The sequence below is a fragment of the Sarcophilus harrisii genome, chromosome 4, assembly GCF_902635505.1.
Source record: "Sarcophilus harrisii chromosome 4, mSarHar1.11, whole genome shotgun sequence".
Classification (NCBI taxonomy): Eukaryota; Metazoa; Chordata; class Mammalia; order Dasyuromorphia; family Dasyuridae; genus Sarcophilus; species Sarcophilus harrisii.
In genome coordinates this window covers 152,358,126-152,502,304 of record NC_045429.1, presented here as the reverse complement: position 1 = coordinate 152,502,304, position 144,179 = coordinate 152,358,126, and positions in this window count along the sequence as shown.

Sequence of the window (144,179 nt, the reverse complement as noted above, 5' to 3'; positions counted from 1 at the left end):
TTTGAAACATTATATATGTATGAAGAAAGACCATGATATATCCAGAGTTAAGAAAGAAATGGAAAATAAAGTCACAACTTGTCATTTTAAAGATGAATAGGTGGAATGAAAGGGGATTAAGTTACTTGTTCAAGGTAAACCACAGAAGTACAATAGTAGGGCCTGAAACTCAATTATCCCAGCTCACATGCCTAGCACTATGATTTCATAACTTGAGAATATTAGTATCAATACTGCCAAGTTAACCTCAATTCCTCCAGAAATCAAGAAGTAGAAAAAATTGATGTCTCACTATATCTTTCTCTTTAATACTGTCAATAACTATGCTTATGGCTGAAGATTTTATATGTATCACTATTAGCACTAAAAGTCCTTCCTTCTGCCCCCAACATTGTTTGACTGGGAAAAAAAAAACCACCACCATGCTCTTTGCATAAATATTGTGATGTTGCCGAAAAGGGGCCTTAGGATCACTTCCTTCTCTGGAAAAATGATAATCTTTGTTTCAAATTAAAGAAGTTCTAATTAGAGCTCTAGTTAGAAATCATTTACTTAGTACGACCCTTACCCAAAACATAAAATCCTTAACATCCAAACCTCTAATCAAAGATTACAAATAACAGGAAATTATTACTCCCTAGGCATTCCAGTAACTTTGTGGATTTTATTAAAAATTTATCCTCTGAAACCTAAATGCTTCTCTATCCCCTTCACCCAGTAGTTCCCATTATGTTCTTTGTGATAAAATAAAATAAATTTAATCTCTCCTTTTCATGGCAATATTACAAAAATCTATTCTTTATTCAACCTACATAATAATTTTCCTAAAATTCAAGTTTGACAATGTCACTCCTCTACCCAATAAATTCTAGTAGTTCTTATCACCTCCAGGATCAAATCTGAAATCTTCTGTTTGGCATTCAAATCCTTTCTTAGACTCGTCCCTTCCATCATTTCCAGTTTTTTACATCTTTTTTCTGTGTCATGTGCCTTTCAATCCAGTGATAACTAGACTCATGACTGTTCCATGAATGTGAAACTCTATCTCTTAGCTCTGATCATTTTTTTGTAATCTTTTTTTTTAAGTTCCCAACATTCACTTTATAAAATTATGAGTTTGAAATATTTCTTCTTCCTTATTTTCCACTCCCAAGACAGCCAGAAATCTGATATAGATTACACATTTATCTATTTCTACACCAGTAGAACATACTTCTACATTAGCTATGTTACAAAAGAAGACTCAGGAAAAAAGGGGGAAAACAAGAAAGAAAGAAAGAAAATGAAAAGGGGGAATAATATACTTTGATCTGCATTCAGACTCCATCAATTATTTCTCTGGATGTGGATGACATTTTCTATCATTAGTCTTTTGAAATCATCTTGGATCATTGTACTATCATAGTTGATCAAATACAATGCTTCTCCTAGTTCAGCTTACTTTATTCAGCATTAATTCATATAAATCTTCCAAGGTTTTTCTTAAATCTGTCTGCTCATCATTTTTTATAGTACAGTAATATTCCAATATATTCACATACCACAATTTGTTCAGCCATTCTCCAACTGATGGGCATCCCTTTATTTTCCAATTCTTTGCCACCAAAAATGAGTTGCTTTTTTGCTTTTTTTTTTTTAATCAGTGGGTGTTTTTACCTTTTTTGGAATACAGACCTGGTAATAATAGAATTCTGGCCTATTTTCTCTGACAGCTTCCCATGTCCAGAATTATCTACCATTTCATTTCTACCTCCTGGGTTCCCAGCTTCTCTTAAATTACAACTAAAATTGTATCTTCTAAATGAAATCTTTCCAAATCCTCTTAATTCTAATAGCTACCCCTATGAAAACTTTCCTTTTTTCATATATGTATGTATACACACATGTGTGTGTGTTGTATATGTTTATATTGAATAACTGAGAAAATAATAATGCTGCCCTTAAAGAAATTTCTTCTCAAGATGAAAGATGCTTATTTCTTTTGAGCTTATCATGTTATGCTATGACTTTTAGTCTCATTAGCATCCTGATTACGCTGGTATCATGCACTTTAACTTCTCAGATAACAGGGACTGTCTTTTGTCTTTTTTCTTATCACTAATACTTGGCACAATGCTTTTCAGAGAGAAACTGTAAGCAAACAAAAGAAAGAGGGAAGAGGGAAACAAAAGAGAAAACTCATAATTTGGGGTAAATAAGATGGCAGGAAACACAAAATTAGTTATTTTAACTGTGAATCTGAATGGGGTGAACTCTCCTGGAAAATGGAAATGGACAACAGACTGAATTAAAAGCCAGAATCCTACAATATGTTCTTTACAAGAAACACATTTATAGCAGAATGATACATACAGAGTAAAAGTAAAGGGATGAAGTAGAATTTATTATGTTTCAGCTGAAGTATAAAAAAAAAATGGGTAGGGATCCTGATTTTAGATAAAGTAAAGGCAAAGATAAATCTAATTAAAATAAATAAGAAACGAAACTATATCTTGCTAATGGGTACCATAGATAATGAAGCATTATCAATAAAACACATATATGTACCAATTGGTATAACATCCAAATTCTTAGAAGAGAAGTTAAGAGAGATACAAGAAAAGAGAGCAAAACTATACTAGTAATGGATCTCAACCTTGTTTATGTGCATTTATTTTGTGTCCTGCAACTTTGATAAAATTGTGAACTGTTTCTAACAGTATATTAGTTGATTTTCTAGGGTTCTCTAAGAATACCATCATGTAATCTGCAAAGAAGGATAATTTAGTTTCCTCGTTACCTTCTCTAATTCCTTTAATCTCTAATTCCTTTAATATAATCCTTTAATATTGGTTTTCTTATTGCTGAAGCTAATATTTCTAATACAATATTGAATAGTAATGATGATAGTGGGCAACCTTGTTCACTCCTGATCTTATTGGGAATGGTTGTTATTTGCACCCCTTATACATAGTGCTTACTGATGGTTTTAAGTGGCTGCTACTGATCATTTAAAGGTTAAGTCCATTTAATCCTGTAAGATTACAAAAATTACAATTACAAAAACACTCTGTAGTGTTTTTTTTTTTTTAATAGGAATGGATGTTGGGTTTTATCAAATGCTTTTTCTGCACCTAATGAGTTAATCATAAGATTTTTGTTAGTTTGGTTATCAATATTGTCAATTATGCTAATAATTTTCCTAATATTGAACCAGCCCTATATTCTTGGTATAAATCCTACTTGGTCATGGTGTATTATCCTGGGGATAATTTTCTGTAATCTCTTTGCTAATCTTTTATTTAAGATTTTTGCATCAATAGTCATTAGAGAAATTGGTCTATAATTTTCTTTCTTTGTTCTCATCCTCCCTGGTTTAGGTATTAATGCCACGTCTGTGTCATAAAAGGAGTCTGGTAGGAGTGCTTCTTTCCCTATTTTTTTTCAAATAAGGTTGCATACTATTGGAGCTAATTGTTCTTTAAGTATTTGGCAGGATTCACAAATAAATTCATCTGGCCCTGGAGAATTTAAATTAATATAATCAAAATTATCTATTTTGTGATCAATAATGATCTCTAGTTCTTCTTTTATCACAAATTCCTTCCTCCTCCACAGATCTGAAAGGTAAAATATTCTGTTTTTTCTAATTTGTTTATAATATCATCCTTTATAAACCCATTTCTACCTTATCTTAGTATACAGTGTTAAGTGGGGGTCAATGCCTATTTTCTGCCATACTAGTTTTCAATTTTCCCAGCAGTTTTTGTCAGATAGTGAATTTTTATCCCAAAAGCTGGGGATTTGGATTTCTCAAACACTAGATTGCAATAGTCGATTATTTATTTTCCTGTGAACCTAACAAACAAATAAACAAACAAACAAAAAAAAAAAACGTGATTATCTCAATAAATGCAGAAAAAGCATTTGATAAAACCCAACACCCATTCCTATTAAAGACACTAGAGAGTATAGGAATAAACTGACTTTTTCTTTAAATAATCAGTAGCATCTCTTTAAAACCATCAGCAAGCATCATGTGTGAGTAGGATAAACTAGAACCATTCCTAATAAGATCAAGGGTAAAACAAGGCTGCCAACTATCACCATTACTATTCAATATTGCATTAGAAATATTACTTTTGGCAATAAGAAAAGAAAAAGAGATTAAAGGAATTAGAGTAGGTAAAGAGGAAACCAAATTATACCTGCACTCTCTATGTATACTCAATACAGAAATATAATTCTCCAGAGTTCTTTTCTTTTTACCTTTTTATGCTTCTCCAGTTCTGTATTTGGAAGCCAAATTTTTTATTCAGCTCTGGTCTTCTCATAAGAAATGAATGAAATTCACCTGTTTCATTTAATGTCCATCTTCTTCCCTGAAAGAAAATGCTCTGTTTAGTGGAGTAGCTTATTCTTGGTTGTAATCCAAGTTCCTTTGCCTTTCTGCATATTAGATTCCAGGCCCTTCAGTCCTTTAAGGTGCAAGCTGCTAGGTCATGGGAAATCCTGATTGTGGCTCCTAGGTACTTGAAATTTTCCTTTCTGGCTGCTTGAAATAATTTTTCCTTGGTCTGACAATTCTGAAACTTAGCCATGATATTCCTTGCAGTTTTCCTTTTAGGATATCTTTCAGGAGGTGATCTGTGAATTCTTTCAATGGCTATTTTACCTTCTAATTCTAGAACATCAGGGCAATTTTCTTTGATGATTTCCTTTAAAGATAATATCTAGGCTCTTTTTTACATCATGGCTTTCAGGAAGTGCAATAATCCTTAGATTATCTCTCCTAGATCTAGTTTCCAAGTCAGTTCAAAATACCAAGTAGGTATTTTACATTTTCTTCTATTTTTTTATTTTTATTTTTTTGCTTTTGCTTAACTGATTCTCAATATTTCATTGATATCCATTTCCATTTGTTCAGTTCTTATTTTTGGTGAATTATTTTCTTCTTTTACTTCTTTTAATTCTTTTTGTATTTGGACAACTGAATTTTTAAGTAAGTCGTTTTGTTGTATGGGTTTTATTTTTCCATTTCACAAATTCTGTTTATCAGGGAGTTTTTTTTTCCATTTCTATTTTCCAATAACCAAATCTATTTTGTAAGGTGTTATATGTCTTTTTTTTTTTACATTTCACTAAATCTAATTTGAAAGGAGTTCTCTCCAGATAACTTCTGTGTTTCCTTTTCCAAATCCTCTTGTGAAGTTCTCATTTCTTTTTACCATTTTTCTTCTAGCTATCTTTTAAGATTCTTTTTAATTTCTTCCAAGAGAGCCATGTGAGATGAGGTCCAATGCATATTACCTTTTGGGCCTTCCTCTGGATATGATCTGCTTTTAGAGACCTCCTAGTTTGAAATCTTTTCTTCTCTTTCACCATAAAAATTATCTATGGTCAGAGTTCTTTTTGCTTTTGCTGTTTTACTAAACCAGGGCCAAGGTTCTCATATGCTTATGTGCCATCATTAAGACTCTCTTTCAGGTCAAGAATTTCAAGGGAATTAATGAAAAAAAAAATCAAATGAAAGTGGCCTAGCTGTACCAGATCTAAAATTATATTATAAAGTAGCAGTTACCAAAACCATCTGGTATTTGCTAAGAAATAGAGTAGTTGATCAATGGACAGCCAATAACTTTATTAATCTAGTGTTTGACAAACCCCAAAACACCAGTTTTTGGGATAAGAATGCATTATTTGACCAAAATTGCTGGAAAAATTGAAAATTAGTATGGCAGAAACTAAGCATTGACCCACACTTAACACCGTACACCAAGATAAGGTCAAAATGGGTTCATGACCTAGGCATAAAGAATGAGATTATAAATAAATAGAAAGAGCATAGGATAGTTTACCTCTCATACTTGTGGAAGACGAAGGAATTTATGACCAAAGAAGAACTAGAGATCACTATTGACTACAAAATAGAAAATTTTGATTATATCAAATTGAAAAGTTTTTGTTCAAATAAAACTAATGCAGACAAGATTAGAAGGGAAACAATAAACTGGGAAACATTTTTACAGTCAAAGGTTCTGATAAAGGCCTCATTTCCAAAATATATAGAGATCGGCTCTAATTTAGAAGAAATCAAGCCATTCTCAAATTGATAAATGGTTAAAGGATATGAACAGACAATTCTCAGATGAAGAAATTGAAACAATTCTAGCCATATGAAAATATGCTCCAAGCCATTATTAATCAGAGAAATGCAAATTAAGACAATTCTGAGATACCACTACACACCTGTCAGATTGGCTAGGATGACAAGGAAAAATAATATGGAATGTTGGAGAGGACATGGGAAAACAGGGACACTCATACATTGTTGGTGGAATTGTGAATACATCCAGCCATTCTGGAGAGCAATTTGGAACTATGTTCAAAAGTTATCAAACTGTGCATACCCTTTGATCCATCAATGTTTCTACTGGGCTTATACCCCAAAGAGACACTAAAGAAGGGAAAGGGACCTATACGTGCCAAAATGTTTGTGGCAGCCCTGTTTGTTGTGGCTAGAAGCTGGAAAATGAATGGATGCCCATCAATTGGAGAATGGTTGATTAAATTGTGGCATATGAATATTATGGAATATTATTGTTCTGTAAGAAATGACCAGCAGGATGAATACAGAGAGGATTGGCGAGACTTACATGAACTGATGCAAAGTGAAATGAGCAGAAACAGGAGATCATTATATACCTCAACAACGATACTGTATGAGGATATATTCTTATGGAAGTGAATTTCTTCGACAAAGAGATCTAACTCAGTTTCAATTGATCAAGGATGGATAGAAGCAGCTACACCCAAAGAAAGAAGATTGGAAAATGAATATAAACTACTTGCATTTTTGTCTTTCTTCCCAGGTTATTTTTACCTTCTGAATCCAATTCTTCCTGTGCAACAAGAGAACTGTTTGGTTCTGCCCACATATATTGTATCTAGGATACATACACTGTGACATATTTAACTTGTATAGGATTGCTTGCCATCTGGAAGAGGGGGTGAAGGGAAGGAGGGGAAAAGTCAGAACAGAAGTAAGTGCAAGGGATAATGTTGTAAAAAAATTACCCAGGCATGGGCTTTGTCAATAAAAAGTTATATATATATATATATATATATATATATATATATATATATATGACTCTCTTTCATTGGCTTTTACAGATTCTGTTTGAGCTGGACTATGAATGTGTTTTTCACCCCAGTAAGACTGCCCTTTATTCCCCAGACTCTCTTCAGAAGCTTGGTTTCATATGGTTTTTAAAGGAAACTGGGAGAGCTCAGGCAGCTTCCTGACCTTAATTTGCCATCTTAGCTCCATCTGAAATTATCTATTCCTGTTTTTGTGCTGCTAAACCATCTCAATACAGCCTGGATATATAACAAATATGTGATAAATATTTTAATCTATGTCCTCCCTATAGCAATCCAATAATTAACTGCCTTTGAAATGAACCAGAATGATTATTCCAAGCTTCTTTTATCACCTCAAGCCTCCCACAGTAGAGTACAAAGCATTATTTAATTTGAAGACCTAGCTAATAATGTACTGAGAAAATGAGGTTGTTGATAGCAATTTTAGTATTAATTTCTACCCCTCATAATAGGTTGACATTACTCCTAGATATTTCCTCCTTTATTAAGTGTCTGATGAATGAAAAGGTGGCCATTCTTTCCAGCAGTGCCAATACTTCTACATATAATTTTGATCCCATCCCTTCATATTGACTTAGATGTTGTATCCTTTGACAATATTAAGCATTTTACTAATGTCCTTTCTTTTATGAATTTTCAGTAGCTATGATTATTGTACCTGTAGAAGACATTTCCAGGATCCTTTTTGGTAAGAGTATTTTCTAGTATTTAGAAGCAGGACAGGAATTCTTGGGATTATTCATTGATTTGGATAGCAGTTATTTAGCATTAATTGGTCAAGAAATAGTAATTAATATTCCCTATATCCTTTTAGGTAGGGTTAAACATCCTACTTTGTCTTTACACAGATTTCAAGATATGACCTGGGGTCAGAGCTTTCAATCAAATGCCCAAACTATCAACAGACAATTCTTTTAGAAATAGTAATGCAAGATTTTTAAATGGACTAGATAGCCTCTTGATAGATATATAAATAGATGATAGATAAAGAAAGATAAAGATAGATACAGACACAAATAGAGATCTATTACTCTACATTGACATTCCTATCTCCAAAATAACTTTCATATGTCTCTACTCCTAGGCTATTTTGATATATTTCAATATATTGTCCCTCCTTTGAGACTCTTCACTCTCTGATCCATCTTCCATATAACTACAAAAGAGGTTTTTTTTTTCCTAAAGCATGTCTGTCTCTCTATCAGTCAGTGGTCTACATTCACTCCATACTGCATAGAGAATGAAGCATTAACTCATCTGTTTGATGTACAAATATATTCAAAATATTTCCTTTTCTTACATTTCTAGAATTCTTACACAGTACACCCCTTTATGTACTGGCAATATTAACCTCCTTGTTACTGCACACAAATGATGCTTCATCTTCCATAACTAACTTTAATGACTACCTTTAATCCTGAAATCCTTCTTTATTATCATTTCTTAGAATCTTCACTTTAGTTCAATATTCAGTTAAAATTTCAATTTTCCATGTAGGAAGATATTTGTTATACTTTCAGGTATCACTGAACTATTTTCCAGAGTGCCTTATATTAATTTTATCATATATTTGATATATGAGCAAACTGTGTCCACATATTAGAATGTAAGCTCACTAAGATTAATGACAACCTAATTTTATATTTTGTTCTATCCTTACTTATTAGTCTATTTCCTAGTACATAGCAAGTACTTAAAAATACTTATTGACTGATTCTTTTTTCAATTCTCTCTTCTTTATATATTCATTTAAATAGGTCAGGTTATGGGTTTACTTAATTTCATGTGCATACACACACACACACATATATATGTGTATATATATATATATATATATATATATTTATCATTTTTTCTCATTTGTATTCTCATATTTATTAAATTATCTTCTGATATATTATTGGTCTATGTAAACAAATATAAATATAAAATTGTTCACATTTTTGTAATTAATCATTTCAACTGTTAAAATATTAGTCAAGTGACTTTAGTTGTGTTAGCTAATTCTTACCATTTAAAGATTTCTTTTTCCTGAAAAAAGTAATCATGCCATAAAAGCATGATCATTTTGCATTGACTATAAGTTATTGATATATTTCAAATTTTTCTCTTTGAACATACTTATACAGGTGTATTTTGGGATTATTTTCCTCTGAAATAACTAGTATCATTGATTGTTGTATTGTTTAATTTGAAGAGCTATAATGACAACTTCATAAAATTTTTCTTCTGCATTCAGTATTAGTTACTATTTCTTAAGCTGCAATTATTTTTATACTATTGCTTTTGTATTGAATCACACTGTGAAATGACCAAATGTCCCATAAAAAAGTGGTCCTTATTGCCTGAGATACAATAAAACCAACTTTGTCAAGTCATTTACTTTCTTCCTTAAGAAAAATCTGTCAAGCATTTTTTTATTCTTCCATTTAGTAAAACTTTGTTTTGTCTTCTGAGTTAGTTGAAAACAAGAATCTCAAGATTGATATGATACAATTTTTTCAGTAATATATCCATTTATTTATTACTGGACAGGGGTCTCACTTTTAAGACATCAACAGCTAGGTTAATATTGATAGAATGTATAAAAAACTGTGTGTTTCTGCCACTCAGTAATCATCACTACGAACATTAGAAACTTTATAAAAATGAGCACCATTTGCATCGCTTTTTGTTTCTTGGGTTGATGTTACTAAAATATTCATCACCAAGAGGCAATTTTACTAGTAATTAACCTTTACATACTTAGTTAAACTGATCTTCTAAAATTAGCTATAGTTAATTATTAAAGTCATATTTGATTTGTTTCCCTAGAGTGATAGAAACTGCTCAAACATAGGTTCTACTATCATAACTTTGAGTGCCTAGAGTAAGGTATGATATCATAAATCTTATTCTCTCAATTGTAGACATATTTAAAGACACACACATTAAACTTTTTGGAGGACTTCCTTATAAGAAAAAAACAAAATGCCATGACAATGCCTTGGAATAAGCTGACATGGTAGTTTCAATAATGTGAAACTTTTGACTTTTTTGATAAATGTTTTTTTCTATTTTCCTAACCCTATCCAAAAAAGTTTCTTCTTATGGGTTGGGGATTTAGTGAAATAGAAGTTTACCCCATATTACTCTAAAAGTCATAGTAGAAGAGAAACTGCCTTTCAAAACAGTGTTGATCTCTGAGGTACCACTACACATTTCTCCAATTGGCTAAAATGACAGAAAAATATAATGAAAATACTGGAGGGTATCTGGGAAAACTGAGACACTAATACATTGTTGGTGGACTGATACAACCATTCTGGAGAGCAAATTGGAACTATAAAAGCTATCAAACTGTGCATACCTTTTGATCTAGTAGTGTCTCTATTGGGCTTGTATCACAAAGAAATCATAAAAAGGGTAAAAGGATCCATATGTGCAAAAATGCTTGCAGCAATCCTTGTTGTATTAGCAAGGAATTGGAAACTGAGTAGATATCTATCATTTGGGAGATGCCTGAATAAGTTATGATATATGAATATAATAGAATATTATTGTTCCTTAATAAATGATCAGCAGGATAATTTCAGAAAGATATGGAGAAATTTACACAAACTGATCATAAGTTAAGTAAGTAGAACCAACAGCATATTGAACACAGCAACAAGCTAAGTGACAATCCACTGTGATGGACTTGGTTCTTTTCAACAATGAGGTGATTCAGGGCAATTCCAATAGACATGTGATGAAGAGAGCCTTCTACATTCAGAAATATAAAGAGGGGAAAAAAACAGACCCCAAAGATTGAGGAAGGAGTAAACATAGCAAGGACATGCTTAGAACCTGGGCAAAACTTGTTGTGGCTTTCTGAATATAGTGAGCTCTGTAGGATACAAGCCCAACAAAATAGTCATAGTGGAGTTAATTCTCCAATCACCTATGACCAACTAACAGGTGTAGGTTCTTATGCAGAAATTTCAGTACAGATTAATTACCCCATAGCAGCATGTGAGCAAATTGCTGCTACTGTTTTCAAAGCATGGGCTTTTCTCCCAGATGAAAATGACAATGGAGAGGCCTTCACAAAAATAGCACAAGGTTTGTGCTTTTGCTGATTTTGTGGGACATTTGCAGATAGCTGTCATATGAACTAATGGTGAAAATCTAGTAACAGAAATTATGATAAAGCAACTTGCTAAAAAAAATGCTAATGAGGTTTGTAGAAGATTATACTAGGACTATGCAAGGATGCTCCTTTAGAGGAGATCATAAGATGCTGTGCCACAGTGGGCACAAATACCTATTATAGCCAGTCTATGATGCAGACTTCCCAAGATCCAAACATGGAAAGACAGAGTCCCTTTTGGCAAGGGACTTCCAGAGAGACTTGTCAATGCTTTCTGTTGGAATCTTTACAAAGTGTTAAGCCATTGGAGTTGATTTAATCTTAGAAAAAGTTACTTTCGGCCAGAACTTGAACTAGGTACTAAGTACAACTGACGGAAACAATGCTTGTGTTCACACCTTTAGAGAGCTCATAAGTATCTAAGAACTCAATGGAGTTCACATGTTTGGAGATTTCAGAGAGCATGCTGGGAGATATCCCACAATCCCACTCTCAGAGAAGTAACATAAATACAGTTCCAGTGAGTGACTCAAGAGAATTTCTCCGGAACATCAATGGGGGTCAGAGACAGGACACTCTGGAAGAAAGCCTACAAGCCCTATCTTCGAGGCAAGAGAGATTCATTGCATCTTCCAACTTGGTGCTGACTGGAGGCTGAAGAAAGCAGAGGCAGAAGCCAAGGACAAAGCTGCAACATCTCTTGGAGCCAAGCAGAGAGATAGGTCTCTGAACTAACCGGGCTATTTTGGAAGGAGAAATAAACGTTTACATTTTTACCAGCTGGCTGCAATTTTGGAGTAATTATTTATTTCAACTGAGACTAAGGCTGCCTCCAGGAAAACCTCCACAGCTTTCAATGTGGTAAAGTAGGGCATCTGAAAGTTCAATGTTGGCATAGAGACAGAGTGAGGAAACAGGGTGGGAGAACAAGACCCAAAATTCCATGTCCAAAATGCAACAGAGGCTTCCATTGAACATCAGAATGTAGACTAATTCAGGGAAACAGGATGAGGGGCCCAGCACTAGGGCCCAAGACAAAAATACTTGGGGCATGATGGCAGCCAATGCTACACACAGAGAGTGCCTAGAAGTTCAGTAACCACACATAACCAGTCAGCCAGGAAGACATCCAATGGGAGAAAGGGATTACACAATCAATGAGCCAGGAAGCAATCTGATGAGAGAAAGAGATTACAATTAGGGAGAATAGAGTTGTATAAAGCTGGAACAACTGAGATACCCCCTGGAGAGGTGAAATTTGTTCCTCTTCCAGCCTATGGATCCCTTGCCTCCAGATACATTAGGCTTGACCATTTTACCTCCTGAGAGTACTTACAAAACAGTGTCCATCCATACAATGATGAGGAAAACTGGTGAATGTGTAGATAATATCCCAGTCACTATTACAGGTAGACAATGTGTGACTTATCAACCAGGAGAAATAATAGCATCAGATTTACTGATACAGACTCCTAATAAACAATCTGATGATAGTTGCCCAGATTCTGACTCCAAGCAACAAAATTCAGGAATATTCTGGACAGCAGCTATAACAGCTGACCGACCTGTGCTCACAATCTATATAAATGGCATACCATTAGAAGGATTGGTAGATACTGGTGCAGATCATACAATCATTAGAGGTGCCAATTAGCCCAGTCACTGATCAAAGATTAAGGCAGACACCTACATGTCTGGTATAAATAGCTGCTGAAGTTAGTGCTACCCTTTTGAGATAGACTTTTGAAGGTGAAACAGGAGTTTTTAATCTTTAAGGAGTTTAAACTTTAAGGAGTTTTGTAGTTGAAAAATCCCCATCAATCTGTGGGGAAGAGACATTTTACAACAATTAGGATTACAAATGAGTACTTTTTTTTTTTGGCAGGGCTGCTGTTGAAGGCCTGCCATCACTTTCACTTGTTCCTATCCAATGGAAAATTGGTACACCAGTGTGGATAGAACAGTGGCCCTTAGGTAGCAATAAAAATCAGGCCTTAGTAGATATAATACAGGAGCAACTTGACCAAGGACACTTACAACCTTTTCTAAGTCCTTGGAACTCCTCAGTATTTGTTGTAAGAAAGAAATCTGGAAAATGGAGGATGTTGACTGTTTTAAGAAAGGTAAATGAACAGATGCAAATGACGGGAACTCTTCAGCCTGGACTTCCATCTCTCACTTAATTGCCTAGAAAATGGCCTCTTTGGATTATATGTATATCCCTCTAGATAAGGAGGATATGAAAAGATTTGCCTTTTCAGTGCCCAGTGTTAAATTAGCTGAGCCTTGTAAAAGATATGAATGGACAGTTTTGCCACAGGGAATGAAAAACAGCCCTAATATGTATCAAATGTATGTTGCTGCTGCTCCAGTAAGAAAAGCATGTCCAAAACCAATGTTATTACATTACATGGATGATATATTGAGATGTGCATCTGAGGAACAAATGTTAGAAGCATGACTTCAAAAGACCATAGAAACACTAAGAAACTACAAATTGCACATAACTCCAGAAAAAAATTCAAAGACATGCTCCTTTTCAATATTTTGGATATGAAGTATACTCTAAGCTGCTTACAATACAAAAACTGTCCTTAAGAACAGAAAAGTTAAACACCTGGCTTTATCCAATGTGATTGAAAGAGTCACTCAAAAACCCTTGGAAATATTAGTTTTTGCTAAACAAGAGACACCCACAGCAGTCTTTCATCAAGGAACCTCCCAGCACAACCAGAACAAAGTCTTACTCCTTACCCAATGCTTGTGGCTAGAATTTTATTAAAGGCCATTTAGCAAACAGTGCAATTATCTGGGACAAGACCTGACAAGATATACACCTTTTATACTAATACACAAATTAACGTGTGCTGTGAAACCATCCCAGAGTGGCAAATTTTATTAGCCATGGCTCCAAATTTTACACATGGATCTCTATTAAAAGTAACCAGACTGTTACATAATTGGCGATGGATTCTTGAAGAAAAGATTTCTAAAGTTTCTCTTAAAGGACCAACTATCTTTACAGATGCATCCAAACATAATATTTGTGCTGCATATCCTCATGACTTAACTATAAAGAAAGTAGTCAGAACTCCTTTTCAGTCCACTCAGCAGAATGAATTGTATGCAATCATTCTAGCTCTTACTTATTATCCAGGAGATATAAATATAATATCTGATTTGGCTTATTCAGTAAGTGTGGTACAAAGAACTGCCATAACCCAAATAAAATTTGTAGTCTCTAATATATATTAGCTCTTAAAGAAACTTCAAGAACAAGTGAGAATGCATCCAGGTAAGATTTATATTTTGCATATCCACTCTCATAGTGGACTTCCAGGTCCTATTTTTTATTGTAATTCAAAAGCAGACAGCCTTCTATGTTGGTCAATACTCTTTTATTTCAAGAAGCCCCCAGGAATCTCATTCTAAATACCATCAGGCTGCTCAAGCTTTATATTTTCAATTTGGAATAACAAGAGAGGAAGCTAGGAGCATAGTAAAAGCCTATACAACTTGCCTTCCTTTCCAAGTTCCTACATTGTCTCCAGGGAAGAACCCTCGTGGCTTGAGACCCAATGAAATTTGGCAATGGATGTATCCCATTATAAATCTTTTGGTCATGTTTCTGTTTTCCATGTTATGGTAGACACCTTTTCAGGATTCACTTTTGCAATACCAGCAGCAAAAGAGACAACCCAAGTGGTCACTGAATTTCTTACCCAAGCATTTGCAATTATGGGTGTGCCCCAAGAAATAAAAACAGATAATGGACCTGAACATACTCCTAAACATTTTACACACTTTTGTGCACAGTATAAGATTTCACACACCACTGGCATACCCTTTAATCCTCAAGAACAGGCAATAGTAGAGAGGAGAAACAGAAACATTAAGATGCTCCTCCAAAACAAAAGAAAGGGGGAGCCACAGGTAACCCTTGAGAACTTCTAAATCTAGCCCTTTATATTATTAACTTTTTGATTTTTGACAAACCTGCACTGGGTCTGGCAGACAGGTGTTATAACCCACTGGAAGGGCAGTGTCCTTTGCAAGCAGCTCCACTATCTTTAGATAATTGTCAGGTGATGTGGAGAGACCCAGAAAGTGGTGAATGGAAGGGGCCAGATAGGTTAACTGCTTGGGGGAAAGGGTTTGCTTGTATCTCCACTGATGGAGAAGGAATCTGATGTGTGCCAATGAGCCGTATTCACCTTGTCCACCAGAGAGAGATGGAGCAGACTCTTAAAACGAAGAAGATCCAAGAAACATTAGGTGGTTCCATTGCTGACTGTGCCCACCACTGAAAGAGCATGACAGTTATTACATGGACATCAAAAATTGTTGGACTTCAAAACCCTTAGGGATCATTGGAATCCCTGAGACATTAAAAGATTGTTGTAGGACTTCAAAACTCTCAGGAATCCTTGGATTCTCTGAGACATGATAAGACTGTTGTAGGGCTTGAAAACCCTCAGGAATCATTGGATTCTCTGAGATGTGATAAGACTGTTGTAGGATTTGAAACCCCTCAAGAATCACTGGATTTTCTGAGAAATGATAAGACTGTTGCAGGACTTCAAAATATGTAGGAATCATTGGATTCCCTGACACGTGAAGCAATGGACAATAGATTGGTTTTGGACTATCTCTTGGCTGTTGAAGAAAGTGTATGTGTGACTGTTATTTACATACCCTCCTTCTAGGACTTCTGGAATACCATGTTGATTTATATTGTTTGTTATATCCCTACTTGGATGTACAATTCATGTCTGTTGCACCACATTGAGCCTGCATTGGTTGTGGGGAGAGTCATCACTAATAGCTTGTGTGTTATTGCTATGTGATTATGTAATACCTCCCATGCTGATGGGTTTGTACATACCTGTTTCTAATGAGACTCTTCAGCCCAGAAACCTGCTAGCAACCCCCACTTCCCTTTGGATGCTTTTCATTTCCCTTCCTGTGATATCAGGAGGGCATGATCATCTCCTTTTTAGTGCTTTCACACACACACCCCCTCCTGAGAAGTCGGGTGGAGACACGATCACCTTCTTTCTGGTGTTTTCACCTCCTTTCCTGAGAAGGTAGGGAGGGCATGATCACCTCCTTTTTGGGATTCTCACCTCCCTGAGAAGTCAGGGATGGTGTGACCACCTGTGTTCTAAAACAAAAGAAAGCAGGAGATGTAAAGGGCTGAAACTCTGAGTTGACACACTGAGGTTGGACAACCGAGCACTTAAGGCTAATTACAGATTGGACAATACTCTATTAGCATATGCTTGGAAAATACCCTTTTCCACTATTCTGTGCTGGTTCAATCTTTTGGTGTATACAGAGAACTGAGGGAAGGATTAAGGGGTGGAGTAAGACAAGCCAGAGTCACTTTGGCAGTAGATGAGGAAAAAGGAGGTCATGGAGATCCTACATCCATGCAATTTACTTCTACCCCTAAAGACCAAAAATAAAGACCAAGGGCTTTTGCTTATCCCGAGTCCTGCTGATTCTAAGGTATCCAGGGCACTAACTCGGTCTTCACACTCTGACCAAAAGTGGTATTGAACTTATTCATTTTAGCTTCTTTTCACTTATATTACTAAGATCACAATTTGCATTTTTTCCTAATTGTGCAGATATCATTTTATCAATTCATGAACTGCCCATATTTATATGAATTGCTCATAATCAATTGTTCTTTGGATAAACTAGCATTCTAGTACATTCAAATGCCACAATTTTTTTTGAATTATGATGTAATCAAATGACACCTATCTTGTTTTAATCTTTTGGCCTCACAAAATAAAAAGCTCTCATGAATACTTTAGCCTACATTTGCATTTGCAGAATTAACTTTCTTAGGTTATGTGCCTAGGCTTGGGATCATCAGGTGAATAGGTATGAATAAATTAATGACTATTCTCTTTTTCTAAATTATTTGCCAGAATAGTTTGAACAATTTACAGATTCATAGAGTGAATTAGTTTGCTTGTTTCCCACAGCCACTCTGACATTGGTTATATTTATCTCATCAATTTGATGAGTCAGAAAATTCTAAAATTATTGTTTTAATTGAGAAAAGCATGAAAAGATATATTGAAAGATATTACTGCTATTTAACAACTACAATCAATGTTACACTGTATTAGATAATAGGCCTATCATTCAAATATATTAATATAGGTAAGACAAAAATTATTCATCAAATTAGATTTTTTTAAAGATAGGATTCATGCAAAAATATCTCAAGGGAGACATTGCAAATACTTACCACAAGGTGGCTCAATAAGTGAAGAAAATGAATTAGGTTTTAGACCTAATAACTACAAAATGAATGTTCCATAGATAATATGTATATATATATATTCTTTGTGTTAGTAAAATGAAGATTGGCAAGAGAAAATTAAAAAAATAGGATCACAAAAGATTTTCCAAGAGTACTTTTTTTTAAAAAGAATCTTAATTCTCTTATTAGTATGAAGAGGAAGGGTATGACTTCTTCAATTGAATTAACATTTAACAATTGAATGCAAAGCACTAATAACAAAATAATCTTATATTCTCAAATATAAATAGTCCTTCCTTATAGATTCTAATATTTTAAGATTAATAAATGTATTTCCACTGAAAAGATGTAATGCATGGTGAGCATTCATTTTAATAGTATTTGTATCCATAATTCTATGACTGCAATATAATTATTAAATAAGAAAAATTTTTTTCAAACTTGTTACTTTCCAAATATCCTATTTCTAAGAAAACTTCCCAACTGTTCAAAGAACTTAGAATTTTGATAACTAATGATAGTTTCATACCATACCAATGAAACAAAGATTCATATATTTAATTAGTACAACATCTTTGGTAGTTTTGTCTATGAGATTGAACTACAATATTTAATTCAGCATACTTATTAAACCACCTATACAAAGAGGACAGAGATGTTGACCTCAGGAAGCTTAATGATTAGTAGGAAAATTAAGACAGAGAAACAAAATAACTCGGGTGGCAAGTAACTATGATAACACTGGTATGAGAATACTTTCTCTGATACAGCCTCACATCCTGCTATATTTCAGGTAATAAGACATCTCTCTAAGCCTGAGAGATTAAAAAGGCTTTTATCTGATTACACAGCACGTAAAATATAATGAAAGAACTCTTAGCCAAGGGTCTTGCTGTTTCTGAGTTCAAAACACAACACATCATACTAGGATGCTTCTATTTTGGTGGTGGTGGTGGTAGTAGTCATCATCACCATTGTCATTTTCATATTAATAACAATAAACCATTCAGAAGGAAACTCATCATCCAACCCATGACAGAAGAGATTAGGAGGAAAGGAAAAAGAATGCCAGCCAAAGTGATGTAGAATGGAAACTTTGTATGCCCTGTGAGCACTGTGTTACCTATGAAGATCTGAAAGTTTTCTTAAATGGTAGTATCTGGTGATGCTTCTCACTGGGTTAGAACTTCAGTCAGTGTGATAGCAATATTCCTTATGAATATAAGAATTAGATGGATTGACATAGAGTTATAGATTGGCCTTAATCAGAACTAGTGTGATGATTATTTTGATAAAGATAATGGAAATAAAAGAGAATTCTTTGTGTTCTGGAAGTGTAAGAAAAGAAGATACATCAGAATGAATCGCAAATACTATCCAGTGGAAATGCTTCAATACAAATAGCAATGGCCCTTCTTTCCATAGCAGGTGAGTGTGCATGAAATAAAAAGAATATGTGAATTTTTCTTGTTTTATTCTGTACTCTATTATAACAATATTATATCTAGATTTTACCACTGAGAGGCAGGTATCTCATATTTATTTCTGTAAACAAGGTACCTGTTTCAAGTAATACATCACCATATTTCAGATAAATATGTAGAAATCATAAGAAACAATTTTATTGTTAAATTAAAGAAAATAATGAATAAAAATTATGGAATTACTTAAAACTTAAAAGAAGAAAGGTGAAGAAATAGACTATCTCTAAAATATATTCTTAAAATAATCTCCAGAGGTTTTATATAGCAGTGTACTGGAGAATAAAAATAAAATCCACATTATAAATGATTTTGAAAGACATTCTTAGGATGGAATTTTGCCGAGTCATGTTTTTTAGTTTGAAGTTATTAAATGAAGGCCAATTACACACAAAAAATAAGAGTTACTCAAAAAAAGTTAACATCTAATATTTATCACAAGAACCTAAAATAGGTTATAGTATGGCCATTGTCACAGAAAATATTATAACTGGAAAAGTGAAGCTATCTAACTCCTATGGACATTGAATATGACAGCTAGTGTGATGATTATTTTGATAAAGATAATGGAAATAAAAGAGAATTCTTTGTATAGGGGTATAAAGGGAAAAATGGAAAACTATTCTTATTTGGAAAATTTTTGGAAGGTCAAATCTTTAGCTTATTTGGACATAAAATGTAAATAATGCACTATTTAAAGCAACAAAACCCAAAACATATGCAATGCAAATTAGAAAGAAAAAGTACATTAAAAATTGAAACTCAATCAATAATTGAAAGTAAAAACCTAAATGTTAAAATGTGGCAAAGCAGTGCAAAGATAATAATGAATATAGGAATTATAATTCCTATATGTATGTATATATGTAATTATAATTCCTATATTCATACACACACACATATATATATATATATAATTATATATAAATACATAATGATTGTAACATCATTAAGGGAAAAAAATATATATATATATACTTACTATTGAGGCTTAAAAACAAAGAAAAATCCAGTAAGTAAAAATTGCTAGGCACCGACTATTGAATCAGGTATTATGCTAAGGGGTGATGATAAAAAGAAAGATAAAAGAGAGTCCTTGACCAGAAAGAGCTTCCTTATAATTGTGGAAAACAATAAACAAAGTGAAATTAAAAAAAAAATAAAGGAAAGTACCAAGGGATGGGGCATGTTGGAGAATTCCAAGAGAAGTGGATCTGAAATGAAATGAAAAGGGTGCCTTGGGTGTCCTTTTTAAGTAAAAATTAGGAAGGTATAAGGGAGAGGGAAAGGAAAGAAGAGGGGAAGAGAAGAGAGAAAGCCTAACGGCAGACGATATTAATGAGTTGTCAGTTTCAGAGCTGAACTGATCTTATAAGATGATAGACTGGGAAAAAATTTGTCAAAATGTCAAAGAAACACAGTGCATAAATTTCATTTCATATTTTGAAATGAGTCCAAATCAATGGGCAAATTGTATCAACTATAAAATAGAATATACATGTACCACAAACACAAAGTACAATAGAATCATTAAACAGAATGATCAGCTTCTCTGTAAAACTAGAAAGCCAGAGGTCCATTTAATATTCAAAATTTTAGTCTCAATAGTTTCATTTTAGTTAATGAATTGCTAACAAAGCATTTTCTCAATTTCTTCTCTGATGCATTTTTCTTTCTTTTTTCTATTGAAGCTTTTTAGTAACAAAGCATAAGCATGGGTAATTTTTCCAACATTGACCCTACATAACCTTTTGTTGCAACTTTTCCCCTCCTTCCCCCACTTCCTCTCCTACCTGGCAGGTAGTCCAATACATGTTAAATATGCTGAAATACATATTAGAGCCTATATATATATTTATACAATTATCTTGTTGTGCAAGAAAAATCAGATCAAGAAGGAAGAAAAAGAAAAAGAAATAAGAAAGAAAACATTGCAAGCAAATAACAACAGAGAAAGTGAGAATGTTATGTTGTGTTCCACACTCTCCTTCTCATAGTTTTCTGTCTAGATGTAGATGGTTCTCTTCATCACTGCCCAAGAGGAACTGGTTTGAATCATCTCAGTACTGAAGAGAGCCACTTCCATCAGAATTTATTGTTGTATAGTCTTGTTGTTTCCATGTATAATGATTTCCTGGTTCTACTCATTTCACTTTGCATCAGTTCATATATGTCTCTCCAAGCCTCTCAAAAATCATCCTGCTGGTCATTTCTTACAGAACAATAATATTCCATAGCATTAATATATCATAATTTATTCAGCCATTTTCCAACTGATGGGCATCTGAGGCTTTTTTTCTTTAAAAGAATGGAACTATAACTATAATAATCCAGTGTTTGACAAATTCAAGACTCCAGATTTTGGGATAAGAACTCAATATTTGACAAAAATTTCTGGAAAAACTGGAAGATAACATGGCAGAAACTAGGCAGTGATCAGCATTTAACAACCTACATATTAAAATAAAGTTGAACTGGTTTCATAATTTTGATTTATTCCTTGTTCTCTTAATTTACTTCTAAGTTAATACTATAAGCAAATTAGGAGAACAAGTGATAGTATACCTTTCAGATCTGTGAATAAAGGAAGAATTTATTTTAAAAGAACTAGAGAACTTTATGAAATGCAAAATGAATAACTGATTACATTAAATTAGAAAAGCTTTGCACAAACAAAATCAATGCAGCCAAGATTAGAAAGGAAGCAGAAAACTGGAGGGTGGGGGGAATTAACATCCAATGTTTCTGATAAAGGCCTCATTTCTAAAATACATAGAGTATTGATTCAATTTTATAAAAATGCAAGCCATTCATAAATTGATAAATGATTAAAGATCTGAAGAGACAATTTTCAGATGAAGAAAATAAATCCATTTCCAGTTATATGAAAAATATTCTAAATCATTATTGATTTGAGAAATACAAATTAATACTACTCTGAGTTACCAATTCATATCTATCATATTGATTAAGATGACAGGAAAAGATAATGATAACTATTGGAGGGAATGTGGGAAAACTGAGACATTAATGCATTGTTAGTGAAGCTATTAAATGGTCCAAACATTCTGGAAAGCAATTTAGAACTATACCAAAAGAATTATAAAACTGTGCTTACTCTTTGATCCCACAAGATCTCTATTGGGTCTATATCCCTACAAAATCATAAAAGAAATAAAAGGACCCACTTGTGAAAAAATGTTTGGAGCAGCCTTTTTGTAGTAGTTAGATTGTGGCATATGAATGGAATGGAATGGAATATTATTGTCCTATAAGAAATATTAAGCAGGCTGATTGTAGAAAGGCAAGAAAAGATTTTCATGAATTTATGTTAAGTGAGCAAAACCAAGAGAACATTGTACATAGTAACAACAACATTAGGTGATGATCAACTGTGATGGACTTGGCTCTTTTCAACAATGAGGTGATTCAAGAGAATTCCAATAAACTTGTGAAGGAAAGTTCCGTCTACATCCAGAAAGAGAACTATAGATAGTGACTGTGGATCAAAACATAGTATGTTCACCTATTTTGTTATTATTGTTCACTTACTTCTTTATTTTCATGCCTTTTTTTCCCTTTTGATTTGATTTTTCTCATACAGCATGGCGAATACAGAAATATGTTTTGGAGAAGTGCATGTGTTTAATCTATATTAGATTGCTTGCTGTCTTGGGGAAGAGAAAAACTGGAACAAAAAGTTTTGCTAAGGTGAATGTTGAAAACTATTTTTGCATTTGTTTGGGGTGAGGGGGAGAGAAAGAAATGTTGGCTATAGCAAGAAGAAGAAAAAGAAACTGAAAGAATTAGAATAGGCAACATGGAAACAAAACTATCATTATTTTCATATGACATGATGGTATACTTAGTGAACCCTAGATTATTAACTAAAATTGCTTCAAAAATTAACAATTTTAGCAAAATTGAATAATGTATGATAAATCCACATGAATCATCAGCATTGTATAATATGACCAACAAAGCCTAGCAGCAAGAAGTAGTCAGATAAATTCCATATAAAATAATTGTAAACAATATACAATACTTAGGAGTCAACCCACCAAGACAAATCTGGGAACTATATGAATATAATTAAAACATTTTTCACTCAAATAAAGAGGGGTCTAAATAAATAAAAAAACTGTCAGTTACAATGCATTATTAGTGAATTTATAGAGTCAATATCATAAACAAAACAAGTATGCATGAATTAATTTACTTATTCAACTCCATACCACTCAAACTACCAAAAACAACAACAACTGCTACTACCTGAAAGAGCTAGAAAAATAACAATAAAATCCATCTTGGAGAACAAAAGGTCAAGGATATCAATGACAATGAAAAACTACAAAAAAAAGGTTAACCTAGCAAAAACAGATTTTAAACTATATTGTAAAACAGTAATTGTTAAAATCATCTGGCACTGGTCAAGAAATAAAATAGCATGCCTATAATGGAAGTATTTTGTCTAACTTCTTATGTGCCTTCTCAGTGGGACAAAGTAGGGTCATGGAAAATGGAGGAAGGGAGAGAAAATGGAATTCAAAGTTTAAAAAAAATGTTTAAAAATTGTTTTGTATGCCACTTGGGAAATCAAAATAAATTAAATAAAGATTTAAAAAAGAAAGTGATAGAAAAAATATTTTTTAAAATGAAAAAAAGAATGGTGGATCAGTGGAATAGATTTGGGATATAAGACACAATAGTCAATGAGTATAACTTAATGTTTGATAAACCTAAAGACCCCAGCTTTGAGGACAAGAACTCACTATTTAACAAAAAACTAGTGAGAAAACTGGAAAACAATATGGTAGTTAGTGTAAGACCAACATCTCAAACTATCTACCAAGAAAAGGTCAAAATAGGTATACAATTTATACTTCAAGGATGACACCATAAGCAAACTGGAAAAGAAAGAAGTTGTTTCCCTGTGAATCTATGCTCAGAAGAATTCCTGACTAAACAAGAGAAGAGCATTATGAAGCAAAATAAATCATTTCTATTATATTAAGTCCAAAAGATTTTGTGCTGATAAAACCAATACAACAAAGATTAGAAGGAAAGCAAATAAGTGGGAAACAATATTTTAAAAAATAATAATTAATTTAGATTTACTTTCTAATACTTTCAATATTTTGAATATTTCAATATTCAATTTATTTTTCAATAAGATTTGAAGTACAATATTTTTCTCCTTCTCCCTCTCTTTTACCCTCCCCAAAACAAAGATCTGATGCACACATGCACATATATACACATACATACACAAACACCCATATATGTATATACATAATCATATTAAATATTTCCCTATATTTGTCATGTGGATAGAAGAATAAGAACAAAAGAACAAAGCTATGAGAAAAAAATAAGAAGAAATAATATGCTTCAATTTTCGTTAAGACTCCACAAGTCTTTCTCTGGATGTGGATAGCATTTACTATCCAAGACTCTTTTAGAATTGCTTTGGATCATTGTATTGCTTAGAAAAGTAAACTATGAATGTTTATCATCACATAATTTTGCTATTATTGTATACATGTTCTCACGGTTCAGTTCACTTTACTCATCATCTGTTCATATAAATCTTTCCAGATTTTTCTTTTTTTAATAATAACATTATTTTGGATGATAAGAAAGCATAGGGATACATAGAAAATTCCATTAAAAAACTTTACCTAATGATAACTTTGGTGACATTAATGTCATGTAGAGGAAGATACATATGGATAGAATGTTGTACCTGGAGAAAAGAAGATTTGAATTTAAATCCCACCTCATACATTAACTAGCTATATGAAGGTTTTTATTTTTTTTATTGTGGTAAGCTTATTTAATTCAAATTGTTTATGATCATGTTGGGACAGAAAAATCAGAATAAAAGGGAAAAACCATGGGAGAGATTTTTTTAAAAAGATTTAAAAAAAGTGAACATAGCAAGTGTTGATTTTCATTCAGTCTTCTTAATTCTTTGTCTTGATACAAAGGGCAATTTTTGTCCAAAGTCTATTGGTATTGCTTTGTATCACCAAACTACTAAGAAGAACCAAGCATTTCATAGTTGATCATCTCACATTCTTGCTGTTATTATGTACAATATATTCCTGGTTCTGCTTGTTTCACTCAGCATCAGTTCATATGAATCTTTCCACGCCTTTATATAATCAGCTAATTCATCATTTTAAATAGAATAATATTATTGTATTACCTTTATATACCACAACTTGTTCAGCCATTCTTCGATTGATGGACATCCATTCTTTTTCCAATTCTTTGCTACTACAAGAAGAGCTGCTATACACATTTTTATACATGTGGGTCTTTTTCACTCCTTTATGATTTCCTTGGGATAGAGACCCATTAATGGCACTGCTGGGTCAAAGGGTATGCAGAGGTTGATAACCCTTTAGACATAATACAGATTGCTCTACAGAATACTTGGATCATCTCTAATCTCTTGGGAATATATCAAATGCTCAAGGGTAGTCTAAACTAATATAATAAAAATGACAATATTACCTAAATAAATCTACTTATTAGTGCCATAGCAATCAAACTCCCAAGAAATTACTTCACAGAAGGGTAGTCTTAACTAATATAATAAAAATTACAATACTACCTAAATAAATCTACTTATTAGTGCCATAGCAATCAAACTCCCAAGAAATTACTTCACAGAAGGGTAGTCTAAACTAATATAATAAAAATGACAATACTACCTAAATAAATCTACTTATTCAGTGCCATAGCAATCAAACTCCCAAGAAATTACTTCACAGAAATAGAAAAATAATAACAAAATTCATATGAAATAACAAAAGGTCAAGAATTTCATGAGAATTAGTTAAAAATGCAAATGAATCTGGCCTAGCTATATCAGATCTTAAACTATAATATAATGCAACAGTCATCAAGACCATTTGGTTCTGGCTAAGAAACAGTAGTAGTCGATCAGTGGAATAGGTTAAGTTCATAAGACAAAATAGTAAATAACTATACTAATCTAGTGCTTAACAAAACCAAAGACCCCAGCTTTTGGATTGTTATTCACTATTTGACAAAAACTGCTGAGAAAATTGAAATTAATATGGCAGAAACTAGGCATTGATCCACACCTAACACCATAAACCAAGATAATATCTAAATAGCTTCATGATTTAGATATAAAGAGTCTAATTATAAGCAAATTAGAAGAAGAAAGGATGGGTTACCTCTCAGAGCTATGAAGAAGAAAGGATTTTTTGCCCAAAGAACTACAGTGCATTAATGAAAGCAAAATTGATAATTTTGTTTATGTGAAGTTAAAAAAGGTTTTGTACAAACAAAAGTAATGCAGAAAAGATTAGAAGGGAAACAACAAACTGGGAAAAAATTTTATATTCAAGGTCTTATTTTTATACATAGAATATTGAATCAAATTTGTAAGAATTCAAGCCATTCTCCAATTGATAAGTGGTCAAAGGGTATGAAACAGTCAATATTCATTGCGTATTGAAACCATTTCTAGCTATATGAAAAGGTGCTCTAAATAACTACTGTTCAAAGAAATTCAAATTAAGTTTACTCTGAGGTACCACTATATATCTCTCAGATTAGCTAAAATGACAGGAAAAGATGATGACAAATTTTGGAGGGGATATGGGAAAACTGTGACACTAATACATTGTTGGTGGAATTGTAAATGCATCCAACCATTCTGGAGAGTAATTTGGAACTATGCTCAAAGGACTATCAAACTGTGCATACCCTTTGATTCAGCAGTGTCTCTACTAGGCTTGTATCCTAAAGAGATCATAAAGGAGGGAAAGGGAACCACATGTGCAAAAATATTTTTGGTAGCCATTTTTGTGGTGGCAAGAAACTGAAAACTGAGTGAATGCTCATTAGTTGGAGAATGGATGAGTAATTTTGGTATATGAATGTTATGGAATATTATTGCTCTAGAAGAAATGATCAACAGGATGATCTCAGAGAGGCTTGAAATACATGAACTTATGATAAATGAAATGACAAACCAAGGAGATTATTATGCAAGACAATAGCAATATTATATGATGATCAATTATGATGGACATGACTCTCATCAACAATAAGATTATTTAGACCTATTCCAATGGTCTTCTGATGAAGAAAGCCATCTGCAGCTGGAAAGAGGACAGTGGCAACTGAATGTGAGACCCTAACATAATATTTTCTATCATTTTATTGTTGTTTGCTTGCATTTTTCTTTCTTTCTCATTTTTTTCCTTTTTGATATACTTTTTCATGTACAGCATAATTGTGGAGATACGTATAGAAGAATTGCACATGTTTAATATATATTGGATTATTTTCATTCTAAGGGATAAAGTGGAGGGAAGTAAGGGAAAATTTTCAAATACAAGATTTTGCAGTGGTAAATGTTGAAAGTTATCTATGCATATGTTGTCAAAATAAAAAGCTTTAATAATTAAAAAAAAAAAAAAAGAAAAGAAAAGAGCCAAGTCTACCAGAAATAATCATTGCATAATCTTATTCCATTGTACAATGTTCTCTTGGTTCTACTCACTTCACTTAGCATGAGTTCATGTAAATCTCATCAGGCTTTTTTGAAATCATCCTGCTGATAATTTCTTATGCAACAATAATATTTTCTAACACTTACATAACATCACTTATTCAGCCATTCTTCAACTGATGGGCATTCACTCAGGTTCCAGTTCCTTGCCATCACAAAAAGGGCTGCTACAAACATTTTTGAACATGTGAGTCCCTTTCCTCTTTTTGTGAACTCTTTGGGATAAAGGCCTAGTGGACACACACTGCTATATCAAGGGATATGCACAGCTAGATAGCCCTTTGTGCATAATTCCAACTTGCTCTGCAGAATGGTTGGATCAGTTTATAATGTCACCAACACTATATTTCTGTTCCACTTTTCCCACTTTCCCTCGAATACCTATTATTAACTTTTCCTATCATCTTAGCCAGTCTGAAAGATGTGTAGTTGTACTTCAGATTTAATTTAATATGCATTTCTCTAATGAACATTGATATAGAGCATTTTTCATGTGAATATAATCGATTGTAATTTCTTAATATGAACAGACAATTTTCATGTAAAGAAATTAAATTTGGCTCAAATCTCTATATATTTTAGAAATGATTTTTATCAGAACCTTGGATGTAAAGACATTTTCTCAATTTTTTCTTCCCCTTTAATCTTGTCTGCATTGCTTTTATTTGTACAAAAAATTAAAATTTGATATAAACATAATTATCTATTTTGCATTGCATACTGTACTTCAGTTCTTCTTTGGTCATAAATGTCTTCATTCTGAAAGGTATACTATTGTTTGTTCTGTTAATTTTCTTATTTAAAGATTTTTTTCTTTTTTTCTATTTTTATCTAAATCATAAACCCATTTCAACCTTATCTTGGTATAAAGTATTAGTTGTTATTCAATGCCTAGCTCTGACAAAAGTCTTCTCTAATTATCCCAGCAATATTTGTCATATACTGAGTTCATATCACAGAAGCTGCACTATTTTGGCTTACCAAACAGTAGATAACTATTGTCATAGACTATATCTATATGTAGATATAGTCTATATATACTATATACATATATATATTATAAATATATATACTATATCTTGTACACCCAACTTATACCACTGATCGACTACTCTAGTTCTTAGCCAGCACCAAATTGTTTTGATGATGGCTACTTAATAATATAGTTTTAGGTCTGGTACAGCAAGGTCACCTACATTTGCATTTTTTTTCACTAATTACCTTGAAATTCTTGACCCTTTGTTCTTCCAGATGAACTTTATTTTATTGTTTTCAAACTCTGTAAAGTAATTTCTTGACAGTTTAATTGGTATGACACTGAATAAGCCCATTAATTTAGATAGAATTATCAGTTTTATTATCTTAGCTCCCTGTACCCATAAGCACATGGTATTCTTCCAATTATTTAAATCTGATATTATTTGTGTGGTAAGTATTTTTTAACCATATAGTTCATATACTTCATATAGTTCATATAGTTACCGACTTTGTCTTGGCTTTTCTACTGAAATCAGGATTGGAGGTTTTCCACTAAAATCAGCTGAGGGTCCTATCAGCCCCACGTTGGGCGCCAGAATGTGGAGGTCTTCCTCAGAAGCAGCCTTAGTCTCAGTTACAATCAATAATTAATCCAAAATCATAGCCAGCTGCTAAAAATGCAAACGTTTATTTCTCCTTACAAATTAGCCCGGTTAGTTGATGCCTATCTCTCTGCCTGGCTCCAAGAGATCTTGCAGCTTTGTCCTTGGCTTCTGCCTCTGCTTTCTTCAGCCTCCAGCCAGCTCCGACTCGTGGCTTCTCAATCTCCAGTCTATTCCACCTGAAGAAGTAACCTCAAGCTTCAAAAGCTCCCTATATTCATGTGATCTCCCAAAGGTTAACTCCGCCTTCTGGAGGGAGAGGGATTCTGGGTTATCTCCCAGAGTGCTCTCTGGTCCTAAGGGAGGTGTGAATTCAGCTCTCATACTAGCCCTGAACTCTCCCAAAGGAGTGAACTCCATTGAGTACTTAGATACTTATGAGCTCTTTAAAGGTATGAACACAAGCATTGTTCAATCAGTTCCACTTAGTATCTTGTTTCAAGTTCTGGCCCAAAATAACTCTAAGATTAAATTAACTCCAATGTCTTTAACACTTTGTAAAGAAATGTCTTAACACTTTAGTAAAGATTCCAACAGGTAGACTCCCAAATATTTTATATTATTTACAGTTATTTTAACTGAATTTGTTCATTGTATATCTTGCAGCTGGACTTTGTAACATATAGAAATAATGATGTTTATGTGGATTTATTTTGTATCCAATTTTCCTAAAGTTGAAAATTATTTCCAGTAGTTTTATAGTTAGTTCTCTAGGATTCTCTAAGTGTCATCTATGTATATGTATATCATCTGTAAAGAGTGATAATTTAGTTTCCTCATTATCTATTCTAATTCCTTTAATTTATTTTTCTTCTGTTATTGTTAAACTAACATTTCTAATACAAAATGGGATAATAATAGTGATAGTGGGCAACCTAATATCACTCCTGATCTTACTGGGAAGGCTTCTATTTTATCCCAATAACATAAGATGCTTACTTGTGGTTTTAGATAGATGCTACTGCTCATTTTAAGGAAAACCACACATTATTCTGCTCTCTAAATTTTTTTTTTTAGTAGGAATGGGTGTTGGATTTTATCAGTCTTTTTCTGCACTTATTGAGATAATGATATGATTTCTGATATAGTCAATTATATTAATTGTTTTTCTAATATTGAACCAGCCCTGCAATCCCAGTATAAATCCTACTAGGTCATAATGTATTGTCTTGATCATAACTTGCTATTATCTCTTTGCTAATGTTTTATTTAGGATTTTTGCATCAATATTTACTAGGGAAATTGGTCTATAATTTATTTCTCTGTTTTGACCCCACCTAATTTACATATCAGCACCATGATTATGTTATAAAATGAACTTTATAGAATCCCTCTTTCCCTTTCTTTCCAAGTATTTTGCATCATATTGGACTTAATTGTTCTTTAAATGTTTGACAGAATTCGTAAGTAAATGCTTCTGGCCCTATAGATTTTTTTTTTCCCTTAGGGAGTATTAATAGCTAGTTCAATTTAATTTTTCTAAAATGGGGCTTTTTAAGTAATTTATTTCCTCTCAATCTAGAGAACCCATATTTTTGTAAGTATTTCTTCATTTTATTTATATTAATAGATTTATTGGCATACAGTTGGGCAAAATAGATCCTAATTTTTTGCTCCAATTTCATCTTCATTTGTGGAAAGTCCACCATTTTTAAGTTTTCATTCTAGTAATTTTTTCCTTTCCTTTTCTAATCCAATTAATTAAATCTTTATTTCTTTTTATTTTTTCACAAAATTAGCTCTTAGTTTTGTTTATTAGTTCAATAAACTAATTGATTGCATCATTGAACCATTAGTTCAATGGTTGTCTTACTTTGAATTTTATTAACCTTCCCTTTTATATTCACAATTTCATATTTGGCATTCAATTGGGAGGTTTTACTTTATTCTTTTTCTAGCTTTTCAATTTGCATGCCCAATTCATTTATCTTCTCCTTCTCTATTTTATTCAAGTAAACATATAACGATAAAAAATGTACCCATCATTTTTACAGATGCCTGAATTAGAGAAAAGTGGATAAGTGACTTGGCTGAGATTATTAAACTGGTAGGTATATGAGCTGAATTTGATCCTCAGTTTTTCTGCCTCTAATTCTGACATTCCATTCATTAACCCACTGCTATCTCTATTAGCTGTGGTCCATCTTATGCTGATAAATCTCTTTTTACACTGACTGCTTTTTGACAAGAAAAAAAGAGTATCCTCTGATCTATTGGCTGCTGACTTTCATTCTTTTTTTTTTTTTAAATTTTTATTTAATAGCCTTTTATTTACAGGATATATACATGGGTAACTTTACAGCATTAACAATTGCCAAACCTCTTGTTCCAATTTTTCACCTCTTACCCGCCCCCACCCCCTCCCCTAGATGGCAGGATGACCAGTAGATGTTAAATATATTAAAATATAACTTAGATACACAATAAGTATACATGACCAAAACATTATTTTGCTGTACAAAAAGAATCAGACTCTGAATTATTGTACAATTAGCTTGTGAAGGAAATCAAAAATGCAGGTGTGCATAAATATAGGGATTGGGAATTCAATGTAATGGTTTTTAGTCATCTCCCAGAGTTCTTTTTCTGGGCATAGCTAGTTCAGTTCATTACTGCTCCATTAGAAATGATTTGGTTGATCTCGTTGCTGAGGATGGCCTGATCCATCAGAACTGGTCATCATCTAGTATTGTTGTTGAAGTATATAATGATCTCCTGGTCCTGCTCATTTCACTCAGCATCAGTTCGTGTAAGTCTCTCCAGGCCTTTCTGAAATCATCCTGTTGGTCATTTCTTACAGAACAGTAATATTCCATAATTTTCATATACCACAATTTATTCAGCCATTCTCCAACTGATGGACATCCATTCAGTTTCCAGTTTCTAGCCACTACAAAAAGGGCTGCCACAAACATTCGTGCACATACAGGTCCCTTTCCCTTCTTTATAATCTCTTTGGGATATAATCCCAGTAGTAACACTGCTGGATCAAAGGGTATGCACAGTTTGATAACTTTTTGAGCATAGTTCCAAACTACTCTCCAAAATGGTTGGATTCGTTCACAACTCCACCAACAATGCATCAATGTCCCAGTTTTCCCGCATCCCCTCCAACAATCATCATTATTTTTTCCTGTCATCTTAGCCAATCTGACAGGTGTGTAGTGGTATCTTAGAGTTGTCTTAATTTGCATTTCTCTGATTAATAATGACTTGGAGCATCTTTTCATATGACTAGAAATAGTTTCAATTTCTTCATCTGAGAATTGTCTGTTCATATCCTTTGACCATTTTTCAATTGGAGAATGGCTTGATTTTTTATAAATTAGAGTTAATTCTCTATATATTTTGGAAATGAGGCCTTTATCAGAACCTTTGACTGTAAAAATATTTTCCCAGTTTATTGCTTCCCTTCTAATCTTGTCTGCATTAGTTTTGTTTGTACAAAAACTTTTCAGTTTGGTATAATCGAAATTTTCTATTTTGTGATCAGTAATGATCTCTAGTTCTGCTTTGGTCATAAAGACCTTCCCCTTCCACAGGTCTGAGAGGTAAACTATCCTATGTTCCTCTAATTTATTAATAATTTCATTCTTTATGCCTAGGTCATGAACCCATTTTGACCTTATCTTGGTGTACGGCGTTAAGTATGGATCAATGCCTAGTTTCTGCCATATTAGTTTCCAATTTTCCCAGCAATTTTTATCAAACAGTAAGTTCTTATCCCAAAAGCTGGGATCTTTGGGTTTGTCAAAGACTAGGTTGCTATATTTGTTGACTGTTTTATCCCTTGAACCTAATCTATTCCACTGATCAACTAATCTATTCCTTAGCCAATACCAAATAGTTTTGGTAACTGCTGCTCTATAATATAATTTTAGATCTGGTACAGCTAAGCCACCATCATTTGATTTTTTTTTCATTAATTCCCTTGAAATTCTTGACCTTTTGTTTTTCCATATGAACTTTGTTGTTATTTTTTCTAGGTCATTAAAATAGTTTTTTGGGAGTCTGATTGGTATAGCGCTAAATAAATAGATTAGTTTAGGTAATATTGTCATCTTTATTATATTTGCTCGCCCTATCCAAGAGCATTTAATATTTTTCCAATTGGTTAGATCAGACTTAATTTGTGTGAAAAGTGGTCTGTAATTTTGCTCATAAAGTTTCTGATTTTCCCTTGGCAGATAGATTCCTAAATATTTTATATTATCAGTAGTTACTTTAAATGGAATTTCTCTTTGTAACTCTGACTGTTGGATTTTGTTAGTGATATATAAGAATGCTGATGACTTATGTGGGTTTATTTTATAACCAGCAACTTTGCTAAAGTTGTGGATTATTTCTAATAACTTTTTAGCAGAATCTCTGGGGTTCTCTAAGTATACCATCATGTCATCGGCAAAGAGTGATAATTTGGCTTCCTCATTGCCTATTCTTATTCCTTTAATCTCTTTCTCAGCTCTTATTGCTATAGCTAGCGTTTCTAATACAATATTAAATAGTAACGGTGATAGTGGGCAACCTTGTTTCACTCCAGATCTTATTGGGAATGGTTGCAGTTTGTCTCCATTACATATGATGCTTACTGATGGTTTTAAATAGATGCTGCTGATTATTTTAAGGAAAAGTCCATTTATTCCTATACTCTCAAGTGTTTTTAATAGGAATGGATGTTGGATTTTATCAAATGCTTTTTCTGCATCTATTGAGATGATCATATGGTTTTTGTTAATTTGGTTATTAACATGGCCAATTATATTGATAGTTTTCCTAATATTGAACCAGCCCTGCATTCCTGGTATAAATCCTACTTGATCATAGTGTATTATCTTGGAGATGATTTTCTGTAGTCTTTTTGCTAATATCTTATTTAAGATTTTAGCATCAATATTCATTAGGGAGATTGGTCTATAATTTTCTTTCTCTGTTTTCAGCCTACCTGGTTTAGGTATCAGTACCATGTCTGTGTCATAGAAGGAATTTGGTAGGACTCCTTCATTCCCTATTTTATCAAATAATTTATATAGCATTGGGGCCAATTGTTCTTTAAATGTTTGGTAAAATTCACATGTAAATCCATCTGGTCCTGGGGATTTTTTCTTAGGGAGTTGTTTAATTGCCTGTTCTATTTCTTTTTCTGAAATGGGACTATTCAAGCAATTTACTTCCTCCTCTGTTAGTCTGGGAAGTCTATATTTTTGGAGGTAGTCATCCATTTCACTTAGGTTATCAAATTTATTGGCATAAAGTTGAGCAAAATAACTCCTTATTATTTCTCTAATTTCCTCTTCATTGGTGGAAAGTTCTCCCTTTTCATTTTTAAGACTACTAATTTCATTTTCCTCCCTCCTTTTTCTAATCAGATTTACCAAAGGCTTATCTATTTTATTGGCTTTTTCATAGAACCAACTCTTAGTTTTATTAATTAGTTCAATAGTTTTTTTACTTTCAATATTTTTAATTTCTCCTTTTAATTTTAGAATTTCCAATTTAGTATTTGATTGGGGGTTTTTAATTTGGTCTTTTTTTAGTTTTTTTAGTTGCAAGCCCAATTCATTAATCTTTTCTTTCTCTGTTTTATTCAAGTAAGCCTCTAAGGATATAAAATTCCCTCTTATTACCGCTTTGGCTGCATCCCACAAATTTTGGTATGATGTCTCATCATTGTCATTATCTTGAGTGAAATTATTAATTGTATCTATAATTTGCTGCTTCACCCAATCATTCTTTAAGATGAGATTGTTTAGTTTCCAATTACTTTTTGGTCTATTTCCCCCTAACTTTTTGTTGAATGTAGTTTTTATTGCATCATGATCTGAAAAGAAAGCATTTACTATTTCTGCTTTCTTGCATTTAATTTTGAGGTCTTTATGTCCTAATATATGGTCAATTTTTGAATAGGTTCCATGAACTGCTGAGAAGAAAGTATATTCCCTTCTATCTCCATTCAATTTTCTCCAAAGATCCAACATACCTAATTTTTCTAATATTCTATTTACTTCTTTAATTTCTTTCTTATTTGTTTTGTGGTTTGATTTGTCTAATTCTGAGAGTGCAAGGTTGAGATCTCCTACTATTACAGTTTTGTTGTCTATTTCTTCTTGCAACTCTCTTAACTTCTCCTTTAGGAAGTTGAGTGCCATACCACTTGGTGCATATATGTTTAATATTGATATTGCTTCGTTGTTTATGCTACCCTTTAGCAGGATGTAGTTTCCTTCCTTATCTCTTTTAATTAGATCAATTTTTACTTTTGCTTGATCTGAGATAAGGATGGCTACCCCTGCTTTTTTGACTTCACCTGAAGCATAATAGATTTTGCTCCAGCCTTTTACCTTTACTCTATATGTATCCCCCTGCTTTAAATGTGTTTCTTGTAAACAACATATTGTAGGGTTCTGACTTTTGATCCAGTCTGCTATCTGCCTCCTCTTTATGGGGGAGTTCATCCCATTCACATTTACGGTTAGAATTACTAAATCTGTATTTCCTGCCATCCTAATAACCCCAGATTGTGCTTTACTTATTCTTGCCTCCCCCAACCCTCTTTCCCCCTTTTAAACTTATGTACCCCTCTTGTATCACGATACTTATCCTCTTTATAATCCCTCCCTCCCCCCCTTTGAGTCTTTCCCCCTTCCTTCCCTTATTACTCTTTTTCTTTTCCCTTTTCCTCTCCCCCGTTTTTAATGAGGCGAGAGAGAATTTTCTCTAAAACAAATGTCAATTATTTTTTCTTTGAGCCAACTCTGATGAGAGTAAGATTCACACAATGTTCCTCCCCCTCTCTAAATTCCCTCAGATATGATAAGTTTCCTTAGCCTCTTTGTGGGATGTGGTTTCCCTCTTTTTATCCCTCCTTCCCACCTTATTCTGCCATCATCCCTTTTCCATATCTACTTCCCTTTTTTATGTTATATCAGTACAATCAAATTATACATGTATTCTTTTTGTATATCCACAACAGAAATACAATTCTCAAGAGTTATTTTTACCTTTTCTGCATCTCTTGAGTTCTATTCTTGGAGATCAAATTTTTTGTTTAGTTCTGGTTTTTTCTTCAGAAACAAATGGAATTCATTTGTTTCATTAAATGTCCATCTTCTTCCCTGGAAGAAAATGCTCAGCTTAGCTGGGTAGTTTATTCTTGGCTGCATCCCAAGTTCTTGTGCCTTTCGGAATATCATATTCCAGGCCCTTCTTTCCTTTAATGTAGAGGCAGCCAGATCTTGGGTGATCCTTATTGTGGCACCTCGGTATTTAAATGGTTTTTTTTTGGCTGCTTGTAAAATTTTTTCCTTAATCTGATAGTTCTGAAATTTTGCCACAATATTCCTTGGGGTTTTTATTTTAGGGTTTCTTTCAGAAGGTGTTCGATGAATTCTTTCAATGCCTATTTTACCTTCTGATTCTATTACATCTGGGCAGTTCTCTTTGATGATTTCTTGTAAAATAGTATCTAGGCTCTTTTTTTCATCATAGTTTTCAGAAAGTCCAATAATCCTCAGATTATCTCTCCTAGATCTATTTTCCAAGTCTGTCGTTTTTGCAAGTAGATAATTCATGGTTTTTTCCAGTTTGTCATTTTTTTGTTTTTGCTTGACTGATTCTTGCTGTCTCAATGAATCATTAGTTTCTATTTGTTCAGTTCTAATTTTTAAAGAATTATTTTCTTCATTAGCTTTTTTTACTTCTTTCTGTATATGTCCAATTGAGTTTTTGAATGTATTGTTTTGGTCTGTGGAATTTTTTTCCATTTCACTAATTTTTTTTTTTAGTGAATTATTTTCTTTTTCCAATTCACAGATCCTACTTTCTTGCGTGTTCTTTGTCTTTTCCAATTCACAAATCCTACTTTCTAGTGAATTCTTTATTTTTTCCAATTCACAATTCTTACTTTCCTGAGATTTTTTTACTTTTTCCAATTCATATTTCAGGAAGTTGTTGCTCTCTTGTAAGGCTTCTCTTTCCTTTCCCCATTTATTCTAACTCTCTTTTGAGACTTTTAATGGTCTCTTCTATGAGAGCATTATGTAAAGGAGGACAGTCTGATGCATTTTTGCTGTTTGAGGTCTCTTCAGGTTTGCTGACCTGCTCTTTTTCTGCATAGAAGCTGTCGATCGTTCTTTTCATCTTTTTATTCATGTTTTAAAGCCTTTAGGGTAGGTCTCCTAGGCAAGGGGGTTACCAGCTTCCTCTGCAGAGCAGGGAAAGATTTAAACCGTTTTCTGGCTCCGAGGTATGGGAGTGCTCTGAGTGAGAGTTTTCCCTTCCCCCAACAGGAAGTGGATTCAGCACTGGCTGAGCTATCAAACTGCTTAGTAGGGCTGAATGGATTAGCGATTGCCCTTGCTAGAGACTAAGGGGTGAAAGTGTCACTGCCCCAGGCCGGAGCCTCTTGTGGGACTGTGAGTATTAGCAGCTGACCGCAGACCACATACTGCAGACTGCAGACCTCCGCAAACTCTGCCCAACGTCTCTGCCTGATGCAAATCGGCCCTGGAAAAGCTCTATGGCCCCAAGCCGAGCTCCCCACTGCGCAGATTGGAGGCTAACCTGGGCTGCGTCTTCCTGCTGTGCAGGATCACAACTGCCCCAAGGAGAAGCCCCGTACTGCGGGTTGGGGCTGCGCGCTTGTGCTGAATCTGTGCCTTCACCCTCGGTTCGAGACTCTCCTCGGAACCTAATTTCTCTCCCTGTCTGCGCCGATCTCCCCCCTGGCCCCGGAACCAACCTTTTTTTTGGTGAGACTGCAGATTTTCTTCAGCCGGTGAGTTGTTCTACTTCTTATCTTTACGAATTGTAGCAGTCAAGACTATTTTTGAGGCTCGATATAATATTGATAAAGAGGGTAAGAGAAGAGCTTAGAAAGTCGCGTGTGTCTTCTCCGCCATCTTGGCTCCGCCCCCTGACTTTCATTCTTGAAGAAGATGAAAATGGCATCACTGTATTATAGTTGAGTTATAATGTATCTCGACGGCAACTGATCACACCAATGTTTCTGCCACAGTTTGGACAGTAATAGTCCATATGAACTTTGGGGGTGGATTCTCTAAATTGATGCATCAATTTGAAGTATCACCAACTTGATAACACTTGGCAAAGGTTCAGTTTCCTTGACTTTGCCTTTGTAAATACAAACTCTTTCACAACATAATGAAGTACCACAGAGGGATAGAAGAGGAGAACATACACATATGCCTAAAGTCAGTATGTGTATAGTAATCCTAAATAAGAGTCTACTGATCCTATTATTGTTGATAAGATATTGAAAAAATATTATGGCTAAGTAAATGAAACTTGCTCCTTTGGAGTCCCAGTATCATTATGGAGTACAATTTTGGGAGAATAGTGAGATTGGTGGATAAAGGAAGACTTTTATCTGGAAGCTTTGTATTTCTCAATGCCGTCATAGACATATACCTGAATACTACCCCAGATTAATATTATTAAATTGACCAAAAATAATTCCCTATAAATAATAATTTAAATGAATCTGAAATATCTAAAAAGTATTTTAGTTCCCAAATATATTCAACAAGATCCCTGCAACATAAATGTGACAAATTGGCCCTAACTCTTTTGTCCATTTCTCTCTGGGAGAGTGGAGAATGAGTGGTGGGCTACAGTCAACAGTAATTTTTATATTCTGTTAAATTATAGCATCCCAAAGCTCTGGGAAGCATTATCTCTATTCTCCCATAAGACAAGTGTTGATAACAATGCTGAACAAATGCTGTTGGCAGAAGTCCCTGGCGGGGAGCATTTGATTTATAGTGTGGCTCCCAGAAGGGGCTGCTAAAGAAGACACAGTTCAATAAATTAGAACCACCCACATGTCGGGTGAATGCCTGCCAGCCCTGTCGTGTTTACATGATTTACTTTGTCATAGCCAAACCCACAAGAAGGGATTATGGGGGGGAGGGGATAAAACTATTGGATAACAATACACAGTGCTATTTCCCCCACCTAGAAATGGATATAACATACTCGAACTATACAGAAATGCTCTTAAGAGTATTCCTTCACTAGAAAGGAGAGCAACTGCTTTGGACAAGATTTAGTGTGTCTTAGTATTGTGTTTATTACTCTGTGTGCTGTGGACCCATAGAATCATAGATTCAAAATTGGAAGAGGCCTTAAAAACATCTAGTCTAACCTTTTCATGTTACAGAGCAGAAAATGGAGGCTCAAAGAGTTGAAATGATTTTTCCAAAGATATACAAGTAGTAATTAGCAAAGCTAGGATTTGGATTTTAGAGGCTTTATTTCTAAATCAAGAACTCTTTCGACTTTATTCTTTTCAACTCTAACTGCCTCATCTTTTCCTTAGCTGAATACTTTGTGAGAGACATAATTCATTTTGGATCTCTATTCTATTAGAATGTGTTAATGAATTTGATAGAATCATATCATAGTTCTGTATATAAGGCCCCAGAGTTGTGAGCTACAGATTCCAAGTTCACTTGCTTAACTATTGGAAGTTAGTTAAAGGCCCTCTATTCTTGTTTTGCCTTGTGATGATGATTAAGCCCGGGTTGGCCAGGATGACAACTACATGGAAGGTTCCCCCAAATATCTTTTACCTCCTAAACAATCACTTGTCCAATAGGAGCAGATGACCATTTATGGTCACTTAGGTCACTCACTGTGATTTCATTCTGCCTAAATTAAAGAAAACCCTATCAATTTTATGTGGTGATATTCCTGGCTTCACCCAATTGTGACCCTGCTGACATATTATTTTGCTTATTTATTGGAATTAATTTGTATTTGATATAGGTGTTCCAGAATGACTGGATATCTAGCCCTATAAAAATAGAGCCCTTGAAGGAGGAGACATATCAGATCATAAGGAACATCTGGGGTTCACTTCATTAGAGAGGACCATGGACTTTTTAATGGGCTCACACCACTCCTTTAGTCTCCCTTGTTGTAGGTGGGATAGTTTTAATCTCCATATTTAATAATTATTTTTATTCATTCATTCTACAAATATGTATAGAAGTAATTTCCTAAGTGTTATAAGATTATATTTATATAGATAGATACATACACACACAAATATATATATATGTGTGTGTATATATATATATACATATATACATACACAAATATATGTATACATATACAATATGTACTATTTATGTATGTCTCTGTGTTTGTGTGTATGTATTTATATATGTGGATATATACATAAAATATGCACTATATATATATGTGTGTGTGTGTATATATATATATATATATATACACACATATATTTAGCTATGTATGAATGTATAGACAAAGCTTTCATCTAAGTTTTTGTTTGTTTGCTGAGGCAATTGTGGTTAAGTAACTTGCCCAGGGTCACACAGCTAGGAAATGTTGAGTATGTGATACCAGATTTGAACTCGGGTTTTCATGAATTAAGGGCTGGTGTTCTATCCACTGCACCACCTAGGTGCCCCTTTCATTTAAATTTTAAAAGCTTGAGGTTTCACTAAGAATTTTTAGAAACTATGCATAGAACATATCTAGCATTAACAACTCATACAGATTGAGGTTTGAATTGTGGTTTTCCCATTATTACCTTATGGGGTAGGCAGGGAATAATTATTATCTCCATCTTCAAGAAAGCTCTTGGACATCAGTGATTTGTTGACAACTAAATAAATAAGGCTGGATCATTACCTTTTGCATTGCATTGCCCTGGAAGTCTGAACTTGGAGCAGAGGGTAGAAGTTGCATGGGCAAAAATTTAGGCTTTTTCTAAGGAAAATCTCCAAAATTAGAGCTAGCCAAAAATGCAATAGGTTGCCTTAAGGTAGCAATTTCTATCTCATTGGAAATCTTTAAGAGCAGGCTTGATGAACAGTTGCAGGAAATAAAGAAAGATATTTTTTTAAAAAAACTGTTATGATTTGAAATAATCAGTTATTAATATATGTACCAACATAATAATTATGTGATTTTAATGGGGGCAAGGATTCCTTAGGGAGTTCTACATGAAAAGAAAGGCATGAAACCTAAGTCTGGAAGAGCTAGGAGGACTTTGATAAACAAAGATGAGAGAAAGCTTTTCTTGATTAAGAGGACATCATTAGCAAATCCTCATATGGAGAAATTCAGGGAACAGAGACAGAGAAATATAGAATAGCTTTTAAAATTTCGTATAAGCATTTTTAACCCAAGTTCAGCAGACTTGGTAACTATATTTAATAACTATATTTAATGCCATCTGCAAGGAGGATTCTGGAAAAATGGCAGTGAATTTAAAGTTCTCCAGATTTCCCCCACAAATAGAATAAATTTGAATCAGGTGAATATAGACCACTGAAAGATCAATAAAACTTAGGGCAGAGTAGAGTCCTCCTGGAACAACCCAAGAAGAATAAACCCAAGACCCCAAATCATGGATTAACCAGTGTGAAGTGTTAATGCACCAAAGCTTACTCCTCAGAAACACCAAATAGGCAGCCCTAGGGCTAGCTGGGTGAGCTGTGGCCATAAGCTTTCATCTCCCAGATAGAGTGGGGAGTCCAGGGTTTGAGTCCAGGAAGTTTGAGGAAACCTCTGCTGATCAGAGACATTAGCCCCAGCTGTGCTATAGAGAGTCTGCCCTGGGAGAAGGAACCAGGACCTTCTGAGTGCAGAGGCAGTGGAAAAGAGACACTACTTTTTGTGGGCACTTGCAGGACAGTGGAGTTCTTGGTTGGGAGTTACATCAAGGAGAGCTAAAATGAGGTTAGAAGCACTATGCCCCATCCCACAATTGGAGAACCTTTCACTAATATTTCTCATTAAAAAAAGATAGACTAGCAAAGAAGAAAGAAAAGAAGAAAGAAGCCAACCATAGAAATTTATCATGGAAGTAGGGAAGACGGGAGTTCATATTCAGAGGAAGACACTGAAGTTAAAAAAAAAAAAAAAAAAAAGAATATGTGAAATGGCTCCCTGCCCAGAGAGAATTTATAAAACTCAGAAAAGACATTAAATATCAAATAAGATTGATGAAAAACTAAAAAAGACAAAAGAAAAGAGAATCTAAGAAAAATAAGATTATAAAAATGCTAACCAACTAGAAAAAGAGATATGGAGTCTCAAGGGTGAAAATAACTCTTTGAAAATTAGAATTGGGCAAGAAGCCAATGAAGCTATGAAAAATCAAGAAATAACAAAACAGAATATTAAGAACAAAAAAAAAATAGAACAGAATGTGAAACATTTTATTAAAAATACCAGATCTGAAAAACAGATCAAAAGGAGAAAAAATAAGGATAACTGGACAACTTGAAAGCTATAACCAAAAAAAGAACCTTGACAAAATAATGCAATAAATAATCCAAAAAACTATGCCGAAAGGGGCTATAAAACTGTCCATACCCTTTGATCCAATAGTGTCTCTCCTGCATCTGTTTCCTAAAGAGATGATTAAAAAAGAAAAATAAAAGATTATTATTTTAAAAAAAATTAAAAGTAATCCAAGAAAATTGTTCTGGAGTGATAAACAAGAGGGGGAAGTAGATAGAAAAGTTTACTATAAGCACCTCAAAGAGATCCTTTCTGAAAAGCATAGAGGAATATTATTACCAAATTTTGAAAACCCTAGTTCAAAGAGATAATTTTACAAGAAAAAGAAAAAAAAAATAAAGCAATTCATATGTACCAGAGCTACAAGTAGAATTACATAAGACTTATTAGCAGACACAATAAAAATTTCAGGTTCTGGAATCATAAATATTGGCAATCAAAAGAACTAGGACTGTGACCAAAAATATCCACAATATCGAAAGAGAAAAAAAAAAATGAACATTCAACAAACTAGCAGATTTTCAAGTTTTTCCATCAAGTAAACCCAAATGAAAAAATAATTAACATATAAGAGACTACATCAAAGATTGATTTCAGGGAACTTCACATAAACTAATTGTTTATGTTTATTTGTTTTTTAACATGGAAATGTATACCATATATTTAAGATTGACATCAGTATTACAGTAGCTCAAAAGATAGACTGAGGCAGAGTTAATGCACAAATAATATTTATGTTATACAAATGAAGTGCATAGAAAGAATACACACAGTGACATTAGATGGGGAAGGATGGCTTGGAGTTCTGAAAACTACTTACATAGAGAATGGATTAAACAGACAACACTCCGTATATACCATGAAGGGTATAGAACCTCCAAAATCTATAAAGAAATAAAGGGGGAGGGATATTTGGAGGAAGAAGTGAAGGGTGGGGAAGAAGACAAGGGAGAGATCCATGGGAAGAGGGAAGTTAATAGCAAGGCAAGTTAAGGAGCAGAATTAAAGCAAAGTGTTATGTATACATTTCATATATATAAATATATCAGCAGACACAATAAAAACCTCAGGTTCTGGAATCTTTGCTTAACTATAGCTTGCTTGAGGGAGGTGGGGGAGAAGAAAAGAGGAAAAAAAAGAATAAAATTTTTAAAATGGCAGAGAACAAAAAGACAACCTACAACAAAGTAAAGGAAACATGAACACCTACGAATATAAATTCTTCTGCCATTATATATCCTTTTGTGAAATGGTTATTTATTATCATATATTTTGAGCCTCCCTATGTTCTTCTAGACACATGACACTGTTTTGCTTTGCTTTGTATTTCTTTTCTGTTTTTATTCTGTTTTTTTAAATAAAATAAATATATTTTAAAATCAAAGATAACTATAGCGCTTCACAATTATCAAAATTTTTAAAAATTGAATCTATTCAATGACTTATTACTTTGAGTCAAATAGTGAAAATGATATTTATTGTAAAAAGGCAGCAAAGCTGAGTGGAAATGATGCCAGATTTAAACTCAAGTAAATGATCCAAATTATCATGTGATACTAAAAAAGACATATTATTTCCAAAATAATAATTATATTTATTTGATTTTATGCACTTAAAACATTAGCTTGAGAAGAGATCTATAGGCTTTGCCAGATTCCCAAAGGGATCCATGATGCACTCAAACAAAGATTAAGTATTCTTGATATAGTTGTAAATATTAAAGCATTAGTGGAAGAATAATTTGTTAAATGAATGGATTTTTTTTTTTTTAGTGAGTAGCTTGGGGTCATTTACAAAACTAAAATATTTTCCAAACATGGCCTATTTTAATCTGTTCTCATTCTCCTATTAAATTCATTGTCCATTTGCAGTACCTTTCAAAGACAGATGTATAGAAGAACTAAGTTGAGGGGCTCCTCATCAATTTGTCAATAAAATTTATTAAATGCCTAATATATGCCAGATACCTATGCACTGGAAACACAACCTAACAGAAAACAAAAACATGCCTGTGCTAATATTAGACTTAACAAACTGGGTTTTTATCACTTACTTTAGAAAATATTTCTGTAATGGAAAATAGCATTATCCCCAACACAAATAAAAAGGCAGAAGTTACTATAAAGTACAACCACTTTCTCCCAGATTTCCTTAATACACATGATTATTAGTACCAGTGAAGGCATAGGTCTTTGCTCCAGATTATATCTATATATTGCTGCTCCAGATTATATCTATATGATTCACTATTTCTCTGTCTCTGACCTTTTTCTTGGTCATTTGGTCTACAATTACCTCCCACATCAATTCTCTTTTTTTTCTCTGTTCTGGTTCTCACTCTTTAGCTGATATTTCCAGATGAGCATGGCTTTGCGCTCTATTTGGACTGTGTGTGATTTAGCTTTGCTCAAATCCCTCACCCAGATTGAAACAGGAAATCTTCGCTTCTCTGTAGACATTGTTTATGATTCTGTCACTACTATTCTAACTTTTTTGTTTTTTCTCAGCAATATTTTATAGCTTTTATAGTAGCCAGGAAAACATCCAGCTGTTCTGTTCATTACCATTCTAGATAGTTTGTCTTAGTAAAAACTATAACCTCACTACTCCAATGCCAAAAAGACATATTACTTGTTTGGTTTCTATACTCACCCATCTCAATGGTTTCTAATCCCAATTCCTGATTTATTTAGGGTAACTTCCTTAATCTCTTGCAATTCTCAATATAAAATGTTAATTCCTCCCACATCCACTTACTAACATCAGATAAGACATGTGGACACTAGAGAAACTATTTTCATTTCTTTCTACCTATCTTTTCATCTCTTGTTATTCTTCTATACCTTCTTTTCTGTATAAACCTCTCCTATAAGGCAAGTGACGTGGTAAAAAAAAAAAAGGCATTATAAAATACTTCATCCAATCATAAATAGAAATATACACATTGTGTAACAAGAACCAGGGAAAACAGATGGACAGTCCAAGATGAAATAAATACATAACTTAGACATGGTATCAAAAAGTTACAGAATCATGTAAGTTAGTGATGTGTTTCTAAAGAGCAAATAAATATTAAAAGAAAATCATAATATGTGAATATAAATATAAGATAATTTTTTTGACAGGAAAATAAAATACTGTTATCTTCTAAAGTTAAGTGCATACAAATTTATTTGGGGGATATAGAAAATATAGAAGATATATATAAACAGGTGACAGATAAATAGATATATAGCAAAGTAGATAAAGACCTGGATTTTTTGCAGTGAAATTCTGGGTTTATTTCTCAGCTCTGCCACATGCTGATTATATGTCTCTGGGCAAATCAATAACCCAGGCAGCAAGTCACTAAAACAATTACCAGTCTACAAAGATGGAGGGAGTTTTCTCACATAGGAATGCTCTACACTAAACAAATCACAGAATTGTATCTTCTGGATCTCCTCTTCCTTTTCCAATAGAGTGGAGGTACGAGTAGTGGAGGAGGTGGTAATGGTGCTCATGCCTCTGTGAGTTTGTATACAAATCTCTTCATGTGTCTCCTAGAAGAGATAGAATGTAAAGAGTGAGTGACAGAAAAATAACTTGAGAAATAAGAGAAAGAAGGAAGTAAGACATTACATAGGAGACTGAAAAAAAGAGTGAAAATGGAAGTAAAAGAAGGAATAAAAGAAGTAAAGGAGAGAAGGATAGATAGATATACAGAGAAAGAGAGGGAGGAAGAAGGAGAGGGATAGGAAAAGGAAGAGAGAGAGATACAGAGAAGCAAAGAACAAAAAAAGATAAATACAGGGAGAAAGAAACTATTATATCAAATGCATTTTAATAACATGGAATGTATTGCTGATAACTGTATTGTGTGTGAAATCTGTCAGTAAAGATATTTGCATTACCCTTTATAAATGGTAACAGTTTAGCAGGCCAGATTGTTTTGGGAGATGTGGGGGAATATTCTATTAGCTATAGTGAGGGTGGGGGGAATGGCTGGGTGTGAAAGAAATTAGTTACAGGCAGACAGGGAACATCTGTGTTATGGTGGAACAAAATTTACATGCAGAGAACCTTGGGGTAATTTACACACTCTAATCCTCATTAGCTGTGTAAACTTGGAGAAGGTACTTCACCTCTCTGAACCTGAGTTTCATTATCTGTAACACTGAGGTCAAATTGAGATGATCTGTAAGGTTTCTTCTAATCCTTAATCTATTATCTTCCGCTAATAGATTTTGTCTGGGATTTCTGATAGAGTCAATACGCCTTGGTGAATAAAAACGATGTAACTGTACCCGAATTCTTTTAATGAATAAGAGTTAAAAGTTCTTTCAGAAAGAAAAGGAACAGCTCTAAAAATCAGGAAGAGATTATATCTTGGAAATAACAGAATTGAATAAATTCATATCTACTTTAATTGAAGTGTCTTGTGATTTGAGTTAATTTATTCTACTTTATCTTTCTACTTGATTCTTCTTGATCTTGGTACTTTGCCATTTCTAATCCTTTCTGGAAGTAAATATAAATCATTGATTTAGAAGTAGCATTACTTGTAATGATTATCATTTTTATTTATTTTTATTTTATTAATTAATTATTTTACTTAAACTTATATAAAATTAAGAATTAAAAGTTTTTAAGTCTGAATCTGAATAGTAAGATTTCCCTTACTTTAAGATATATGGTTAAGCTGCAGTGCAAATTTACTTTCTCCATTACGAGTCTAGTCAGTCTCTTATCTGTTCTAATCAGTTGCCATTTTCTATAATAATATTGTCAATTTGCACCAATATTAAAGATCTCTATTTTTCTAGGATCACATACACACACACACACACACACTCATACCCACACACAATCCCCTCCACACACACACACACGTCTATTTTTGGGGGTGGGGCCAGGCAATTGGAGTGAAGTGACTTGTTCAGGGTCACACAACTAGGAAATGTTAACTGTCTTAGACTAGATTTGAACTCAGGTGCTCCTAACTCCATGACCAGTTCCCTATGCTCCTACATATTTATTTTGTTATAGGTGCTCTAAGGTTGCAAATTTTTAATTTAATTTAATCAATTTATCAACTGATGATTATTAATTGATAATCAAATTATCAAGTAATTATCACTTAAATTTAATTTAATTTAATCAAAATTATCCATTCTTCATTTCATACTGTTAACTGTATCTTGTTTGGTCACAAATTGATCCCTTCTTCATAACTCTGACAGGTAAATTGCTCTTCTAATGTGCTTATGGTATCACCCTTTATGCCTAAATCATGTATCCAATTTGCCGTTATCATAGTATATATGTTGTAAAATGTTGGTCTATGCTTAGTTTCAATTGTTTCCAGTTTTCCTGGCAGTTTTTGTTAAATAGTGAACTGTAGTCTTTGGCTTTGTCAAACAGATTACTATAGTCATTGACTACTGTTTCTTGTGTAACTAACCTTCTATACTGTTACACTATTTTATTTTTATGCATTTCCAAATAGTAAAAACTCATCTTTCAATGGATATTGTTGCAGTCAAACTTTTGTTTGCAATCAAACACAGAATAACCTAAATATGAAATTTTAATATAAGGGATAATGAGAGATACAATTGGTGTTTGTATGACTTTTCCAAACTTTAATCACTTTTCTAATATGGATAACATGGCTAGTTCCTAAATTTTTCTTACTAGAAAGGTACCAGATAATGCTGTTTTTAATGATCATGTCCAAACCATTTACATTAACAAACTATTAAAAAGCAGAAAATTCATCCCAAGAAATAAATGATTGATGAGAAGACTATGAAAAACAACAACAAAATGTATGATGACAAAATGGAATCACTAACTACCAATTTTAATTAGGTCCAATAACTTTTAACTTAAAATCTTATCAATCTGTTTTGTAAAAATGTACCTTTGTGCCATTTTTATGGAAAGTCCTATATCTCCTCCTACTTGCTGCTTCTAGTGTTTTAAATAGTCTATTAATTAGTTTTATTAATTTAAAAAAATGGTTTCCTCAAGGCAGGAGCTATTCTAATTGAAACTGCCAGGACATAAGAAAGAAGCTATCTTCACAACAGCAAACTGAAACTTAATATTATTACATATGTATGTAGGTACATACACACACACACACACACACACACACACATAATATGAAGGGCTGTCTAGGTAGCTGATCAGCTTTTTAATCATAGTGTTTGACTTCTTATATCTGATTTGTTGTCCCTAATATGGCAGGAGGATGGACTTAGAGGCATTTTTATCTCTAATTTCTTGAGAAGCACTACTATCAACTTGACAGCCTGGACTGATTAAATATCACCATTCACATGCAGAGCATAACTACTGCCTTTAGGACTGTCTGAAGCTAAAATTAAATGTAAATTAACACAAACACACACCCTACTCAGCTTCTTCCCCATCTCGGCTATGCTTTGTGTTTTGTTTTTTGGTGAAGAGATGAATCAGTTACAAGCCACATTTTTCCACATTAATATGTGAATAGCAGCAAGAAGGGATACACCAAAGTATGTGAACCAAATTAAGAATTTGATTAATCAGAAGAGGACCTGGTAGTTGCAATAAGTCAAATGGACCAACAGCCAGATACCCGAAGTGAACAGGACTCAAATAAAGCATAGAAGCCCATATCAAAGTTTATAAATAAGAAAGGTTAGGATATAAGTAAGGGATATCAATAATACAAGTGACCCAACAGTAGTAGGAATGGAATTTGATATTAAATCAAAGGGAAAAACTGCTGCTAATTCTGTCACAGTTGTGTCATTATCATCTACCCCTATTAATTTTGAGAACTTATCCAATTTTATCCTCCCTATTTATTGACCCTTCTGATACTTTACATAATTCATTCTTTTATTAATGAACTTTGCTCTTTTTCTTGAGCTCATTCAATATTCTTGAACTAATGATAATCTGACTTCCCAACAATAATATTAATCACATATCTGGCTTCTCCACTATTTGATGCACCTTTTCTCATGCCCCTGGATATACAAAGGCCAGAAAGAGTTGGAATTTTTCTTGCTTGTCAGTTACACTGCCAGATCCTCTTACCATTATTCAGAAATTTTCGTGATTTCTCAAGGAGTTATTTTCCTTCCTTTCCTAAGAAGTTTAGTAACTGCTTAGCTATTTTTCTCTTCATGCTATATTCTTTTCTACTTAGAAACTTCTGAAAGAAAAATAAAGAAAAAAAAGAAGAAACCTTTAAATTTATCTCATTTTTTCTCAACTTTCTCATTTTATAGGCAGAGAAACTGAGGTTCAAACAAAGGAAATTACTTGCTCAATTTCACAGATAGCTGACAGAGCCATTTTTCAAACTCGGTTTCACTGCTACGAAATCTAAAATTCTTTCCACTTCTCTATGTGACATTCCCCAAAACTCCTCACATTCACAATTAATCAACCTTCTCAGCTCCTGAGAGCTATACTTTCATCTTCAAATGCTTATAGATATGCTTTTGATATTGACCTCTGTCAATCATGACTTCCATAATCGAGAACTCTGAATTGATTCTAATTAATCATAACACCTCTCCTTCTATCTTTAACTTTGCTTTATATCTCCAAAATGTATTCTTTTTTTCACTTACATATTCTAAACACTTCACCTTTATTTTCACTAAAAGGAATTCTTTGCTTCTCTTCCTAGCTCTAAACTCACCTGGCTTCCTGTTCAGTTCAACTTAACTTCATCATGAAATAAGACAAAATTAGGGAATACAGACAAAATAGGGAAGAAAAGGCAGGGGATTTCCTAGGTTCTCCCAAATTCCCCTCCAAACAACTTCAAAAATACTTTAAAATATACACCAAATGGGGGCAGAGCCAAGATGGCAAAGAGGACACACGCTTGATTCTGAGCTCCCTTCTACCCTCACTTACTAATTACCTAATTCTGCCTCAGAAAAGTGCTAGTAGAATCCATGAATATTTGGAGTATAACAAATTACCACCCAAAGATAACTTGGAAGGTCACCAGAAAAGGTCTCAGGAGGGAGGAGGCTAGTACAGGCAGAGAGGCAAAACATAGAGGCCAGCCCATGCTGAGGAGACCAGGGGCAGGGTGCAGTCTCCATGCATGGAGAATTTGCAGGGATGACTCTACCACAGATTATCTCCTCTGCTTTGGTTACAAAGCAGTAGATCAGCAGAGAAGTTACACAAACGCTAAAGCTAGAGGGTACCCCAAAATGCCAGAGTTTAACAGGACCTGGCTACACCCACCAAGCTCTGGGAGTGATTCAGCACATCCACAGTGCAGTTGCTTAGCTGCAGTCTACAACATGGGGCTCTGTCCAGGGCAGCGACACTTCTGCTGCTTGTCCCAGGGCAGCCACTGTTCTGCAGCTCAGCCACTTATTTCAGGGCAGCTGCTGTTGAGGGCCCTTCATGAGGCAGTTACACTTCCTGAACAGCAGGCTTCTGCCCAGGTTAGTCACACATCTGTCTAGGGCAGTGGGTTTCTGTCTAGGGCAGTTACACTTCTGCACAGCAGAAGCTCTTCCCAGGGGAGTAACACTTCCACAGCAGCACGGCTGCTCTTTGCAGCCTGTTTGCAGGACAACTGCCATCTATCTGTTCCTGTTCTATAGAGGAAGCTGAGAACTTCCTTACCCTGAAGGCCGACCTTAAGGGCTTAAAAATTAGTAAAAAGCCAAGCAAGTTCTAACTATAGATAGGTTCTATAAAGAAAGAGAGCAGATATCCAACCCTGAAGAGACTAATAGCAGACAATCCAAACAAAACCCCAAAGGGGAATATAATCTGGACCCCATCACACAAGGCTCTCCTAGAAGAAATTAGAAAAGATCTTAAAAGAAAGCTAGAAGAAAATTGGGGAAAGGAAAGAGAAGCTCTGCAAGAGAGTATGAAAAAGGCATATAACTCATTAAAAGAAAGATTTGAAAAAGAAAACAGCTACCTGAAATGTGAAATGGAAAAGGTGAAGAACTCCCAGGGAAACAGAATTTGTGAACTGGAAAAGATAAAGAACTCCTGGGAAAGAAAGATTTGTCAATTGGAAAAAGAAAATAATTCATTAAAAAAAATTAGTGAAATGGAAAAAGAAATTCCATAGAGCAAAACAACTCATTTAAAAACTCAGTTGAACATATACAAAAAGAAGTAAAACAAGTTCATGAAGAAAATAACTCATTAAAATTCAAAACTGAAGAAATAGAAATGAATGATTTGTGGAGACATCAAGAATCACTCAAGCAAAACCAAAAAAAGAAAAAAAAAAAAAAAAAAGAAAGAAAAGAAAAGAAAAATGGGAAAAAATGTTAAATATCTACTTGGAAAAAGAAAAGACCTGGAAAAGAGATCTAGGAGAGAGAATCTGAGGATTATTGGACTTCCTGAAAATTATGATGAAAAAAAGAGGCTAGACACCATTTTGTAGGAAATCATCAAAGAGAAATGTGCAGATGTAATAGAATCCAAAGGTAAAATAGACAATGAAAGAATTCATTGAACAGTTTCTGAAAGAGACCCTAAAATCACCCCAATCACGATGCAATAAAAACTTTATTCAACAAAAAGCTAGGGGTAAATAGACCAAAGTAATTGGACACTAAACAAACTCATGCTAAAGAATGAATGGGTGAAACAGCAAATCATAGACACAATTAATAATTTCACCCAAGAGAATGACAACAATGAGATAAAATACCAAAGGGGAAATTTTATATCTCTAGAGGCTTACTTGAATAAAATATATAGAGAGAAGATCAATGAATTGGGCTTTCAACTTAAAAAGCTAGAAAAAGAGCAAATTAAAAAAAAAAACCCAATCAAATACTAAACTTGAAATTCTAAAATTAAAAACAGAAATTGATAAAATTGAAAGTAAAAAAAAAAAACTATTGAATTAATGAATAAAACTAAGAGTTGGTTTTATGAAAAAAATAAACAGCAGAATAGATAAACCTTTGATAAATTTGATTAAAAAAAGGAAAGAGGAACATCAAATTGTTAGTCTTAAAAATGAAAAGGGAGAAGTTTCCACCAATGAAGAGCAAATTAAACCAATAATTAAGAGTCACTTTCCCCAACTTTATGTTAAAAAAATTTGATAATCTAAGTGAAATGGATTACTATTTTCATAAATATTATCTGCACAAATTAACAGAGGAGGAAGTAAATTGCTTAAATAGTTCCACTTCAGAAAAAGAAATAAAACAAGCTATTAATCAACTCCCTAAGAAAAAATCCCCAGCACCAGATGGATTTAAATGGCAATTCAACCAAACATTTAAATAACAGTTAATTCCAATGTTATATAAACTATTTGAAAAAATAGGGAAAATAGGGAATTTCCTATGAAATTCCTTTTATGATACAAACATGGTACTGACACCTAAACCAGGTAGGTTGTAAACAGAGAAAGAAAATTATAGACCAATGTCCCTAATGAATATTGATGCAAAACTCTTAAATAAAATATAAGCAAAAAAATACAGAAAATCAGGCACAGGATAATACACCAACATCAAGTAGGGTTTATACCAGGAATGCAGGGTTGGTTCAATATTAGGGAAAGTATTAGCATAATTGACTATATCAATAACTAAATTAACAAAAACCATATGATCATCTCAATAGATGCACAAAAAGCATTTGATAAAATCCAACATCCATTCCTATTAAAAACAATTGAGGGCATAGGAATAAATGGACTTTTCCTTAAAATAATCAGTAGCATCTATTTAAAACAGTCAGTAAGCATCATTTGCAATGGGGATAAACTGGAACCATTCCCAATAAGATCACAAGTGAAACAAAGTTGCCCACTAACACCAATACTATTCGATATTGTATTAGAAATGCTAGCTTTGGCAATAAGAGTTGAGAAAGGGATTTAAAAAATTAGAGTAGATAATGAGGAAACCAAATTATCACTCTTTGCAGATGATATAATGGTATACTTAGAAAACCCCAGAGATTCTACTAAATAGCTATTAGAAATAATCCACAACTTTAGCAAAGTTGCAGGATAAAAAATAAACCCACATACATCATCAGCATTGTTATATATCACTAACAAAATCCAATAGTTAGAGATACAAAGAGAAATTCTATTTACAGTAACTACCAAAAGTATAAATCTTTGAGAATCTATCTGCCAAGGGAAAGTCAGGAACTATATGAGCAAAACTACAAAACACTTTCTACACAAATAAAGTCAGATCTAACCAATTGGAAAAATATTAAGTGATCTTGGATAGGTCGAGCAAATATAATAAAGTTGACAACAGTACCTAAACTAATTTGTTTACTTAGTACTATATCAATCAGACTCCCCCCACCCCGAAAAAAAAAAACTATTTTAATGATCTAGAAAAAAATACCAACAAAATTCGTCTGGAAGAACAAAAGGTTAAGACTTTCAAGGGAATTAATGAAAAAAAAAAAAAACTAATGAAGATGGCTTAGCTGTACCAGATCTAAAACTATATTTAAAAAAGGCAGTCATCAAAATCATTTGGTATTGGCTAAGAGATAGACTAGTTGATCTGTGGAATAGGTTAGGTTCACAGGACAAAATAGTTAATAACTTTAATAATCTAGTGTTTGACAAACCCAAAGACCCCAGCTTTTGGGATAAGAATTCACTGTTTGACAAAAAAAAAAGTTATTAGAAACAATCCACACCTTTAGCAAAGTTGCAGGATGCAAAATAAACCCATATACATCATCGGTATTCTCATACATCACTAACTAAATCCAACAAGAAGAGATACAAAGGAAAATCTAATTAAAATAACTCAGTATGATAAATATTTAGGAATCTATCTGCCAAGGGAGGGTCAGGAAATATATGAGCAAAACTTCGACTTTCCACATACTTTCCACACATTTTCCACACAAATAAAATTAGATCTAAACAACTGGAAAAATATCAAGTACTCTTGGAAAAGTTGAGGAAATATAATAAAGATGACAATACTACCTAAACTAATCTATGTATTTTGTGCTATACTATTCAAACTCCCAAGAAACTATTTTACTGACCTAGAAAAAGTAACATTCATCTAGAAGAACAAAAGGTCAAGAATTTCAAGGAAATAATAAAAAAATGCAAATGAAAATGGCCTGGCTATACCAGATCTAAAACTATACTATAAAGTAGTGGTCTAAGAAACAGACTAGTTGATCAGTAGAATAGATTAAGTTCTTAGGACAAAATAGCCAATGACTACAGTAATCTAGAGTTTGACAAACCCAAAGACCTCAGCTTCTGGGATAAGAACTCACTATTTGACCAAAAGTGCTGGGAAAATTGAAAACTAGTATGACAGAAACTAGACATTGACCCACACCTAACTCTGTATACCAAGATAAGGTCGAAATGGGTTCATGATATAGACATAAAAATTGATATTATAGACAAATTAGATGAACATAAGGTAGTTTACCTCTCAGATCTGTGAAGGAGGAAGGAATCTGTGACCAAATAAGAACTAGAGATCATTATTGATCACAAAATAGATGATTTTCATTATATTAAGTTAAAAATTTTTTGTACAAACAAAACTAATGCAGACAAGATTAGAATTGAAGCAATATACTGGGTAAACTTTTTTACATCAGGTTTTGATAAAGGCTTCATTTCTAAAATATATAAAACATTGACTCAAATTAATAATAATTCAAGCCATTCTCCAATTGATAAATGGTCAAAGGATATGAATAGAAATTTTTCAGATGAAGAAATGGAAACTATTTATAGCCATATGAAAAAATGCTCCAAAAAATTATTGGTCAGAGAAATGCAAATTAAGACAACTCTGAGAGACCACCACACACCTCTCAGATTGGCTAGGATGACAGAAAAAGATAATGACCAATGTTGGAAGTGATGTAGGAAAACTGGGATACTGATACATTGTTGGTGGAACTGTGAACAGAGTCAACCATTCTGCAGAGTAATTTGGAATTATGCTCAAAAAGTTATCTTATTGTGCATACCCTTTAATCCAGCAGTGTTTCTACTGGAATTATATCCCAAAGAGATCTTAAAGGAAGGAAAGCAACTTACATGTGCAAAAATGTTTGTGGCAGCCCTCTTTGTAGTGGCAAGAAACTGGAGACTTAATGGATGCCCATCAATTGGAGAGTGGCTGAATAAATTATGATATGTGGATATTATAGAATATTATTGTCCTGAAAGAACTGAGCAGCAGGATTATTTCAGAGGGGCTTGGAGAGAATTACATGACTGATGCTAAGTGCAATGAGCAGAACCAGGAAATCATTATACACAGCAAGAACAAGAGTATATGATGATCAATTCTAATGGATGTGGCTCTCTTCAACATTGAGAGGATTTAAACCAGTTCTACTTGTTCAGTGATGAAGAGAGCCATCTATACCCAGAAAGAGAACTGTGGGAACTGAGTGTGGCAAACAATATAGCATTCTCACTCTCTCTGTTGTTATTTGCTTGCAATTTGTTTTCTTTTTCAATTTTTCTCTTTCTTTTTTCTTGATCTATTTTTCTTGTGCAGCAAGATAACTATAGAAATATGTATACATATATATTGTATTTAACATATATTTTCATATATTTAACATGTATTGGACTACCTGACAACTAGGGAGGGGCTGGGGGAAGGAGGGGAAAATTTGGAGCAAAAGGTTTATCAAGGATCAATGTTGAAAAAATTGCTCATGTATATGTTTTGTAAATAAGCTTTAATTAAAAAAAGAAAAAAATATGCTTTGATCTACATTCAGATTGCATCAATTCTTTCTCTGGAGAGAAAACATTTTTAATTATAAAACCTTTGTATTTAATCACTATATTATTGAGAATAGCCAAGTCATTCACAATTGATTATCATATAAAATACATTCTCATGATTGAAAGTGAGGGTTACAAATTATGATCTATTATCAGTAAATGCTTCATTTGCCTATATATTTTATATGCTAATATACCTGTATCACATAAAAATTTCTGATGAAAAGGAGTCAAGAGTTACAGATGTTTAAAAAGCCCTGTGCATTCAACATTTTCCTAGCTTTACTTATTTCACATTGCATCTATTCCCCAAAGTCTTTCAAGTTGTATGTTTGTTTTTTCACTAAGTACATCCTACTTAACATTTTGTATAGCAAATAATATTCCATCACAATTATATACCACAATTTGTTCAGCTATTGTCCAATTGATGGATATTCCCTCAAGTTTAAAATCTCTGACACTATAAAAAGAGTTATTACAAATATTTTCATACAGATAGGTTTTTTTCTCTCACTTTTTGGATACAGAGTTGTAAAGCTAATTTTAAAAATATATACAGCTTGATAGCTCCTTGGTCATTTTAGCTTGCTTCCCAGTTCACAACTCTATCAACAATGCTTTAGTGTCCCAATTTTCCCACAACTCCAACATTTATCTTTTTTTTTCTTTTTCTATCCTATTAACCAATCTGAAGAGTGTCAGATAGTAGCTCAGAGTTACTTAATTTGCATTTCTCTAATAAAGAGTAATTTAGAATATTTTTTCACATGACTACAGATAGTTTTGATTTTTTAAAATTCTGCCTATTCATATTCTTTGACTATTTCTCAAAAATTTGACTTGTAAAAGTTATAATTTTGACTTAGTTCTCTATATATTTGAAAAAACAAGCACGTTTTCTGATTTACTTATTGTAAAAAAAGTTTTTCCCCAGTTGTTCACTCTCCTAAATTGCTTGCAATAGTTTGTGTGTGTGTTCACAAAACTTTTCTTTTTTATAATCAAACATCCATTTTATATTATGTAATGCTCTGTATAGCTTGTTAGATTATAAATTTTTTCCTTGATCATAAATCTAATGGATAAACATTTCAATGCTCTTCTAATTTGCTTGTGATATCACCCTTTTATATTTAAAAAATTTATGCATTGTATGCATACCAAGATGAGGTATACAGTGTAAGATTTTGCTCCATACCTAGTTTCTGCCAAATTGATTTCCAGTTTTCCTAGCAACCCCCCTCCCCCATAGTGAATTTTTGTCCCCACAGCTTCAGATCTTGGATTGATAAGGTCATTTACTACTGTGCCATCAAGCATGACCATGACACTAGGGAGATGATACCATGAGAGACAAGTGAATTGGATTTGAGTGAGCAAGGATTGTGCAAGGTCACCAGCTTCACTTTCCTTTCAAAAACTATCTGGATCCAGTGATTCAGATATAGATCTGGATAACTGGAGGTGGCCTTGGATGCAATGGGAGGCCTTGATCTTTTTAAGCTAAGGTCTTTCCAGTTCTCAGTTTACCTGAGGCAACCTCCCATTTAGTGGTTAAAGCTAGGCAAGGAAAAATGAGTCAAAGAATGGTCTTTTATTTTTGTTTTTGTTTAACCTAGTCAAAATAAATAAAAGAATGGTTGTTGTTGTTGTTTACCTCTCCTTCTCAAAGAGGACCATAAAATGTGAATTGTGTACCTAATGTTTGTATGTCTGATTGCCAAACTGAAGATTTATTGAGCCATTGTGCTGACCTCATTGTTGTATACCTCCAAAACCTGGACAATATCCACCAGTGTTGTGCCAGGAAATGTACTTGCTTCCATTTGAATTGCCTTAAAAAAGATTCTGAAGATTATCTGACAGGATAAGATACCAGATATTAAGGTCCTTTCTTGAACGAAACTGCCAAGCATTCAAATTCTACTTCAGAGATCAGAATTCCATTGGGCTGGCCACATTATTTAAATGCCAACTGTACACTTTCCAGAAAGACTATTACATAGAGAACTCACACAGGCCAAGTGTTAAGATGGTTTTGAGAAAAAGTGATCCAAGGAAACTCTCTGTGAAGAACTTTATAATTGATTGCGTGACATAGGAGATCCTATCATAGAAGGCATGCCCTCATCAGAAAAGGTCCTGTTCTCTGTGAGTAAAACAGAAGAGAAGTAACTCAGAAGAAAGGTGATTTTGTGTAGCTGTTTTCAGAAATGGCTTCAAGTATTTGAGATCCTCAGCACTAGAATTCCTTGCCTCCTTGTCCTACCATTAACACCTTTCCAATGCTTATACTCTGGTCATCTATACCATCTGGCATATGTTTTCATTTCTATATGACTGCATTCCACTAGAACAAATCATATAATCAGTACAACAGATACATATTTGTCTAAACCCAACTGAGCCATCACTATGCTACATAATAATTTTTTCCTTTATTATTACACTGCTTGTCAGTGGACATTTTTGTGTTTTTCCTCTCCCCTAATGTCATCACAGCTTCATTAACATATCCTTCTAGTAATAATCTGTATTTGCTACTTTACTCAGAAAAATTGAGGCAGGAACTGTGAGCTCCTTCACTACCCCTATTTCAAATTTCAACATCCATGTCACCATTCACTATTCCTCTTATCCTTTGTTCTCATCTATGAAAAAAATGTTTCCCATATCCTTGCTACAGTTAACCTTTGATGCTTTACTCCATCTTCTTCCATATTCTCTGAAAGTTTAGTCAATAAATTCCTCCTCTCCCAATTTCAATAACTTTATTACTACTGTATCTTTCCCTAATGTTTTGAAACCTTTATAGGATTTCCCCTTCCTAAAATCAAAATATAGCAAACAGAAAAAAGATCACTCCCAATACTCTCATGCCATGCTGAATTATTTTGTTCATTCTGTTGTCAAGCTCCCAGAGTTTTCTACTCTTGCCTGCTCCTCTTCTTTTTTACCCATTTTTTCCTAACGCTCTCACATTAAGTTTTCTAAAGCCAAAACTGTATTTGACAACATACTATTAATTGTTTAATCTAACAGCCTTCTCTCTTTGAATCCTTATCTTTCTTGAAGTCACAGAAACTCTTAAAACTGTTGAATCCTGGGATTGAGACAAGATGGCAGACTAAAAGAGGCCAAGATGGGAGGATTTTGATTAAGCTATCCCTTGCTTCCCTCAGAATCAAAACCAGATGAAGACTTTGAATAGAATTTAAAGTGACAGAAGTCACATATATTTATAAGTAACAAATTTCCAGCAGAACTCCTCTCAAGAGGTCTTCAGAAATTGCTTGTCTCAATTAGATGGGAGGAACAATATGGTCCAGGTAGGTGCAGTGAAGACAGGCCTAGAGTAGAATCTAGTTGAAGGCTCTTAGCTAAAATTCAGTAGCACTGATGGGTTCAGAAGCCAGTGGATTAGAGCTCCAACTAGCTGTGAGATGTCCAACTTTCGTTAAGTTTATTAAGTAGCTATAGTAAAGCAGTGAGCTTTCAAGTTAATCAATACATAATTTTTTTTAATGTAATCTATATACAAGACAGCATGATAGATCATGAGAAAACAACTATAAACCTAAATTCTGACTTTAAGGCATTTACTGTTTACTGAAGGGATATGTATGTGCACAGATAAACAAAAATTAATTTGAACATGATGAGAGTAGTTTTGGAAGGGTTAATATTTAATGTAACATTAGGTGAAACTTGAAGATGACAAGTCTAACCAGTGGAGAAATGAAAAGTCTCAACTATGAAGATAAATAGAGCCCCTGAACTCCAGCATAACAAGCTGGACTTGGCCACATCCATTCAGCACATAAAAGAAGTTGGCAGCACAGGCACCATGGCAGCTAAACTCCTGTTGCCCTGTAGATAAAGCTTGGGGCTTTCTTCCCTTTGGCCTAGGAGCAGACTCCAACCTTCAAAATAAGCAAAAATGTAAAAAGAGCTCTGACCATAGAGAGCTATTGTGGAAGCAGGGAAGAATAGGCCTTAAACCCCTAAGGACACTAAAGACAAAAATGCCTCCAGATAAAACCTGAAAGGATGAGTTGAGTTGGTCTCTAACTCAAAAGGCTTTCTTGGAAGAATTAAAAAAGAATCTAAAAAAAGCAGAAGAAAAATGGGTAAAGTTAATGAGAGATTTGTGGAAAAGTTTTTAAAAAGGAAACACAAATTATTTAAAGAAAAACTACACTATAAAAATAGATTTGATGAAATAGAAAAAGAAAACACCTCCTTGAAAAACAGAATTGGTGAAATACAAAGAGAACAACTCCCTAAAAAATAGAATTGATGAAATGAAAAAAGATCCAATGTACAAAACTGATGGATCCTCTTTGTTTTATACATGTACAATTATTGTTGTACCAACCTCCCTGTAAAATACCTCTGTATTTTGAAATTGTTCTAGACTCTTCTGTCTCCCTCATGCTGCTCCATATCTCGCCACTTAGCAAGTCTTGAAATTTTATCACCACAACATCCCTTGTATTTATAGGTTTAGCCTCACTACCCACATAATCTCTCACCTATTTAAATCACTCAAACCTTTCCTTGATGGTTGCAATAGCTTTTTATTTGGCATAAAAATTTAGAGTTTCCTACCTAACTCATTCTTTAGACAGTTGCACAAATATGATTCTTAAGGCACAAATCTGATTTTGTCAGTTCCCTAACCAATACCATTTAGTGTTTCCCTATTGTGTTTAGGATAAAATACAAGCAAGTCCCCTGGTGTTTGATTTGGTCCATTATCTCCCTTTCATCTACTGTTCCAGCTTTATTGCCTTTTATATATTCTTCACTACAAATCAACTGACCTGCACTTATATGAAAATTGCCTGCCATTTCCTGCTTCTATAGATTGTTAAAAAAAAAAAAAAGGCTGCCATCATTTTCATAGTTGAGGCTTTTCATTTCTTCACAAGTTAGATTTATCATCTTCAAGTTTCATCTAATGTTACATTGAATATAAACTCTTCCCATAATTACTCCCATCATGTTGAAATTAATTTGTTTTTATTTATCTGTGCACATACATATCCCTTCAATAAACAGTAAACTCTTTGAAGTCAGAATTTAGATTTTTGGGACTTCCGGCCAAGATGGCGGCAAGGAGGCACACAGCTGTGTAAGCTCCGCATTTTCTCTCAGAATCCATCTCATTACAAGCCTCTGAATTAATGCCTGACTGAAAAAAAAAAAAAACCACAATCCGTTACCAAGAGAAGACATCCTTGAGATTCGCCAGGAAAGGTCTGTTTTCGCTTGAGGGTGGGACAGTTTTAGATCGGGCACAGTCTGAGGGCAGCAGCAGCAAGAACTCAGCGGGCAGCTCACAGCTGAGCAGACCGGAGGGGGTTGGGGTGTGATCTCAGCCGTCTCTGTGGGGAGAGCTTCACTAAAGGATTGGATACTTTGCCCTGGCAGCAAGTCCGTAGCCCAGCAGAGAAGCTAAAAACACCAGGGGTGAAGTATACAGCCCCAAACAGCTGGGGTTCCTTGAGACCGGCCACCCCTCCCCCACAGCGTCTCAGCACGCTCTCAGAGTCTCAGAGCGCAGGCGCAGCACAGTCCTGCTAGTGCCTCGCTGCTGCCCCCTCAGTCTGTAGAGGAAGCTCTGTAACGCCACCCAGCCCCTCCCCCAAAAAAGCAGATTCCATTTGGGTTTTTTTTCCTTTTTTTCTTTGCTAGTTTGTCTCTGATTCTTCTCTGACAAAATGAGCAAAAAGTTACAAAGGACTTTAACGATTGACAGCTTTTATACAGATAACAGACTCTAAACCCTGAGGAGACTAAAAACAGATTATCTTCAGGTGAATCCCCACAGGAGGAGATCATCTGTTCCTCAACACAGAAGAACAACATAGACAACAACATAGAAGAAATTAAAAAGGCTCTCACAAGAGAGCTAGAAGAAAACTGGGAAAAGGAGAGGGAGGCTTGGCAAGAGAGACTGGAAAAGTCATTTATTCCACTCATTTAAAGACAGAGTGGATAAAGAAAACAAATCCTTGAAAAATAGGATTAGTGAACTGGAAACAGAAAATAGCTCTCTAAAGAATAAAATTAAGGAAATGGAAAACATTCCATAGAACAAATTGGACAATTAGAAAAAGATATTAAAAAAGTGAGTGAAGAAAACACTTCATTGAAAATAAGAACAGAACAAATGGAATTGAATGACTTGAGGAGACAAGAAGAATCACTCAAGCAAGACCAAAAAAACCAAACAATGGAGAAAAATATGAAATACATTCTGGGGAAAACAACAGACCTAGAAAACAGGTCTAGGAGAGACAATGTGAGAATCATTGGACTCCCAGAAAAATACGATGAAAAAAGAGCCTAGACACTATTTTCCAGGAAATTATCAAAGAGAACTGCCCAGAAGTCATAGAAACAGAGGGTAAAATAGACATTGAAAGGATTCATCAATCACCCACTGAAAGGGATCCTAAAATAAAAACACCAAGAAATATAGTGGCCAAATGCCAGAATCCTCAAACAAAAGAAAAAATACTCCAAGCGGCTAGAAAAACCCAATTCAAATATAAAGGAGCCACAATAAGGATCACCCAAGATCTAGCAGCATCCACATTAAAAGATTGAAGGGCCTGGAATATGATATTCCGAAAGGCTAAGGAACTTGGTATGCAACCAAAAATAACTTACCCAGCCAGAATGAGCATCTTTTTCCATGGAAGAAGATGGTCATTCAACGAAATAAGTGAATTTCACCTATTTTGGTGAAAAAACCAGAACTTAACAAGAAGTTTGATCTGCAAATATAGAACTCAAGAAAACCTAAAAAGGTAAAAAGAAATCTTGGGAACTATATTTCTGCTGTAAAGATGTATAAAAAATACATGTATACCTTGTTCTAGAAATTAGAGGTGGAAAGGACATTGTATCAGAAAAAGGGAAAAGTGGGGGTACTATATCTCACAAAGAGGCAAAGGAAACCTATTATATCTGAGAGAAAGAATGGAGGGGGATGAATATAGTGGGTATTTTATTGCCATAAGAATTGACTTTAAGAGAAAAAATTTTACACATATTCAATATATGGTGAAACTTCTCCCATCTCATTGAAAAGTGAGAAGGGAAAAGTGAAAAGGGAAGGAATAAGCTAAGCAGAAGGGAATACAGAAACTGAGAGGGAAAGGAGTAAGATAGGGGAGGAACCTCAAGGTGGGGAGGAGGGATACTAAAAGGAGGGCTGTGAGAAGCAAGTGGTGCCACAAGTTTAATACTGGGAAGGGGGGAAGGGGGAAAGAAGGAGAAAAGCAAAATAGGGGTTACAAGATGGCAAGTAACAGAATTGGTAATTTTAACCATAAATGTGAACAGGGTTACTCCCCCATAAAGAGGAAGTGATTAGCAGAATGGATTAAAAGCCAGAATCCTACAATATGTTGTTTACAGGAAACACACCTGAAGCAGGGAGATACATGCAGAATAAAGGTAAAAGGATGGAGCAAAATCTACTATGCTTCAGGTAGAAGTCAAAAGCAGGGTAGCCATCCTGATCTCAGATCAACAAAACAAAAATTGATCTAATTAAAAGAGATAAGGAAGGTCACTATATCTTGCTAAAGGGTAGTATAAATAATGAAGCAATATCAATATTAAACATATATGCACCAAGTGGTGTAGCATCTAAATTCTTAAAAGAGAAATTAAGAGAGCTGCAAGAAGAAATAGATAGCAAAACTATATTAGTGGGAGATCTCAACCTTGCATTCTCAGAATTAGATAAATCAAATCACAGAATAAATAAGAAAGAAGTCAAAGAGATAAATAGAATACTAGAAAAGGTAGATATGATAGACCTCTGGAGAAAATGAAATGGAGACAGAAAGGAGTACACTTTCTTTCAGCAGTTCATGGAACCTATACAAAAATAGACCATATATTAGGACATAAAAACCTCAAACTCAAATGCAATAAGGCAGAAATAGTGAATGCATCCTTTTTAGACCACGATGCAATAAAAATTACACTCAACAAAAAGCTGGGGGAAAGTAGACCAAAAAATAATTGGAAACTAAATAATCTCATACTAAAAAATGATTGGGTGAAACAGCAAATCATAGACATAATTAATAACTTCACCCAAGAAACTGACAATAATGAGACATCATATCAAAATGTGTGGGATGCAGCCAAAGTGGTAATAAGGGGAAATTTCATATCTCTAGAGGCTTACTTGCATAAAGTAGAGAAAGAGAAGGTCAATTAATTGGGCTTGCAACTAAAAATGCTAGAAAAGGAACAAATGAAAAACCCCCAGTCAAACACTAAACTTGAAATTCTAAAAATAAAAGGAGAGATCAATAAAATTGAAAGTAAAAACAAACTATTGAATAAATTAATAAAACTAAGAGTTGGTTCTGTAAACAAACCAACAAAATAGACAAAGCCTTAGTAAATCTGATTAAAAAAAGGAAAGAGGAAAATCAAATTGTTAGTCTTAAAAATGAAAAGGGAGAACTCGCCACTAATGAAGAGGAATTAATTAGGAATTATTTTGCCAACTTTATGGCAATAAATTCGACAACTTAAATGAAATGGAAGAATACCTTCAAAAATATAGCTTGCCCAGATTAACAGAGGAAGAAGTAAATATCCTAAACAGTCCCATCTTAGAAAAAGAAATAGAACAAGCTTATTAACCAACTCCCTAAGAAAAATCTCCAGGACCAGATGGATTTACATGTGAATTTACCAAACATTTAAAGAACAATTAACCCTAATGCTATATAAACTATTTGAAAAAATAGGGACTGAAGGAGTCCTACCAAACCCTTTTACGACACAGACATGGAGTGATACTAAACCAGGTAGGCTGAAAACAGAGAAAGAAAATTATAGACCAATCTCTCTAATGAATATCGATACTAAAATCTTAAATAAATATTAGCAAAAAGATTACAGAAAATCATCCCCACGATAATACACTATGATCAAGTAGGATTTATACCAGGAATGCAGGGCTGGTTCAGTATTAGGAAAACTATTAACATAATTGACTATATCAATAACCAAACTAACAAAAACCATATGATCATCCTCAATAGATGCAGAAAAAACATTTGATAAAATCCAACATCCATTCCTAATAAAACACTTGAGAGTATAGGAATAAATGGACTTTTTCTTAAAATAGTCAGGAGCACATATTTAAAACCACCAGTAAGCAACATATGCAATGGGGAAAACTGAATCTTTCCAGTAAAATCTGAAGTGGAAGCAAGGTGCCCACTGTCACCATTATTATTCAATATTGTATTAGAAACACTAGCCTCGGCAATAAGAGTCGAGAAAGAGATTAAAGGAATCAGAATAGGCAGTGAGGAAACCAAACTATCACTCTTTGCAGATGATATGATAGTATACTTAGAGAACCCTAGAGATTCTCTGAAAAAGCTATTAGAAATAATCCATAACTTTAGCAAAGTTGCAGGTTATAAAATAAATCCCCATAAATCCTCAGCATTTTTATACATCACCAATGAAATCCAACAGCAAGCGATACAAAGAGAAATTCCATTCAGAATAACTGTCGAAGCATAAAATATTTGGGAATCTATCTACCAAAGGAAAGTCAGGAATTATATGAGCTAAATTACAAAAAACTTTCCACAAAATAAAGTCTGACTTAAACAATTGAAAATATCAAGTGCTCCTGGATAGGTCGAGGTTAATATAATAAAGATGACAATACTCCCTAAACTAATCTATTTATTTAGTGCTATACCAATCAGTCTTCCAAGAAAATATTTTAATGATCTAGAAAAATAAAAAAAATTCATATAGAATAATAAAAGGTCAAGAATCTCAAAAGAATTAATGAAAAAATCAAATGAAGGTGGCCAGCTGTACCTGATCTAAAACTATATTATAAAGCAGCAGTCGCCAAAACCATTTGGTATTGGGTAAAAGAAATAGATTAGTTGATCAGTGGAACAGGTTAGGTTCACAAGACAGAATAGTCAACTATAGCAATTTAGTCTTTGACAAACCCAAAGATCCTCACTTTTGGGATAAGAACTCATTATTTGACAAAAACTGTTGGGATAACAGGAAATTAGTATGGCAGAAATTGGGCATGGACCCACACTTAACACTGTATACCAAGATAAGATCAAAATGGGTCCATGATTTAGACATAAAGAACAAGATTATAAACAAATTGGAGGAACATAGGATAGTTTATCTCTCAGACTTGTGGAAGAGGAAGAAATTTGTGACTAAAGACGAACTAGAGACCATTATTGATCACAAAATAGAAAAATTTTGATTACATCAAATTAAAAAGCTTCTGTAAAAACAAAACTAGTGTAAAAAGATTAGAAGGGAAGAAACAAACTGGGAAAACATCTTCACAGTTAAAGGTTCTGATAAAGGCCTCATTTCCAAAATATATAGAGAGCTGACTCTAATTTATAAGAAACCAAGCCATTCTCCAACTGATAAATGGTCAAAGGATATGAACAGACAATTTTCAGATGATGAAATTGAAATCATTACCACTCATATGAAAGAGTGTTCCAAATCATTATTAATCAGAGAAATGCAAATTAAGACAATTTGAGAAATACTACACACCTGTCGATTGGCTAAGATGACAGGAAAAAATAATGATGAGTGTTGGAGGGGATGCGGGAAAACTGGGACACTGATACATTGTTGGTGGAGCTGTGAACAAATCCAGCCCTTCTGGAGAGCAATCTGGAATTATGCCCAAAAAGTTATCAAAGTGTGCATACCCTTTGATCTAGCAGTGTTTCTACTGGGCTTATACCCCAAAGAGATACTAAAGAAGGGAAAAGGACCAGTATGTCCCACAATGTTTATGGCAGCCCTGTTTGTAGTGGCTAGAAGCTGGAAATTGAGTGGATGCCCATCAATTGGAGAATGGTTGGGTAAATTATGGTATATAAATGTTATGGAATATTATTGTTCTGTAAGAAATGACCAGCAGGATGAATACAGAGAAGCTTGGAGAGAATTACATGAACTGATGCTAAGTGAAATGAGCAGAACCAAGAGATCATTATATACGTCAACAATGATACTGTATGAAGATGTAATCTGATGGGAGTGAATTTCTTTGACAAAGAGACCTAATTCAGTTTCAGTTGATCAATGATAGACAGAAGCAGCTACACCCAAAGGAAAAGCACTGGGAAATGAATGTAAACTGTTTGCATTTTTGTTTTTCTTCCCGGGTTATTTCTATCTTCTGAATCCAATTCTCCATGTGCAACAAGAAAACTGTTTGGATCTGCACACATACATTGTATCTAGGATATACTAGGACATATTCAACATATATAGGACTGCTTGCCATCTAGGGGAGGGGGTGGAGGATGGGAGGGAAAAATCGGAATAGAAGTGAGTGCAAGGGATAATGATGTAAAAAAATATTACCCTGGCATGGATTCTGTCAATAAAAAGTTACTATAATAAAATAAATATAAATAAATAAATAAATAAAAATACTAGTTTCTTCCATGTTCTGATTATATATATCCTGTACATTGCTTGGTTGTACATAAATGTTTATAGATTGTCTCTCATTAAATTGTGAGGTCCTCAACTGCAAAGACTGTCTTTTATCTTTCTCTTCTTCCCCAGTGTTTAACGTATTGTTAATGATATGTTAATATTATAATAAATGGTTATTGAATGTCTAACTGGACCTATGAAAGCCTTGCTGCTTTTAATCATATACTGGAAATTGCTTCTGTCTATATCCTGTGGTTAGGTTTTTATAGCAGAAACCATGTGGATAATTATGGTATATATCAAAATAATTTACTAAAGGAACCTGATATTATGAAGGGAAAGGGTCTGGGTCCAACGATGCCAGATGACCAATCTACACAGAATAAATTTGTATAGTTGCAAAAAAAAAAAAAAAAAGAATTTAGATTTTCGGTTATATTCCCATGATCTATCATGCTGTGTTGTATATAGACTACATTAAAAAAAATGTATTGATTGACTTAAAACCTCACTGCTTTACTATAGCTACTTAATAAATAATTTTGTGATAATGACCAACTTCTGGATTTCCAGCAATTAGCAATAGATCTTTCTATAAAGGTCTCTCAAGATGCTGTTTGAAATTCTCTCAGAGTCATCTGGCTCTGAAAATACAAAGTCACATATATCTAACTGGCTCTCAAAATTATTTATTGCTAGTAATGACGAATAACATTTAGATGTTCAATGTCTTTCTTAAAGAATATGCATTCAAATCATCTGCAGAATAATTGCAAGTGGCTATCTGGAGCACTGCAGCCTGTTTCTTTGACTTTAAATGATTTTCAGAAAATTCCCAATAGGTTTTTTTTTTAAGTGCTTTAAAAACAAATGTGTATTCTGAATTTGGGATATTGATTTGATTCTCAGCTCTTATTTTTCACAACACTGTTACAGTAAATTCAACTACTCTGCCAAATACCTTTAGGAATAATTTAATGAATTTGGCATTTTAATAACTATTGTAGTTACATCAATGAAGTTATTTAAGAAACTCTTCAAGGAAAACATCAAAGTCGGAATTTACACAATTGCCTCAGTATTTTCACCTGAAAATGTTTCCAAAAGGGAATAAAGTACAAATAATCTTATCATATTCAGCATCTTTTATTCAACAAAGTTGCCAATAAAACAATTATAAGGCTCAATTATAAGGCTATGTATATACTGGCATACTGCACACTTCTAATAAAACCATCATTACTATAAATACATTGATCATAATAATAATGGCTGGAATTTTAATAATGATTTATGATCTTTAAAGAGCTTCATCTAAATTATTTAATACCGCACATATAGGTTTAAAAGATACACATTAATTACATTACATTTCTATATTAAAAAGGGGGAAGGAAATTTAGTGACATTTGCATACAGAAAAATTAAAAGATGAAGAGAAAGCATGGAAAGGGATATTAAAATAAAAGCACAGATACAAAAAAATAGAAGAATAATTAAATTAATACATAATTTGAAAGGAAAAAAAGACAAAACATTTCTTGTTCTCAAAGAGCTTAAAAGACCAATAAATTTGGTAATACAAATTTCAATTAAAAAAGCATAGATGAGTTATAAAGAAGGATGCTCTCCCACCTTGAGAGATAGAACAGATGAAAATTGATAGAACTGAGGCATACATTGCCCCTCATTTTGTTTACTTGTGTGTGTGTGTGTGTGTGTGTATTTGTATGTTTCTTTTGTAACGTATATATCTAGTGAGGAAATGTTTTTCATGACTTCATATGCCAAGGAAGAGTAAAAGAGAAGTGTATGATTTGGAAGTCAATTTTTTTTTAAATTAATGATAAACATGCAATTGATAAGAATTCAATGAAATATTTTTTAATTTCTAAAAAGGAGAGATGAGAATTCAATAGCTTATGTCTGCTTTCCAGTTGATAACTGATAGAACATAAAATTGTGTTCTACTTTTATCTACTTCTCGCTACATTGCCCTTTGAATTTTATACTCTTCAGACTAGTATTCTGTAGTTTGCATCTATATAGTATCATAAAAATATTTAAAATAAACTTGGGATCATTAAATGTATAGTACATTTCCCATGTGTAATCTAGTCCTTCAAAATAGGAAACTGAATTCAGTGCTTAGCTATAACACTTGTCTAAAATTAAGATTAAGAAAAGAGGTTGAGATACCACGACACACCTGTCAGATTGGCTAGAATGACAGGGACAGATAACGTGGAATGTTGGAGGGGATGTGGGAAAACAGGGACACTGATACATTATTGGTGGAATTGTGAATACATCCAATCATTCTGGAGAGCAATTTGGAACTATGCTCAAAAAGTTATCAAACTGTGCATACCCTTTGATCCAGCAGTGTTTCTATTGGGCCTCTACCCCAAAGAGATACTAAAGAAAGGAAAGGAAGTTGTATGTGCCAATATGTTTGTGTCAGCCCTGTTTGTAGTGTCTAGAAGCTGGAAAATGAATGGATGCCCATCAATTGGAGAATGGTTGAGTAAATCGTGGTATATTAATGTTATGGAATATTATTGTTCTGCAAGAAATGACCAGCAGGATGAATACAGAGAAGATTGGCGAGACTTATATGAACTGATGCTGAGTGAAATGAGCAGAACCAGGAGATCATTATATACCCCAACAACAATACTGTATGAGGATGTATTCTGATGGAAGTGGATTGCTTTAACAAAGAGAAGATCTAACTCAGTTTCAATTGATCAAGGATGGACAGACGCAGCTACACCCAAAGAAAGAACACTGGGAAATGAATGTAAACTGCTTGCATTTTTGTTTTTCTTCCCGGGTTATTTATACCTTCTAAATCCAATTCTCCCAGAGCAACAAGAGAACTGTTCGGTTCTGCACACATATATTATATCTAAGATCTACTGTAACCTATTTTACAAATATAGGACTGCTTGCCATCTGGGGGAGGGGGTGGAGGGAGGGATGGGAAATATCAGAACAGAAGTGAGTGCAAGGGATAATGTTGTAAAAAATTACCCTGGCATGGGTTCTGTCAATAATAAGTTATTAAAAAAAAAGAAGAAAAGAGATTGAGCAAACACAATAAAGATGTAATGGCATGCAAAATATTTGGGAGAAAGTAAAATTAGTTTCACATACAATATTTCTTGCATTTTTTACAACTTAGACTTAAACTGTTGGAGTAATAGCACTTTTGCAAAATTTGAATGGCATAAAATCTAGCACTCAACGAAGCCAATTCAAACTGCATAAATGTCAGACTAGTGAGTTAAATTTGTGGTTCTACTAAGTCTAGACTATCTGTCTTCACAAAATGAAACCATAAAAATACCCTAAAAGATTTCATACAGCTATTAATATACTGATGGACCAGATCTAGGATCAACTTCCCATTTTTTGTTTTTATTTGTTTTTATTGTCTTTATTCATTTATTTTCCCCCTTTCTGAATAGTTAGATCAATCTGTTTATGTCAGGGGCAAATATATTTGATCAAAATATCTTAGCCAATTTCATCTCTAACACAATAATCAGATTTATCACAGCTATTTTTGTTGTTCCATGTTTATACAAATGTGTATAATTTTAGTAAATTAATGAGATTCATCTTATTAGAAGAAAGCCTTTTAAAATTTTTATTTATTTACATTTAAAATTGTTTTGACTTCAGAAATTTTTCCTTCTTATCCCTCCTTCACTCATTGAAAAGCTAAGCAAATTATCTATTTTATATGTCATATAAAATATTTTCATAATAGCCATATTGCCAAAAAATTAAAAGGTATGCTTTACTGTCACTCAAAGTACATATTTTTTTTCTTTGAAGGGGGAAAAATTTTTTCATCATAGGTTCTTTGAAACCATCTTGGATTATTATATTGATTAAAGTAAATGTTTTTCTTCATTGATCATCATCATATTACTGCTATATACAACATTCTCCTCCAATGTTGCTCACTGTACTTTGAATCAATTCATATGTTATAACATGTTCTTCTGAAACCATTTCCTTCATCATTTCTTATAGTATAATAGTATTCCATCATCATCATATGCCACAGTGTTCAGACATTCCCTAATAGATTAGCATTTATTATTGCCACCATAGAGCTGCAATAAATATTTTAAAGTATATATGTTCTTTCCCCTTTTTTAATCTTTTTGGGGTACATACCTAGTAGCAACATTGCTGGGTCAAAGAATATACACCAGTTTCTAACCCTTTGGATGTAGTTCCAAATTGTTCTTCAGAATGGCTGAACCAGTTCAGAACTCCACCATTAGTATACTTATTTTGCCTACATTCTTAGAAGTGAGCCTTTAAGGCAGAATTTTGTTTGATTGAATTAAATGGAATTAAAGTGGGAACTTTTGTTCTTCATGCCTTTTAGTGAAAGAACATGAAAGAAGTTTCTACTGCAGAATATATTTGAAAGTCTGAATTTCTCCCTTCTTATACATCTTCAAGTGCCTTTGATACATATATAGCAAGATTTAGGATTTAGAAGTTGAGTTGTCACCCATGTAGCCTATGTGATATCATCCCAACCACTAATTTATTTTCCATATTTATCTTGATACTAAGTTATTGGAATTACTTAATAAAATTGCAACATCTTTCATTTGCTGATCAATTAGCTCTGACTCCTCCCAACATTTAAAATATTTTTTATTTAAAAAACTGAAGAATCTTCTCATAAGCTTTTACTCTCTAATTTTCCAAGCAAATAAATGTCTAAAAATTCTGTCTATGAAATTGTTAAAAGTGCGACAAATAATATATATATATATTTTTTTAAATTATCACAAACATAATAGCTACATCTACCTTAATCATCATTATCATTGTTGAAGTCTAAATTCCAGAAGCAAGTCCACCCTTCAATTCTCACAGAATTTGAATTAAGATCTCTTCCTATGAATACTTTTCATATTTCTTTGCAAAATAAGATTTAAAACATTTAACTGGGGAAATAAAAATGTTTTCTTAATCCTCTTTGTCTCTCTCCCTCTAATCATTTTCTCTTAAGAAATTAGAGGTAATACTCCACAATAGCAATTTAACTGCCAGTTTCTAAAGATTCTTTTTCCTCTTAAATATACATTAAATGTATATATTGTCTCAGTGAGAGAGGATATTAAAGTGGAAGGTATAAATGAATAATAATATGAAACAATATCAATTGATAGTATGTATTTTCTGGATCATCTTTTGAGGAAGTAATAATTACTGCCTGACATTTATTGTGAGTATTTGGGGGCTTCAATTGTCTCAGATACCTTCAAAAATCAATTTTGCAAAAACCTTAAAATAGTATAACCTGCAAAAGAAATTTTGTCTAGTACACCTATTATCCTTTTTTTTTTTTTTTTGGTGCCATTTCTACTACTTGTTATGACATCCAGGAACTAACATTACCATTGATGGGGAAAATAACATTTATTTAATACCTACTATGTGCCAAGAATCATACTAAGAACAAACATCTCATTTGGCTCTCAAATTTATTTGCCCCACACAGCAGTGTGTTATTATTACCACCATTTTATAGATGAACTTAAGAGAAATATAAGTGACTTGCCCCAAAATCACACAGATAGTACATTATCTGAAGCCAATTTTGACAGGTGTTTTTGATTCTAGGCCTAGTTGTTTATTGACAGAGACATTGATTCATTAATATCAATTGACTATTTTTGTTCTTTTTCATTCATTTATTTCTTCCATGTTTCTTCAATAAATACTTTCACAACAATCTAAGTTATTTATGACTTCAATAGCATTTTCCCTTCCCTCAACTCTGGTGAGGGATGCTACTTAATATTCAACAATATTTGACTTTATGAAATCAGAAACAAATTTATATTATCAGGCAGTATTGGCTTGGACAATTGTATTTTTCTACTGGCAAACTTATCAAGTATTTACTGGATGTTTCTAAGGGTCTTTGGAGCTCTTGTCATTGATTTGAATTAAACTTGCTTAGGAAAGTAAAATAATAATCCATGTTAATGTCTTTATCCATTTCCTGATTCTTTGCATTAACCTCTTAAATATATAAAGTTTTAGTTGACTCAGTAGTATGCCATATTCTCATATTTTTCTCCTTAGCTGATATCATCACTTTATATAGACAAAAATAAGAAAGTGATGCATATACCCAAAATAGGAATGACTGAATCATGATATAACAATGAAACAATAATATTACACCATAGAAATGGCATATTTAAAGATATGCTGAATTATGAAACATATAAAGTCATACTTGGGAAAGAAAGCAGAATAAAAAATGTATATAAAATAAATCAAACTAAATAAAATAATAGTTAATAAATACATACATATATAGAGAGAAGGAGGTTCTCAGCAAATTAGCAGGAAATACTTAGTCAGTGTATCCAAGAAACAAAAGCAACTTTGAAGTCAGACAGGCCAGTGTTTGAATCCTACCCCTCAAACACAATGGAATGTGTGACTTTAGATGATTTACTTTTCTCACTGTATTGAGGCAAGTCCCTTAAGATCATTTGTGACAGAACATATGTTAATTTGAATTGACAGGAATTTCTTCAGTCATTCTTTATAAATAAAATCATAAGTCAGATTTTTGAAATGAGTAAAATGTGTTAATGCATACATATATGTATACGTATGCATAAACACACACAACATATGTATTTGTGCATTTACAGACACATAATGTATAAGCTAACTGAAGGATTTTTTTTCCTATTGTTTTTGATGATAGCTTTGTCAATCCATAATCAAAAAGAAAGGGAAAGTAAAATGTTTAATGAACATCTAAGACAAGTTTGTTTTTTTTTCCTTTTCAATTTCATATCCTTCTACTCATAGAAACAAGTACCTTTTCTTACAGGCCTCACATATCTATAATTTGATAACACAAATGCCAAAATGTAACAAATTTTAAAAATGCAAATTGCCCTTAGATGTATATTATCATGTAAAAAAAAACTATAAAAAAGTCAGAAAAAAAGACAGTTGACAATTTGTATGAAACCATGCTTTGATTTCCATTAAGACTAGGAAACCCAAACTTAATCACTGAATGAGGATTGCCTCATTCAAACTGTGACCTGTTAAAGACTTTAATTTAAAAAGACTAAGGTCTTCCACAGCATCCACAGTCATCTCCAGTCATTCTGATTTATATTTTGCCAGTGGATCCAAAAAAGTCCTTGAGGAGATGAGACTTTGCACAGCCCACCCTCACTCAAAACTAATTCACCTGCTTGTCATGGTATCACCATTCTGATGCCATGGTCCTCTTCCAGAATGAAAGACAAACAAGGAAAAGAATAATATTCCATCAAGATAAATTAAGGCTTCCAGAAAATGGTTTACAATGACAAATTTGCCTTTGTTGATGAATATTCCAATGTATTTTTCTCCTGAATTTTGTATTTTTTTTTATTTGCTTGTTTGATTCTTTGGTTTTGAAAATGAGTGATAAATGGGAGATTATATAATTGAGAATTGTGGTAGGAATGAAGTGCTATTTTGTTGTCCACAAAGGATATAAAAAAGAAAGAACAAGAAAAGAGTGGTCATCCTGCATGCAACAGTGTCTAAATGAATCTCACTGTGGCATATTCTCCTAAATCTTCATCTTGTATTAACTCAATAATAACATCCACAAAAGGCAAGAAATACTTGAATCTATGCAAACATATGACAAAAAAAGAACAAAAAAGGATAGACTAGATGAGACAATGCATAGAAGACTAGAAAGAGGCATTTTTATCCAAGTGAAAAGAAACTAGAAATCAATGTAGGAGCAAGGATGAAGGAGCTCTGTCTTCTGCTTACTGTTAGTTTACTCTAGGAAACAACTTAAGCAGGTTTCCATAATTCTTAATGTGATAGGGTTGTAATGCAGAAGTAGAGGGCAGAAATGAGAAAGGAAGCCACAGATAAGCTACTGGAAAAACATGAAAAACTTTGAAAGGAAAAAAATTCCACAGAAAAGGCCTAGTACACACCTAGCTCTTAAAAAGATTAAAAAATAAACTAATAAAGACAGAGGTAAATAGAAAGAAATTTCGAACAGAACTCTAAATACATTAAAGTAGTATCATCATACAAAGGGAAATTATATCTAGCTCCCTGATTAATGCATGATGAAGTAGTAGAATTATTTGAATTCACACTTGAATTTCCACAGGGAGAAAACTCAATTACTATATTTTGCAGAATTATAATTTCAAGTAGTATGGATTTGAATACATGCAAACATTTTGTGGTACACTAATTAGGATCTAGCTTTAACCTCATTTTTTAAGAAGAAAATTCTGCATATTCAGAAATATCACAAAAAATGGTTGAAAAGAAAAATAAAGTACATATAATAAGCTATTAAAATTAAATAGGTCATAAAATCAGAACTCAATGAATAATGAAAAGTTAATGTAGAAATTAGATATTAAAAAAAACCTTCTTTAAAGAAGTGATGAGATTGAAGAAAACATTACAGATTAGCACAACACAAAAGTGTCCTTTGAAAAATTGGCAGAAACATCAAAAGTCAATAAGATAAAAGGACATTTTAATTTCATAGGGAGTAAAATAATTGAGCATGAAGATAGGGTGCATAGAAATAAGTTGAAGGTAACAATTCTTTCAAAAGATGATATACACACACATGTGCACATGTGTGTGCATACACATACAAGATATCTTAATACCTTACCATGGGAAATTATGAGAAAATTGCTCAGAAAAATTGAATAGACAAAAATACTAATGTAATGAATTCCAGAGAAAAAGCTCTATAATTGACACTCCAAATTATACAATGATCAAATTTTACAATTTTAATTTCAAACAACAACTCCTTAACTAAAAACAATATTAATTCAAATAAGATAATTCAAAAAATTAAGGAATTAAACTATAACCCAAAATGGCATGTTTAAAAGTTGAACCAAACTTCTTTCATAAAAATGGGAAAAAATGAGCAACAGAATATGACTTTCTAAGATACCAAAGAAATATCGAAGCAAATAAGTAACCAGAAAATGATTAAATGAAAATATATTGTTTCAAAAAATTTTAATTGTGGTAAAACAAAGATCATAAAAGAAAAATATATGAAGTTAAAATTTGTAAAAAAAAAAATTACAAATAGAAATAAAGCACCAAAATGAAATAATAGAAAGTATCATTTAGAACTACCATAAAGTTCATACAATATCTAGAAGTCTGTCTTGAGTCACATTCAAATGCCATATAAGTGTAGTCTTGAGAGATTTTAAAAGTCAATTCTATTTACATTTTCACAAACGAACTGGATCCTAGGAGAAAGTATTTCTCTCTCTCTCTCTCAGACTTTTATTCTATTAATTCCATTCACAACTAAGATAATTTATGCTGTATTCTCTTCTATATTTATCACCATTTTCAATTAGTATCTCCAATACATCATCATTAGCACCCCAATATTATTTCAACAATTTATATCAATTTATTAAACTTTTATGTATGAGGCATTGTTAGACACTGGAGATAGGAATATGCCTCATTCTCAAAGTGCTTATATTCTAATTCAGGAAGACAACATAAATACAGAACCAGAAATGAAGGGGATAAATAGTTGCCCAAATGTATACAAGGCTCAAAACAAAGAGGTAAAGAAATTCAATGATTGAGAGGTGAACCCAAGCTTGGGTACTTCCCAAACTCTTGGTCCTGAGCAGATATCACCAAAAGAATAATTCTCAGGGTAGAGACATCTTCATTGTGATAAAGCTGTAGTCAAGGAGATAAAGTTTAAAGGAGGAGGAATATACTTTGGATTAAAGTGAGCAGTCTGAGACACTAATAAAAATTACTAAATAGAAGACAGTAGCTAAATAAGAATCACTTAATCATTGTTTGGTAAATTCAAGAATATAGACCACGTTGGGAAGTATTTGCTTTCAGAAAGAATTTCTAATACAACAGTAAAGGCATTTGGGTGAAAATACATTTAGACTCAGTTCCAATCGATCAATGATGGACAGAAGCAGCTACACCCAGAGAAAGAACACTGGGAAATGAGTGTAAACTGTTTGCATTTTTGTTTTTCTTCCCAGGTTATTTTTACCTTCTAAATCCAATTCTCCCTGTGCAACAAAAGAACTGTTCAGTTCTGCACAGTTCTAGGATATACTATAATATTTAACATGTATAAGACTGCTTACCATCTAGGAGAGGGTGGAGGGAGGAAAGGGAAAAGTCAGAACAGAAGTGAGTGCAAAGGATAATGTAAAAAATTACCCAGGCATATGTTCTGTCAATAAAAAGTTATAATTTTAAAAAAAGAGAGAAAATACATTTAGAAAGGAATCTAAATCTATTTTCCACAATACATTCCAATAGGATATTCATCATGTTTTCAATAGTTGAAAATGGATGGTAATATTTTTCATAATTGTTCCTAGGAGATATCAAGCAAAGAAGGGATAGATGATATCACAAAAAATGTTTATTATATGAAATTTTTAAATTTAATATGAATAAAATCATTGTAAATAGAACTACAAACTCTCTCTGGAAATGGACAGGAAAACCAAGAAAAATGGTATATTCATAAAATTATATAGGTAGTCAAAATATGAATAATTCTTAAAAGAACTGAAAACTATACATAACTATAGAACAGATTGTTCTTTATTACTATTTTTATTAAAGCTTTTCTTTATTTTCAAAACATATTCATAGACAATATTCATCCTTGTGAAACCTTGTGTTCCAAATATTTCCCTTCTTCCCTCACTCTCTCCTCTAAATGGCAAATAATCTATGTTGAATATGTGTAATTCTTCTATATATATATTTCCACAGTTATCATGTTGCACAAGAAAAAAATAAATCAAAACAAGAAAAAAATGAGAAAAAAAAACAAGCAAATAACAAAAAGAATAAAATTTCGGTTCCCATAGTCCTCTTCTGCATTCAGTCCTCTTCATCACAATACCATGGGAACTGGCCTGAATCATCTCATTGAAGAGACATGTCCATCAGAATTGATCATTGTATAATTTTGCTGTTGTTATGTACAATATTCTCTTTCTTCTATTCACTTCCCTCAGCATCAGTTCATGTAATGCTCTCCAGGTCTCTGTGAAATCCTCCTGCTGATTGTTTCTTTTAGAACAATAATATTCCTTAATATTCATATATCATAACTTATTCAGCCATTCTCCAACTGATGGGCTGAACATCTTTGCACATGTGGGTCCCTTTCTCTCCTTTATGATCTCTTTAGGACGCAAGCCCAGTAGCGTCACATGTACAGTTTGATAGCCCTTTGGGCATAATTCCAAATTGCTCTCAAGAATGGTTGAATCAATTCACAACCCCACCAACTGTGTATGTGTCCCAGTTTTCCCACATTCCCAAAATTACTTTCTATTTTTTCTTTTCTTTTTTTTTTTTTTTTTTTTTTTTTTTTTTTGAGGCAATTGAATGGATTAAGTTATTTGCTTAGGGTCACAGAGTTTAGTGTCTGAGGACACATTTGAACTCAAGTCTTCCTGATTCTAGTGCCAGTGCTCTACCAATTACATTATCTAGCTCCCCTGCACATATTGTTCCTAATCACAAATAATAAGAACTACAAATGAACATGGGTCTAATATTTTATAACATACTATATTAGTATGACAAAAGGTAAAACTAGGCATTGTTAGATAGGCTGAAAAAATATCCTTGATATATTTTTAGTAGATTTACAAATTGCAACATTTTAGAAAGCAGTTGAAGAAAGTGCATAAAATGTTCACTGCTATGAAAGGGGAAAAGAAATAAGCAATCATTTATAGTGTTTATTACATACAAAACACTGTGCTAAGTAGTGGGGATACAAATAAAGGAAAAAGACAGTCTCTGCCCTCATAGAACTTACAACGTAATAATGGAAGATAATGCACAAAGCTTAAAAAAAAAAAAGGGAAGGGAGAGGTGAAGTTGCTCAGAAGAGGAACATCATTTTGAAGTTGGGATAATCAATACCTAGATTGGAATAAAACTTAAACAACTTAGACTCTTCATAAAATGGAAAGCCATAGAGAAATTCATCAGTGGGAGAAGAGGTTAAGCTTAGTTGTATATTCTTAATATATTACAGCATGAAGAGGAGTAATTGGATGTCCCCCAAGTGCTGAGGTAAGTTCTAGAAAAAAATCAGTAGCAAAAGATTGGTATGGGCAATTAAAAATCAAAAACGGAGAGGGCAAGATTTCTTAGGCATATTCCTTCAAAGATGTCAAAGACAAAAATGGTCTTATTATTCTAGAGTATCCCATTCTAGTAGTCAATATTCAGGATAAAAAGGAAATGGGGCATTGGTGGTCTGCAATACAAAGGAAGAACAATTTTTATTTAGAATATAATAAAATAGAATATAATTTTAAATCTAAAAAATTGAAAATAAAAATGTGTCTTCCTCATCCTCCACATTCATCAGGGCAATCTACAAACTGAAGTCATAAAAGTATGGGGGATTCCACAACTCCCCATAGGCTGTGACTTGTATGACTCCATAGAAAAAAGACAAACAATTGGTGATCCCAAAAGAAATCTCCCCACTACATAAAAGAAAGTACATTTCAGATTATATAAAACAAGTCAAAAAGAATTTATCAAGTATTTACTATATGTCAGTCGCTGAGGTTAGTTCTGGGAATATAAAGAAAAGCCAAAACATTCTCTGCTCTCAAGAAGCACAAGAACCAATGATAATGAGAACTTACATTAACCTTAGGGGCTTGCCAAACATTTTACAAATATTATCTCATTTCATCTTCACAAAATCCCTGAGAAAAAATTATTATACACAGTTTATAAATGAGGAAACTGAGGCAGATTACGTTTGTTCAGGGTGACAGCAATGAGATATTAGAGACAATATTTGAACTCACCTCTTTCGGACTCCAGATCTACCATCTAAATAGTTCAGGATAGAAATTGGAGATAATCTCAGGTGTAAGGCATTACCATTAAAAGCAATCATGAAAGATTTCTTGTAGAAGCTGAGATTATTTAGAAGAAATCTGAAGAAAGCCTAAAGACAAAACTATCTTGGAACGGGGGAGAACCAAAGAAAATAAATAGGTCTGGATATTTTGTGCAAAGAACAGCTAGAGAACAATGTACTAGTTATCAGAATATTTGGAAAGGGAGAATGATTTAAAAGGAAGACTGGAAAGGTAGGATGATACCAAGTTATGAAAAGCTTCAGAAGTCAAACAATTATTTATAATTCATTCTAGAGATGAAAGGGAACCACTTGAAATTACTGAATAAATAGGGTCACATGTTCATGTTTGAGCTTAATAAAGATAATTTTAACAGCAGAGTGAATAATGGACTAGGCTCTGTTGGGAACCAACTATTGCAAAAATATAGCAATGAAGTGATGAGAGCCAGTATTTAGACAGTGATAGCATCAGAGGAAAGAAGGGGTTGTATATAAAAGAGTTTCCAAAGGCAAAAGGATAATACTTGGGAAATGGTTGGAAATAGAATATAAGTTGTTTAGGATGACTTCTAGATTGTGAGGCTGAGTAACTGGGAGGATAGTATTGCATTTGACTATAAGAGGGAAGTTAGGAAGAGGATGCCATTCCTCCTCCTCCTTCTCTCTTTTCCTCATCCTTCTCCTCCTCTTACTACACACACACACAAACATACATGTGTGTAATGGGCTGAGGTTTGAGTTGATGCACTGAGGTCCCAAGTACGTGAGGCTAAATAGTAATTGGGCTATACTCTATTAATATACATGATTGGATAAAAAATGGTCCCTGCCCACTCTCTGTGCAAGTCCTGATGTGTTGTATAGGAAATGACGATTTTGGTGGGTGGAGGCAGAGAGAGAGACAGGAAGAAAAGCTGGGAGAGATTGGGCCTGGGTTCGAGACTCCGAGCTGCTGGTTGTGTGGCTGCTGGTCGAGCTAGCTTCTTGACTCAGCTGCACACATTGCTATCGCCTATTCTCTTCCACCTCCTATCCTTCTTCACTGAGAATAAAGACTGACGATTTTCCCCTAACCTGAATTCCTGACTCCTGCTGATTTAAAAATACACGATCTTCACACACGTGTATATGTGTGTATAGGTATTTATATGTTGCATGCAAACACACAATTAGTACTACTGGAGTTATTAAAACCTTGTAAGAAATTAGATGCATAATTGGGAAAATGTTAAATAAATTATGCTATGTGATTTTAATATAATATTACTGTTCCATGAGAAATGACAAGGAAAATAATTAAAGTTATAGAAAAAAATATCCACATGAGTTAATGCAATGTAAAACAAGCATAACTACCAAAGCAACATATTCAGTGACTACACCTAAATAAAGAAAATAGTATAATTAAACTGAATGTTGTTTTATCATAATTTTCAATATTGATCCAATAGAAAATTTGAATAACTTTAATCCATTTTTTTCTATGCAAAGTTTGGCATACCATGGGTTTAAAATGTTGCATATATTATCAGACACAGTTGATAAATTGGCAGGCTTTGCTAAACTTCATATATATATATATATATATATATATATATATATATATACATACATACATATTTGTTGAAATAAAAAGCTTACTTGCAAAAGAAATTATTCTAGTGGAAAAACAAAATATGTCAATAAAATAAAACTCATTTTTAAAAATTTGAATCATCTCCCAGACCATGTGGGTGATGGCATATATACACAAACATTTATGTGTTTTTCTCTGTGCAAGTAGTTATATATTGGAAAGAGAGGCAGCATTGCATATTATATGCAGAACTGGCTCAAATCAAAGAAAAATTCAGTTGAAATCCCTGTTTATGCTGACTATATATCCTGTACAAATTACTTATATGTTCAGTGTTCCAGGAATCTCTCTAAGATTATGTTACCCTGATTATTCAATCTGGATGTGTTTTTATAAAGGGATATTTCCTATACGAGTGAAATTATGGCTCCAGTTCTTGTTTCATATCTATATATAGTTGACATTTAGTCATTCAATTTTCAGTAGTAATTTATTATAAATTATGTACAGAGCACTGTTCTAAGAAGTTGGGAAGATCACTATGTAAGGTGAGTTGATTTTAATAGTTCCTTATCAATTTGATGAGATTACAGGGTGTAAAGTGTTAAGCATATACCCAATGGAATATTGAAAGACATAAAAATCCTAAATGGTTCTCAGTAATTACAGCTGCTTCCCAAAGGACTGTCTAGAAGTCAAGATAAATGATAATAATAATAACAATCATATTCATTAAAATTTATATCTATAATACTTTAAATTTGTAAAATACTCTACTATTCTCCCATTTTACAGATGAGGAAACTGAGGTAGACAGTGGTTAAGTAACTTAGGAGTAAGTGTCTTAATACAAATTTCTATCAGGTCTTCCTGCCTTCATGTCCATGTTCTTATTTATCAAGTAGTTCAGTTACTTCTAGACAAAACCTGCCCATCTCCATAGTATATAAGTACAATCTAATAAGACAAAGCACTCTCTTTTTTTAAACATTCTTTTCAACCTTCCCTGATAAGAAGTCTGAAAACTTCATAGCAGGACAGCTTGAGTCGTGGAGGTGAGAGAAACCCTGTGTAGCTATAATAGCCTCTTCCCCTTAGGAACAGAAAATATTTGATTTAATATTGTGACACTTGGGACTTTCATGTACTTGAAAAAGTACATTTAGCCTAAGAAAAAAAGATCTTCAGAGGGCATGTTTTGATCTAAAGAGAAAATAAAAGCTAAGATGATAAGAGTTTTCCTACAGTAATCCATTTCAAATAGATATGTGTATCCCTATGAGATCTGAGGTGGGAGTCCCAGCTATGGCTGTTTCATTATAGAAAATGCTAAGAAATTCTCAAGTTCAATAATTTGGATCTGTAAGCAAGAGAAAGGTATATTTTAATGCAGTATTTTTCTTTCATTATGAAGATTCTCCATTATAATTCCTGAGCAATTTCCCCAGAAAACAGTCAGTTATTTGGACAATGTAGGCCTTATCAGAAGGGGATACAAGTGTTTAGCAGTCCCAAAGAAGGTTGCCTTTTGGAGAGAATGCAAATTGCTAGATGATTCTGTGAGTCTAAGAGAAACTGTGAAGTATGGGGGAAAAGTTAGTGATCTACCAGAGAAGCAAAAGTTTGCTCTTATGGTTATCACAAAGTTCAATTTACTTTCAATAAAAGCTGCTAAACTATTTGAAGGTGTTGTAAATTTTTCTATATTCATTTTCAGGTTCCTGAGAATTTTTTCAATTCTCTCTCTCTTTTGTGTAGTGAAATGTAGTTTCTTCTACTTTATTTGCATTGCCATCTTGAGTGCAGGAACTGGGATTTTACCAATATTTGAGGAGCCATAACACATGTAGCATTTATATATGATCTAAGGATCCTTATCCTAACTTCCACTGCCCCTGATGAATTGAATCTAGAAAGCGTGGCTACAATTCTGCTCAGTATGCTAAGGATAACTCTAAGAGGTTGGTATAATTTTCGGATGACATCAGCTAAAGGCTCCAAAGCTGTGCATTCCATCGCAGGATAATTAGTTGAAAATCATTTAGTCAACCATTCTTAAATAGTTTTTTTTTTTTTTTTTGAAAAGAGTATTCACTCTTAAGTATATAATAAAAACAATTGGTAAAAAAACAAGTCTGTGACAGAAGTCTGTGACATGTGACACTCTTCCTCAAGTATATGCAAAATCCAAAGGGAAAAAATTCAAGTTTAAAAAACATCTATAGTAGTAGCTTAACTAGTTTTTAGTTGTTGGATGTCATTGTCTCCCATCCCTAGGATATACAAGAAGTTCTCTTTGAGCATGGTAAATCTTTGTTCAGTTTGTCTTTAGTTCCTAAGGAAAACCCTATTGCCAGCTGATCCAATAATGCAATTTAGTTCCTCAAGGGAGATATGGAAAACCTAAGTTTCTCCAGAGCTTTCAGAACTAGAACATTCTCTAAAAGATGGAAACAGTGTTGATACCTTTATCTTATTAGTACCCTGATTGGACCATCTGACTGGAGGGCAGAGCCATCAACTTCAAAATCTCCATGTAAGAATAGTATCCAATATAGTCACAAGGGTTTATCTTTTTTATTCATTCATTCATTCATTCATTCATTTTGTTTTATTTATTTATTTTTAATTTTTTTAATTTTATTTTTATTATTTTATTTATATTGTTGACTATAATGCTTAGCATAAGTTCCTGACACATCCTAACTGCTTAATAAATATTTATTGACTATTGGTTAAAAGGAGAATGAAAGCCTGACTAACACTAAAGCAGAATCTTCTCCTCCCCTAAATTGACACATGGTTCCTATTTAGGAATGGGCTAAAAAGTAAACTTGACATTTTTTAGAAATCAATTTTTCCTAATTTGATGCTTTTATATAGGACCTAGATGGAGGAATAAGCCTCTTCCCCAGACCTCAACAGACCTTTTCCAGCAGCATTTCACTACAATAATAACCTTTAAAAGATTTTTCACATAGTCTTAGGACTTATAATTAACTCATTGATTAGAACTTATTCTCAAAGTTAAAGTATCAAGACTAAAGTAGTGTGGATAAGGTTCAAACACACACACACACACACGCATACACACACATACACACACACCTAACTCCCACCCAGAGTTACTCCAGATGGTAGGAATTGACTATGAGCTAAAGAGAGATGATCTTTTAATCATCCTCCAGGAATAAACCTTGTTTATCTAAATCCAGAACTCTGTGAGTGAGTTCTGATCCAAGGGTTATACAAATTTTCATGAAAGCAGTTTCTGCTCTCATAGTACTTATATTCCAGAATAAGGATAAAATATCAGCTCAAATAATAACATAAATGACACAGACATAAAATGTGCCATATTTGTAACTCAGTTGCTTTGGAGTTGATAAAATAAACAAACTTGACTCACAAATTCTGGATTCCATGATATTTACCTGTCAGGATTTTGACATTTCCACCCCCCCCCCTTTGGTAAGTAGTACACTAATGAATCCTCCTGGAGACATCTCAATAAATCACTCTATACTATATAATTCTTGATGTGGAAGAATAGGTAATTTCAGTTCTATTTCCAGTGACTGTTTGGAAGATGCTAACAATATTAAAACTAATATTACCTTTCATTTCACTGGGCAGGAACCATGTCTTTTCTATTGTCTGTTTGACACATAGTGATAAATACAGTTTCTCTTACAATATATAAGGATAGATGCTGTTCAGTTCAAATTCTCTGCTCATTAAGCAAGTCTCTCATGTATAGTGCTTTTCAATAAACATTGTACAAAAGATATCTGGATTTTATAAATTTGCTTATAAATATGATTAGGTGCTCTGAAACTGGAGAATCAAAACATTGTCTCAAATGCATTATTTACTGAAGGTGGTAGGTATTCAGTCAAAGCAACAAGAAGGTGGGGAAATCACTTTTTCTACCTGCTGAGGAATCAAAAGATAAATTTAGATGTGAACAACTGAAAATTGAAATCAAGACAGGTCACTGTCAACAGAATACAGCATCCTTCATCTGACCCGTGCCATTTGGGGAATGTACATCTTGAGTGCTTCATAGAAGCTGAAAATTGGAAGGAGATGTGATTTTTTTAATATAATTTTCAACTCCCTGCAGAGCATTTCACAGAGAGAATATTAAAATCCTTCCAATCATAGAGGAAGGAAACATTTCACTCTTTTCAAAAGGTATTATTTCAGGTCAGAGCAAGGGAAAACAACTGCACAATGTGATGAAACAGGTAAGTTGATTTTGACAGCTCAACAATGAGGGAATATTCTGAGATCAATTAATATAAGATTCTTTATAAGTGGCAAGAGGTGGCTGTCTTCTTTTTTTTTGCCTCCTAGGAAAAGTGGCCACATGGATTTAGAAAGAACTGCAAGGCAAGACAAAAATACAACTTTCTTTCATCCAGAATTTAATCCCATGGAATTTGTTTTTGAATTGTCTTATATAATATTTCTCTAACTATTTGAATAGAGAAAGCTAAAAAAACTATAAAATGTATGCTTCTGTATAGTACTTTATATATTTAAAAAGAAGTTTTTATTTTTTCAGTTTTTAAGAAAGTATGTGTTAACTATAATACAATGTACCACCACCTCCATTGTGGGAAGGAAATGTGACTGATAATATCATTCAATTCAAGTTCCTTCTATATGTCATATATTATAATAAGCCCAGGAGTTTTCAGACATTTTCAGTCATGTCTGACTTTATGACCCAATTTTGGGGTTTTCTTGGCAAAAACATTGAAGTGGCTTGTCATTTAAAATTTCTCTGGATCATTTTGAAGATGAGGAAACTGAGGCAAACAAAATAAGTGACTTTCACCAGATTACATAATAAATTTCTGGGGATAAATTTTAATCCAGACAAATTAATCTTCCTTACATCAAGCCTACTTCTATCTACTGTAACTGATTCAGGGAATACATAGACAAAAATGAAAAACTGATCCTGACTTCAAACAATTTGTATTCTCCCGAAGAGATACAATACATAAACATGAGCAAATAAAAGACAATTTGGGGAAGGAGAGAGAGCACTAAGAACTAAGGAATCAGGAAAAGCTTTGGGTAGAAAGCAGCACCCAAGTTGTGCACAGAAATTTAATATTCTAGGAGATGGAAGTGAGGAGACAAAGGACTCATGAAAGACAGATAGTACAAAGTCACAAAAATAAATAGAAAGTTGAATATGAAAAAAACATTATAAAAACAAAAAGCTGAATTTGGAGAAGTTCAAAAAGGCTATTTTGGCTAGAATGGCTTTTTCAAAAATCCAATGCAGTAAACTTTTTCAAACTTTACCACCATGCATCAGCTGTCATATTCCTCTATCTTTGAGTCTCACTTCTTCCTTTGATGAGCTCTTCCCAGACTCTCCATTTTGACAAAAAATTTTATATTTCCATTTCCTTAAGTCTATAAATAAGAGCAAAAATATCTTCTTGATCCTTAAATGAATTATTTTTTTTAAAAAATAAGCATTTACTTTGTGCCAAACACTGTGATCAGAAAGTAAAAGTAAAGATGGTTTCTGACTTCAAGGATCTTACATTCTAATATGGGGAAATATATATATATATATATATATATATATATATATATATATATATGAGGAAGTAATGATCAAGACAGTATTTTTGTCTCATAAGTATGACTATAGGAAAGTAAAAATAAAAATAACACCTTGATCCCAGGAACAATGTAAAGTTGGCTTAATCATACCTCTTGTACTAGAAATCTGTGATGGAAGAGGAGAGGATACATACTTGCATCCTTCTGCAATTCCATACTTTTTTTCCCCTTCACGGCTAAACTCCTTAAAATATTTTTCTATACTCAGCTCATCAATTAATAAACAAATACAAGTGTCTAATATGAGTCAGGTACTGTTAGAAGATACAAAGATGAAAGTGAAACAGTTGCTGCCCTTAATTATCTAACTGGTGAGATAATATACATATAAAAATAAATTTTATGTATACTTTGAGGCATCCTCATTCCAAGTTTCATTCTCACAAATGAGTCAAGTTCAGAGAGATAGGTGGTCTATATATTCCTGAAACAAATATAATCCAGTAGAGACATTGCTGGAGCAAAGGGAATGCACAATTTGATAGCTCTTTGGATAAAGCTCCAAAGTGCTCTCCAGAATGGTTGGATCAGTTTACAATTCCACCAACAATATATTAATGTTCCAGTTTTCCCACATCCCCTCCAACATTTATCATTATCTTTTCCTGTTATTTTATCAATCTGAGAGTTATGTAATAGTAACTTCAAACTTAATTTGCATTTCTTTGATCAATAGTGACTTAGAGCATTTTTTCATATGACTAGAGATAGTTTTATTTTCATTGTCTGAAATCTATTGTCATTGTCTATTCATATCATTTCATCATTATCACTTGGAAAAGTTTGTATTTTTATAAATTTGAGTCATTTCTTATATATCTTAGAAGTGAGGCCTTTATTAGAAGCCTTGAATGTAATCCCCCCCCCAGTTTTTTTTATTTTTTTTGCTTCCCTTCTAATATTGTCTGAAAAGGTTTTGTTTGTATAATAATTTTTTAATTTAATATGACCAAAATTATACATTTTGCATTGCATAATGTTGGTCACAAATTCCTTCCTTATCCACACACGTGAGAGCTTAACAATCCCTTGTTCTCCTGGTTTGCTTATAGTATTACTCTATATGTCTAAATCATGAACCCATTTTGACATTATCTTTGTATAGGGTATTAGGTGTAGTCAAGAATATTTTGAGGACACTACACACCTGTCAGATTGGCTAAGATGACAGGAAAAAATAATGATGATTGTTGGAGGGGATGCGGGAAAACTTGGACATTGATGCATTGTTGGTGGAGTTGTGAACGAATCCAACCATTCTGGAGAATAGTTTGGAACTATGCTCAAAAAGTTATCAAACTGTGCATACCCTTTGATCCAGCAGTGTTACTACTGGGATTATATCCCAAAGACATTATAAAGAAGGGAAAGGGACCTGTATGTGCACGAATGTTTGTGGCAGCCCTTTTTGTAGTGGCTAGAAACTGGAAACTGAATGGATGTCCATCAGTTGGAGAATAGCTGAATAAATTGTGGTATATGAATATTATGGAATATTACTGTTCTGTAAGAAATGACCAACAGGATGATTTCAGAAAGGCCTGGAGAGACTTACACGAACTGATGCTGAGCGAAATGAACAGGACCAGGAGATCATTATATACTTCAACAACAATACTATATGATGACCAGTTCTGATGGACCTGGCCATCCTCAGCAATGAGATCAACCAAATCATTTCCAGTGGAGCAGTAATGAACTGAACCAGCTATGCCCAGAGAAAGAACTCTGGGAGATGACTAAAAACCATTACATTGAATTCCCAATCCCTATATTTATTCCCATCTGCATTTTTTATTTCCTTCACAAGCTAATTGTACAATATTTCAGAGTCTGATTCCTTTTTGTACAGCAAAATAACGTTTTGGTCATGTATACTTATTGTGTATCTAATTTATATTTTAATGTACTTAACATCTACTGGTCATCCTGCCATCTGGGGGAGGGGGTGGGGGGAAGAGGTGAAAAATTGGAACAAGAGGTTTGGCAATTGTTAATGATGTAAAGTTACCCATGCATATATCCTGTAAATAAAAGGCTATTAAATTAAAAAAAAATATTTTGAGGAAAAACATTTATGCACTTAGTACATTACAAAAAAAGTTGCTAAAATAATATCTTCCATCATCTTCCCAAAGACTTAAATATTCTGATGCATGTGTCCTCAGAATCCAAGATCAAGAGCACAGATGGAATAGGTAGCTTGCAACTCCTGATAGTTGAAAGTTCTTCTATCCCATTTGTAGGATAACTTAGGAAGTTGTCTATAAGCATAGTATATTTGCCTCAATTTATTCTTTTTTTATTATAGCTTTTTATTTACAAGCTGTATGCATGGATAATTTTTCATCACTGACAATTGCAAAACCTTTTGTTCTAATTTTTTCCCTTCCTTCCCCCCACCCCTCCCCCAGATAGCAGGTAGACCAGAACATATTTAATATGTTAAGAATATATGTTAAATGCAATATATGTGTATATATAGTTATTCTGATGAATACAAAGAATCAATTTATTCTTAATTCCCACTGCAGATACTCATGTCACCTAATCCAGGGACAGTATTAAGACATCAACAGGAAGATAGTACTACTGTTATTCCAGACAAAATTTATGCTAGAACACTAATGGAAATATGAGAAGTATGATATTGTCCAGATACTTTGAAGCTGATATAATGCTCCTCTGGGCAAAACTATATGTAAGAGTAAGAAATGGGGCTATTTGGACAAAGTTGAATCCAGTGATTTTTCCTCAAGGATATGCTAAAGAGCAATAGATAATTCAAATTTCTGGAATTAAAGACCCTCATAATCTCTTTCTAATTCTGAGATATTATAAAACTTCTTAGAACTTGAATAAGTCTTTCACACATTTACTCTGATTGTTTCAAGGAATTATTAAGGCCCTGTTATCACATATTATTTGAATGATTGAATCATGCAGATCTTTTACCAAGAAAAAATGTGTGTTTGTGAATAGAATAATCAATGATCCCCAAACTTTATAAAAGTGTATATAGAGCATATCCAATGTGAATACAAGACAGTTAAGAGAGAAAACATACTAGTGTCAGGGTATTAAAATATTTCATAAAGAATCTGAACCTTTATGTAGTCAAATCAAATCAGAGATTTTAAGAGGTGGAAGTGAAAAGAGAGTGTTCAAGATGCCAAGTCAATCAGTGCAAATACAAAGAAGAAGGGAAGAAATATCAAGTATTCAGAACTGTAAGAAGGCAAGTATAACCATTACATGGAAGTGAAAAGCTCTGTAAAAAAGAATTTGATGGGTGGCATTTCTATGTTACCAATAAAGTCCAGTAACATCAGGTAGAGAAATTCTATTTGAAATAATTGTAGACAATATAAAATATTTGGCAGTGTATTTGCCAAGATAAACCCAAGAATTATATGATCACAGAGACAAAAGACATTTCACAGAAATAAAGTCAGCTCTAATTGAAAAATTAGATTGGAAAATATCAATTACTCATATTAGTCTACTTATTCTATGCCATACTAATTAAACAGCCCAAAAATTATTATTGAGCTAGAAAAAATAATTACAAAACTTCACTCGAAAAAAACAAAACACCCAGAATTTCAAGGGAATTAAAAAATGTAAAGGAAGGTAACCTATCCAGACCAAACCTTAAACTGTAATATGAAGTGGCAGTCATCGAAAACCATTTGGTACTGACAAAGATATATAGTAGTGGATCAGTGGATTAGGTTAGAAACACAACATACAATAATCAATGATTATGGCAATCTATTCTTTGATACACCCAAAATCTTCAGCTTTTGGAATAAAAATTCACTATTTGACAAAAATTGCTAGGAAAATTGGAAAATAGTATGTCAGAAACTAGGCACTGGCAAATATCTCAGACCCTATATGAAGGTAGTGTCAAAATGGGTTCATGATTTAGAGATAAAAAAGTTGATTCTATAAGCAAATCAGTAGAGAAAAAGAAAGACTAAACCTCAGATCTATGGATAACAGAGGAATTTATGGTCAAACAAGAACTACAGAACAATAGGAAATGCAAAATGGATACTTTTTTATTACATAAAATTAAAAAGCTTGTGCACAAACAAAACCAATGCAGCCAAAATTAACAGGAAAACAGAAAGCTGGCAGAAAAATTGCAGCCACTATCTCTGATAAAATCCTCATTTCTAAAATATATAGAGAATTGAGTCAAATTTATATTAATACAAAACATTCTCTAAATGATAAATGGCTAAAGGATATGAACAGACAATTTTCAGAAGAAGGAAAAAATTATCTAAATCACTAATGACTAGAGAAATGCAAATTAATACAACTCTGAGACACCACTTCACACATTTCATATTGGCTAAGATGGCAGGAAAAGATGATGCTAAATTTTGGAGGGGATGTGAGAAACTGAGATATTAATATACTGTTAGTGAAGTTATTGACTGATCCAATCATTCTAAAGAGCATTTTGAAACTGTCCCCATGGGGATATTGAACTATGCATACCTGTGAAGGTTTTCTGGAGGCAGCCTTAGTCTCAGTTGAAATAAATAATTACTCCAAAATCACAGCCAGCTGATAAAAGTTCAAACGTTTATTTCTCCTTCCAAATTAGCCCCATTAGTTGAGGCCTATCTCTCTGCCTGGCTCCAAGAGATCTTGCAGCTTTGTCCTTGGCTTCTGCCTCTGCTTTCTTCAGCCTCCAGTCAGCACCAAGTTGGAAGATGCAATGAATCTCTTGCCTCGAAGATAGGGCTTGTAGGCTTTCTTCCAGAGTGCTCTGTCTCCAACCCCCGTTGATGTTCTAGAGAAATTCTACCCTAGCTCTAAGAGCTTCCTCCATATATATCATCTACCAAAGGTTAACTCCTCCTTCTCGAGACAGGGATTATGGGTTATCTCCCAGAGTGCTCTCTGGTCCTAAGAACTTCAAGGGAGGTGTGAATTCAGAGTAAGCCAGCCCTGAATTTCTCCCAAATGTATGAACTTCTTTGAGTAATTAGATACTTATGAGCTCTCTAAAGGTGTGAACACAAGCATTGTTCTATAAGTTCCACTTAGGACCTTGTTTCAAGTTCTGGCCCAAAATATCTCTTTCTAAGATCAAATCGATCACATTGAACCATGCCAAACCAGATAACTATTGTCTCTATCAACTCCAATGTCTTAACACTTTGTAAAGATTCCAACACATACCCTTTGATCCAGCAGTGCCATTACTGAGTCTGTATTCCAAAGACATCGTAAGAGAGGGGAAAAGACCCATGTGGGCAAAATTTACTTGTGCAGTTCTTTTTGTTTTATAAGGAATAGAAAATTGAATAAATGCACATCAATTAGGAAGTGCCTAAATAAGTATATGAATGTAATGTAATATAATAGTGTTTTTCTATAAAAATGATTAACAGGCTGATTTCAGAAAAGCCTGGAAAACCTTACATAAACTTAAGCTGAGTAAAGAGCAGAACAAGGAAAACATTGTACATAGCAATAGCAAGATTGTGTGATGATCACCTATGATAGACTTAACCCTTCTCAGCAATTCAATGATCCAAGGAAATTTCACCAAACTTTGGATAGAAAATACCATTAGCATCCAGAAAGAGAACTGAAGGAGGATCAAAGTCTATTATTTTCATTTTTTTTTTATTTTTCCATTTCTTTGGTTTTTCTTTCTTTTTATTCTGATTTTTCTTTAGCAACATGATTTACATGAAAATGTATTTGAAGTGACAGTATGTCTACAACCTATATCAGATATCTTACTGTCTCAGAGACAGGGGAGGTAAGGAATAGAGGGAAGAAAAAAAATTGAACTGAAGATCTGAAAAAAATGAATGTTGAAAACTCTTTTAAAATTTTTTTAATACACATTACTTTGTGAATCATATTGGAGAGAAAAATCAGAGCAAAAGGGAAAAAAAACCATAAAACAGAACAAAGAAGTGAACATAGCATGTGTTGAATTACATTCTTTATGGATGTGGATGACATTTTCTGTCCAAACTCTATTGGGAATGCTTTGGATCATTGAACCACTGAGAAGAACCAAGTCTTTAATAGGTGACCATACCACATTGTTGGTGTTTGTATAAAATGTATTTCTGCTTCTCCTTGTTTAACTCAGCATTGGTTTATGTAAATCTTTCTAAGTCTTCCTATAATCAGTTTGTTCATCATTTTTATACAACGATAATATCCCATTAACTTCATATACCACAATATATTCAGATATTCCCTAATTGATGAGTATCAATTCATTTTCCAATTCTTTGCTATCACAAAAAGAGGTGCTACAAACATTTCTGCACGTGTGGATCCCTTTCCCTTCTTTATGATTTCCTTGGAACAGACCCAGTAGTAGTACTGCTTCATCAAAGGGTATGCATACCTTGATAGCCAGTTCAGCATAGATCCAGATTGCTTTCCAGAATGTATGAATCAGTTAATTACATCACTAACAATGCATTAGTGTGCCAGTTTTCCCACATCCCCTCCAACACTTATCATTATCTTTTCCTGTTATTTCAGCCAATCTGAGATGTGTGAGATGGTAACTCAGAGTTCTTTTAATTCACATTTCTCTACTCAACTGTGATTTAGAGCTTTTTTTCATATGATTGAAGATGGCTTAAATTTTGTCATCTCAATATTGTCTGTTCATATGCTTTGACCATTTATCAAGTGGGGAATGACTTCTATTCTTATAAATTTGACATACTTCTATATGTTTGTGTGTGTGTGTGTGTGTGTGTGTGTGTGTGTGTGTATTAGAAATGAGACCTTTATTAAAAATAGGGGGCAGAGCCAAGATGGAATGGAATTTACTCTGAGAAGGCATGCATGATTTTCTAAGCTCCTCTCATGCCCTCATGACCAACTATTAAATTCAGCCTTAAAAATAGCACTTGACTGGTAAAACCCATGAAGTTTAGAAGCACAACTTACCAGTCAAAGATAATCTGGAAGATCACCTGGAAAGGTTTGTCCTGAGGGGCCAGGAAAAGACCAGCTCAGGCAGGGAGAGACTAGCATCTGAAGCAGACCAGGGGCAGGGGTGACCTCTGCGGCTAGAGACGACTCTCCCATAGCGTAACTGTTCTGCCTTAATTATAAAGCATTAAACCAGAAGAGAAATTAAAGCCAAAGACAGAGGGTACTCTCTAAAAAAGCCAGAACCTAATAAGATCTGGATATAACCATCCAAAACAGGAAGTGATTCAGCTCAGACAGTAACACACACCCTGTAGCCACATCCTGCAGTACAGGGATTTTGCGGGGGGCAGTTACAAATCTGCATGGTAGGGGGGCACAGCCCAAGGCAGCCTCTAATCTGCACAGTGTGGGGTTTGGCCTGAGGCAACAGAATTTTTGTAGCCAACTGTGCTTCCCTGGGCAGGGACACTTCTGGTTCTTGTAGGACTATTCACTGGTCAACCACTAATACCCACACCCCCACTGGCTGACTTTGGCCTGGGGTAGTGAAACTTTCACTGCCCAGCTTCTAGCACCAGGGCAGTCCTTAACTCACACAGTAGGGTTCTTTGCAGGGCGCTTCTGCAACTCCTCAGTGCAGGCCTGGGTTACTACCAGGGGGAACCTTTTCCCAGAGCACATCCATACCTTACTGCTCTTTGTAGCCAGTTGGCTGGACAGATATATGTCCATTCACCTATCCTTACTCTACAGAGGAAGCTGGTAATCTCCAGGTCCTGAAGGCAGATCCTACAGGCTTTAACAAAATGAGTAAAAAAATCATAAGGACAATTGATAGGCTCTATACAGAAAGAGAGCAGGTTTCAACCCCAAGGAGACTAATAGCAGACAGTCTCCAGACAATTGTTAGTCCCCAACATAAAAGGTTCTCCTAGAAGAAACTATTAAAAACCTTAAAAGAGAACTAGAAGAAAAATAGGGAAAGGAAAGAGAAGCTATGCAAGAGAACAACAACTTCCTGAAATGTGAATTGGAAAAGGTAAAAAAATTCCCAAGATGTGCAGGGAAACAAAATTTATGAATTGGAAAAGGTAAAGAATTCCCAAGAAAGTAGGATTTGTGAATTGGAAAAAGAAAATAACTCACTAAAAAAAAATTAGTGACATGGAAAAAAATTCCATAAAGCAGAAGAACTTATTTAAAAACTCAATTGGACATAGAAAAAAAGAAGTAAGAAAAACTAATGAAGAAAATAACTTATTAAAAATCAGAATTGAACAAATAGAAATGACTGATTCATTGAGACATCAAGAATTAATCAAGCAAAACCAAAAAAAACAAAAATGAAAACTTAGAAAAAATGTCAAATATTTACTTGGAAAAACAACAGACCTGGAAAATAGATCTAGGAGAGATAACCTGAGGATCTTTGGACTACCTGAAAATTATGATGAAAAAAAAGCCTAGACACTATTTTACAGGAAATCATCAAAGAAATAATAGAACCAGAAGGTAAAATAGGCATTGAAAGAATTAATAAGACATCTTCTGAAAAAGGCCCTAAAATAAAAACTCCAAGGAATATTGTGGCCAAATTTCAGAACTATCAGACTAAAGAAAAAATATTACAAGCAGCCAGGAAAAAAAACAATTCAAATACCAAGGTGCCACCATAAGGGTCACTCAGAACTTGTAATGCAGACAAGAATAAACTACCAAGCTAAGCTGAGCATTTTTTTTCCCATGGAAGAAGATGGACATTTAATGAAACAGAAGAATTCCATTTGTTTCTAAGGAAAAAACCAAATCTAAACAAAAAATCTGATCTCCAACCATAGGACTCAAGAGAAGCAGAAAAATGTAAAAGGAACTCTTGAGAATGATATTTCTGTTGTGCATATACAAAAAGGCTCCATGTATAATTTGATTTTACTGATATAACATATAAAAAGGGAAATAGAAATGGACAGATGATAGTATCAGAAAAAGGGAAAAGGGGAGATAAAAAGAGGGAAACTACATCCCAGCATGAGGCAAAGGAAACCTATCATATCTGAGGGAACTTACAGAGGGGGAGGAATATTGTGTGAATCTTACTCTCATCAGAATTGGCTCAAAGAGAAAATACTTGATATATTTATTTTACAAAGAATCTTCTCTCACTTCATTAAAAATTGGGAGAGGATAAGGGAAAAGGAAAAAGAGTAATAAGGGAACCATACAAGAAAGGGGAAGGAATTCAAAGGGAGGAGGGAGGGAGCTCCGTGACACAAGTGGGGCCCATAAATTTAATACTAGGGAAGGGGGTGGGGAGAGAGGCAAGAAAAAGAAAAGCACAATCTAGGGATATTATGACGGCAGGAAATACAGAATTGAGAAATCAGCAGATCTAACTCAGTAGAAAAAGCCACTTGGCAGATGAGCAAACATAAGTGATAAAATCAAAATCATGGAGTTACAAATGTTTTTGAGTTGAAAGAAACCATAGGAATCTCTAATTCAAAAAAAAAAAAAAAAAAAAAAGAAGAAGATTTCTTTTCAACATATCTGCCAATTTAACCTCCACTTAAAGACCTCCAATCAAGGAAACCTTTCTACCTCTCAAGGAAGCTTTTTTGCTTCCTTGCTTGTTCTAATTGTTAAGAAATTTAAATATTTGATATTGTCTTATATTCTGCCCTATTGAAGAGAATAGAACAAATTAAATTCCTTTTTTACATGTCACTCTTTAATATATTTGAAGATTAGGTATCATCTCTTTCCTGAGACTAATCCAATCTATACAGAGATGGGTCCCGCAAAAGTTTTTCAAGTGGCATGCACTAAAGTCTTTCATTATTTTGATTGTATCCCTGGACTCCATGTTAATAATGTCTTTTCTAAAAGGTATTAGTCAGAATTGGGCACAATATTCCAGATGTGATATAAGTAGTTCAGATGAGCTCTTATTTGAGGTTTTTTGTCTTTGTTAATGCAATCCAAGTTTCCTAATATGGTCTTGCTAATTCTTAAGCTTCCTTGCTATTTGTATGGTTATATAACGCAGATCTATCCTTCTCACCTTCCTTTACATTCCTCTTTATTGATCTCATTAGTTCCCATGGGTTCAAATGTTATTTCGAAGCAGAAGATCCCTAGTTCTATATATCTAGTACTAGATCTCCCTCAGCTTACCTTCAAATTCTAGTCCTGTATCACCAGCTGTTGGGCATTTATTGTTGTTTCTTAAATAATTTTGTTCAATCCATAAAAATCCATGTTTTCTCCCTCCCATTCCACTCTTTCTTGAGAAAGGATAACAAATTTATTTTCAACCATAAATACTCTAGCGAAACAAATTCCTGAATTGGTTATATCAAAATAAAAAGAAAAGGAAAGGAAAAAAAACTGCAGTATACTTATTTTCCTGTATATTAAAGAAAGATTTCTCTCTACTAAGGGTCTGTCAAATAAGCAACATTCAGAATTACTGACTATTATAAAATCCAAATCTCTTGAAATTCATTATTATTGGGATAGGAAAGGATAAAAATGACAATTGTACATAACGATATTTTAAAATTTTTAAGTCCATTTATCAGCTAGATTAAAGTAAAAAAGATGAGGGGGAAATGAATGGGAATATGATTACTCCAGATATTCTTTTCCATTTAAGGGCTTACTTAGACTATCACTCTCCCACAGTTTGACTCCAATAAATTCCAGCATTTTGGGTCCCAGTTACACTAACCAGCATTCAATGCAGTTCCTTCTCCACCACCATGTAATACTCACAATATGTTTTCCATAATATCCATTTTCTACAGCAATAGCTTTTGGCAAATAGTTTATTACATGAAATTATTAACTACTTCAGCGGTGAGCTTGCCCATGTTTCCTACTGGTCCCATAATCTCAAATTCATTCATCACCTTCTTCTTGCTACATATTCAAGACTTGGCTCTTTGTTGCACTTGACTTTTTTACTGCTTAGATAAGCATTTCATGAGGTTGAGGGAGAGGAGAGTGCAGATTCGGACTTTCCTTTAAAACACTATTGTACTAGTACACAGCAAGTTCTGTTAATTTCATCATGCAAGTTAAATCCCTGTCACCTAATTGATGAGATGGAAGTTTAAATAAATGAATTCAAATGAATATGTAGCACACTAGTGATCTCTAAGACATATAAATGGACAGGCCCTACAAATTTGGCAAAGCCTTAAAATCCTTGATTTGTAGGATAGGAAATAACAGTATCATCATATAGAGAAAAATTTAATTAGAAGCAGACTCCTGATTTAAATAAAACAGCTTTAAAAGAACACAAACAAGAATGATCTGATTGCAATTATTTAGCTGATACATAGAATAAACTAGAAAGGAAAAATAAGGTAAAAAGATAAAGTTAATTAAATGGGAAGTAAGAGGGCTTGAAATACAATACATATATACATTTTTCATTATAAAATCTTTATATTGGATTTGACAAAAAAATGAAAAGATTATGGATTCATAGTCATTAAGATCATGCCTTGACAGGACATCTAATTCAAGACCATCATTTTACAGATGAGGAATTCAATCCTATACAGATTGTCACTTTTCCAAAGTTATACAGCAGAAGAGTCATGATTTAAACTTAAATCCTCTGACTCCCAATCTAATACACTTTCTGCTTTCTCCTTACAAGAGGGCCAGAACTCTGGAAAGTTATACTTGAATCAAGGACTGCAGAGTACTTATAATTAAGAATCACCTATCCTATGTGATTGATAAGATAATAGATCTCTAGTTAAATATATACTTAATGTGATGAAATAATGTAATCACTCTAGATGGTATATACTTAGTGTGATATGGTGATGTAATGGTTGCACACTCTCAGTTGCTGTAGTGATGTAATCATGCTGAGGTATTTAAGGACTGAGAGGATTGGGAACTAAGAATCTCAGTCACAGACACAGAGAAGACTCCAGACCCCATCTTGGACTAGTGTCATGGTGGCTCTCCTACCTTTATCACTTCTCCACCTAAAGACAAAGGCCTGTGCAGAGATTTTCCAGAAAGCTAGCCCAGACATTACATTATGGTGTCTTAAACATGGGGCACTGAAAGAAGCACACCACATTTTGAGGCGCTGTACATAAGGACTTAACACTCAGCAGTACAACTGATGTGATCATAAGCTCAACGGAGAAGTCCCTGTGACCCCAGAAATAGGATGAGTATAAAAACAGACAAACAGGAAAACTTTGGTAAGGGCTAAATTAGTCACTTTCATTTTTCAGTTGAAATGGGGCAAATATAAGAAAAGAGCCTCCCCCACAACAAAGAAGTATGTAGCATGCATAGTTAGGTTAATAGAAAAGCAAGGTTTATTTGTAACTCAGAGAAAGATCACTGGGCTCTAAAATATATTAGAGTACACGTCTCCTTGGCTCTTTAAGGAAGAAAAATTAGAGCCAGACAGCCAAATAAGGAAGTATGAGGAGAAAGAGCAGGAGAGGGATGGTACTGACAAAGCAGCTGAAATGCATGAAGAATTGGACAAGAAAGGAGTTAAATACAGTGCTGATGAACTTAAGGGATGTGGTGCTTCTCACTTTCACAGCTCTTTTACACCCAAGCAGGTGCCCTTAGGGCATTCCCCATCTCCTGATCATCCTCCCTCAATTTCACCTTGTTGAGTGGAAGGAGGAGAAGGAGTGGGAAGGATCACCATCAGCACCACATATGCAACAGATTTGTCCACCCTCTATGACATGATTACAAAAGAAACCAGTTAGAGCTAAAGGGGAAGGACAGGATACATCTGATTTGAGAATAGAAGCATACCTTGTAATTGAAGAGTTTGACTCTTCAGGTCTTTAATCTGGAAAATATCAGAGATCTGAAAAGCAATATTTATGGGTCTACATCATCTTATGTTAAGATGTTATTAGAGAATTTGGCTTTTGAAATTTTAACCCCTGAAAGAGGAAAATCAAAGTCTTAAAAATGAAAAGGGAGAACTCGCCACTAATGAAGAGGAAATTAGAGCAATAATTAGGAATTACTTTGTCCAACTTTATGCCAATACATTCGACAATTTAAATGAAATGGAAGAATACTTTCAAAAATATAGCTTGCCCAGATTAACAGAGGAAGAAGTAAATATCCTGAACAGTCCCATCTTAGAAAAAGAAATAGAACAAGGTATTAACCAACTCCCTAAGAAAAAATCCCCAGGACCAGATGGATTTACATGTGAATTCTACCAAACATTTAAAGAACAATTAACTCTAATGCTATATAAACTATTTGAAAAAATAGGGATTGAAGGAGTCCTACCAAACTCCTTTTACAACACAGACATGGTACTGATACCTAAACCAGGTAGGCTGAAAACAGAGAAAGAAAATTATAGACCAATCTCCCTAATGAATATTGATGCTAAAATCTTAAATAAAATATTAGCAAAAAGATTACAGAAAATCACCTTCAGGATAATACACTATGACCAACTAGGATTTATACCAGGAATGCAGGGCTGGTTCAATATTAGGAAAACTATTATCATAATTGACTATATCAATAACCAAACTAACAAAAACCATATGATCATCTCAATAGATGCATAAAAGGCATTTGATAAAATCCAACATCCATTCCTAATAAAAAACACTTGAGAGTATAGGAATAAATGGACTTTTCCTTAAAATAGTCAGGAGCATATATTTAAAACTGTCAGTAAGCATCATATGCAATGGGGAAAAATCGGAACCTTTCCCAGTAAGATCTGGAGTGAAGCAAGGTTGCCCACGATCACCATTATTATTCAATATTGTATTAGAAACACTAGCCTCAGCAATAAGAGTAGAAAAAGAGATTAAAAGAATTAGAGTAGGCAATGAGGAAACCAAACTATCACTCTATGCAGATGATATGATGGTATACTTAGAGAACCCCAGAGATTCTACTAAAAAGCTATTAGAAATTTTAACTCCTAATGATTGGAAATCTATAGCAAGGATATGTTTAGAACCTGGACAAAATTTATGACTTTCTGAGTATAATGATCTCTGTAGAATACAAGCCCCAAAATATAGGCAACCTGGAATTAATATAATAGTGACCTTTGAAATACCAGCATGTTTAGGTCCTTATGTAGACAGTTTAGCACAAATTACCCTATAGCAGCATATGAGAAAATTGCTGCTGCTGCTGCTACTGCTATCAAAGCATAGGGTACCTTCCCAGGAAGACAAGATAGAGGGGAAGTCTTCACAAAAATAGCACAAGATCCAAATGAATCCTTTGCTGATTTTGTGGGACGTCTGCAGACAACTCTCATACGAACTATTGGTGAAAATGAAGCAACAGGAATTATGATAAGAAAACTTGCTAAGGAAAATGGTAATGAGGTTTGTAGAAATTATATCAGGACTACACAAGGATGCTCCTTCAGAGGAGATCATAAGACGCTGTGCCACAGAGGGCACAAATACCTTTTATACCCAGGCTATGATGCAGACTTTTCACAATCTGAACATGGGAAGATAGGGTCCCTTTTGGCAAGGGACTTCCAGAGAGACTCATCAGTGCTTTCAGTGTGGTAAAGTAGTAAATGAGCTTTTCATTTAAAAGCTCAATGTTGACATAAAGATAGAGTAGAAAAAACTGTGGAAGAACAAGACCCAAAACCCCATGTACAAAATGCAACAAAGGCTTCCATTGGGTATCCAAATGTAGGTTGACTCAGGGAAACAGGAAGTGAGGCTCGACTCCAGGGCCCTAGGCAAAAAACACTTGGGACATGATGGCAGCCAATGTTACCCCCAGAAAGTCTTTAAAAGTTCAGTACTCTTACATGATCAGTCAGTGAAGAAGCACCCAGATGGGAGGAAATGATTACAATTTGTGAGAATAGAATTGTACGCAGCTGGGACTACTGAAATACCCCCTGGAGAGGTGAAATGTTTCCCTTTCCGGCCTATAGATCCTTTGCCTCCAGGAACAGTAGATTTGACCATTCCTCCTCCTCAGAGTGTTTACAAAACAGTGTTCATCCGTACACTGATTTGGGAAACTGGGGAATGTGTAGCTAATATCCCAGTCACAAATATAGGTAGACAATTTGTGATTTATCATCCAGAAGTAGTAGTATCAGGTTTACTGTACATATTCCTTTATTTTATTTTAATTTAATTTAATTTAATTTTTAAAATTTTTTTTGTAACTTTTTATTGACAGAAGATATGCCTGGGTAAGTTTTTACAACATTATCCCTTGCACTCACTTCTGTTCTGACTTTTCCTTTTCCTCCTTCCACCCCCACCCCTAGACGGCAAGCAGTCTTATACATGTTAAATATGTTACAGTATATCCTAGATACAATATATGTGTGCAGAACCGAACAGTTCTCCTGTTGCATAGGGAGAATTGGATTCAGAAGGTAAAAATTACCTGGAAGAAAAACAAAAATTGCAAACAGTTTACACTCATTCCCAGTGTTCCTTCTCTGGTCGTAGTTACTTCTGTCCATCTCGGATCAATTGGAACTGGGTTAGATCTTCTCTTTGTTGAAGATATCCACTTCCATCAGAATACAGATACACATTCCTAATAGGCAATTTGGTAATAATACCCAGATTTTGACTCCCAAAAACAGAATCCAGGAATATTCTGGAATGCAGCTGTTACAGCTGACCATCCTATGTTCACTATGTAAATGGCATACCATTGAAAGGTTTGGTAGACACAGGTACAGATCGTATTGTCATTAGAGGTGCCACTTGGCCCAGTCGTTGGCCAAAGATTAAGGCAGACACCTATATGTCTGCCATAGGAAGATCAATAGCAGCTAAAATTAGTTCTATCCCTTTGAGATGGATATTTGAATGTGAAACCGGAGTTTTTACTTCTTTTGTAGTTGAAAATATCCCCATCAATCTATGGGGAAGAGACATTTTAAAATAGTTAAGATATAATTGAGTACTTTGGCTTTTTAGTCAGGGCTGCTGGGGAAGGACTGCCAACACTCTCACCTGTACCCATTCAAAAGAAGCCTGATACATTGGTGTGGGTAGAACAGTGGCCCTTAGCAAGTGATACAATTTAGGCCTTATTAAATATGGTACAGAAGTAACTTGATCAAGGATACTTACAGCCTTCTTTCTCTAAGTCCTTGGAATTCCCCTGTATTTTCTGTAAAAAAAAAAAAAAAAAGAAATCTGGAAAATGGAGGATGTTGACTGATTTAAGAAAAGTAAATGAAAAGATGGAAACTATAGGAACTCTTCAACCTGGACTTCCATCTCCTACTCAATTGCATAGATAATGGCCTCTTTCGGTTATAAACATTAAGGATTGTTTCTATTCTATCCCTCTGGATAAAGAGGACATGAAAAGATTTATCTTTTCAGTGTCCAGCATAATTTAGCTGAGCCTTATTAAAGATATGAATGGACAGTTTTGCCGCAAGGAATGAAAAATAGCTCTACTATGTGTCAAATATATGTGGCTGCTGCTCTTACTCCAATAAGAAAAGCATTTCCAAAAGTTACATTGTTACATTACATGGATGATATCTTGGGGTGTGCATCTGAGGAGCATGTAGAAACATATCTACAAAAGACCATAGAAACACTAAGGAACTACAAATTGCATATAGCGCCAGAAAAAATTCAGACATGCTCCTTTTCAATATTTAGGATATGAAGTATATCTTAAGGTGCTTACAGTACAAAAGCTTTCTTTAAGAACAGAGGAGTTGATTACCTTAAATGACTTTCATAAATTGACAAAAGATATCCAATGGATGTGTCTAGTTTTAGGCTTAACTACCTATCAATTACAACTATTATATGACATTTTAAGGGGAGCTACTGCTTTAAACTCACCAGGACATCACATTAAATATATATTTAGCTAGAGCATCATTCACTAATCACACTGAGGAGGTGCTTAACCATAAGCTCCCTGCTGTCCTTCATTCAAGTATATCTTTCCAGAGTTTCAGCCCTCTACAGTTATGTCACATCTATGGCCCTAATACTTAGTGTGCTTTTTTTTTTTTTAACCTTGGTCTACTCACACAAGATCAAAAATTTAGAGCTGGAAGAGACCTCAAGTGTTATCTAGTTCAATCCTTACACATTCCAGATAAGAAATGGAGTTTTAGGAAGTTGAAGTGACTTAACCAAGTTTATAAGTAGTAAGTAATAGAGATAGGATCCATACTCAGATCATCGAACTCTAAACCCAGCACTCATCTTACTCCATGCTTCCATTCCAATTCAAAACTTTGACATTTGTTCTACTATTATAGTAGTCTACTATTATGATACTTATAGCAGTTTATTTTTATATTATAGTCTACTGGTTGCAGGGCAATGAATTTGGACCTGGTAAGGGAAAGATCACAATTTATAGAGCCACAGGCCTCAAAAACATATACTGTATGTGGATGGAGAAGAGTTGGAATATGTCATGTGTAGATAAGTATATGATAGAAAATGACCAGGCAAAGGGAAGTTATGGATAAAGCAGTCCATAGAATTTGAAATGGGAAAAAAAAACAAAATAAATAAACAAACAAACAAAACTTTAATCAAGGGTATCAACCTGGCCTTCAACTAACAAGCTCGATCTTGAGTTGAGCTTTCAAGGAACATCACTCATTCCTCACAGTAGAATAAAAGGTTGGGATTTGATTTCTAAGGCACCTACCAAAATCCTATGAAAATTTGATCTTATGAGAATAGACCACCATTGATATTAATGCTTAGTGAAAGTTAAAAGATATAATGTATCTGAATTATGGACAAAGACTTTGACTTTTTAAAAGAGATTTACTGATTTAAAGTTTCATTTTTATGGGTCCCTATGAAATAAAACAGTAAACTCAGAATGTGAAACCTGCAATATAAATTATTAAACAATAGTGACACATGCAACAAACTCTCCATGTCACTTGAATCATTACCATTAAGTAATAAATAGCACTAGTAAAGAAAATGCAAATAGAATATAGGAGATTTGAATTCAATACATTTCTAATATGAATAGCAATTCATAGAAAATTTTATTTTATACAATAAATTCACAAGGATACAGATACAAAATAGATTGCTGCAGGCATGCTATTTTCTCCAATTTTTTTCTAAGAGTTTATTTATTGGGTCAGATTTTTACAAAACTTATTCCATGTCAATGAAAGAATATGCTAGTATATTTACAAATATTATTGTCTTTTTCTTACACAAAGCAAATGAGGAAAATAAAGCTACTTTCTTAGTTTAAGACTTCTATGGTCAAATCTCAACGCAAACTTTCACAGATCAATCTTAAAGATCATAGAAATGATGATAAACTTTTAATTACAGAAATGATTAGGTCTTACTCTGTTGTAGTAGATTCAAATATATAGTGTGTTTTTGCCTTATTTTAATTGTCTTCTCATCAAGAGATATATTTTATAAAGCCTTGATTGATTGCCCACAACAACTCATTGATTCATACATTGAGCTAATTCACCCTCTACATTGCTATCACCGAACAGTTAAGCTCAACCAATGAAAAATTTGTCAAAAGCATACATGACAATTAAATTTAAAGATGCCAAATTACTTCCTCATAACTTGAATTGTCAGGGAACTGTGAAATTTCATTGCCAAACTCCAGGGACATCAAGTTTCCATTCCTTTTCCATTCATTGCCTTCATTTTAGTTGTAATCATCATCACCATAATCATTAGAAAAATTGTATGCAAATTGGCAGTACATTCATCTAGCACAGCAACTTCAAAGACATTGCTACATCTGCAATATCTCTTTATACATCATTTTCTTTTCCTTGCTGCTGTCAAGAAACTTGTTACCTCTCACCTAGGTTGCCACAATGGCTTCTGACCTTATCTTTCTTTCTTCTTATCTGTATGTCTCAAAGCTAACAGATGAATCTAGGTAAAGTGAAATTTTAATTACTTTCTTTCACTATTCAAAATCATTCAATTATTCCCTGTTGCCTACTGAATGAAGCCTAAAGTCTCTTATTTAACACTGAAAAACTTCAAATGTAATTCCAACCCAACATTATGTTCTAATTGTTCCATATGATATATATATATATATATATATACATATATAAATACACACATATACATAGTGTGTGCATATATGTTTATACATAAGCTATCTATTACACACACACACACACACACACATATACACACAGAGAGAGAAAATGAGAGAGAAGTGAGAAAGAACAAGATCGAGATACTGCAAATATTATAATCTAGCTAAATTGAATTACTCATTTATACTCAGATATACTTTGTGTTGTCTTACTTTGTGCTACTAAACCTTCTTTATTTATATATACAGAGAGAGAGAGAAAGAGAGAGAGAGAGAGTTTCTTTTTTGAGCCAAATCTGATGAACGTAAGATTCAAATGGTGCTCACCCTCTCTTCTTTCCCTTTACTCCAATAGTTCTTTTATACGATGGAATTTATCATATCCTGTCTCCCTCTTTTCTCCCTTTCTAATACAATCCTTTTGTCACTCCTTAATTTTTATACCATCATATCAAAATTGTATAGACAGAAGGTATTCTGTCTATGTCTACTCCTTCTAACTGCCCTAAGAGAAATATAGTTCTAAAGAGTTAGCAGCTATCATCTTCTCATGTAGGGATGAAAACAGGTTAATCTTTTTGAATAACATGTTTATTTGTTTGTTTCCTGTTTACTTTTTATACTTTTCGTGAGTCTTATGTTTATAGCTCAAATTTCCTCTTCAGGTTTGCTCTTTCTTCAGGAAAGTTTGAAAGTCCCCTATTACATTAAATATTTATATTTTCTCATGAACTCTTATGCTTAATTTTGCTGGATAGCTGGTTTTTGGTTGTAATTGAAATTCCTTTGCCTTCTAAAATATCATATTCTAGACCATATAATCCTTTAATGTAAAAGCTGCTTTTCACTCCTTGATATTTCAGGTGTTTCTTTCTAGCTGTCTGCAGTATTTTCTCCTTGACCTGATAATTTTGGAATTTGGTTCAAGATTTTATAGAGTTTTCATTTTTGAGGTCTCTTTCAGGAAGTGATTGAGGGATTCTTTCAATAACTCTTTTATCCTCCAGTTCTAGGATCCTCCAGTTCTAGGGCAGTTTTACTTGATAATTTCTTGAAATATGATGTCCAAATTCTTTTTTATTATGGCTTCCAAATATTCCAATAATCTTTAAATGATCTCTCCTGGATCTATTTTCTAGGTAAGTTGTTTTTTCAATGGATTATTTTACTTTTTCTTTTTTTTTTTCATTCTTTTGATTTTGTTTGACTGATTCTTGCTATCTCATAAGGGCATTCGCTTCTAGATGCCCAATTCTGATTTTTAAGGAATTATTTTCTTCAGTTATTTTTCTGCTTCTTTTTTCCAATCTGTTGACTGTTTTGATAATTCTCCTGAATAACCCTGCTTTTCCCATCTTTCTTCTCCCATTTAAGTGTTTTGACAGTATTGTCCTGTTCTGATTTGTGTTTGATCTTCCCTGTCATCAAAATAACTCTCTATGCTCGGGTCTCTTTTCTGTTTTTATTTATTTTTAATCTGTTTCATGACTTCAAAATCTGAGCTCTGATCTACAGGCACAAGGAACACTGTCCCAAATTTCTTATGCTAGGAGTCAGACACCTGGTCACTGCTGTCCACATTAAGGCTTCAAGTGTTTGTGGCTTTCCCATTGCACTGCAAATTCACACTTGTTGTGGCATGGTTTTGATGCTCACTATTTGCCTTATATGCTGTGACTGAAGGGCTCATCCTACTGGCCTACTGAACCAGGATTGACCAGACTCAGGTGTTGATTAGTATTGTGAATGTATGTCTCTTGGTGGCTTTCCCAAATATCATCTGTACTGGATAGCACTCCTCTTTTATCTAATTGAAACGCTTTTCCTGAAGTCCTTCTAAGCAATCTTGAGCTGGAAAAAAATTTGCCTTTAAATGGTTTTTGTCTTTCCAAAATCATTTTAAAGTTTTGATTTAATAAAGTTTCAAGTGGAGATTGGGAAAAGCTCAAGCAATTTCCTGGTTTCTTGGCAACATTTTGCTGTTTCCTATCCCCATTGACATTTTATACCCACTGCTTATTTGTTTTTGTTTTTTTTAAATTTTGTTCAAATCTAATGTGTCATTATTCTTTATCATTAACACCATTATTCTCCCTCTTATCCAAAGTTTGAGTTTGTAATTTCACTAACATGGGGAATTTCAATGTGATAATGTCCTCCATCTATGCAGACCAAAATTCCCTTTATAAATATAAATTTTAGTTGTCTGTATTGCTGGAGAATAAATGATCCTCTTATAGTCACACTGCAGGTATTTGTCAGACAGAACATCAATCTAGTTATTTGCTTTATTTTTTTCTTCATTAAAGCTTTTTGTTTTTCAAAACATATGCATGGATAATTCTTCAACATTAGCCCTAAAAAAAACCTCATATTGCAATTTCCCCCCTTTCGCCAATGCCCTCTTTTAGAAGGCAAATAGTCCAATATATGTTAAACATGTTAGAAACATATGATAAATCCAAGATGCACATACATTTTATACATTTGTGCCACACACACACACACAAAATCAAATCAACCAGTAAAAACAAAAGCAAAATAAAATGCAAGTAAACAACAATAAAAAGAGTGAAAATACTATGTTGTGAACCACAGTAAGTTCCCACAGTCCTCTATCTGGTTGTAGATGCCTCTCTTCATCATAAACAATTGGAACTGGTTTGAGTTATCTCATTATTGATGAGAATCATATCCATCAGAACTGAATATAGTATAATCTTGTTGTTGCCTTGCATAATGACATCCTGGTTCTGCTTATTTCATTTAGCATCAACTCTTGTAAGTCTCTCCAGGCCTCTCTGAAATCATTCTACTCATCATTTCTTACATAACAATAATATCCTATAACATTCATAAACCATAATTTATTCAGCCATTCTCCAATTGATGGGCATCCATTCAATTTCCAGTGTCTTGCTACTACAAAAAGGGTTGCCACAAACATTTTTGCACATGTGGATCCCTTTCCCTCCTTTAAGATCTTTCAGGATATGTCCATTAGAATCACTGCTGGATCAAAAGGTATGCAAAATTTGATAACTTTTTGAGCATAGTTCCAAATTGATCTCCATTATGGTTGGATCCAATCACATTTTCACCAACAATTTATTAGTGTTCCACTTTCCCCACATCTCCTCCAACAATCCTCATTATCTTGCCCTGTCATCTTAGCCAGTCTAAGAGGTGTGTAGTGACATCTCATAGTTGTCTTAATTTATGTTTCTCAGATCAATAGTGATTTAGAGCATCTTTTCAAATGACTAGAAATAATTTCAATTTCTTCATCTGAAAATTGTCTGTTCATATCCTTTGACCATTTATGCAAAGGAGAATGGCTTGAATTCTTATAAATTTGAGTCAATTATCTCTGTATTTTTAAAATGATGCCTTTATCAGAACCTTTGAATGTTAAAAAATGTTTCCCAGTTTATTACTTCTCTTCTAATCTTGTCTGAATTAGTTTTGTTTGTATAAAATCTTTTTAATTTAATATAATCAAAATGATTTATTTTGTGATCAATAAAGATCTCCACTTCTTCTTTGGTCACAAATTTCTTCCTCCTCCAGAGATCTGAGAAGTAAACTATCTTATGTTCTATTAATTTATTTGTATTACCATTCTTTATGTCTAGTTCATGAAGATATTTCAATCTTATCTTGGTATACATAGTTAGGTGTGGGTCAATGTTTAGTTTCTGCCATAATAGTTTTCAATGTTCTCAGCAGTTTTGGTGAAATAATGAATCCTTATCCCAGAAGCTGGGGTCTTCGGGTTTGTCAAACACTAGATTACTATAGTCATTGACTATTTTGTCCTGTAAATGTTTCCTATTCCACTGATCAACTCCTCTATTACTTAACCAGTACCAAATGGTTTTGATGACCATTTCTTTATATTATAGTTTTAGATCTGGTATAACCAGGCCATTTTCATTTTCATTTTTTTGAAATTCTTGACCTTTTGTTCTTCCAGATGAATTTTATTGTTTATTTTTTATAGGTCTCATTGCTGAAGATAACCACTTCCATCAGAATTGATCCTCATATAGTATTGTTGTTGAAGTGTATAATGATTTCCTGGTTCTGCTCATTTCACTTGGCATCTGTTCATATAAGTCTCTCCAAGCTTCTCTGTATTTGTCTTGCTGGTCCTTTCTTAAAGAACAATAATACTCCATAACATTCATATGCCACAATTTACTCAGCCATTCTCCAGTTAATGAGCATCCATTCAGTTTCCAGTTTCTAGCTACTATGAAAAGGGCTGCCACAAGCATTTTTGCACATGTGAGTCTCTTTACCTCCTTTAATATCTCTTTGGGATATAAGCCCAGTAGTGACACTTCTGGATCAAAGGGTATGCACAGTTTGATAATTTTTTGAATATTGTTCCAAGTTGCTCTAAAAAATAAATGGATCCATTCACAACTCCACCAACAATGCATCAGTGTCCCAATATTCCCATATCCCTTCCAACATTCATAATTATTTTTTCTTTTCATCTTAGCCAATCTGACAAGTGTGTAATGGTATCTAAGAGTTGTCTTAATTTGCATTTCTCTGATCAATAATGATTTGGAACACTTTTTCATATGAGTAAAAATAGTTTCAATTTTGTCATCCTAAAATTGTCTGTTCATATCCTTTGACCATTGATCAATTGGAGAATGACTTGATTTCTTATAAATTGGAGTCAATTCCCTATCTATATTGGAAATGAGGCCTTTATCAGAACCTTTAAGTAAAAATGTTTTCCCAGTTTATTGCTTCCCTTCTAATCTTGTCTGCATTACTTTTGGTTGTACAAAAGCTTTTTAATTTGATATAATCAAAATTTTTTATTTTGTAATCATTAATGATCGATCTCTAGTTCTTCTTTGGTCACAAATTCCTTCCTTCTCCACAGGTTTGAGAAGTAAACTATCCTATATTCTTCTAATTTATTTATAAACTCATTCTTTATGCCTAAATCATGAACCCATTTTGATCTTATCTTATTGTATTAAGTGTGGGTCAATTCCTAGTTTCTGCCATACAAATTTCTAATTTTCCCAGCAGTTTTTGTCAAATAGTGAATTTTTATCTTTGGGTCTTTGGGTTTGTCAAACACTAGATTGCTGTAGTTATTGACTATTTTGTTCTGTGAAACTAATCTATTCCACCGATCAACTATTCTATTTCTTAGCCAATACCAAATGATTTTGGTGACCACTCCTTTATAATATAGCTGTAGATCAGGTAAAGCTGGACCACCTTCATTTGATTTTTTTTTTCATTAGTTCCCTTGAAATACTTGACTTTTTGTTCTTTCAGATGAATTTTGTTGTTATTTTTTCTAGGTCATTAAAATAGTTTCTTGGGAGTCTGGTTGGTATATCATTAAATACATTAGTTTAAGTAGCATTGTCATCTTTATTATATTTGTTCCACCTATCCAAGAGCACTTGGTATTTTTCCAGTTGCTTAGATCTGACTTTATTTGTGTGGAAAGTGTTTTGTAGTTTTGCTCATATATTTCCCAACTTTCCCTTGGTAGATATATTTTCAAATATTTTATACTATCCATGGTTATTTTAAATGGAATTTCTCTCTGTATCTCTTGCTTTGTATCTATCTTTGATTTGGTTAGTGGTGTATAAAAATGCTGAGGATTTATGTGGATTTATTTTGCATCCTACAACATTGGTAATGTTATATATTATTTCTCATATTTTTTTAGTAGAATCTCTGGCATTCTCTATATACCATCTTATCATCTGCAAAGAGTGATAATTTGGTTTCCTCATTACCTATTCTTAATTTCTTTAATCTCTTTTTCATCTCTTATTGATGAAGCTTGTATTTCTAATACAATATTGAATAGTAATGGTGAGTGTTCAACTTTGTTTCACTCCTTACTTTTTTTTTTTTTTTTTTGGAAATGGTTCCAGTTTATCACCATTACATATGATGCTTACTGCTGATTTTAAATTGATTCTACTGACTATTTTAAGGAAAAGTCTATTTATTCTCATACTTTCTAGTGCTTTTAATAGGAATGGGTTTTGGATTTTATCAAATGCTTTTTTGGCATCTATTGAGATGATCATATATTTTTTTTTAATTTGGTTATTGATATTGTCAATTATGTTAATAGTTTTCCTAATATTGAACCAGCTCTGCGTTCCTGGCATAAATCCTACTTGGTCATGGTGTATTATCCTGAGGATGATTTTCTGAAATTTTTTGCTAATATTTTATCTAAGATATTTGCATCAGTGTTCATTAGGGAGATTGGTCTATAATTTTCTTTTTCAGTTTTCATCCTACCTGGTTTAGGTATCACTACCTAGTTTATATAGCATTGGAGTTCATTGTTCTTTAAATGTTTGGTAGAATTCACATGTAAATCCGTCTGGTCTTGAGGATTTTTTCTTAGGAAATTGATTAATAGCTTGTTCTATTTTTTTTCTTTTTCTAAAATGGGAATATTTAACCAATTTACTTCTTCCTCTGATAATCTGGGCAACCTATATAATTTTTTTCCTTTTGAATTTTTTTATTATAACTTTTTATTTGCAAGTTATATGCATAGGTAATTTTATAGCATTGACAATTGCAAACCTTTTGTTCCAATTTTTCCCCTCCTTCTTCCCACCCCCTCCCCCAGATGGCAGATTGATCAATACATGTTAAATGTGTTAAAGTATAAATTAAATACAACATAAGTATACCTGTCCAAACAGTTATTTTGCTGTACAAAAAGAATCGGACTTTGAAATAGTGTACAATTAGCCTGTGAAGGAAATCAAAAATGCAAGCAGACAAAAATAGAGGGTTTGGGAATTCTATGTAGTGCTTCATAGTCACCTATGACACCTATATGTCTGCCATAGAAGAACTGATAGCAGCTGAAAATAGTTCTATCCCTTTGAGATGGATATTTGAATGCGAAACAGGAGTTTTTACTTCTTTTGTAGTTGAAAATATCCCCATCAGTCTATGGGGAAGGGAAGAGACATTTTAAAATAGTTAAGATAGAATTCAGGACTTTGGGTTCTTAGTCAGGCCTTCAATCAGTGAATCATTGAGAAGAACCAAATCTTTCTTAGCTGATCATCACACAATATTGCTGCTACTGTATACAATGTATTTCTGGTTCTGCTTGTTTCACTCAGCAATCTATTGGTATACTTAATGACCCAACACTTGAATACCACTTTACAGGTTTCTATTACAAAACAGTCCATAGGTTGCCCAGCAGTCATAAAGATTTAAGGAACACTTAGCAATGGGATGCGAACTGGGTCATTTTGTAATTGTATATTTGTAATCTTTCTACCTCAGCATCCTCTAAATCTTTAATTCATTCATTGTAATATATTTGATGATCATTCTGTTTAATAAAACAGTACAAGAAAGTAACAGAAAGAGAAGAGAAAGAATATTACAAATGAGTTAATGTAATCAATATTACTTTGAGATTATTGAGAAATTAGATTTATATGACACAAGGTACACAAGTGCTGATAAAGACCTTTACCATCAGGTTCTGTGCCTTTTTCAGTTTATTACTAAATTCTTCAGGCTTGAGATACATTATCATTTAGGGTATCACAAAATGATCTTTTTCAATTATGAAACTTCCAAGAACTGGGATAAGAAGGGATAGGGGCTGTTGGGTAGAATGTGTGCTTTCAAATTTAGATATCACTTTCAGAGTTTTCATCTAATGACTTCCTTTTGAAAGCCAAATTGATTTTGGAAACCCTGTTTGAAATAAGAAAAGGCAGAATTGTTTTTGTAGCAATACACAAACCTCTTAGAATTTAAATAGTATTTTAAAATTCAGGAGGCTTAATGTTCAAAAAATTCCAAATCAGCCAGAAATTTTAAATCAAGTTAGAGCAAAGATATTTTTTCCCCTAACATTACCTTGGGCTTAAAAATGAACAGAAAACATGCTAAGCCATTTTGAATTTTGAATTTGTAATTTCCCCAGTAAAAAATCCCTCTATATTGCTGTTGAAAACAATAGGGGTTTTTGCTCTTTTTAAATAACATCTGCAGCCCAGTAACACCTAATGTGGTAACATAGAGCAGATATGCATGAATATTTGATGATACTAAAAACGACTTCATTGAAACATATTTTAAAGTAATAAGGCTCCTGTGAGGAGGTGAGAATCTTGCATTACTTTATCTTCAAATTCAAAAAGGATTCACTGATAATCCAAGCCTATCTTAATTCCCAAAAGAAGTCTGCAACAAATAAATTAGTGAATATTTGAATCACTCATTGTCAGGTTTTCTGAAATATGGAGCATGTCTAAGACTTTTTTTTCTTATTACTTAACTGAAAATATACATGGGCAATTCTTCAACATTACCCCTTACAAAACCTTGTGTTCCAATTCCTTGCCCCTTCTCCAGTGCCCTCCTTTAGATGGCAAGTAGTCGAATATATGTTAAAGAAAGTGGAAACAACTACACACCTGTCAGATTGGCTAAGATGACAGGAAAAAATAATGATGATTGTTGGGGGGGATGTAGGAAAACTGGGACATTGATGCATTTGTTGGTGGAGTTGTGAACGAATCCAACCATTTTGGAGAGTAGTTTGGAACTATGCTCAAAAAGTTATCAAACTGTGCACCCCCTTTGATCCAGCAGTATTACTACTGGGCTTATATCCCAAAGAGATTATAAAGAAGGGAAAGGGACCTGTATGTGCACGAATGTTTGTGGCAGCCCTTTTTGTAGTGGCTAGAAACTGGAAACTGAATGGATGTCCATCAGTTGGAGAATGGCTGAATAAATTGTGGTATATGAATATTATGGAATTTTACTGTTCTGTAAGAAATGACCAACAGGATGATTTCAGAAAGGCCTGGAGAGACTTACACGAACTGATGCTGAGTGAAATGAGCAGGACCAGGAGATCATTATATACTTCAACAACAGTGCTATATGATGACCAGTTCTGATGGACCTGGCCATCCTCAGCAATGAGATCAACCAAATCATTTCCAATGGAGCAGTAATGAACTGAACCAACTATGCCCAGAGAAAGAACTTTGGGAGATAACTAAAAACCATTACATTGAATTCCCAATCCCTATATTTATGCCCACATGCATTTTTGATTTCCTTCATAAGCTAATTGTACAATATTTCAGAGTCTGATTCTTTTTATACAGCAAAATAATGTTTTGGTCATGTATACTTATTGTGTATCTAATTTATATTTTAATGTATTTAACATCTAATGGTCATCCTGCCATCTAGGGGAGGGGGTGAGGGGTAAGAGGTGAAAAATTGGAACAAGAGGTTTGGCAATTGTTAATGCTGTAAAATTATCCATGCATATAACCTGTAAATAAAAGGCTATTAAATAAAAAAAAATAAAAAATAAATAAAGTGGAAATATATGTTAAATCCAATATATGCATACATATTTATACAATTATTGTGCTGCACAAGAAAAAGGAAATCAATCTAGTATAAGAAAGAGACAGACAGAGACACAGAATGAGAGAGATAGATAGAGAAGAAGCAAAATAAAATGCAAGGAAAGAACAACATAAAGAGTGAAATACTATGTTATGAACCACACCAAGTACCCACCGTCCTCTTTCTGGTTGTGGTGTAGTTGGCTCTATTCATCACCAAACAATTGGAACTGCTTTGAATCATCTCATTGTTGAAGAGAACCATGTCTATCAGAATTCATTATCATTTAATCTTGTTACCATGTATAACGATCTTCTAGTTCTGCTTATTTCACTTAGCATTAGTTCATGTAAGTCTCTCCAGGCCTCTCTGAAATCATCTACTTGTCATTTCTTACAGAACAATAATATTCTATAACATTCATATACCACAATTTATTTAGCAATTCTCCAATTGATGGGCATCCATTCAGTTACTAGTATCTTGCTACTATAAAACAGGCTGCCACAAACATTTTGCACTTGTGGGTTCCTTTCCCTCCTTTAAGATTTCTTTGGAATACTAGTCCAATAGGAACACTTCTGGATTAAAGGGTATGCACAGTTTGATAACTTTTAGAGCATAGTTCCAAACTGCTCTCCAGAATGGTTGGATTCATTCACAGTTCCACCAACAATGTATTAGTATCCCAGTTTTCCCACATCTCCTTTAATATTCCTCATTATCTTACCTTGTTATCTTAGCCAACTAAGAGGTAAGTAGTGGTATCTCAGAGTTATCTTAATTTGCATTTCTCAGATCAATTGTTATTTAGAGAACCTTGTCATATGACTAGAAATAGTTTCAATTTCTTTATCTGAAAATTGTCTATTCATATCCTTTTGAATTTTTATAAATTTGAGTCAATTCTCTGTTGGTGTTCTTTTTCTTTAAAATAATAATGGTTCTCTCTGGGAGCAGGTTTCTTGGGGAGCTTTTCTGGAGGCAGCCATAGTTTCAGTTACAAGTAAATAATCACCCAAAATGCAGCCAGCTGATAAAATGCAAACGTTTATTTTCTCCTTCCAAATCTTGTCTCTCGCTCTTGCAGCTTTGTCCTTTGCTTCTGCCTCTGTTCCTTCAGCCTCCAGCCAGCACCAAGGTGGAAGATGAAAATGAATCTCTCTTGCCTTGGAGAGTGGGCTTAAGGGCTTCCTCCCAGAGTGCTCCTCTCTGACCCCAGTCAATGTTCTGAAGTAACTCCCTCAAGCTCTAAGAGCTTCCTCTATATATATGATCTCCCAATCTGGTTGCACCTCCAAGAGTGGACTTCTGCTGAACTGACCGACACTCCCTTCTTCAATCTAATTCAGCTGAAAACACTGAAAACACTCAGTGTTTTCAGCTCAACTCTCCAAGAGAGCCTCTGTCTCTTATATAGGATCTCTTCTGAGAGAGAGGGATTATGGGTTTCTCCCAGAGTGCTCTCAGGCCCTGAGAGTTTCAAGGGAGGTGTAAATTTGGATATCTCATACAAAACCCTGAAATCTCCCAAACCTGAACTCCAGTGAGTACAGGTGTGAACACAAGCACTGTTTCTCAGTTCCACTTGGTACTTTGTTTCAAGTTGAGTTAACACTAGAATTCCAATAATTCTCTATATATTTTAGAACTGAGGTCTTTATCAGAACCTTTGAATGTAAATATGTCTTCGCAGTTTATTGTTTCCATTATCATTTTGTCTACATTAGTTTTGTTTGTTAAAAAAAAAAACCTGTTAAACTTAAAATAATCAAAATTTTCTATTTTATGATTAACAATAATCTCTAGTTCTTTTTTGGTCACAAATTCCTTTCTCCTTGACAGATCTGAGAGGTAAACTATCCTATATTCTTTTAATTTGCTTATAATATCATTCTTTACGTCTAGATCATGAACCCATTTTGACCTCATCTTGATATATAGAGTTAGGTGTGGATCAATGCCTAGTTTCTGCCATACTAGTTTTCAATTTTCCCAGAAGTTTTAGTCAAATACTGAGTTTTGTCAAACACTATATTACTATAATCATTGCCTGTGAACTTAACCTATTCCACTGATCAACTCCTCTATTTCTTAGCCAATAGCAAATGGTTTTGATGACTGCTACTTTATAATATAATTTTAGATCTGGTATAGCCAGGCCATTTGCATTTGCATTTTTTTCATTAATTCCCTTGCAATTCCTTATCTTTTGTTTTTCCAGAAGAATTTTGTTCTTATTTTTTCTAAGTTAGTAAAATAGTTTCTTGGGATTTTGATTAGTATAACATTAAATAAATAGATTAGTTTAGGTAATATTGATATTTTTATATTATATTTGCTCTATCTAATCAAGAGTACTTGATATTTTTCCAGTTACTTAGATCTGATTTTATTTGTGTGAAAAGTGTTTTGTAGTTTTGCTCATATAGTTCCTGACTTTCCCTTGGCAGGTAGATTCCCAAATATTTTATACTATCGACAGTTATTTTAAATGGAATTTCTCTTTTTATCTCTTGTTGTTGGATTTGGTTAGTGATGTATAAAAATGCTGATGATTTATGTGGATTTATTTTGAATCCTGCAACTTTGCTAATGTTGTAGATTATTTCTAATAGTTTTTTTTAGTTGATTATCTAGGATTATCTAAGTATACCATCATATTATCTGCAAAAAGTGATAATTTGGTTTCCTCATTACCTACTCTAATTCTTTTAATATCTTTTTCATCTCTTATTGCCAAAGCTAGCATTTCAAATACAATATTGAATAGTAATGGTGATAGTGGGCAAACTTGTTTCACCTCTGATCTTTTTGGAAATGGTTCTAGTTTATCACCTTTATATATGATGCTTGCTGATAGTTTTAAATAAATGCTACTACTGACTATTTTAAAGAAAAGTCCATTTATTCCTTTACTCTCTAGTGCTTTTAATAGGAATGGGTGTTGTATTTTATCAAAAACTTTTTCTGCATGTATTGAGGGTATTGAGATAATCAAATGGTTTTTGTTAGTTTGGTTATTGACAAAATCAATTATGCTAATATTTTAATATTGAACCAGACATGCATTTGTGCTAACATAATATATGCTAAAAATAATAATGGTTATCAAGTTAACTGTACCATTAATTTAATAGTATCTGAATTTGAGGCCTTTGTCCTATGACCAACAAATCATCACATAATAAATAGAATAGAACCTTATCAAGACTAATACTATTGCAATGAATGAAAATCAATTTATGAATAGGTAACTACAACTATAGGTTCACTTTGCAATATAAATTTTTTTTAAATTTGGTAAAGTGTCTAAGGTAGAATTTAGACTCAGGTCCTCCAAACTTCAGAGCCAGTACTCTATCCACTACACCATATAGCTACCTCTGCCTTTTTATTTTTCAGTAAAGAATTAAATCTTGTCAGAATCTTTGATCTTTATATTGTCATCAAACTTTTTGTAATCCTCACATTTAATTATTGTAACCCCACATGGAGTCACAACCCACAGTTTAAGTTTTGATGTAAGGGATACATGTTGACTAGTTAGATTTCACATGATATTGTTTATCTGAATTGTGCTAACTGATCCTTCTAATTCCTATTGCAAAAAAAAAAAAAAAAAATCCCTGAAATGATATAGTCATAGTTGGGAGAGAAAAGGCCAAACAACTTCATAGGCTCTTACATATCCAAGCTTTAACCTTTAAAAAAAAAATGACAAATGTGGTTATGCTCAATTGATATCAATTAAAGACCTCATCTGGTGTATAATGGATCTAGAACCCTTTCAATATCTATTTCTTTTAATACTCTTTCTGTTTTCTCTCATAGAATATCAATGACTATTAGATTAGAGTTAAAATTAAATGCAGTAGCTTCCTTGTAATTGATGGTTAAAGGATCAATTTCTTTTTAGCAGTACTGATAGTTTTTATATTTCAATTATTTTCCTACTTTGAATAACTTCAAATTTGAATTAAACTCAGTCTCAGTTTCGAGCAACTTCCCAAACAACTGCTTAGCTGTTTTATGTTTGTTTTTAAACAAACAATTTTTATTTTAAACAAGAGTTCTTTGAATTTACTTTTCTTTTTTTAATAAAGCTTTTTATTTTCAAAACATGAATAGTGATTAGATGATTTTCAACATTCACCCTTGTGAATTTTGTGTTCCATTTTTTTTTCTTTCCCCCTTCCCTCAACTCCTCTCCTAGATGGCAAGGATCCAATATATGTTAAACATGTTCAATTCTCTATACAAATTTCCACAATAATCATGCTGCACAAGAAAAATCTGTTTTGGGGGTAAAGATGGCAGAAATACAGACATGACTTTCTGTGATCTCCGCTGACTTTTTGTCAAACCAACAATATATAAAGCCTCTAAACTGGTTTTGGAGTCTTCAGAACAGGTCTGTTTCAAATGGACAGAGGGACCATCTGCTGAACACAGTCTGCAGAACAGGGAGAGCAGGGCAAGGAGCTGGGGCAGGAAGTCAGAGCATTACAGCTTCCATGTACCTGAGAATCTTCTGTGAGCCTCTTAGGCTACTCTGTTCTGGTTGCAAGAAGATGATTTGGCAGATTTACTTCAAAAGGCAAATTGTAAACCACTGAGCCCTGGAAGAATACCAGACTTAGCTGGAATTACCCAGCACTGCAAGTAAATCAACAGAACTATCCCAAGGCAAATTAAAGCAGCTGTTGCTCCTTTTCATTAAGAGCAAATCTCAAGCTTTAAAAAATGATCAAAAAAACCCAAACAAACAAACAAACAAAAAGAACTCTCATCATAGACAGCTTTTATGGAGAGAAAAAAGAACAGATCTAAAATCCTGGGTTTTTGAAGGCAAATCAACACCAGATGAAACCCCAAAGGGATATATGAGCTGGTCCCCATTTCACAAGGCATTCTTGGAAGATTCCATAAAGGATTTTAAAAGAGAATTAGAATAAAAATGGGGAAAAGAGATGAGATCTTTGCAAGAAGGGATAGAAAAAGCATATAACTCCCCACAAAATAGATTTGATGAACTCTGTACAAAATAGATATGAAAAAGATACCAATTTGTTGAAAATTGTTGAAATAGTTGAAAAACTAAATTTGTGAAATGGAAAAAAAAAATCAATGAACAAAATATTTAATTGGCCAAATACAAAATGAGCTTAAAAACAAAGGTAACTGAAGAAAATAATACTCTAAAAATAGAATTGAACAAATGGAAATGAATGACTCGATAAGATTTCAAGATTCAGTTAAAGAAAAACTAAATAATTTTAGTTGTTTCTTATAGAATCGTTGTTTCTTATAGAACAATAATATTCCATAACATTTATATATTAAAACTTATTCAGCCATTCTCCAACTGGTGGACAATCACTCACTTTCCAGTTCTTCACTACAAAAAGGAATGCTTCTCTTTGCCTTATAATTTGAATTTTATAATAAATAATACATAAATAAAAATAAATATGAAATATTTAATAAATAAATAAAAGAAAATATGAAATATCTCCTAGGAAAAACAACTGACCTGGAAAATAGATCTAGGAGAAACAATTTAAAGATTATTGGACTTCCTGAAAGATATGAGGAAAAAAAGAACCTAGATATTATCATACAAGAAATTACAAAGAAAATCTGCCCTGATGTCTTACAATCAGAAGGGAAAATAGCTATTGAAAGATTTCACCACAAACTTCCTGAAAAGGATCCCAAAATTAAAATCCCAAGGATTATAGTGACTAACTTTCATAATTATCATAGCAAGGAAAAGATATTGCAGGCAGCCATGAGAGAAACAATTTAAATACTGAGGAGCAGGATTACCCAGGACCTAACAGCTTCCACCTTAAAAAATTGAAGGGCTTGGAATCAGATATCCCTAAAGGCAAAGGAACTTGGATTATAGCCAAGAATAAACTATTTTAGGCTAAAATGAGCATTATCTTTCAGGGAAGAAAATGGACATTCAATGATATAGGTTAATTTCATATATCTCTAAAGAATTGAAAAAAAAAAAAAAAAAAAAAAAAAGAATTATTCTGCAAACACAGAACTCAAGAGAAGCCTAAAAAGGTAAAAAGGAAAAAACTCTTGAGAACTCTATTTCTGATATGGGCATACTTAGAGAGTGTATTATTTGGAAACTCAATGGATGCCCATCAACTGGAGAATGACTGAATAAATTGTAGTTTGTGATTATAATGAAATATTATTGTGCTGTAAGAAATAATGATTAAGGTACGCTCAGAAATTAAGAGCAATATTTTAAGATGATCAGCTGTGAAGGACTTGATTAGGCTAAGCAATACAATGATGCAAGACAACTCTGAAGGATTTATGATGAAAAATGTCATCCATACCCAGGGAATGAACTGATTGAATCTGAATACAAATGAAAACAAACTTTTTTTGCTCCATTTTTCTTGAGAGTTTTTTAGAAGGGCAGTTGAGGTTGTTTTCATATAATTTTTTTTTTTTGGAATTGTTTTGTATGCCTTTGCATTCATTTCTCAATGAGGTATGGTGAGGAGAGAGGAAGGGAGAAAATCTGAAAATCAGGGTTTTATAAATAAATGTTAAAAAATGTTTTACATAAAACTTGGAAAAAAGAAAATACTAAATATTGAAAAAACAAAAAAATAAAATAAAGAGCAAAAGCATATGCTACTAGACAATTAAGTTATTTAATTTGGAATGTCAAATTGAATTTTTCATGAAATTTCTTTCTCTACCTCCTCAATGTGCAACTAATGTTAATGTAACAATTCTAATAATTTTCAATATATGGTTTGTATGAATATTATAAATACTTTAATGTAAGATCAGTGAACATTTCATGAATGTCTTATGTTGCTCCTGAATACATGAGAGAAGACAAATAGTGGGTAAAGTGCTCCCCAAATTCCCTTCCAATTACAAAAACTTAGACTCTTTTAAGTAGGTAGAGAGTTGATCATTTTATAATAATTATCGTATATATTTTTTCAAGTTTATAAAAAGTCATAGTAAAATAAAAAGTGTGTAACTAGTTGTTAACATTTATACCACCTTGCAAATTAGATGCCTATTATTTAATATATAATATTACACAAAGAAGCATCATCATGCTGAGATGATATGTTTGTGTAGTTATATAAATGAAACATTTAATTTACCCAGGGATAGAGAGAAAGGGTTAATTAATATGGGGGTTTGGACCCTATGGAAAGATTTGCCAAAGGACAAAGATAGGAATTTAGTAGGGTCAGAAAGAAATATAAAGTATAACTTCATCTTTCTTGAATTTCCTTGCCATGTTTCATTATATCCATCATTTTCATGTCATCTACACTAGATTGTTTTTTACCATTAAGACTCTGGCCACTGATAGGTGAATCTTCCCCTTAAATTGCCTAGAACTGAGTCTCTATACAGTCTGCTGGTCCTATACTCCCCTCCTTAATCCACCAAAGCTGTATTTACATGTGTTGTCTTCTCTCCTTGTAAGATAAAATCCCTGAAATGAGGAACAACTTGATTTGAGAAATAGATCTTACACTAATTTTAAAGAAAACTAAGGATTTAAGAAGCGAATGGGGAGGAGGGAATGCATCATAGATTTAGGGTTAGCCAGTATCAAGATATGGAGTCAAGAAATTAAATATCTTAAATAAGGGAATTCAAAAATGCCTAATTGAATAGAATGTATTCTGGGACAAAAAATAAAACAAAATATCCCAAAACTCTTAGTGCAGTTTTAAGCTTCAATAACTTTAAAAGAAGAAATGCTGCAAACATAAAATAAATTCCATCTGAAAGGTTAATTACTTACATTTTAAAATACATGTGTTTATCATTATTTTTTCAAAAATAACCATTGTCTTTTGCTGAACATTGCTCTAAATGATCATTGTAAAAATTTTCATCTGCTACTCAGTGATTGAAAATCATTATAATCTAAGCTTTAAATTCTCCCAGGCATAAGCTGCTCATGTGATGCACATGCAACAGTTTTGACTTGACACCACAAGAAAAAAAAAAAAATAAGAGATAGGCAAATTAATTGAGATAGACAAGCAAAAGAACATTTTTCTATGCAAATCTATGGAGAAGTAAGTAACATTTAGAAAATATCACAAAAGTAATAGAAAATAACAATTTGACACTTCTCTTAAAATTAAAATTTAAAAACAATTATTCAAAATTCACTCAACTCAGTGGTACAGAAGGAAAATAAATAAGAAAACTTTCAAATCACTTTTATTAATTTGCAGGATTTGTTCTTCTAAAGTTATTAAAGCTGAAGACTTCACTAAGACTTTTAGGACACCATGTATATAATGAGTCTAATAAAATATATGGGGTCCAAGTTTGGAGGATTTAAAAGTCAAGCAGAGGAGCATATATTGTAACTTAAAAGCAATAAGGAACCACTGGAATTTAGAAGAGAGTTTTACATTGTCATACTGATGTGGGAAAGATTCCTATCTTTGATTCCCAAACCCCTCTAGTGAATGTAATTACCTTTTAACTCACAAATTTTGGTCCCTTTGAATTCCAATAGAAGATCAGGACCTTTCCCAGCCCCACCCGGATCTGAGCCAACTTTGGGGCTACACCCAAAAGCCCTTTGAGCTAAGTCTCCCATTATAAAAGGGAGATGCTGGGAACCTCTCTTTGCAGAGATTCCAAACATGCTAGCCATGTGAGGACCCTCTGTCCACTGGACCCTCTGTCCGGTGCCCTCCTTATCTCTACCTTCACCTATACTTAAACTTTGTTTACCCAGTAATAAACCTCTTTTATCAATCTAGCTCTTGGGCTAATAAATGCTTTTATTGGGGACTCACGCTTCTACTAGAACTCATTTACCTCTGTATCCTTGCACCAAATCCAGGGGGGTTGCAGGGGAGCTTTGCTTGACTTCCTGTATCCCAAACCTGCCACTAGACCTCAACTAAACCCTAATTTCATTTAGGCATCCCAAATCTATACCTCAACAATACCTTTCTTTAAAGAATATAACTTTGTGCATGATGCAAAATAAATCTACATACATCATCAGCATTTTAATATGTTATGAACAAAGCCCAGGAGCAAGTGATGCGAAGAGAAATTCCACTTTAAAGAAATGTGGATAATATAAAATATTTGGGAGTCTACCTGCCAAGGTAAATTCATGAATTTATGAACACAATTAGAAAACATTTTAACCTGTAATTATTTTTCCACATTACTTTGGTGTTTTCTAATAATGCTATTAGATGATGCAAAATTGTTTAAGCTAAGGCATGTTTCAATAAATTTCAAACTCATGAAATTATAAAACCACTACATTCCTGATTTTCCAACTTACAAGACTAAGTTTTATTTTTAAAATAAAATGTTTTCTATCAAATTCAGAGTCCAACTAGTTCTTAGGTATTGAGTTGTTATTACAAGCTAAATCCACTGGACTGGATCTGTGAGAATGAATGGTTGATTGAAGTTGTTTAACTAATAGGCTAGGTGTCTTGAGGTACAGACAAGTGCCATTACAGATCTTCAATGTGAGCTACTCAGTGGAAAACTACAGGCAGATAGTATTTAGCATGAAAGTTGCTAACTTGGTGTCTAATTTCATCCAGAGAGGACAGTTATAAACTTTTCTCTGCATGCAATCAGACTACAGGTAAAAGATTTGGTTTATTTACCATATTGATGATTTAATGTTCTTTTACTCATAGAAAGCTTCAGCTTTCATGCATCTTACTGAGGGGTATTTATGGTAGAGTGGAATAGAGAAGAGACTCATTCTTTTCTTGACTGATACATTGACTTTGCCACTACTTAATCTCTTTATGTTCCCACCCAATTCTTTTAAGACTAAATTGCAGCTTAGATGGGAAATGAAATCACAGCTTTTATCATGCTTTCTTCCTTTTCTATTCCACATACTCCCAACTGCCATTCCTCAGAGCTTGAATTTGTTTCCTTAATATATGCAAAGGTTTAGATTACAATCCACACAAATGAAGTCAGATCCAATCAAATGGAAAAATACTAAGTGCTCATAGGTAGGCTGAGATCATATAATACAAATGACAATACTACCTAAATTAATCTACAATACTACCTAAATTAATTCAGTACTATATCAATCAAACTCCCAAGAAATTATTTTATAAAGGTAGAAAAAAAATAATAACAAAGTTCATGTGGAAGAACAAAGGTCAAGAATTTCAAGCGAATTAATGAAAAAAAATGGCGATGAAGGTGGTCTTAGCTCCTGTCACAACTAAAACTATATTATAAAGCAGCAGTCATCAAAACCATTTAATACTGGCTAAGAAATAGAGTAGGCATTTAGTGAAATAGTTTAGGTTCACAAAACACAATAGTCAATGACTATAGTAATCTAGTGTCAAAACCCAAAGATTTTGGGACAAGAATTCACTATTTGACAAAAACTGCTAGGAAAATTGGAAATTGGTATGGTAGAAACTAGGCATTGACCAAAATTATCACTACATACCCAGATAATGTCGAAATAGGTTTATGATTTGGACATAAAGAATGATACTATAAGCAAATTAAATGAACAAAGTATAGTCTATCCCTCAGATCTGTGCAGACAAAAGAAATTTGTGGCTCAGCAAGAACTAGAGTATATTATGGAGTGTGGCAGTTCTCTTTGTAGTGACAAGAAACTCAAAACTGAGTGGCTGCCCATCAGTTGGAGAATGGCTGAGTAAATTATAGAATGTTATGGAATAAATGAATGTTATGGAATATTATTGTTCTATAAAAGTGATCAGCAGGATATCTTCCAGAGAGGCCTGGAGAGAGTTACATGAACTGATGCTAAATGAAATAAACAGAATCAGATCATTGTACATAGCAACAAGGTTATATACAATGATCAATTTTAATGGACGTGGCTCCTTTCAACAATGACATGATTAAGGCCAGTTCCAATGATGTTGTGATAAAAAGAGCCATCTGTACCAACAGAGAGGACTTGCAACTATAGATCACAGCATAGCATTTTAACCTTTTTATTACTGTTTGCTTGCATTTTATTTTCTTCCTCATTTTTTTTTCCTTTTTGATCTGATTTTTCTTGTGCAGTATGATAATTGTGGAAATATGTATAGAGGAATGGCATATGTTTAACTTATATTGGATCACTTGCCTTTTAAGAAAGGAGATGGGGAAAGGAAGAAAAAAATTTGGAACAAAAGGTTTTGCAAAGGCAAATGTTGAAAATTATCTATGCATATGTTTTAAAAATAAAAAAGCTTTAATCATAAAATATAAAAAAGAATATAACTTTGGAGATAGGAGAGCAAGCACAGCTTTATGGAACACTGTTATGGGAGATCCTTGAGGGTATATTATTTCAATAGATGAGTTGAAATGTGATAAGGAACTCAACTGAAATGTTGATTGTGTGACTATTGTGAAATAGAAGGAGGCAAAAAAATCTTTTGGAAGTAGAAAAACAGGATTCTGCAAGTACGAAATTTTATTTCTTTTTTTGTCTTCTACAACAACCCTACAAAGATGTCAATGCCTGAATTATGGTCTCTTCTTTATGGATTACTTAACTCTAAGTTCCTGGTAAGTTAAATGATTTTATGATAATACATTTTTCAGAAGCAGGTTTCAAATATAAGTTCTTTCACTTTCCTAAATACAAGTACTGAGATCTTTCCCCTACATCCTGCTGCCTCTTGTGCTTTAGGAAATGTGTATCACATTAAAAATCGTGTTGGAGAGCTGGGTAGGCCAATGAATAGAACACTGGAACTGCAGTCAGGAAAAGTTTTCTTCAAACACACCTTGAGAAACTTAATGACCTTAGGCATATCATTTAAGCGCTCATTAATTTCCTTAAGTGAAAAATAGAGGTAATAGTATCTACTATCCAGGGTACTTGTGAGGATCAAATGAGAAAATAATTGTACATTACTTCCATAATACCTGGTATATAGTAAATAGTAGATAAATGTTAGTTTTTTATCATTATCATTATTGTTATCATCCTTATTGTAGTAATTAGAGTTACCATTACACTGGTTTAAGATCTCCTCATAAAAAGAGAAGTATTAATAGGAAGTCATTATCAAAAATCATCATGAAGTATGCTCTGAAGATTTTTTAATAGAGGACAACTGTTTTCTGACTAGGTGGAGAATGTGGTCCTAAACAGAGACAGGAAGATTGATTGAATTATTCATTCTGTATTGATCACAGGTCTCAGGGCAAGCAATTGTTAGCTGGCTTAGTTCACAAATCAGCCAAAGATAAGTCAAGAGCTGAAACCCAGAAAAGGTCAGAGCAGATAAACTGAAAACAAAAGGAAAGTCTGGAGGGGGCAGGGGAGATGAAAGCAAACACCAAGAGTAATGTAAGAGATACATTAATAATACTTCTAGAGATAAACAGATAAACAAAATAAAGACATTGAGCCAAGGTCAATGGTATACAAGGCAATATATAGCATTCAGGACTTGATACTGTGAGCTTGCTTTGTAAGCCTGGGACACTTTGCTTGTTCACAGGGATCAGGTTATAAGTAGTTTTTGTCAGTATCTGCCTTTTCTTTTCCTATCTGGGAATATGTGGTGCCCTGGCACAAGAACTGAACACAATGATGGGAAAGAGATCCAAGAATTAAGAAAAAGACTTGAATGGGCAAAAATATTGATAGCAGAAATTTTGCAATAACCAATTGGAAACTAATAGGTTTGACCCTCAATTAAGGAATAGTTAAATAAATTATGGTATGCAAATTTAATGGAATACTATTATAGTTTAAGAAATAATAAAGAAATAGTTTCAAAGTAGCCTGGTAAGATTTGTATGAATTGGTACAGAAAGAAATGAACAATATTTGGGGATTTGGGGGGATCTGAGGATTAAATTGTGAAAATTTTCTTACAATGTTGTATAACTCAATTTTGAAAAATGCAGATCAGCACAATTATAAACCATGGCTCCCAAGGAATGATGATGAAAATATTTTGGACACACCCAATTTGAGAATTCATTTTTGCTTAACTATGCATGTTTTCATAGTGACTTTTTTTTCTGTTTCTTTCAGCCAGTCAAAAAAGAAGATGGAATAGAAATCAGATTTTTGTAAACAAAACATGAATGAAGCACACCAAGCATTTCAGAGAACAGACTGTTAATACCATAATAGCAAATCCAGAAACTGGAATTCTAAACTAAGAGTTGTTGATGTGGAATGTTTTTAGTCAATTATTAATGTTTGGGCAAATAGAGCATCAGCATGTACAATAAATTTGGGCATTTTCTTCATTTTTCCCAAATTATTTTCTATATAAGGAAATGGCTTTTCTATTTTCCATTTTCTATGAGAAATTAAAATCAGCAAATGATCTGTACCATAATGTCTTAAATAGTTAAATGAGGCATTGAGAAGTTGAGTAATTTCCCTAATATCACATTGCTGGAATTGTAAGATGCATATTTTAAATTGATATCTTTTTTGGGTTCAAAGGACTATCCTTTATCCACAACCTCACCTGGGCTTTTTTTTAGCTATTATGAAAGTTAAATTTATTTTAGTAGAAAATAAGAAGTGTCATTAGAAGGCTTCATTGCAAACTACATGTATAAGGGAGCATTTTATAATATCTTTAAAATCCCCCACATTATAGTGCTGAGACAGAGTACATTTCCACAATTATGAAAAAGAGTTGTAAACATAAAGTCAAGATATCCTAATTTAAGTTCATATTCTGACAATAATGTCACCCTTGTGATTAATGATTCATAAATCAATTTAAGGCCAGAAGCAATAATGGTGATATTATTATGGCATGTGTTTAGCCTCACAGACTGTCAATATTTCCATGTTTCTATTCAATAGCAAGTATTTTAAGCACAAAATCTGTTAAAAGACAATAGGAGATAGTGTATAAAGTTGTTAATTAATAAACAACGGACTGATGCTGCCAATGACTGCCTAGTTTTACCTACTCGTATTTCTAGAGAAATATGTTCTAGGTAATAACAACAAAACAGGCAAGAGAGAAGCATGCCTTCAAATAACAGGTTTTTTGCTGCAACAAAACTCCACCAATACTACTCTAAATCACTGCACCACACAAACCGAATTGAATTGAAAAGAACCACAAATTCTAAGATTGAACTACATTGCCCCCTAGCATACTTAACATAGATGACCTATCAATGTCCCTTCTAAACAGCTTCAGTTTCTAATCAGAATGAAGTTTCAATGAAAAATGGTTGATGATACATTTCAGTGCAGTTAAGCTGCCTCCAAGCCTGGAGGTGAAATATGTCTATTCTTCCCTCAACTGCAATCTGTGAAAATGCTGTCAAAAGTCATTTTTCTGAATGAGACCACATTTTAAAATTCTTATAGCTGCTCATAAATAGATTGTTAATGCATAAATCCTTAACATGGCAGATAAAACAAATGTCACCCATTACTAGGATAACAGAGTTCTTTGGAAACATCTGTGCAGACCAACATTATACACAAACAGTTGTTTGTCAGCCTACCCTACCAGGATCAGATTACTGTTTCTCATGATTTGGGTCCGAAAGCTGATAGGAGAAAAAAGCTTTGGTTTAAAACTAGCCAGATGGTCTTGGGGAAAATAGGCAGAGCCAACAGACTTTTTTTTTTTTGAAGTCATAGTACAAATATTAACCTTCAAAATTAATCACTTTATAGGATAAGACTCCATCTGTGTATCCTCAGGGGCATTTGGAGTCAAGTTTCTGAATATGCTGCTCCCTCTTCTAAACTAAAGTCATATTTCAATTAATGGCAGCTTCCTCCTATTCCAATCTCCACACTCACACCACAACCATATATAATTTCGCCTTCTTCTTCAATGCATATTGCTTTAATGGTGAAACATCAGTTTCAAGCCAGAATCAGTATGATTTTCATTAATGTCTCAGGTTCATCAGCTGCCTGTCAGAGTTGAAAAAGGGTGGTGAACTATGTTGCTATGATATAGTGATCTCACAAACTGCATGGAACACACAACACTGATATATTGAAATTTAAAGTGATCTGTAATGTTTGTTTCCAAATAGAATGTTCTCTCTCCAGATAAGAATCATAATAAATTGTGTACCTGAAAGGAAATTCTTGAATTGGTTCCAAAGCAGTTGTTTAAAGAATGGGATTCACTCAAGTACCATGAGACTGTTTACTTTCTTCCTGGTGTTAATGGAATCTAGGATTATACTGTCTGCTACTTGTGAGCTTTTACAGGATGCCAATACCCATTTCAGGATGACATTTCTATTCCTACAAAATTCTGTCAAGGAGGTATTAAGATGGTTGAGTAATTTAACTTTAAACTTTTCTTAACCCTACATCATAAAAAGGGAGAAATAATAGTGAGGGGAATTTTAAGGGTAAAGAAGGAAAAATATACCCTGAATATTTTTGATAGTATTTAAAAATGGCAAAGAATTGTATCTTAGAGCCCAGTCTATTTTTGAGTTGCTACTTCTTCCTTCCCTTTACACTTCTCCCCTCATCCCAGAGCCAACCCAATTTTATAATATATTTATTCAATCTCTTGCATAGGCACAGTTTAAACCTTATTTCCAGGGAAAGCCCCTTTTTTCCTCCCTTTCCCACACTAATTTCTCTCAGGTCAGGTAAGGACTAAGACCCTGCTCCTCCCTTCCAAAAACATTCCTGATTCCAGGCCTAGGTGCAAACCCCTATACAATTTTCACTTTTCACCGATCTGTCCCTTATGCAAGTTTGATGGAACTTTTCTTCCCACTCATGTACCTTAGTCTTAGTCTAGACCCATAATCTGAGGTCCTGATCCCTTCTCTAGCATATCAGTCTGTGACTCAAAGTGAGGATATGGAATTTCAGAGTCCTAATCTATCAAAAACAAGAATAAGACTCAGTTTGGGGCAGCTAGGTGATATAGTGAATAGAGCACCAGCCCTAAAGTCAGGAGGACCTGAGTTCAAATATGACCTCAGACATTTAACACTTCTCAGCTGTGTAACCTGGGCAAGTCACTTAATCCCAATTGCCTCAGTCAAAAAAAAAAAAAAAAAAAAAAAAAGAATAAGATTCAGTTTACATGAACTGAAGGCAATCCTTATTCTGCAGTTCTGTGATGAAGACACTATACAGCTTTATTATGTTGACTTATACAAACACAACACACTAAGATATAGCTAAAAGCTCCCCATGAGAGAAGGAAAATCATATCTATACAATAGCCTAAATCTGTTGGGAATTAAGTAGTAAATGGTGAGTGTAATGACAAAAGCAGAGTTATTTATTAATCCTTTGATATTAGACTTAAAACTTCGAAAGCATCTTTAACCATGCCTCCCAAACAAAAGTGAGATATGTGAGGAGAAAAATAGTTCAAACTCTATATAACAACCCAATACAGGAAAATAATGAGAAAGATATTAACAGGAACATACCAAAGAACATCCAACAAAAAAACTTACTTTGATTTCACACATTCAAGGGCTAGATAATAGTCTCAAAAATGTTTCTAAAGAGGATGCTCTACAGCGACTTCTTACATCCCTAGAAGTGACAAAAAAGTAATTGTGAAATATTTCAGAATGAATCAAAAATATAACAGAAAGGGAGAAACCAGAACAAAAGTAAAATAGAAATAGATCTCTCAAATATAACAAAGATATCTGAGAATTTAAGTGATGAAGATAACCCCCAAGATAATAGATGACGTGAAAAAGAGAATTGTAGACTTGAAATGCAACAAATGTAAAAGAAGAAGAAAATTTATTCAACAAAATCAAAAAGAAGTTTGAAGAACACACAAAAAAATTGGAACAAAAAGTAAATAGCTGGAAGATGGAACAAAAAGGAATGACATAAAACTGTTTTTCATAGAAATTTAAGTAAAATACTTGTTATACAACAGAAAAAATGGAAATATAAAGCAAAATTAAAAAGCAATGCTTACAAAGAAATACCCACAAAGTCCAAACATGACCTCATCTAGAAATATGGTCAAATAAAGAACTTCATCATCAAGCAAATTTTTTTTTATTAAAGCTTTTTATTTTTATTTTCAAAACATATGCATATGTCATTTTCAATATATATCCTTGCAAAATCTTGCATTCCAAATTTTCCTTACCTTCTCTCCATCCCTTGATGGCAAGTAATCTACTATATGGTTAAACATGTGCAATTCTTTTATATTTATATCCACAATTAACATGCTATACAAGAAAAATCAAATAAAAAATAAAAAATGAGAAAGAAAACAAAATGCAAGCTAATAACAGTAAAAAAGAGTAAAAATACTATATTGTGATCCACACTCAGTCCTCATAGTCCTGTCTCTGGGTGCAGATGCTCTCTTCATCACAAGATCTGAATTATCTCCTTGTTAAAGAAAGCCATGCCAATCAGAATTGATCATTGTATAATCTTGCTGTTCTGTGTGCAATATTCTCCTGGTTTTACACACTTCACCTATCATCAGTTCATAAAAGTCTCCCCATTCCTCTGTGAAATTATCCTGCTGATCTTTTCTTATAGAAAAATAATATTCCATAACATTCATATACCATAAGTTATTCAGATCTCCAATTGATAGGCAGCCAGTCAATTACAAATTTCTTACCACTACAAAGAAGGCTGCCACAAATATTTTTGCACCTACGGGTCCCTTTCCATTCTTTATTATCTCTTTGGGGGATAAGGCGATCAGGCCCAGTAGAGATGCTGCTGGATCAAATGATATGCACAGTTTGATAACCTTTGAGAATAGTTCCAAATTGTTCTCCAGCCTGGTTGAATCAGTTCACAACTCTACCAACAATGTATTAGTGTCCCAGTATTTCCACATCACCCCACATCATTATCTTTTCCTGTCTTCTTAATCAATCTGAGGGGAATGTAATGGTACATCAGAGTTGTCTTAATTTGCATTTCTTTGATCAATAGTGATTTAGTGCACCTTTTTATGTGACTAGAAATGGTTTCAATTTTTTCATCTGAAAATGGTCTCTTCATTTCCTGTGACTATTTATCAATTGAAGAGTGGCTTGAATTCTTATAAATTTGACCCAATTTTATTTTTATTTTAGAAATAAGATCTTTATTAAAAACTTTTAACGTAAAAAAATTTCCCAGTTTATTGCTTCCCTTCTAATTGTCTGCATTGGTTTTCAAACAGCAACTTTTATAATAAGTGAGAGGGAAACACTACTATATCAAAGATAATCCATATATATATATATGAATGTATATATACCTATATATATATATATATGAATATATATATATATATGTAAATCCAAAAATAAACATCACAAGCATTGGAGAAAATGTAGAGCCCTTTCCACTAAGAGACAGGGTAAATAAAGATGCCTATTATCTCCATTGCTATTAAAAATAGGTAGAAATGCTACTTTTAGCAGTAAGTTAAACATGAAAAATGAAGAGAATGTGCTTCTTGTACATGAGATTAGGAATCATTTTGAAAAAAGCAAAGAATCAACCTACAAATTAAAACTAAATAGTTAATTTTGGAGGTACAAAAAAATAAATTGCCACAAATCATTACTATTACAAATAATTGGAACAAAGCCCTTCATGAAGATTTCTAAGGGAAAGTTTGTACAGAAACTACAAAAGTTATAAAATACTTGAGGTAAACACAGGAACTAAAGAAATCTGAATATAAAATATTATTTATACATATAAAATAAACTGAAACTTTGTTTTATTGGAATATGTATGATTAGGATAAGTTTTTAATTTTTAATTTATTTTTATTATTTATTAATTTATTAACATCATCTTTGTTTTCCTTATCATCATCATTTTGTCCTATTACTATTCAAATTACAGTTAAAATGCATTATATTAGGTAAATATAGTTATTTTAAATGATAAAATAACACATCTATTTCTACATGTTTAAACTATTCTCAGATAAAGTCTTTAAATTTTATTAGGTAATCACAGGGATCTACACAACAACAAAAAAAGATAATGAAATTCTACTCTAGTTTTTCATTTTTCTAATCCATTACATTGATGGCAAAAATAATATTCACAATGTAATTATTTATGCTATTCTCTGCTCATAAGTTGGCTAAATAATCAATTCAAGTTCTTAAATTTTTTAAATTTGGGACTTTTATAATTTCTCTCTAAACTTCCATTTTAGCCATATTTCATACTCCTTCATTTCCTGTTCATTGATTTCATTTGTTTCTCCTGCGTCCATTCAGTCATAGAAATTATTCCACAGTTCTGACTGATGAAATCCTCACTTTCTTCAATATTCTGGTCAAGTAGCATCATGATTCACTCATTTAATGGTTGCTTGTCCTCGCTTAATTTTTTAGATGTATGCATCTTTTTTTTACCATAATATTCTAGTTTGTGTTTTAGTCATTAGACATAACTAAAAGATGTGGAATAGTCTTAGAACTTTTCAAATCTATAATTGCTAATTTTTGACACACTATGAATAAAAATAATTCAGAAATGAAAGAAATCACCATCAACTGGAGTAGAGAAAGGCTTCAGGAAGGAGTAGAAGCCTGTGCATTTTTAAGGATCAGTAGAATTTAAATAGATGGAGGAAGAAGAAATCATTTTAGATAGAAAACTGTCATGGAAATGGAATGATATATTGGAGAAGAAATTATAGCCACTTTGGAAATATTGTAAACAACTACATTATTAGCTTTGAAGCAGTGATTCTTAACATTTACTTGTGCTACAACTTGCTTTGTTAGCCAAGTAAAACCTATGGACACCTCAGAATAATATTTTAAATATAAAATTAAATATATAAAACAAGAAGCATTTATTAAATAATTACTACAAATACCAGGCAATAGACTAAATAAATGGTACAAAAATAAAAATGTTCACACATGAACTTAGAAAAGAAATCATTTACATTAAGATGCTATAGTTTGTAGTAAGATCTAGAGGTGGTGCAATAAATGTAGCAATTATGAAGAAGCATAAAATATATTTCTAGATATTTTCAAAAACGTTTAATATGATTTTAAAATATTTGTCATTCATTTCTATTGGCAACAAAATCATATACAGGTTCTGTTAATACTTTTGTGATTTATTTTCTATATTTACAAGTTTGTAATTGAAGGAAGTGATGCAATTTTTTTTGCTTACTAAATTCACAGGCTTTGAAATCTAGCCATACATGTCTTAGTATATTTATGGAAAATAACTTAAGAATTCCTACATTATAAGTCCTAATATATCTCTAAAAAGAAGCAAACTTGCTGTTTCTTTATCCTGGTTGAGATACAAGACTAAGGAAAATCTTTATTCAGAAAGAAGTCTTTAATCAATGAAAGATTCTTTTGTCCACTGACCACTTAAAAGAACACTAATGTTTTTGTGTAAATTCTCTCTCTCTCTTCCCTTCCCTCTCTCTCTCTTTGGCTATCTCTGTCTCTGCTTCTCTCTCTGTCTCTCTCTCTTTTTTCTCCTCTCTTTCTCTGTCTTTTTGTCTTTTTCTGTCTCCGTTTCTGTCTCTCTCTGAATGGTTTTCCATATGTTACTGGAATTCCTTAGCATCATTTCTAATTTTACTTACTTTTTCAATGAAATGGACTTGTGGATTGCTACCACTTAGTGATGGAGTTGGAGTAGAGTTACTCTTTTTCCTCTTGTAAACCAAGGTGAAAATCATTACTTGCCTTGGAGGTAATTCCAACTACTATTCTACTATTTCTGGGGTATTTGAACTTCTATAAATCAAAACTCTAGACTTAACCATGTGTATCCACATCAAGACCAGGCCCTAACAAATTTTTTTTCCCCAATAATAGTGTAGGGACTGAGAATTTCAAAACCATTTTGTTAATGCAGAAGTGATTGTTCTAGAAGATGTTGGTAGAAGAGGAAGAAAAAAACAGAAGAAACACTACTAGAATGAGAGACAATGTTGTTCAGTGGAAATAGGACCAGCCTTGGATTCAGGTGAATGTGAATTAATGTCTGCCTCTTATATACAATAATAATAATAATAATATTTGTAAAACACTTCAAAAATTGTTTTAAAACACTGTTTATATCTGTTAATTTTTTTCATTGCAACATCCCCTGGAGTTAAATGGGATCCAATACAAATCACAACTATTTCAGCATCTCTTTCCTTTCTATGAAGGAACAAACAACAAAAATCCAGCATCCCACAACAGAACAGCCATTGATCTTGGGTTGATTATAGCTTTCTTTACCTCTTCAGAGTAGGTTTAGAATAAGTTTTCTCAAGGTATATTTTGAGCCAAATAATAAAATCATCTCCATTTATTCAGCGTAATCAGATTGGTTTTATGAAAGGACACTAAAAATGCTCACATTTCTTGTTTAGCATGCCAGGCAAAGTTATTTAGACATGCTGTGCATCTACTTTTATTTGATAGGGAGAATACATTCAACGGAGCAGCTGCATCATTCCTATTATCATATACTCATTGAGCACCCACTGAGTATACCACATTGTCTTAGGGACTTGGAAGACTTACTCATGTCTAAAGATGCTTGTTCCCACTTCTTATTATGGAAAACTTATTAAAGAACCAAATTCACAATATAAGTGATAATTTTTTCTTGGTTATAAATTGGCTCCAGCGAAGCTTTGGTCCTTCAAAAATGTTTGCCTCTGGCATTTCAGATGTTTGTAAATGGGTCTTAAATGCCAATGTTGATTCTTTTCCTAACAGGTAAAATATAAATGCTATTCAATTTAGTTGTATGTATAAGGTGTGTTTTACAAAAAATCATGTTACAAAATTAACTGTAAAATTTTTAATTTTTAGCATTTTCAAAATGAAATACACCATCAGCCCTTAGGGTTTAGAATTTGAAGAGGCTTTGGAATTTATCTCATACTTATCTCATTTTGTAGAAAGAAGTTGTTGTAGAAAGTTGTTAGAAAAGTTGTAGAAAGAAGTTAATTTTTCAAAAGTCAGTTAAGAATTCAACAGTTAATTTGTGCCCAGTACGTGATAAATCCTGAAAATACAAAGAAAGTCAGCAATATACTATCTCTGTCTTCAAAGAAATGAAATCTCAATGTGGGAGATGAAATGAAAACGATCATGTTCATTCAGTATTTAATGAAAGTAGAAGATAATCTTAAAGAGAAGGCATTAAAATTGCTTGGAATGAAAAGGGATTTTGAAAAGTGGTGTCTGGGATGAATTTTGAAGGAAGTCAGACAAACCTGTAGGTAGATGTGAAGAGCAAAGTGTACTCATCATAACAGTAAAATGAATGCGTTTCTGCTGGTTTAGTCTGACGTGATAAAGGAAGTAACATTTGGGATATGTTGATGTTAAATCATACTTTAGATATTTGGCTCTGGAGTAGTAATTCACATTTAACAAACAAAGATCAAGAAACTTTATATACTTTTGTGAGAATAAGAAGGAGGCTCTTTGCAGATGATATACTTAGAGAATCTAAGAGATTCTAATAAAAAGCTATTAGAAATAATTCATAACTTTAGCAAAGTTGCAGGAAATCCTCAGCATTTTTATACATCACCAACAAAATCCAACAGCAAGAGATACAAAGAGAAATTCCATTCAAAATAACTGTCAACAGCATAAAATATTTGGGAATATATCTACCAAAGGAAAGTCAGGAATTATATGAGCAAAATTACAAAAAAACTTGCCACACAAATAAAGTCAGATGTAAATAATTAGAAAAATATTAAGTGCTCTTGGATAGGCCGAGCGAATATAATAAAGATTAAAATACTCCCTAAACTAATCTATTTATTTAGTGCTATGCCAATCAGACTTCCAAGAAACTATTTTAATGATCTAGAAAAAATAAGAACAAAATTCATATGGAAGAACAAAAGATCAAGAATCTCAAGGGAATTAATGAAAAAAAAAAAAAAATCAAATGAAGGTGGCCTAGCTGTACCTGATCTAAAACTATATTATAAAGCAGCAGTCACCAAAGCCATTTGGTATTGGCTAAGAAAAGATTACTTGATCAGTGGAATAGGTTAGGCTCACAAGACAAAATAGTCAACTATAGCAATCTAGTGTTTGACAAACCCAAAGATCCTAACTTTTGGGATAAGAATTCATTATTTGAGAAAAACTGCTAGGATAAATAGAAATTAGTATGGCAGAAATTAGTCATGGACACACATTTTACACTGTATAGCAACATAAGATCAAAATGGGTCCATGATTTAGGCATAAAGAATGAGATTATAAATAAATTAGAGGAATAAAGGATAGTTTATCTCTCAGACCTGTGGAGGAGGAAGAAATTTGTGACCAAAGATGAACTAGAGACCATTATTGATCACAAAATAGAAAATTTTGATTACATCAAATTAAAAAGCCTTTTTATAAACAAAACTAATGCAAACGAGATTAGAAGGGAAGCAACAAATTGAGAAAACATTTTTACAGTTAAAGGTTCTGATAAAGGCCTTGTTTCCAAAATATATAGAGAATTGACTCCATTTTATAAGAAATCAAGCCATTCTCCAAATGATAAATGGTCAAAGGATATGAACAGACAATTTTCAGATGATGAAATTGAAACTATTTCCATTCATATGAAAGTGTTCCAAATCACTATTGATCAGAGAAATGCAAATTAAGACAACTCTGAGATACCACTACAAACTTGTCAAATTGGCTAAGATTACAGGAAAAAATAATGATGAATTTTGGGGGGATGCAGGAAAACTGGGACACTGATGCATTGTTGGTGGAGTTGTGAACGAATCCAATTCTGGAGAGCAATCTGGAATTATGCCCAAAAAGTTATCAAACTGTGCATACCCTTTGACCCAGCAATGCTACTACTGGGCTTGTACCCCAAAGAGATCATAAAGAAGGGAAAGGGACCTGTATGTGCCAAAATGCTTGTGGCAACCCTTTTTGTGGTGGCTAGAAACTGGAAAATGAATGGATGCCCATCAATTGGAGAATGGTTGGATAAGGATCACTTACATGAACTGATGCTGAGTGAAATGAGGAGAATCAAGAGATCATTATATACTTCAACAATACTGTATGAGGATGTATTCTGATAGAAGTGGATTTCCTTGACAAGGAGAAAATCTAACTCAGTTTCAATTGATCAGTGATGTACAGAAGCAGCTACACCCAAAGAAAGAACATTGGGTAATGAATGGGAAACTGTAAACTGTTTGCATTTTTGTTTTTCTTCCCAGGTTATTTTTACCTTCTGAATCCAATTCTCCCTGTGCAACAAGAGAACTGTTTGGTGTTGCACGCATATATTGTATCTAGGATATACTGTGACACATTTAACATGTATAGGACTGCTTGCCATTTGGGGAAGGGGTTGGAGGGAGGGAGGGGAAAAATCGGAACAAAAGTGAGTGCAAGGGATAATGTAAAAAATTACCCTGGCATGGGTTCTGTCAATAAAAAGTTATAATTATTAAAAAAAAAAAAAGAAACTGACAACTAATAGGTATCACCTAGATTTACATTAAAAAAAAGAGAATAAGAAGGAGGCTAATATAGGCCAGTGTCACTGGTTCATAGAGGGAATAAATGAAAGAAAATTGGAGAGAAAGGAAAGAGCAAAGTTGTAAAAGATTTTATATGCTAACCTGAAAACTTTTTCCTTTATCCTGGAGATAATGTAAATGGCAATGGGGTTAGTGATTATTTCAGTTCATGATTCTGTCACTCTAATTATTATGCTCCCTTTACTCTGAAGCTAGCATCAATGATATCAAATGAAAGCTAATATTAAAAAAGTCAATGAAATTAAGATCCAACAGAAGTAAATGGTAATTTTTTAGCTTAGAAAATAATCTGAATTTATTGAGAGATAGTTACATTTTGACCTGGCCAATTAGGCAGTTTCATCTTTATCAACACAGTACTTTTTGAGTGGTCCCACTAAACTTTTTTCCCTTCTATAGTTTGGAACAAACTATGGACAAATTTGGAAGTGGTATCAATAAATTTTAAGTCAGTATTCTTCAGGGTGCAATCCATATTGTATTCTAGGAGACTTCTCAGGGTGAGGATGTGTTTCTTATTCTCAATGAAACAACCTAGGAGCATTAAAAAGCCAGTGCTTTCTAATGCCTCCCTCCAATGTGTTAATGGTCTTATCAGACTGTAATCAATGAATGCATTCTTTATGATCAACTTCCTATTCTTAATCTGATAGCCCTGGCCAATCTTGTTGATTTAAGTGCAATAGTGTTATTCCTTCTGATTTAACCAGGCCACAGAAAACTTCACATGGGCAGACTGAGCTTCTACATAGCCTAGTTACTATAGGCCCCAGTAAGTTTTTCAGGGTATTCTCTTTGAGTGTCAGTGGCTAGTGACATCTTTGTAACCCTTACCTTGATCACTCAAATGATGAAAATTATTTCATCTAGTGCAAATCTAACAGATACAAACACTTGCTACTTCAGTTTCTCATGGTCTCAGTCTAGTTGCTCAGATACAGATGAGGCTTCTTCTGCCTCAGAGGGAGCAGGCATATCTGGTGAGGTCTGATTATCTAGCAGTATTTCTTCATGTTGTTGAAATTTTTCTCTATTTCTTGCTGTAATCATCTTGCTACTTTTTGCAATATTTGGTGAAGGTTTTTTTTTTTGGGGGGACCTATTTCAGTTCTTGTAGAATCTCTTCTTACAGTCATTACTAATGTTCTAAGAAAAAAATGATTTTGAAATTCAAGAAGTCATGGGAATTGCACATAGCCTCCAATTCTTACAACAGCCATGCCAGAGGAGATGGCATCTTTACAATAATGATGTCCTTGACCACTTTCTTTTTATTCATCTTTATATGTTTGAGAGTGGAGAATTTCCAGTAAAATATATTGCTCCTGTGGCTATAACTGCCACCAAAGTGAACAAGGAGATATTTGTAAGTGGTAATATTTTATAAAACAAACAAATAAACAAAATGTTTTGTGAAGAAAAAATAAATGATCACATATAGTTTTAAATTTTATGTCATTGTGATTTTACTAATTCTAATATTGTGATATTAATGATTGTGAATAAGAAAAAAACAGAAAATGATCTTTATTCAAAATACTAGGAAATAAGCTACATTATATTATACTGCAAAAAGAAAATTTCACTTAAATGGTATACTTAAGCTATCATTGCTGGCATCAATATGGAAATTAGGTTTGAAATCCAAAGTGAATCCTTAAAAGTTATCTTCAAAAAATCACATATGCCACATAAAAATTTTATATGTATCATATCTATCTGTATGTATCTGTGCTTTTATCTACCTTATCTACTTAGGATCTATTATTTTTCCTTTTGTCTTTCCTTCCTTCCTTTCTTTGTTCCTTCCTTCTTCTTTATGCCAGTAAACATTGTTCATTATAATAGCAGGTGGATGAAATTTCCAAGTAGGTTTGGTTTGGTCAGTGATAGAGGGATTGAAGTTTAGGCTATTTTGTTGTTAACTAGGAGTTGAGATTTCTAGCTATGGAAAAACAATGATGATCATGCTGTCCTGTGAAACATAGTTCTTTGGAAGGTCATATGTATTAAAATATTAAATTTCTGTGAGTCATTTAGTCCAGGAAGGGGACATATACCAGAGATTATAATGTCTGAATATTGTTTCTAAGATTTCTGGAAATTCTAAAAGGATACTATGGTCAAAGACTTTGGGGCAATTTTTAAAAAATAATAGCTTTTTATTTTTCAGAATGCATACAAAGGCACCTTTGCAAAACCTTATGTTTCAAATTCTTCTCCCTCCCTCCCCACTTTACCTTCCCCTGGACAGAAAGCAATCTAGTATAGGTTAAATGTGTGCAATTCCAAAAATATTTCAACCTTTATCATGCTGTGCAAGAAAAATCAAATCAAAAGGGAAAAAATAAGAAAGACTAAAAAAAATAAGCTAACAAACAATAACAAAAAATGTGAAAATTGTGTGCTATGATTCACATTAAGTCTCCATAGTCTTCTGTCTGGATGCATATGGCTTTTTCCATCACAAGCCTATTGGGATTTCCTTGAATCACCTCATTGTTGAAAAGGACCAAGTCTATCATAGTTGATCATTACATAATATTCTTGTTGCTATGTACATTATTCTCCTAGTTCTATTCCCTTCACTTAGCATCAGTTCATGAAAATCTTTCCAGGCTTTTCTAAAATCAACCTTCTCATCATTTTGCATAGAACAATAACATTCCATTACAATCATATACCACAATTTATTCATCCATTCCTCAATGATGGGCATGCCCTCATTTTTCAGATCCTTGTCACTACAAAAAAAAAAAAAAAGTTGCTACAAACTTCCTTGCACGTGTGGTTTCTTTCCCCTTTTTATTATTTCCTTGGGATACAGACCCAGTGGAGACACTGCTAGATCAAAGGATATGCACAATTTTATAGAGCAAAAATTTAAGGGAAAATATTTCCAATTTCACCATAAAGAAACATCTCAATCTCAGATTCCTTGGAAAACAGAGGTTCTGAATGCTACTTTCTCCATTTAATTATCAAAGAACAGAGGGTATACAGCCAGAAAAAATATAACAGGGACTAGGCCTTGGAAACAAATTTCTTGTTTCAATATAGCTCATTTTAAGCATAGAGTTAGGAATAGCAATAGCATG